Source organism: Nyctibius grandis, chromosome 5 (assembly GCF_013368605.1).
Source record: "Nyctibius grandis isolate bNycGra1 chromosome 5, bNycGra1.pri, whole genome shotgun sequence".
Lineage (NCBI taxonomy): Eukaryota > Metazoa > Chordata > Aves > Nyctibiiformes > Nyctibiidae > Nyctibius > Nyctibius grandis.
In genome coordinates, this window is record NC_090662.1 from 87,232,126 (window position 1) to 87,362,030 (window position 129,905).

A 129,905-nucleotide genomic window follows, 5' to 3' on the forward strand; every position below is an offset into this window, starting at 1 on the left:
GCTATTTGCAACCTAGCAGTAACAGGATTTGAAGCTCAATACATTAAAGAATCTGGTGAAATATAGAACATTTTAACAATAGAAGTCCAAGTTCTTTTCCTTCATTCATTATTTTAATCACAACCACTTTCTTGAACAAGTTGGAGAAAAGGCTAATTTTTCCCTGTTCCAGGACCAGTGTTCCAGTACAGATTATCCCTTGCAGAAAATAACACAAGAACCGTGATGTCTTTCTGTGGATATACATGCCAGCTATCTCATCAAGGCAGGAACAAAACAAGCTACATCAAAAGTCTGTTTTGCTCAGATACAGTTTACCTCTGTCATGGAGCACAGCTTCCAGATCCTGGCGCCAATTTGTTGCAGAGAAGTGTTTAGATAAAAGCGTGACTTAAGAGTTCGATGGCAAGGTTCACTCTATTACTTACTACATGGAGGAAACATACAGAGGGAAAATCAGTTTAGAATCTATTTAGAATGATTGACACAGTGACTGAAGGTGCAGAAAGGTAAGGGAGACCCTCCCGTTGAGTCACGAGGTCCAGAATGGACCCCCTTGCTTTGTAAACTCCTGCTCAGAGAGGAGTCTAGGTGCAGCTGGATCCAAACTTAGTCCCAGACTTGGTCAATGGTTTATGTCTTAGAGATACAAAGGGTAAGGGATTATATGTTTTTACAGCTAAAGGCTTATATATGCACACCTGATTCTCTATATCCCTTAGCTAAGATTTCAAAGTTTCATCGTAGAATCACAGAATGGTTTGGGTTGGAAGGAACCTTAGAGATCATCTAGTTTCAACCCCCCTGCCATGGGCAGGGACACCTTCCACTAGACCAGGTTGCTCAAAGCCCCATCCAATCTGGCCTTAAACACTTCCAGGGACGGGGCTTATTCCCACTTCACTTACCTTCCGTCTGGGCATTCGGTGTTGGTTTGCTCTGAAGTTCAACCCCGAGGTTTCCCAAAGCAGACTCTCAGGCATCGGATTTTGTAAAATAAATAATTTAATAGAGTGGTACAGCAGCATGGTCAGCTCATGTGTCTGGAGAAGTGCCAAAAGGGGCGAACAAAGAAATCTCTGTCAATTATACTCTTACAGACTATTCACCTACCCCTCACGTGATGGTTTGGTCCAGTAGTAGTATTTGGGTCTGGGGTCTTCTTGTTCCTCATTGGATTCCTTCACTGTCTTCAGACAGGCTGTTACCTTGTCTAGTTGCAGCTGCTGTTGATGGTTTGTAGCCTTGAAGCCTCCATATCTTCTGATCTACGCTGGCTCTGGAGGCCCTGTTGTGACTAAGTAGGTACTCGTTCAGTAAACCTAAGTGGAAATTACAGCTTGTGGCCTAAGGCTTCAGCAAATCCAGCTACTCATGCTAAGTAAGTAAAGCTAAGCAAATAGCATACTAAATCACACAACGTTATAACTAAGTGATTCATTCTATTGAAAACTTACTTATTTGAGCTAAATAACTAATATCTCTTAACATTGAGAGGCATCCCGCTAAAGGGGAGAGTTGCCTGGCATTCACTCCAGTTGCTGTCCAAGAAGATTTCAAAGTGGGCTCATCCAGTGATCTGTTGCTGGTAAAAGATCTCGTTGCTTTGAGGAACAGCCTTGAGAGGTGTCCCAGCTCAAGGGGAGACCATCACCATGCAGCCATGCTGCCGCACAGGGTGAACTCACAGAAGGCTCACTTAGGTTGTCATATTTATGGGATAAAGTGGTTGGCTCGTAGTCAAATTGCACACAATGTGAAAGGTATGCACGAGACTCCTTGTACCCACAACTTATAAGTGTTCACTGTGTCACTCTGCTTCTCTGTGGGTTTCCTAGAGGAGTTCTTGGCCCAGCTACGGCCCAGGCCTTTACCTCCTTTGGAGCCTGCACCAAACTGCTGCTGGTTTGGTTAAGGGGGGTCGAGTGCATCCATCACAGCCTTAGGAAACAATTTATTGGGCAGAAGGTTCCTCCAACTAACGTGGCCTACAGTGTTTAGTAACTGACTCTTACATGCTTCCCTTAACCAGGGACTCCCAGAGGAACTTTTCTACCCTCACACTTTTTGCCATCTGCCTCACAATCACATGAGCAATGCATTCTTCACATCCACCAAAATCCCTCTTTGTGCTCATAGTCTTTATGAGGACCAGATGTTCTTGGGTCTCACTAGACCTAAGCCATACAGATACAGCTGGCAGTAATCTAATTAGGCAGAAACAGGTCTCATCTCCCCTTAAACAGCCATTCATCTTACGACCAACTGGTATGTTCAGATCCCTTAAAATGTTCAACTGGCTAGTTAACTTGCTTTAGTGTCAAGAAGAAAGTGGTGTATATATATATAGGTTTATATAAAGTCCCTCCCTTCTGTGGATGTCTGGCCTTTAGGACACATGTCAAGACCACATAAGCTATAGACTCAGAGACCTACACTTTACTCTGTTAAAGCAACACGCATGTACATCAGTTCCTCCAAATTCAACTCAGTGATGTAGGAGCTTGATCACCTTGTTATAGTTTTATCTCAGCATTATCTTACTATAAATGCTACAAACATATGGACTTAATTACCAAAGGTTTACCTGTTGATTCAATTTGGGTGGGAATCATCTTTTTTTCCATTACTCTTCGCTTGTTTCCTTTCCTCTGAGTCCTCCTTTCATTCTGCAGGCACTTACACCACTTCACAAACGCATTTCTCTCCAGTCCACGTGATGCCCTTTCTGACTGCTACGTTTCTGACACAGAGATCACACCACCTGAACTGAAGGATGTAGGAGCGCTCCTTTGGTCATGACAGGAACAAGCTGCGCTTCATCCTGTGAGCATGCAGATGGAGATGGGGCAGTGCTGTGTATTCCAGGAGGCCTGGACAAACACAGACATAAGCTCTAAGAACCAGAGCTAAGGAAGAAAACAAGCTGTTCTTTCAGAGATCTGTATTTCATACAAAGCACCACACTAGGCACTCCCAGTAGTTTGCTGGACCAGAGATTTGATGTATCTTATAATTGCTGCTGCAGTTGTGGGTGCCAACTGTGGCACTGAATTATTTCTGCTACTTTAGGATGACTTGGAGAGTGCAGCCTTTCACTGAGCAGGGAAGTCCTTGCCACTGGCTATTCAAACTTTTATTATTTCAAAGCTGACTTGACATAACTCACTTGTGTTTGAAGAGGTCCCTGAACTCCACCAGAAGCCTTAGCTACTGCAGGTCGCAGTCTTTCTTGTGAGGCAGGCTGTCATGAGTGCATAAAACATACACTGCAACCATTCCACGTGGTCATCTTAACTGAAATAATTTCTCTGAAGCATTGCCTTTATTTAAAACGGTAATTACATCACTTCAGCTGCACTGAGAGTATTAGAGAACCTGAGGGAGAAGCGGGTGCCTGGTCAACTCCCTATCACAAATGAGGTTGTTTAAAGAGTATGCCAACTGCCTAAGCTCCCAGGACCAGCTCTGGAAATCCATCAGCAACCAGCTCCAGGATGATCCAGCCATATACCCTCCACTAACAGCTAGATGAAGAGCCACAAGGAGCTTCTAAGAAATCTCTATATTACTGTAACCTTACAGTATTCTGCTCAGTTTTTATGCTGTGGAGGATCACAGCATGTGCTTCCCAAGATAACAGAAAATCTTGCTGTGGACAGAGAGTGGTGGATAACTCCTCTATTGCATTAACTTAATGAGCTGAGTTCAGCTGACTGCAGAACTCAGGGTGTCCTGCCATTCCCTCCTGACATCTCAAGCTTTTGAATGAACTCAGAAAAACTCATGGCACAAACCACAGGTGTCTGCAAACCAAACCATCTGTCAGAAGGTACAATCTTTGCTTTTCCTTTGAGGGACTGATTTTCCAAAATTTTCCAATGTACCTTATTCCCTTATTGAGTGAACAGTAGCTAAAAACCAGACAGGCAGTAGATTGAATACATTGCGCTTTTTGAAAATGACACACACCTTGGTTCTCTATCGCATCCCATCTCTCCTAGCCATTTATTCTGTTGTTTCTACTGTTCTAGTATTATTTATATTGAAAAGTAAAAAGAAAGGCATAAAAGCAGAACAGCAAAGCCTATTAAACCCACATCTGACAGGTGTAAACGCCTGGATGCAATTTAAGGAACTGAAGAATTAGGACCAGAGTGCTCAAGCCCTGAACAAAACAGGAACCAGAGCTGGCCAGACAATGTTCCGGCACCACATTTTTCCACTGGGAAATGGCTCTCTCTGAAATGTTTCACTGGAATCAATTTGTTCAGAGAGAGATCAGCTTGGAAGCTGACTCCTTCCTTACCCTTAATCCCAGAAGTCTTCCTCGCCACATGACAGGGAGCTGAAAGCCAGCAAGTACCCACAGACTAGCCTTCAGCTCTTTCATAGGTTGGCTTCACTGGTGTCACCTCTCTAAGTGGTCTGGGATCCCAGGTTTTGTTGCAGATCAACCTAGACTCTGCCAGCTTCTTGGCAGGTGGTTGGGGGCCTGGGAGTCCTCAAGATGGGAGCCTCTCTGCATGGCTAGCTCCTTTGCCTTTTCTTCCCCAAAGATCAGAGGGTGGCTGCAGGCTGAATCCTTCAAAAAAAGACAAGTAATGTTAGCTGCAATTGAGGTGCAGTTTCAAAACCTCCGAATTTTTATCAAAACAGAAAATTCCATGACTGCTCGTCTCCAGCAGAGTAAAACCTCAAGCCCTTCACTCTGTCACAGACAATGTCAAAATTTCAGTGGATGAGGACATGGAAAATAATACACTTTCCTGGAGAAGCCCCATAACTGAGGAAATTTCTTGCCTGTGGCAAGTCATATTTCGACCATGGCAATAGAAGAGCTGAAAAGTCTGAGCATGGGATTTAGGACAGGGGCAATTTGCCCGATAATGACTTGACAGTTGCCGATTGCCAGCAGAGACCTGTCTTTCAGCCTACACAAATCCCCTCTAGCTGAGCAGTGCAAGTGTCAGTGTTTGTACTCCTTTTAGGAAGATGTGATACGAAAGCAGGACACAAAAAAGCAAAAACAACCACCCTTCTGTAGGTGAGGCTGAGGAGCGACCCTGAACTCGAAAAAATGCTTGTGAAGTGAGAAAGATTTCTATTGTGTTAATTCAAACATTTACACGTAATTGCAGGCAATCTAAATTCCATTTCAAGGTTAGAGGAGTTTGCATAAATGATTCTTCTTTAAGAGAGACCAGAATAAACATCATTTAGAGAACTTAAGTATTTATGACTGGAAACAAGCCTGTTTGTTAATTGTTAACTGATGAACTGAATCCTGCGTAAGGTCATGTTTTGAAATAAGATATGGAAAAGCAGTAAAACAGATTTAACAGCCTCAGGAAAAAAAAAACCTCCTAAAATATCAAAACAAAAGGGAAAAAAAGAGATGGAAGTGGGTTAGGTTATGGTTAGTGCTTGATGAGGACAAGTGGAATACAAGAAAGTTTTTATAGTATGTTTTTCTTTCCTGTTAAAGTAATCATCTACTAATTAGCTCATGCGATGGGCTATTACCATCATGTATGCCCTCACCCCAAAATTATGGCTGGCAAAGAATTCTTCCTTCTCCTGTAACGTTAGTCATAAACATTGACTAATACGAATCTGGTTTTGAAAGGGAGTTCTGGGTAATGAGAGAGGCTCGGGCAAAGAAAAGTGCTTGCCTTGAATGGGTGTTTGGGAAGAAGAAAACACTCCCAAGCAAGCAGGAAATCCAAGCAATGATTCTGCTCAAGAGCCCCAAATATTCTTCTCTCTCCCTGCTGTTGACTTGGCTAACAGAGACAACGAAGATTATGCTTTCCCTGCAAGACACGGAACAAATTACTCCATTATAAGAAATTGCAGCAGCCGAGAACCTTGTGGAGAGAGATAAGAGAGCAGCAGAGCTGAGGTCTTAAAACCAAAACCCTACATTTCTGGTTGAGTTGATTCTAGTCCTCCTACGGGGGACCAAACAAAAAGACTCCAAAACCCCTCTGCAGTTATTATTACCACTCTAAATCAGGAGTGGAGAACTGAAACTGTGGCCCCATTCTGGATGTTGCCGGAAAGGAAATAGTGAAGTGGACTCATGCTAATGTTACAGAGGAGGGTTATATGCATTTTATTCTTTATTTTTGGATGGATTCAGTTTCTGGCTTTACCAAATGCTTTTTACCTTCCCCTGATAAAAACTGTTTTGTATCTGTGTGCACAAGAGGCCCCAGGGAGGATGCGCTTATTTATTTCAAGTTTCTGCATGAAGGCTCAGCCTGATTTAGAACACACTTGGGAGACAGCGTAAATATTTTGATTCTGAACATTTTTGCTGTGACTAACCACCTGAAAGCTTATAATTACAATGACAGACATCTGTCCAAATCAGATGCTATTTCCTTTTAGCAAGTTATCCTGCCATCACAGGGAATACATCTAAATCAAATGAAAATATCCCTGCACAGTTCCGCATCAGTACAGACAAGACTCAACATCATCTTCCTGTCCCATGCATGTGGACTGCTGCAGTAGGAAAGAGGATCGGTGCATTGCTTTTGCATGTTCCCTAGTCTTGCTAGAGCATTGCCTTCTCTCCGAGTCCAAGGGAACTGTAATCTTGAATCATTCTCACTTAGGAAGAGAAGAAATTTTTTTCCGGCTAACCTACTAGCAAGCTCCATCCGGATCAGAGTTTCAATTTTTAGGATATTTTGGCATAAAGATTTCTGTCTGGCTCCCTGCAAACTGAGTCTGAAATGGGAAGACAACGCAATGAAGGGCAGAGACACCTAAGATGGCTCTCTGTATGAGCTAATATGGAAACCAGAAGCAGGGCTGACTCCCAGCTTACATCTCTGCTTGGAGATGTAATGCTGTATGTAATACTCACCTGAGCTGGTGTAGCTAATTCAGTGTCTGTGCTGTATTCCCTTGCTCAATATGCTCAAGATTATTCCCCTTGCTCAATATGGACATGGAAAAGGAGAAATAATCTTCCTTCAAATGCCATATTACCAGAGATAGTGTTCAAATGGCATTCCCACCCTCCAGCTGGTCTTTGAGTAAAGAACTCTACGGAGGAGAAAAGCATGTCTTTGAAGAGGATATTCCCCCAGGGCATCAGCTGAAATCCTGACTCTCCTGCCCTTAGAAAGCCCTCTCATAAGGTATCATCTCACAGGTCGGAAGCACTGGCAGCCGGTGATGAACAAATCATAACCTATAATCTCTTTAATACAAGTCTCGCTCCTACCTCCTAATAAATGAAAACACTATGTTTCCTTTAATAAGAAATGCATGAAAGTGTGCCATTCATAAAAAGATTCAATTAAATGTATGAAGCATATCCTGCTGTGACCCACAATTCAGTGACAATGTGATTTTCTTTCTTAAGCGACAGTGGAACTTGTTCAGGCAACTTTTGGGTTTGATTTTCTTTTCTTTTTTTTTTTAAACACACACCTCATTCAGAAAACCTGTTCAAATCTTTAGGACTAATTACAAATGCAAAATAATTCTCCCGTGCAAAAGTAGTAAATAAAAGTATTTATTTGAATAAAGGCTGCCAAATCATCTTTTTTCTCCTTGAAGTAGAAAAAATTCCCTCTTCTTCCTCTTAATGGAAAATACAGAGGAGTTTTGGTTTAGGCCAATTAGATCAGAAGGAATAACAGGGAAATTGTTCACAAGAGAAAGATCCTCCTTCCCCAAGCTTTTCTCTTCTAAATAATTGTATTCAGGTCTGAATGTAAAAAGCTAAAATGTTATTTTAAGTGTTGATTTTGCAGAGGTATTTTAAACATCTTTTCCCATCTTTGACTTCAACAGTCTGAGACAGAAAAGTGAGCAAATGAAGGAAACTGATTCACTGTAATGAAGGAGTCCAGCATCACTAACTAGAGAGAATAGTCCACAAATGTACTACCTCGCTTTCAAATTAATATCTTGCACAGTTTGAAATCACAAAAGTAGTTATTTCACTGTCATGGAAAAGCTTTATTCTAAGCAAATATATTTCACTAAAAATACTCAAAGCAATTACTGAACATTTATCTTTCTAATAATTTTTCTCAAGAATAGGATCGTTTAATTAGGGAATTAGATTGAATCCTGGCTCACTGAAGTCAAAGGGAGTCTCCTACTCATTCCACTGGTACCACAGTTTAATCTTCGGATTTCAAAATCACAGAATCACAGAATCAATCAGGTTGGAAGAGACCTCTGGGATCACCGAGTCCAGCCACTGCCCTGACACCACCATGTCAACTAGACCATGGCACTAAGTGCCATGTCCAGCCTTTTCTTAAACACATCCAGAGATGGTGACTCCACCACCTCCCTGGGCACCCCGTTCCAATGTCTAATGACCCTTTCTGAGAAGAAATGCTTCCTAATGTCCAACCTGAACCTCCCCTGGCAAAGCTTGAGGCTGTGTCCTCTTGTCCTATCGCTAGTTGCCTGGGAGAAGAGACCGACTCCCACTCCACTACAACCTCCCTTCAGGCAGTTGTAGACTGCAATAAGGTCACCTCGGAGCCCCCTCTTCTCCAGGCTAAACAACCCCAGCTCCCTCAGCCGTTCCTCATAGGTCAGACCCTCCAGACCCTTCACCAGCTTGGTCGCCCTCCTCTGGACTCGCTCCAACACCTCAACATCTTTCTTGAAGTGCGGGGCCCAGAACTGGACACAGTATTCAAGGTGCGGCCTCACCAGTGCCAAGTACAGAGGGACGATCACTTCCCTAGACCGGCTGGCTGCACTATTCTTAATAGAATGACTGCCTATCTGCTTAAACTTAAGCAAGTACTTCGGTATGCTGTTGCATTGGGTGCCCAGTGACAGGACAAGGGGCAACGGGCACAAACTGAAACACGGGAAGTTCCATCTCAATATAAGGAAAAAATTCTTTACTTTGAGGGGTGACAGAGCCCTGGAACAGGCTGCCCAGGGAGGACGTGGAGTCTCCTTCTCTGGAAATATTCAAAACCCGCCTGGACGTGACCCTGTGCAACATGCTCTAGGGTAACCTGATTTGGCAGGGCATTGGACTAGATGATCTCCAGAGGTCCCTTCCAACCCCAACCATTCTATGATTCTATGATTAACCTCCAGTTTCTTTATAAAGTGTAGAATTTTATATGGGGGTAAAAAAGTATTAATGAATTTCTAGAAATGGGGAGTTGCTTTCTGTTTAATTTCCCATTGAATGCTAGTGTCCTGCTTTCAGTTGTGCAGAGAAACTGTAAGCAATGTCTTTTTGGTTGGTTCTTACCATCTCCAATCAGCTAAAGGATTTATCTCATTTCTGTGGAAGATGCCACAGTCTTAACTGACACATGCCTACTACAACAGCAGAGCATGCCCAGACAAAAAAACCTCCTAATAAACCCTGGATAAATGAAGATTCTGCAACACCTCTCTTCTACAATTCAAACTACCATGAGCAGCTCTGACTTATTCTGCTCTCCCATCATGGCTTCCCACAGAAAAAAAAGCCTAATGCCAGGTCCCTGTTACCTGCCTATCATGAAGTAGCCTCTCTCAAAGCTGCAGAATGAAAATCACGTTGTCAGCAGCCATGACACACTAGCACAATACAACTTTGTCTACGTAAAGGCAAAGCTTAGCTGTGCACGATACAGTTTTCCTGAAGGACAGTCAAAAAATTCTCACAGAAGCGAAGACAAGTCTTACCACATCCCAATCTGTATGCAAAGCACACTTCTTTAACCTTGTCCTTTTCTCTTTCTACTACAAGAATACAGCTGTGGATTGTTTTGAAACAGAATCCATACAAAATGGTACAAATAACAGCACACACATTTGTCCTCCAGGGGAAAAGCTAAGAGACTAAACAACACGCAACAGACATTAGCTGCATCACTTCTTACAGACTGCAACATGCTTAGAGGCTGACAGTTGCAAAAGCCATGGAGGCACATAGCACCCTACTCCACAGACAGGCTGTTCAGCCCACATTAAAATTGTTGACTTGGAATCAGCATGCATTGTCCATAATCTGGATTTAATACCGAAAATGCTCAAAAGTCAAGATAACCAAGCATTATTAAAAGAAGCCATATTGCTTTTATATATATATACACAACTCCTTTCCACACAGCAATCGCCTCACATCAGATATGTCCCAAAAGAAAAGCTCAAGGATATGAGTATATTTAAACCCTAACCTGATTCAGCATACAGAAAATCAAAACCAAAAAGGTGATCAGAGTACCTCCTGCATGTCTTGTGGGCAAGTTCCTCCCAAACCTTTCTGTCAGAGCCAAGGTGTTCCCTCCCACGGAGCTCAGTGACTGCTTGCACTGTCCAGAATGGGGTATAGCACAGCACATTTGCCAGGCTTCAGAGAAACCACTCATTTTACCATCCCTCTTTGGCATGTTCCTTCAACAAGTACAAAAGACTTTTATCCTCACACTGCAAATTCAGCACAAATAAACTGCACTTGAGAACACAGTTTATGATTAAAGCAGAACAAGGCCTTAATACCTATGGGCATATGATTACTTGATATGCCTACTACAAATGTAAACATTTTCAAAACTAAAGTATAGCTGTTATGAAAGGTCTGTTAGCATAAGTCTAGGTACTACTGGCATTAAAACATATAATAAAAATGTATCAATTTCTAATAAAACTAAACCATCATCTTTGGAAAATATTGTTAAAAATACATTATATAATTTTTAAAACTCTAGCAAAAGTCATTGAAGTGCCATTTCAATGTACATAGCCTAAAACTCAATAACAAGAAAAGGTGAATCATAATTCAGTCACAAATCATTCTTATAATGCCTTATTTTTGACACTGTGTGCAAGCAAATCTCAGCATTATCTTGTCAGTTTTGTTCTGTGTTGCTGTGAATTAAATGAAAAAGTTACTAAAAAAGGCTAAGGCAAGGACCTATTACACATCCCCAGTTGAACTAAGACACATGAGAAATGCTTGCTGGAGTTTATTTTTAAAAATGAGCATTTATAAACATAACAAGTGAGGTCTTGGGAAAAATATAGTTGATTGCCCTCAGAGTTCTGGGAGAACCTGCTGGAGGCAGACTGCATTCCCCAGCATCAGCCCATGGCTAACAGACTCCAAGAACATGACACCAAAGAAATCATCTGCTGTTTGTGGGACCTTATTGCAGCACTACACACGCAGAGCATGTTAAGGACTGCTGTCAGCAGAAGAACACGTCCTGCCACATGGACACCCCTGGTGCACGGTGGGGGTCCTGGAACAGAGAGACATACAGTTTGCATGAGATTGGAAAGCCAACCTGAGAGACTGTTGAGCCTGCCCGAGCAGTTGTAACACCATAGTTAAACACTGCGAAATATGCTTTAATAAATTTCTCTTTCCAAAACCAGTTTATTTTTACATTTTCACAGAATGGGAGAAATAGTTGAGTTTATTTTTGTTTGTTTCTCCACACTAAACTACATGAACACAAGCATTCAGTATTTAGGGCTTTTTATACCATTTTAATTGTCTTTTTTAAACACTAGCACTCACCATCAGCCAGTTACAGCTATACATATGTGTATAATTACCACTCTGCTCTTTGCTAGTCAGTATTTTAAGGTCATCTACAGCATTAATCCCTGTTTCATATTTTATTAAACTACCATGCTCTTCTACCAAAAAATGTTATGTTGATCTCCTAAACCCCCTCTGGCTCCAGCTGTAATTCTCTTCCACCATGGATTTAGTCTGTTGCTCATCATTACAGCACCAAGCACATTTGCTTTAATAAAAGTAAGAATTAATTAGTCTTTAGTTAGCAATTGTACCAAAGGGCAAGTTAATGAATAGCTAAACAGACATGAGTATATAACCATTCATGTAAAATTAATGGTGTGGGCTACCTGCTTGAAATCCTTATTAAACCTTTACTTGTTTTATCCTGGTATCAACAGAACAAGGCAGAGTAGTCAACTAAGCTTTTGTAAAAATTATTTCTACAACAGGCTTAATGCAGTCCCTTAGCATTTCAAGATAAAGCCACAATTCAAGCTTCAGAAACATAAGCAATCATATTCGACTTTTGAGTCAGAGCTTTACCTTCTGGCCAGATGAAAGATGTTAGTACTGCAGTCTGAGACATTAGAGTCCACGGTCATATACACAGTACTGTCAGTGTAGCACTTTGAAGACAATTATAAGCAGAGCCTGCCCCCAACACACTGGTGCCAGATGAGGCAGGCTGAATAGAGCTTACTACTCAACCTGCCATCCACATTGTTCTCTTTTAAACTGAAAGACACTACCTTTGACTCAGGAACTATATCTTTGCCTTAGTAGAATCATATTGCCACTGCTGTCACTATCAGAGACAAGGTACAGGACTAGATGGATCTGGCTCAGGTATGTCATTCTTATTCAATACCAAGTTTCATTGGCAAACTCATAATGTAGAGGAAACCTTGAGCTTTACAGAATACATACACTATTTTTCTATATAATTGTTAGCACGAGTCAACAGCACCTCTCACCAGGTATCTAGGGGTCTGCATCTTTATTCAGTAGCTCTGACTCTAGGGCCTCTACTGCTAAATCAAGAGTAATAATTCAGCCAATTCAGATTTGTTACTCTTGTATTGGGATTTTTATTGAGTCATATGTTGCCTATCCTCCTAGTGCTGACATGAAAGCAGAAGGTCAACATAAACTCTGCATCATGAATTCTGTTTGATTAAGATATAAGGTTATTGCCTCACTATTCCTAGTCGAGATCAGGTATGTAACAGTAAATGATCCCATATTGGAAAGATTAAGTATTAGTGATTATGGAAGCAGCATAGCATCGTTTAAAAACTCTGCATTAGACAGAGGACAGCAAACCAAGTGAGGAATAATACCCCTCAAACATCCACGGCACTTATCCCCAGAAAGACGAGCTGTTAACTTATTTCCATTTATATTCCAATTATCATAGCAGCAGGTGATGCAAGTCTTCAAAAATGTGTTTGCATTGGATTAGAAACAGGAAACCAGGCTTAGGGTAAAAAAAGAAAAAGGGGGTGAGAAGTTATCACTGCCTTACTGAAGGAAGATACCAATGGTTGAGTAACTCCATGAAAACCACACTTTGAAGCTGTTACATCTCCAAATCAGGAAGGACAGGGCAGAAAGACTCTGGCAAGAGCTTGCCAACACAGAGTAGTCTGATGTTAAGCTATAAGCCTATCTCTCTAGCTTTGTCTCAGAATCCAAAAGCAGAAATTCACTGAACTCTGTGGACTTTAAGCCCCCCATCTCTAATAGCAAGAATATGTCCGTGGTACTTTCGGAAAGAGAATTTAAGTGTTTAGGTTGCTACCCAGTTGTTGGTCTAAAACAGAATTACAATTGTATTTGATTCTTTTTCACCAAGTGTTTCTGGTCTTTCAACTGAAACTTGACTTTAAATCTTACTTATTACCTCTTGTATGTTATTAAGCCTTCTCAGCATTGTGGGAACAAGAAGAATTGGGTGCCTGGTCTTCACGGAAATACTGATGACAACAAAAAATAACCTATACACACTAGCACATTGAAAGACCCGAGATCCATCCATATCTATAAGGACCACAACCTGAGGAGTGTTTCCTGCAAAATTGATATAAAACCTGTTATTGTACGGTGCTGAGTTTTGGAAAGATGTGTTATATGACAGGCACATAGGAATACAGATCACTTCCTGACACATTTCCTGAACAACCAAGAAATGCCATGCCTGTTTTTTGAAAGATTATTACAGAAACTGAGGTAATCCTCCTAATCCAGTCAAATGCTGTTCTGCTCCCTAATTGTACCATTGTACGTATTGATGGTTTGTTTATACTTTGAATAACATATGTTGTTCTGGTCCCATCACCTCAAAAAGAATATATTAGAACTGGGAAAGACTCAGACAAGAGCAGCAAGCCTTGTCAAAGTACACAATGGCTTCTCTATAAGGAAGAGGACTTTTCAGCCTGGTAAAGATGACATGGGGGGATATGGTTGAAATCTATTAACTCTTGAATGACAAAGAAAGCAGAGATAGGGATTGACAGTTCCCTGTTTCTTCCAAGATGAAGTAGGGTCCATCCTATGAAGCTGCTATGAGACTGGTACAAAACAAATTTAAGGAGGGTGGTTCTCAATGTAGTGGGTGGAGTACACCTGTGGAACTCCTTGCCACTGTGCATAAAGGTTTAAAACCAAACAGGTGCTTGTAAACATGCATTGCAGATCATAAAGCAGACTAGGCATAAGTATGCTTGGGAAATTCTCTGAGGAGAGTACAGTCAGCCTGAAAAGTACTAGGGTGGAAACAGCATGTATGTTTGGCCTGTTCTCACGCTTCCCTTGGCATCTGTCTGTGTATGTCCACACCCTAGAGATAAAACTCTGGGCTTTGTGAAGAATTTCTATAAACAGTTATGAATGTTCTTCCATCCCAGCAGGCTGGGAACATTGTTCTAACTTCTACTTGTCTTGCTGAACCATCTCAAATCTTTTCTGTAGATGTATTTTTCTTACGAACCTGAAAGAATGACAAGATCTGACTTGTCTTTCCCTATTTGATGGCACTCTGTACTTTGGATCTCTCAAAGTGTATATAATAGGCCTTTGAGAACATAGTGTGAGTTTTCTGTGCAGAATTCCGAAGATTATTGTAACACTTAAATATTTGAGTTGAAAGAGCTCTTTAAAGATAGAGGTGACATTTTAAAAAGTCTACCTAAATGACACAGACCTATCATTGTCCAACACAATGTTTAGATAATTTAAAAATCTGAATTAAAAAAAAATGCTGTGTAAATCCATATTTAGATACATACTACATATTTGCTAGGAATGTTGAGTTACTGCTGAGTTAGTTACTTTTAGCAAAACTCAATAGAAGAGTATCTAAAATACAGGCTATAAACCAAGTCTTCCTTTCTTCTTCTTTATTTCAGTTGTTATTTTATTTCCTGATCAGCCAGACTTGTCAGATATTCTCTCTCTATTCCACATCACACCCATACATTTAATTAATATGCACATTTTTCTCTCTTGTGCTCAGTCAAAAAGAATTAAACACATTTTATCAAAAATTAAAAACTTTAATCAAACACCAGAGACCAATAAAATCCCAGTCTTAGTCTCTCTTTGGTTCTCAGCAATTTCATCTTCCAAAACTATTTTTTAATTCATCCAGCGCAAAGCACAGTGTTCCTCATTTGTGTACGTATGTGAATCCACACATATATGAAAATTAAAAGCAGCCCTACCATCAAAACTGAGTAGAAAAAATGTTTCAGAAACCTATAGATTCTTTTGCAAATAACTGTGGTCTCTGAATGAAAGCTTCTTTTTTCACCCGTATCTAGGTGTTAGTGGTTTCCACGACAACTTTTTGTCAGTTTTCCACTATTTCCAGCAGGTTTTTGAATTAAAGCTTACATATGTTATTATTCAAAGATTAGCTGTAGTTTTTGCAGAACCCTAAAGCCTTCTTAACAAAGGCTGCTATGCCAACAACATTGGAGAAATGTTTAGATTCAATTTTGACACAAATATCACATCCCTTTTGATAAAAGCATTAAAAAAAATAGCAATGACTACTTAAGTAAACATACATTTGTTATCTTGCAGTCTCAGCAGCCTATTCAAAAGATAGCATGCTATCATTCAAGCATAGAAAGGGGAGAAATACTTTGAAGACAATCGTACAAGAAAGAGGGACGTCTCTGACAGCAATCTGAGCCATGGCAATCAAGACTAAATCTGCTGCAGTTTCTCTGGTTTGTAGTCAAAAACCCATAGATCCTTTAAGTTTCACAAGGTCTCCCCTCCAGCTGTAAAATCAGCTTTGATTGTCCCAAGCTTATAATGGGTTGGGTCATGGAAGTAGCTCAGCTTTCAAATCAGAGGAGAAAAAAATATACAGAAAAGAGCTTCTGGACAAAATAATGGAACATTCAATATGGGAAAAGAGTTAGGAAACTTCATTCATTACATGACAAGACATGCTCTTCTTTTCTTGGAAGAGATTTGTTGCCATGGCATAAGGCATCTTAAGCTTGCAAAGGTGATGACTGAGGAAAGAGTTCTGCCATGGCAGAAGAGGCAAGATATTCAAAGAGGAACAGTACAACCCAATCACTGACATTCTCAAGTGGGGTCCAACCTTACTCCTGCTTGAATGCATCTCTTTTCGTGACAGACATGTCATAACAGACATGTCATAACAGACATGTCATAACAGACATGTCATTCTACAGTAGGAGATCCCAGAAAATTAAGCCATGTGAGGTTGGGGTTCGGGCAGAGCAGGGCAGGGAGTGGGGGGAAGGGTTGGTTTTGGGGTTTTGTGGCTTGTTTTGGGGGGTTTTGGTTTTTGAGTTTTTTAAAGCAGAACATTTGATGTGATGTGTTGTTCAGTTTGGCTGGAATAAAAACGTGACCCTGTAAAGCATTTAAAATTGGCAAGCAGGTTGGGGTGAGCATTCAAGTAGCACAGCTGGGTACCTGAAAAGGGAGAATCCAATCAGCAGTGACTGCACATGTATAAATCCTGTGAAGGGGGGAAAAAAAAAGGATGCTGGCAATTTTCTACCCTGCTTAGAACAGGGAAAATCTTGTATTGACCCCAAGTAAGGGGAACAGTAACACTTAGTGATTCAAACCTGAAAGGGCAAAATACTTTCTCTTATCTTTGGTGCTAGACTTCTCTCAGGAAGCATTTGGACACATGAACTGGAGGAAGGAATGAAAGCACATTTGGGAGAGCCTCAGATAGTGCCCAACTGTGCACATCTGTGACTATGCACACAGTTATGTAGTTCTTCATAAAGCCAAACCTCTTTTTGAAACTGAACGTGAAGATCAAGCAATACAAAGACAGACCAAAGAAAAGTGGAGATTTTCAAGTTTTCTAAAACCCGAAACAAGTTTCAAAACCCTTCTAACACCACACACGGCCATGGGGCAATCCTATTTGGTTGATGTGCATTAGATTACATGCACAGTTAGAGGTACACAGTTACTAGAAAGAGCTTTTGTCACACAAGAATGACAGGACAACAGCTCCTCCAGTCAGAAGCATCCAAACAGGCCTGCGGGGCATTCAAAGTATGTTTTAACACTATTTGGTTCTTTAACTCCTGTGCACTGGTAAATGAATAGGAAGACAGCATTGGCTAACTAAGCCAGTGTCTTAACACAGCAGAGCTAAGCCAGTTCTTAAGGTGAAGGTTTGAGAAGGGATTTTATTACCTGGCTGGAGTTGCATTTAAGCTGTTCCCAGGCAAAGTCCGTAACTTCGAGTGCAGTACCACAAGGATGCTTTTCAGTGCTTGCAGGAGTTTCCCCATTCAGTCAGAAGACAGAACACAACTGTAGTAGCTCTGAGGGTCTTTCCTATTACCTTTGTTGTAGATATTTTTTCCATCTTTATCAGACAGGCTATCCATTATTCTCTGCCTCTTCTGTTGCTTCCATTGCCCTCGTATTCAAGCCAAGCATCACACACTTCTTTTCAAAGCCTCAGAACACCTTTGTGCTATTATTTACATTTGGGAGGCTAAGCAGAGACCAAGCTACTCATTTTCAATTTCTAAGGAGTGAGTCAGACCATTTGACTTTATAAGTCAAGGTAGTTATCCATTTAAGCAGAAAGAACTCAACGATCTATCCTTGAGTGCTACTTTCAATATCTAACTACAGTTGCAGATAACAGGCAGATGGTGATAGATTGCATCATTTCTCTTCTCCTCTTAGGTGAGACTGTTCACAGCTGAGCATTGCAGTGAGGTTTTGTGGCTTCCTCTGAATGCCATCAAATTCTGCTCCTTCCCCCTTGGGGACATTCACTATCCAGAGAACAGGAACAAAGGAAGACACTTTCTCTCAGTAAGATCCTGGCTATAAATATTTAAAATATTTCTGAAGCAAATAAAAGGTTGCTTTTATAATTCATTGCTGATTTTGGTATTATTATACTGATTTTAAATGTCATGCAATGAACTAGTAATTGGGTATTGAGTTCCCCTTTGCACTGTACGCATCATGAGAATTCTCTTCCTTTCTATAACAGGAAAAGGAATTTCCTTTAGAAGTCTGTTTCAACTCATTAGCCAACATGACACATACATTGTATTATCTGAGGTACTCAAAGAGCCAAGGTGTCTTGATCTGGACAAGCAAATGATTAAAGACAGTTGGCAGTGGTAGGCTGTAATCCTATTAGCATAACACTAGGAAAGGATGCTACTCAGCTGACTTTTCACATGCATAACAACTCTCTTTTCTTGTTACTCTCCCCTTTCTCAGCTATGGATGGGCCTGTAGTAGAAGACAGACTTCAATTAGTAAGAATTTTTTGTTTTCTCCACTGTATACAAGGTCTATGCCAAGGTGTCATCTCTAGGCTCCTCTATTCACACTTATAAAACTATAAAACACCACTCCCATAAGCATCTCTCTTTTTTACAAGCCAAAAAAGGAGGATAAAAAAAGAAAATCATCAAGCCTTTCCCAACCTGTTTCTTAGGAAACAAGAGACTGACTTCCCAAGAAAGCAAGGAATCAGCTTCCAGCATCTTGAAACACATAGCTTCTGCACCAAAGCTGCAGGACTGTTAAAAGGACAGAAAGCTCCAAAACACTACGCATGCTATTTTCATACAGACAGTAAACCAGAACAAAGTAGTGCTGTAGACAAACTTGTCTGGGTACTTGTAAACCAAAGCAAGAGATTATGTTGCACCCCTTGGGAGGCAGTTTGCAATTCCTGCTGAGCAGCTCTTGGAAAACTCTCTGGCAAAAAAAAAAGGCATTGAAGAAATGCCCGGTGACATCTGAAAAGAAAATAATCTACCTACTCACTACAACAATGCAGTAGTAAAATGAAGGTAAATGTGTTTTACAATTCCTGCATTCATGCTCAATCATATTATCCAAAGTTATTTTCTATGCCTCTTTTTTTCTGGGTATTCACTGCTTACCAAAACTAAACCTAAAACAGTATCATTTTTGTTGTTTTGTTTTGTTTTGTTTTTTTGTTGTTGGATTCTCTTCTCTAATGTGGGAAGTTGAACTTTCAAATAATAGTACAATTCCCAGTTGTCACTCTCTTTCTAACAGTAGAAAGACATCTCTATCCCCTTTTGAAGTCAGCCTAAATGATCTAGAGCAGACTTGCCCAACAGAGGTTACTTCAGCATTCTCCCAAGTGATTTTTCATTTTTCTTTTTCAGAAGATTTTATTACTAACACCTGGTGCAAAAACACTTACCTTAACTGAAGATCAAATATCCTTCACATCTATTCCAGTCAAGACTCTTGCTATACGTTGTTTATATTGTCCCTATGATGTCCATTTCACTTCCCCTACAGCTAGCATAAATTCCTCCATTTGGTTTCTCAGCCCCCTGATGTTAGTATTCAGTCATTTCCACTGCTTCACATCAGCTACAACCACACCAACAAGGCCTATGAGGCCCAGCCAGCAAATAGCTCCTTCTGCTTGAACAGTATAGGAAGAGATCATTCCAGAGCATTTATGTAATGTGGTTTAGAAAAGTTATGGAAAAGTTTATTACTACACGTTATTCATGGGGAGAAAAAGTTCTCTTTTTCAAAACTACCAAAGCACAAAAATGCAAGATTGATGAAACTGGTTTCTTCCATTTCTTCATTAGTCAGCTCAGAAGAACAAACTGTCCCAATTCTTCCAATGACAGAAAGTGCTGCCATGGTGCTTTCATATCACCATGGCAGTAACATAAATGTTACATATTTGGAAGTCTTCAATGAAAAGAAGGCAGCATTATGTGAAATGTGAAGGTGCAGGTTCGTATTTCGAACACACTAATGGTGGGACACTGCCACGTTGGAATTTACTACATATTTACTACAAAAACAACTTCAATAAAATATTCTGAGAAACATTTTTACTCCTCCTGTGCACAGCCAGAGTGGTAGTTCAGTCCCGCATACAGCAGAAGAAATTATTTGGGGGAGAAGAGGCGCATAATCAAAAAAGAAGGAAGAAGGGAAATTCTTCCCAAAGACATCTCTCAGCCCTGACATCTAGTTGCCACATGACCTGGGCTAAATCACAGCTTCCCTGCATAACAAAGATATGGTTTTAAACAGTTTTGAGTAAACCATTTTTCTCAACAGAAGGCTGTAAGAAATTCAGTCAAATATTTTCTGTTAAAACACTTTTCAACTGAAATTTGGGCTTTCTAATAGATGTTGAGGAGAAGGAGGAAAGAAGTGTAGGCTTTCTACAGAAAATATCTATTTCATACACATTTGAAGTCTCTTTTGATGAGATGTTGTATTTCAGGAACTTTGTGTCACACACTCTGAACTAGGCTCCTCGAACATATTATAACTAACTATCCAACAATTTTGCAACTTTTATTATAAGATCTATCCAGACAAAGTGTCACCTTGTAGACTGGGAACATAAGACAACTGATCTACAATTTCCAACAGTTTCTTTCAGCAGTGTTTTCGAATCAAATTAATTGGTGCACAGGCAAAACTTTTCAGTCTTTTCAGAAAAGTCATTTTGTCACTAGATTTTCTATAAAAGACAATGACTTCCTATTAAAAAAAAAAAAAAAGGATTTCCAGGTTACTTTGTCCCACAGATGATAAGACACACCCATGCATTACTGGTAATAAAACAGATTAGGATTTTTAAAGGTAGAAGGAATGTTCTGTAGGTAGTCTGCCTCTGTTCCAGCTCAGCCTAGGTTAATAACATGCTTTTAACTAATTTAATCCTTCCTGTTCCTGAGTTTCAGGGCCCAAGCTACTTAACCTACACAAAGTTGCTCTCAGAATGATCATTCATGATTTCAAGTATTTGGTGTTATGCTTCTGAGATTACTGTAAGGATGGACAGAAGGACAGTAAGAGTTCTCACACAAAAAGTAAGGCTACAAGTTTGTTTTGTTTTGTCAGTTGGTTTGGTTTTTTGTTGTTGTTTGTGGGAGGGTGTGTAGGTTTTTTAATAGCTCATCCCTATATAGTAAGTTATTAAGATATTTCAGAGGCAATATTTTCAACATTTGCTAACGGATTCCACAGAGCTATTTGAGCCTTAAGACTCATGCTATAATGTAATGCATTAGAAATGTTTACTCTCTTCTTTTCAGTAAAACCCCATTTGATAAAATAGACCAAATACCTTCATGTCCCAAAATGTGAACTAAGCCTGAATATGTAAGCATGCAATTCTTGCATACATTAAAGACAACCAACTTGGATAATAAAAATATAACTTTGGTTGTGGTGTGTTACATTTTTGTAGATCTGTGCTTAAAGTTCATATAGAGAAAATATTTTCCCTACCTAGGCTTGCTTTGATTTCACAAGCTTCCTGTAGATATATATTGAAATTTGCAGAATTGACATATGGAAGGTCTCAGACCATATTACCACATATTCTATATATAATCAGTAATTATGTATGATGTCATCTGAAACTAATTCAGTCCCCTTCACAGCAAGCCTACATTTTGAGCTCACATCATACTGGCCATGTGCGTTCCAATCTGGCCGTATCTCCTGCCTCCTTCTTCAAAGACATACAGGTTCCTCAGTGTCACCTTCCATGCTGCCCCTTCTGCACAGGGCACACTGTCCAAGTCCATCTGCCAAGCCACCTTCTCTGTCAACATTTGCTTTCCATGCTGCCTGTAGGAATGAGGACAGTTAAAATACAATGTCAAATCCACAAGAGAAATATACACCTCCCTGAGCTGACCATATGATCTTTCTTCTACTACCCTTGTTATCTTGTTGTCTCTAACACACAATTCTGGTTTTTTGATTTTATATCAGCTGGTAGGCTTATTTGGGCCAGAATCCACAGACTGAATACTTGGCTTCCTTCTGGCCACATTCACAGATTACTTAACACAAAACAAACTTAATGATTATGGCACCATTCTTAGCTGTTTCCTTTGCTGCTAATTCTGCTGGTATTAATAGAAGTTGATGAGTACTTGACACTTTTGAAAAAGCAATCTTCCTTATTAAGTAAATAAACATTGAGTGAGGAGCCTATCTTTAGAGACCAATTTTATTGTAAACCTTGGCCTTTCACTGGATGCTTCTGTTTTTTAAGCTAAATGAATTGCGAGTATTATCCCACTGATAATACCTACACCACTAAATGCCAGCATCAACACATTCCATCGACAAATTGTGTTTGCCTCTCCCCACTGCCCCCCGCCCCCAACAGGCCAGTGCTTTAAAAATGTCCTCAAGTAATTAAAATTACTCATTCAAAAGAGAAACACTATAAACTTCCCTCCATGTTGCAGAAAACTAGTTCTGGGCATCTCGTTCATTATGCGTTTGGATGTTTTCTGCAGATACCACCTAAAATTCCAGAAAATGTGCTTTTCAGTCAAAAATCACAGCAAGCAGTCATGCCAGGAGCAGTAACAAGCTTGCTGACAGCTCCACAGCTCTTACTTATCCAAAGCAGTCCTATGATTTTTCAGCAGAGTTTTTCTCTAAATACATTTCTCTTCCCACAAATAAGTGCTGTATAGAATATAGCCTTGATAAACAAAACCGAGACCCTGTTTAACATGTGTAAGAAATGCTACTCCATCTCTAAAGCTTTTACCCCTCCTTCTTAAAAAATATTCTGCTGATATAAAGCAACTGTAGTTTTATCCCAGCAGACGGATATCCCACCATCATTTTTTAGTTTTCTACGTCTTCCCATTCAGGCCTGTAGTAATAAATGGAGCAGGAGAGTAGCTTTTTCCACTCATGCATGAAAGAATAGTAAGTTTTAAAGTTTTTTGGCACAACTAGATGAGGCTGAGCTTGACTTAAAATAAATTTCATGTTACCCAGTCCAAGCTAACTTTCTTATGATAATGGCTATACAAAGTACATAATTTTATGACATCACAATAACGTCTGAAAGCAAACTGTAGGGATACTTATGACTTCTGTGATGTTGCATTCTGAAAATGTTTAGGTTAAAAAAGAAAAAACACAACACACTTTTACTACTATATATGAAGTAACAGCTGTTTAGAGATGCCAACAAAGGTTAGGACTCCATCCTGTTAGGTGCCCTATACACACCAAGACACAGACTTTGATCCACTCAGGTTACACTGTGAAGTTAAATGAGAGAAAGTTTTTTGAGAAAGAACACATACTCATGATTTTACAGATAAGAAAAGTTACATATGTGATTACTGATTAAGATGAGCAGCTTTAAACATGAATGATTAGGAACAATAATCTGTATCTGGGCATTAATACAATCAATAGAAATGGCAGTTACCACTTTGGAAGATCAACCACCTTTTATTCACCTAAAACTGGATCTAGGTGCCTATCTCAAAGAAACTAAGTTACTTTCTCAGTGCAGCAGATTGTGTCTGTGACTGAACCAGGGATGCTGGCCAGATTTTTGTGCTTGTGACACAAGCACAAAGTCATTTCTGCTTCCTAGAGTACGTTTATTAGGTCTATTTGTGCTCAGACAAAGGCTATTTAGCCTTCTACTAACAGCTCTTCAAATTCTGCTGCCTTGCAGTTCACAACTTCTATTCAGCATGAGTGGCTGGAATATATATGGATTTAGATTTTAAAGTGTTGGCAGGAAACAAATCCATATTTGATTGCTCTAGTCAATTCTGGAATACATTGGAAGCAACTTAATCTGTCTGCCACCTCTAAATCCTACCCTGGAGACAGCTGCAGTAGCCAACAATGCTTAAAAAAGGTCCCCTATCAAGATACTGTTTTTGTTAGACAGTGACTCATTATCACAAATGATATGTGCACCATTATGATGCATTTCAAGTCTGATAAAAAAAATTCATTATTTCAAATTATTAAAATCTTTAAAAGGAAGCACACATGCAATATATGTTCAGGAACAGCATTTCACAACTATGTTTAAGCCAAGATATTAACATCAAAACATCATACTACTATGAATGTAAATAACTGTAATTATTAATATTATGTACTATTTTGTTAAGCATGAAAAGCATGATTTGTAGAATACACATATCTGTACAAGTTACACTGTAAGCTTAAACTGACTTCAGTCATCAACAAGGCTGTGAAAGCTCACGTCGACCCTAGTTGTCCGGATTGCTGAAAGCACAGGGAGACACAAAAGGTAACCTTGTCATACTTCCTAGGCCCAGGCAGAACAGATACTTGGCCAGTGGTTATTTTTCTACTTCTTGTTGCTAGCTTTCTTCTCAAGAAGACAACAGTCAGAATGATATTGGCTTGGCTGCCTAAAAATGGCAAATTTGTGGAAAGGAACAGGAAAGCAAGATTAAAAAAAAAATAAATGAAGCAGAGGGACTCAGGTTACCAAAGTGGTCGTATGTAATCTCAGTGCTGTCACATTTGGGAACATAGCTCCACATCTGGAGAGTCACTGCAATGTGAAAACATTTCAAAATGTTTGAAGATTGACAATACATTTGAAAGAGCAGAATATGGCCAAGAGTCAGGAAGCATAGGAAGAACAGAATGGTCACATATTTACAGAATTCATTTCATGCAAAAGACTTACTGTCAGTTCACATCCCAAGAAAGCAGCAGAGAACATGAGATGCTGTAGAACAGACACTGGGAACTGTTGAAAATGTAAATGAATTTACCTCAAATGAGCAGAAGTGACAGTGAAGATCTACGTTTCACAACTTGCACACTAACAGACACAGTCAATCACAGGTACGATGCCGTGACTTCTTATAGCAATACCTGAGAGGGTACTGTTCCCCAGGAACAGACTTGTTAATGGAAAACATGAAAAACTGCTCTACCAGTCTGTGTGAGGAACTGAATTCCTCAAAAACAAAGCAAAACAAAAAAATCCAACCCTCCAAAAAAACACAACCGACCACATGTAAGTGTAAAAAACAAATTTCAGGCGTCTGGACTGAAAAAAAAAACCTGGGAATAAAAATGCAGACCAGGCAGAAGATACCACACTAAAGACAAAGCAAAAGCAGATTCATAAAGACATAGGGAACCCTTTGCTATTAAGGAATTTTACAGAGTCTAAACATTGCCAATTTCTAAAACTATTGAAATCATTAAAAAAAGTGAAGAAGGAGCAGAAAGCAAATTAGGACACTCTTAAAAAGAGTATCCAGATCAGTTCTCTCTAATATGTCATTTCTTATATTATGGGTAAGCATACTGGAGAGCTAGTAGAGTATTCTTATGGAAGACTGTCAAAACTATTTTAGTAATAATGTTTATAATGATATGCAATTAGTCATGAAGTCAAGGATACACACAATATATAGTCACAAAACATCAGATGGAGAGACTGATAAGATTCAGGACTGGCTTTAAAGACTGATCTTGGCAACCCTGAATACGGCTGGCAAGAGGGAAACACATAGGGAAGGCCACTATTGTTCTAGTTTATTAGAGACTCTAGTGCTAATGCTTGAGAGGTCTTGGAAGAGGCTTACGAGAATAGCAAGAGGAAAGGAAAAAGGCCCCGTTTACTTAGCTGAAGGATTTTTCAGTAAAAGCCAGAAAGGTATAAGAGAATGGGATGGTGTTACCACTGATGAGATGAAAAGGAGCTGACAAACATTTGAGCCAAAGTAGCAAAATTTAGGGAGAGCCTGAGGAATGGTTGCTTAAATTTGATATTAAGCTTGGAAGGAAATCCTGCAGCTTGTTGAGGGACATGGAGCTTGGCACAGTCAAACCAGGATCAATTTCCGCAATTACTGAACCCACAAAAGGCTGCTGTACAGCTCTGTAATAGTACTCCCCTGCCTTAGCTTACCACTACAGCTGTCCAGGCATACAACACTCATCGGAAATCTTGGCAGAGTGCTTTTTTGGGAGCCACAGAAGAGAACCTAGAACAGACTCAGAAGTTCCCTTCTTTTTTTTTTTTTTTGTTCTTTTTTTTTCCCGTTCTTTTTTTTTTTTTTTTTTGTAATTTTTGTTGTTTTGGATTCCAGTTTAGTGAGAAGAACAATAAGCAGAAAGCAAGTTTCAAGGAAACAGCCTGAAATGTGGAGAAAATACGACACAGCTTCCAAAGAAACTGTATCAACATCATTCCCGTTTCATATATTTGGATGAATTTCACTGAGAGCTGGAGCAGAAAGGCATTCTTCAAAAGCCTTTACTCAAATCTGTCCAAATTTGGTCAAAAGGGGTCTTTAATGAAATCACATTTGAGAAAAAAAAAAAAAAAAAAAGAAAAAAGAAAAACAAAAAAGAAATAGAAACTCAATTACCACCACACATTTCAAAGTTAGATATCTAAGCTGCATGCTTAGTTTTTAATTTTGCAGCACAGTGGTATTTACACTAATAAAGCCAGAATCAACAATTGTATTTGGTTTTGTTGGGGTGTTTTTTTTTTTTCCTCCTCTTCCTTCCTCCCCTCGAAAAAAGGGACTGGTCAAGGCTACACTGGCTAAAGTCTGAAATACATTGTAAATCAATTCTCTGAAGGCAGGAAGAAAAGGATGAGGTGCACTGGAGAAAACAAAGCAGTCATTTCAAAACAAAACCAACAAGATGACACTGAAGTGCAGCCAGGACTGCCACATGCCTCTGTAAGCAGAGACTGTGCTAACATCTCCATCACTGAAGCTGCAAGCAGATGCTCGTGTCAGAGGAGCGCTCTGCATGGACAGGTCACAGAAGGCCGTGCTGCTCCCCAGGGGGAGCAACCGATGGCGTAGATCTAAAACAGTTCAGCACAGCAGGATCATGTCACCATGGGACAAGGATTCGGAATATAGCTATGTTGTCTTATCTAGGAAGTTTTATTTCTGGCTGACAGAGCCGGCCTTTAGGGTCTCCAAAGACGCAAGTCCCAGGCTGCTTTGATTTGCAAAACTGTAAACGCTTGCTCTAATCTCAGCTTGTTTAAAAAATAAGCACATTTCTATCCCTGGTCTATCCTCTATCTTTCAAAATAATCTTGACAACACATACTGACTGATAGAGTTGAAAGTGTCATAAATGTTTTTTACAATCAAGTTATTTTCACAGTCAGGACAAACAACTACTCAGAGTTGACCTCAAAGATCTCTCTCAAGTTTTTTAAAGGATCTCTGTTCATTTCAGCTGTGAAGAATAGCACTGCCCTGGATACCAGGGCCAACTGCAATTGCTCACAGCTGTAACAACTCTCACACACAAGCAGCATGATGGCAAACCACTAATTCCAGGCCAGGGCTGTGGCCTGAAAGCTGGACATAGAAGGGACCTTGCAGGAGTCTCATTCCTCTGAAGAAAGTACTAAAAACTTAACTAGGCCCAGCAGGATCCAAAGAAAAGCAAGCACAGATCACAACTCACCATCCTGTTGCTGCTGCTTCTTCCCCCGTCTCCAAATCATGGGCAAACTCCTCAGACACTCTGCAGACAACAGTACTCCTGTCCAGAGCCTGTGACCAGGGTAACCCCAACAAGTCTTCATGGTTAGCTTTGCTGAAACTCAGAAACAACTTCTGTTTAAAATTGTGGATGATGGTGAAAGCGAAAAGAAAAATCACCTCTACCAAAAACTCCTTTATCTCACCAGATTTCTGCTATTCAGCATTCAAACACTGGCACTGTTGCTTCTCAGAGTCCCAGTCCCTGTCCTTTATAGCCAGGACTACTGTGGGAAGCGATAGGTAAGAGGATTATTTCTAAGGCTGCTAATGAAAAAAACCTGAGATCAAATGCTCTAATGAACTGAAGACTGAAGCATACACAGAGGATCCCGTAAAGAGAATGACTGGATGTCCAGTGAGTGCTTTGATTTTCCACCTTTCAAAGCTGAGCACACACAGCATGAGCGCTTTAGAAATTCACCTTGATCCAGGTTTTCTGGATCTACCTAAATTCAGACACAGTTTTTTGAAGGAAGTCATCATAACATCAGATGTTATTGCCTCTTCCTTGTTTCTGAATGTTAGAACCATCTACATTAGCAGATTTATATGCAACACAGGATTTTTCTTTCAGGTGCAAATCCACCTTGATTTTACAGGGGTGTGCCACATAGAGCAGTTATGCCTTTCAGCGCTGGCATGCATACTAAGAGAACTGGTCATCTATAAAACAGCACAAATTACTAGAAGGTTTAAAAAAACACCTCAGACGGGTGTTTTTGTACAGGATGGCAGGTATATTTTCCTCCATGATATCTTGCAGTTATTGCAGCTGTAGGATTCTTCTAGAGAGTGATTTTACTAACACATCAACCCCCTTCAGTTTACTGCTGAACACTAGGACAGTGAAAACCATCCTCTAGAATCAACCAGCCCACCCACATCCTACCAAAGCAGAGGTCTTAACTCTCTGTCTTCAAGTAACAAAACATTTGTTCCATAACCTAAACACCACACTTGCATTGTTTACAGTAAATCAGTTTTAATATTTACCTATTTGACATTTCTACTGTCATTACATCATCCCTACATGTTCTCATCTACAGTGAGAGTCTGCCACAGCTCTTTTCTTCTGTATCTACTATTCTTATCTCATTTGCAGTACGGGAGCACTGAAGAGCTGCTGTAATAGGATGACATTATGCCAGACACAGTAAAGAACAATAAACATAGTCTCTGTCCTAAAGATTTTCCAGGTCAAAGTAACTTACCCAATCTTTTCTTTGAGTTTAATCTCTGTCATTAATGAATCCCATTTACTTTATCCTTTTCAGATACTCAAATTTTTGTCTGTCTTCCACTACAGTTTTACTTTTCTCAAGAAGTGTACCTTTTGTGAATTGACCATGTATAGGCCCTGTTGCCCCTTTCTGCAAACTTCTTAAAAATATATAAAATTAAATTCTCTAAACCATGTGGCTGAATAGGGCGAGTCTAGAGGACCCTTTAGCTCAGCAACTTGTGACAGCAATCAACATGAGTGCCTCAGGAAGAATGGAAACCCTTCCCCAAATAAACCCTGGATTACAACTTCACTGGAGAAGTATTTCCAACATATTAAGCATCTAGTAGCAACCTTCCACATCTGTGCAGCCATCTTACTGTAATTCTTCTTCCTTGATACATAATATGTAACATAATGCAATACTTCATCATCTGTTCTGGAGAAACTGGTGCTTTGAGGTGTCTTACATGCACCAGTGTTCATTCACATCAGGACTCTGAGACTGGGGGCTTCTGACATCAGTATCCATTCTGCTACACATACAATAAAATTAGCCTCACATCTTTCTAGAGGACAGCATAAAGACTGGAATTAGCCTACATGGCTTACATGGGGTCAGTATAGAGTCCTAGCAGGAAAGATCCCATAATATCAGGAAGAAGAACAGATTATAGATTCAATCCAGAAAACATATTTGAAGATCCACAGTTACTGTAAGGTAAACAAAATTTTCTTCTTTTTCCAGTGACTGCCTGCACAGATTCCACTCTCAGTGAACAACTGATCATTCCTCTGTATGTTACAGAAGAAGCACAAGAAGTGACATCTGAACAGAGACTGCTGGATAACACCCCTAAAACCAGCATACTGTCAGGAAGCCCATGCCTGGGTACAGGTACAGTTAAATATGAACATCAAGCTTCCTGGGTCACTCTAGAGGATTTTGGTCCATCTGAAGTATTATATTCTCCACATAGAAAATGTGTCACAGAAAAAGTTACCAAGCAGAGGAACAGGCTGCCCAAGGGAAGTGGTGGAGTCACCATCCCGGGAGGTATTTAAAAGACCTGTAGATGTGGTGCTTAGGGGTATGGTTTAGTGGTGGACTTGGCAGTGCTAGGTTAATGGTTGGACTCTATGATTTTAAAGGTCCTTTCCAACCAAAACAATTCTATGATTCTATAAAATGCATCATAGACAAGAGTCTGATCAATTCCTAATATATCAGGATTTTTTTTCCCAGCTACACAATAACAGTTTCTGTTTGAACTTCTGAAGTACTTGGACAACTTCTTTGCAAATATTTAATTGCTACTATCTACCCCTAGCCAAGCATAGCTTGAAAAAAATTCATCACACAATACAAGAGTTTCCCTTCCTGAGTTAGTACAAGGTTAAGGAATGAAAATTAGGATTTCTTACCTTTATCCCATGTTTTTTCTGTATGATGATTTGTATGGCCATGGTAAGAAAGTCCAGAAGAAGGCTAAGAATACAATAGGTTACTTTGCATAACATTACTGGCTAGAGGACAAAAAAAAAAAAGCACATACTGTTTTAGGAGGAGCAAAGAACTTGTTACTATCAAGGTCTGCAGAGAAAATTAGTTCTGAAGTGCTCAGGTAAAAAGAAAAAGCTGGCTTTGCAAGTAAACTGCATTGAATCTCTGAAACAGAACAGGTGTCTTATTGGACCTTCAGCCAAGCAAAAACTAATTTGCTGTAAAAATAGATCAAGGGACCAGGAAAAGGATTTTCTCATTGTTCTGAAAGACAATATCCAGTAAGGTATGTGAAGCCATCAATTTGTTTGCAATTGCCAGCAGAGCAAAATACCAGGACTATTTGTCTCTCGATAGAGAAATCGAAGTCTTACTTTCTTAGGATTCTCAGAATTAAATATGTACAGCAGTCATGACGTACAAAAGAAAAGGAAGCCATCTCCCACACAATACATGGGGTCACAACTCCTGTATTTCAAGTGGTTCTGTTCCAGAGAATCCTCTTTGTTCAAGAGACCCTTGATGACTAAGTCTTTAAGTCTGAAAAATTCCTACTAATTAAAAGAAACATGCATAGGTACTGAAATATCTTGGGGAAGAATGAAGAAGTAAAGGATCCTGACAAAGTGAGGGGTTGCCTTCTCACCTCATTTTGTATACCAGCCACAGGTGGTATACCTGGGCTTCAGGGTTCTAAGATATACTTATGCACAAAGAAGCTTTCCAAGTGGTTCAGAGATCCTGAATTAGAGGGTCATTCAGATGAGTTTTCCCTCTGGAGTCCTGAGTCACTAAAGAAGGTTAACTGATTGCATCAGAACAATAAACCAGACATCTCTCATCTTTCAGATGCGTAAAACATAGCAGGGATGAAATGTAGGGAACATGGATGAAGACACCATTCAACATTTTAAACGGTAAATAGCCTAACATGCTAGAGATCGAGTATGTGTCTTCAGTCTCTTTGCTTCTTTGAAAGCATCAGGAATAAAAGACAAACCTCTGAACTTTAAAAGCACCTCCGTCAGCAGGTCCACACATAGATGATGACTAGCCTTCTCCTGTGAAAAGAATCTTAAAAGAGGGAAAAAAAAAAAGAGAGAAAACAGACAAAGGGATTGCAAGGATACTAAGCTGTGTAGATTTATCTGATCTAATATATTTATGAAAGCAAAGATCAATAAATCTGATAGAACTTCATTATGAAGTCTTCCTCAGATCTCAAGGACAGTAGAATGGAAAATAGTGCAAAATTCTCTTAGTGTCATCAGCAAACCTACTACCTGTGGGAAGCCTCATCCAAAGCACAGGATGCCTTTTCTGGTTCTACAATGTTAAATGTGTGAATCTTAGTGGCTGGTGACAGAAGAGCATCACACTAAAATATGCTTCTTGTCACAAGTTTTCTGTTGTTTTGTTTTGGTTTTCTAAGGAATGATGACACAGAAACCCTGCAGAACTTGCCTGAGAGCATGTTATGATGTGGAAAGCATCACATACACCATTGATGAAGACAATCTCAGACAGACGTCCTCAACTGTTACATGGATCACTCAGAGGATTTCAGAAGGGTAAAATCAGGATGGCATCCATACAACTCATTGCATATGTTGGAGTGTCAGCTATGTTTAGTGTAACCTAGAGATATATAAGGCAGAAAGGTGACTTGTTTGGAGCTGTAGCTAGTTTAGCAATCTTTAACAAGTTACATAGGTAGATTTTCTAACAAAAACAATATCACATAATCCATCACTATAATTTTTATAAAATGCAGGATAAACAGTTTCATTCAAAATTCTTCAAGGATGCCTTTTCCCCACAGAATGCATTGAGGGTGGATCTTCTACTCAATTCCCTCTAGCACTGCAGTCAGGCACAGGAGCACAAAAACATGTTTAAAAAGCTTTTGCAGGAGCTTGATGTCTTCCGTCTGCTTTTTTTTTGGACATAGCCAAGGTCTATACAGGTGTATGCCAGATGGGCATGGTTACACTGCTTGTGTTGACAAGTGCAATATTTCCAAAAGTTTTCTTGTTTTTCTTGGACAGCCTTCTAGAGAATGCCTAAGACGTCTGCCATGTACTTCATTAAATCCTGGAAAATTTTAAACTTGTCTGTAGAAGCCAGGAGAAGATGAGAATATTGCAGTTAAGACTGGATGTTGTTCTGCTGGAGTTTGAGGTTTTTCTCCATTCTGTCAGATAGCTGGTGTTGGAGAAACCAAGTTGTACGAGAAGATTTAATACACCCTTTGAAACTGAAGTTTGAGTTGGAAGTTGAGCTGCAGGGAGTAAAGAATCCAGCAAAAGAAAATCAGAAATGTGCACCCACAAGCAGGGGAGAAGTAATTCTTTTGTGATGTGTTGGGATCCCCAGCCTAAAGTCAATTCTCCAGGCACTTTCAACCAACATAGTACTGTTCAAAAACCCTTGTGTCCCAATTTTGCAACTCCTTGCTGGCTTTTTTCTAGGCATCTCCAGACACCTAAATGAAGTGCAAGATATTAATTCAACATTTCTTATCCTTCTTGGTCTAGGTTTGGTGATAGATTTCCCGAGTAATATCCAATCCAGCCTTCACAGCCGGCTCAAGTTTCCCTAACATCTAGCACTGGTTGGGAGTTTTTGCTCTATCATATTCTGTAATAAAGTTACAGTTTCCCCTTTGCCAGACTATCTGCAGCTTCTACAAACATTTATTTCTTAAAAGAGGCCACACCTTAGCAAAGGATCATGCCCTGTCCACTGCCTCTGAAAAAAAGCAGTCATTTATGCTTTTCTAAGTTTCTCCACAAACGTTAACTTGGATACGCCATCACAAATCCAGTCATGGATTAATATATATTGTTTCAGCATTAAGGCAACTAGTTGAGTTCAAATGAGTCTAGTCATATAAAAATAGACATAGAGGCAGACAATTTAAATTGCAAATATAACCCCAGAGCACTGGCACTAGTATTAAGATTGATTTACTGTAGAGAAAAGCACCATATGAAGGAAGGCACCATATATGCCGTCTTGGACATCAACACAGGGAACCTAAAAAAGAGCTTATTCCTTTTAGCAAGAAACAAGCCTATACTTGCAATAAACCTTCTGTCTCTTTCCACATGCTGGCAAAACCAACCCATGTCTATAATACATGATTCTTTATACCCCAAACTGGTATTGACACAGAGGTAAGAGAAGCCTCATTTGCCTGTACTTATCAGTCATAACTAAAGAGAACTGAGGCCTCACTGCCAGAAAGACTAACCTGCAAGCTGAGGTTACTAAAAAAATTTCCCTTCAGCACACACCAAATTTTCTAGCAAGGTTTTACCCTTGCCTCTCTCACACAAGGCACTGAGGGTGTTCACAGATGAGCAGCATTGTGTGCTACATGAAACAGGTAGGGTTTTTTAAACCATAGAGAGAAAGCTTCTATTTACACATTTAATCTTCAATTCCTAGGATATGAGAGATGCACGGAACAGAACCTCGTTCTCGTTAGAGTTTTGTGTGTATTTTTTTTAAAAATATGCCAAGAATCACTGTAAATTTAGATAACTATGGATTCACTGACTTTAAATTATGGTATATTAGATATTACTATCCATAAAGAAGTATCCACCATGTTTATCTGTGTTGAGCTTTTCTGCTACTGTCCTGGAGAGTAGCAGTATTTTTGCCCCTTTCTGAATAGTACCCCTGGAGGGATTCTAGGTTCCTTGGTCTCTTTTGCATAATTTGGCAATTACTCAATTGCTTAAGCATTCAAGTAGACACTATTTCTCAACACAGCATCCAAAGTTTTCCAGTGTCTTCTCTTAAGAGCTTCTTCAAACCTAAGGGGTTGTTGACACTTGCTGAATCCTTGTACTTCTCAGAAATTTATCATAGCATTTCAAAGTTTTTAGATCTCCTTCTGCACTTTTAGAAGACCTACAACTTTCAAATACATTTATTAAAATGGAACACTGAAGATTCAGTGATTCACTTCAAACTGCAGTTTTCCCAAAAACAAATCTTAAGCTGCCAAATGCAACCCTGCCTTAGCCAGCTTCTGTTTTCATGAGGATATGACTTCCAAGACATGTAAACTGAGTCACTTTTTTCTGTCTTTGTGTTCTAAACTAGAGTCCAGACTATGATTTCTCATTAAATTTATTTGTAGGGCTCTTCCTCATCTCCTCCCCCCCCTCAAATGATGACCAGCTCCTTCTTTTTTGGATGGTTTTCTTTGTGTTTACTTGTTCCTGACTGAACTGTCACATCAAAGAGCTACATAATCTACGTGCAATTATTCTAGTATACTGTTATAAAAGCATGTAATGACTTGGTGTGTATATCTGCAAGTTTTCTCTTAACAGAGTCAGTAACAATACTATTTATTGCAGGTGAGAGAATACATTCAAGTTTGATGCTAACATCTACAATGGATCAGTTGTTCGAGTCGATAATTAAGAATAGCATCAGACCTTTGTGCTATTTTTCTTGGCACATCACACTTCACAACATTCCTCAGTGGATTGTGGTGGAAGCTTCAAAATAAAACCTGTGAGTGTATGACTGGCTTTCCTCTCCCTTCCATTTGATGGCCTCTTTGATGCCTGCACAGGGATTCTTACAGAATAAATCTGGGCAATGTATGATCTTCCAGGCTGAGACTAACCACTTTCATAACTTTCACTGATAAGGTCTTTTGCAGATTCTTCTCAGGAAAGTTGCATAACATCGCCATAGTTTTCTTTAGTATGTAGGTGCTAATATCTATTTATCCACTGACTTTTCCTGGTCCCTTGCTACTTTTAAGTCAGTAATTTTATCACTGAACTCGCCATCATATGCTTCTGTCCTTTACAATTACCTGGTTTTTGGCCACAGCTTTCTCACATTTTTAAGCTGGTTTTCTTTTTTCATGATGTTATACTCTACCATTTCCTTTGTCAGTGTCCTGGAGAAATACTACACATGTAGCACCAGCTGAATGCATTGCTTCTCATTGCTTGTCACTCCTCCTCTGCATCTAAACCTTCTCTTGCTTACCCTTGGCAAACACTCCATCACATGCAGACTGCAGGGAGGATTTTTCTGGATGTATTACAGCATCTTCCTATCACCATCTTCAGGAGCCGTTTCAGCTTCAATGCTGTTTTATTCATATACTTCCTCCTAGCTCATCTTTCACAGTTAATTATTATAACAGTACAAACTCATAACAATGTTATTGGAACAGCACAACACATTAGAGACCCAGCAAGTGACTTTGCCTCACAGCAACAGGTTGTAAGAAAGAACTCAGGGCTCTTTATGCCCTCAGGCAGGGTAGACACCTAGAAGGCTTAGACAGCTCATACACACGAAGTACCTACAACTCCAAATAATTTCCTTGGAATCTATTTGACTAACTGAAAGAAAGCTCAAATCTTACCATTCCTTTTGTAGTTTCCACCCCTTCTCCAACAGAAGAGCATTTTTTTCGCCTCTCCTCTCTTATCCACTTTAAGTCCATGCCCAATAAACATCAAGATTTTTCTTTCTGTTAAGGAAAGAGATTTTTCTAATACTATTTTTATTGAAGTTGACTGGGTAGAACTACCTAGATTTCCACAAGTCACTTGCAAAGCTAAACAGTATGCTGATATAATTTATACATTGATCTAAAATATTATCTACCCGTAAAAATTTAAGATATCTGCAAATAATTTGCTTGCACTTTTTAATCATCAAAATAAGCAAGCTATCATTTTTTTCATCTTTATGGCATATTCATTTTATACCTTGTAATTTTCATGATAAATTAACACATCTGGTATTTTTCTTATTGTCTCAGACAGGATACCAGACTTGAGATGACAAAGAACTTTTTGAGATTTTGCAGCTTCAGGTAGTTTGTACAATGTTCAGGCGTGACTTAGTGCCTTCTCCAAAAGCTATTTTAAGAAGCACATAACATTTTCAGAGCACAGGTGACATGGGAAGCTAATCCCTGTTTTTAGAAGTGTCTAAAGCATTTGAGGGCTGCTAAAAGATAGCAGCTCTTACTCACCTAAACAGCTTAGGCACATTTACAATGCTCAGGTGATAAATACCTCATGCCAGACAAGGGTTTTATCTGTGTCAAATGTAATTGCCCGTTGCTTTATGAATGTCATTATAATTATTACCTTCACTCTGCATTTTAACCTCCACAGTGGATTGAGATACCCAGTTTCAGTTGAAAACTGTTTGACAACATCTGTCAATTCTGACACCATTGTTGTGCATTTCACGTGCTTAGAAGAGAGAGAACCATATGAGAATCACTCAAGCCAACATTTAGCAAGTCTTCTTCACTGCATCTACAGGCAATTAAAGTATTGCTGTTGATTCGAATAACTTTCTGCTGAGAAATTGGGTAAGGCTGGGTCAGGGAGAGGCGAGACATCAGCAGAGGTGAGGCAAAGCTTATTTTCAAGAAATGACTGCTTTCCAGAGCACCAGACCACCAGCACAGCCCACATGACAGGCCAGCTGCCAGGCACAAGGATACAGAACCAAGCCTCTGGGCTCAGGAAGGACGAGGTTAGGCAGAGCATTCAGGTCTATTTGTTGCTTTCCAAAGGGCTGTTGGGATCTCTAGAGCTTTCCAAACTACAGATAAAAAATTCATTTTGCTAATCCTACTGTCTTGCTCTCTAGCCACATCATTTATCTGGTCAGCTACCATAGTCAAGGTATTTTTCTGTGGTAAAAAGATAGGAAGGGCATCACACTTACTCCAGAACCTGTAGTTTTCAGACTCTGGAGTCCACAACCCAAGAAAAGGATGAGACACATTGTTAGCACTCAGGAGTACCTCTGCCTGTGAATCATGCTGTCCCTATTCAGACTGCTGGGGCAAGAGAAGGGCAGAGGGAATGGGAGGTACTGCATAGGTACACTTTCAGCAGATTGGTATAGTGACTAAACAGCCTCTGTAAATAGGGCCAGGTTAAAATAGCTCCCAAAGTCCATCTAAGAGAGACCAGCAGTCCTCTTTGTTCTTATGTGGCTCAGGAGACAGAAATCAAAGAAATTAAATTATTTATCAAAATCAGGGTTTATCAAGGTCTTTGTGACTTAGCCTGGACTGTCTAGGTTGACTTATGTTCTGTTTCCTGCTCTAATTTTGTGGTCATGTCTTTGATGTTGGCCTGCCTGGATTTTTTTACTCTTGCTTACTACATGATCACACTATTGCTCATTGGTGACTGAAGTTTTTCCAGGTACTGCTGCACAGGGGTGTAAGTTCTCAGAGCTGTTTGTCATCTCTATTGCTGGTACAGTCTAATCCCAGCAAGCCAAGTGGCATAAGGTCCCTCAAAGACAGTCTGCTTTACACCTTTTTACATAGACATCTGACAGTTTGGCATTATCACTGCTCCTGCCTCATGCTTTGATTTAGAATCTTAGGGTGAATATTTACACCAATTCAGAAAGAGCAGAATACTATTTTTTTTTTCCCCAGAAGCGCACAGCCTCATCTATTTCTGTGATACTGGCTGCTATCTATTCGTCATTCTGCATTCACATTTTACCATCTGCCCACTGCTAACCTGGACTTGCTGTGTCTAATTTGTGCATCACCACCACTCTCTCAGCTGAAAAATATAAAGGATTTGCTTGAATTCACTTAATTAGGAACTACACCATTCAGGGAGCTGTACCAAAAATAACTTGATTTATGAGTTGGCAGTTTAAGTAGCCTCTTAGCAGCGCTTAACAACTACTGCTGAGGTAAGATGTCTCTATTGATTTAGGACCATCCAGGTTTGAAGTGAGTCAGGTAGCTCCAGCTCACATGCATCAGAGCTGGCAGTTCACATCTGGAGGAATAAATCTGAGACACAGTTTTATGGGAAAAATCCAGTTAAGAGACCTAGCAAAAATTTACTGTCAAATCACTGTCTGAAAAAAAAAAAACCACCCCACATCCACAGTTATATTAGCATTTTCGCCTTAAACGTCAAGCAAGTACGGGAAAGTAAATATCTTAGCTCTCTACACATTTTACTTACTTTCCCATTGATATACTGAATTGTGGAAGAGGTGGAATATATTGTCTCTACTTCACTGTTTTAAACACAGCTTAGTCAGCTGGTAGTTGTTTTCAGGACAGACACTGCAGCATGCTTTAAGATGCAAGGAAGTCAGGAACAACTCCTGCTTCCTCAGTGTCAGATCGCACTCACTTAACATGACCCTTGTTATGATGGAAACAAAAGGGACAGGTGAAAGTTGCCAGGTGGTGACTCAAAGACCACAGGATCAAATCAAATCCTGCTTTCACTCTTCCCATGACCATAAATCTGTCAGCGTAACATTTACTAAAGTATATTGGGAAAAGTCAAGCACTATAATCCCATTTTTCTGCACACCCTCCTCAATGCACATCACTATTTTCCACTTTGAACTCAGGCTTTGATTGTTGCAGGTACAGATCAAAGCCTGAAATCAAAGTCCGACCACCCTCTTCACAGAGGATGCAGCCTAGATGATGAGAGCTGACCAACAGTCCTCCACTACCCTTCTCACAGTGTCCCTTGTGCTGCAGACTTTTACCTACAACTGAATGAGAAACTCCAAGTAGCTAATGGACCATCCATCATGTACGTACTTGTACCTGGGTTTTGAGCACTGGGTGTGAGCTGACTGAGACAGAAAGACACCCTTTTGTATACACAGATCTCAGAGTGCTGGGCTTTCAGTACTCTCTGGTCTGGGAGCAGGGGCAGAAGCAGGGTCCCTGAAGATGTGGGGTTACTGACACGAGAAAGGAATGAGCACCTATGGAAAGACTTAGATTCATAACTGCAGAGGCTCAAGGTTCGGGGAGAAAACTTACCACCAGCCCCCGCCTCTCTAAGCAGGAGAGGAAGAAGACAGCAATAGCAAGTGCACTGTAACAGTTCACTCAGGAACAAGCTGAGATCCCAACAGCTCCAGCACAACCTTGGAGGAATAAGTCACTCTAAATGAATTAGATGCTTTTGAAAAGTCTAAAAAAACCCAGAAGGAAATATTTATAGGCAAGATATGTCCTATACAATGCCTGAAGGCAGAAATAGACTTAAATAAATTCGTGAGGGGGGACTATTTTCCTTGCAAAAGCAGGAATAATACCACCCCCATGCCCAATGGGCAGTAAAACACATTATGGAACAAGGCACCAGGAGGCTAGAGTGACTTGAGAGAATAGGGGATGAAAGCGATGAGTGAAAAGGTCACTATGTATGAATAAATGCATCTGAGCACTCTTAAGGATTTTATAGTCTGTTAACCAAAGAGATTCTGGAAGAATGGATACTAGAGAAAACAAGGGCAGAGAAACATAAAGGAGTAGGAGCAAGAAGATAGGATATAGTAACTGGTAATTATCTTTACACATAAAGTTTGGAGGGAAGGGAAGGGAGAGTTGTATATCTTTAAACTCACATGGTAGTAAGCTGTGTTCTGTGCTTCTTGTAGCTATGTCCAACAATAAACACATCTGGGCAAGAACTAGCTTATGTGACTGGGACGTGCACATGTGCTTCACTGAAGGAGATGTCATGTAGATCACAGATAACTCATCTGATGTGGCATTTGCTTGTGAACAGCAACCTAAGCAACCATGCAAAAATCCATAGTTCATTGCTCCCTTCTTCCCTGTGGCTGAATCAACTTTTGGGTTTTTTTTAAATGCAGTATTTAACTATTTGATTCATTCATACTTCTCCCTCTCTTTTTTCAGCTGGTCTCCCATTTATGAATTTGTACCATGTATGAGTGCTCATTGCAATTCATTCAGACATTCTGCATTCATAGGGATGCAGAAAAGACACAGTTATAGACAACATAGATCCAACAGTGTGCTGGAGGCAGACGTGGCCTTAAGTCTCTTCAAGGAATGCAGAGGCAGTCTTTCAGAAAAGCCAGACATTAGTGGGCTTCCTGGGGCCTGCCATCCTATAATTCATCAAGGAATGCATCATAGACAGAGTCATCTCTGCTCCAGTCTTATCAATTCTCCAATCTCAGTCCCCATTTTTGAGCATGAAACTCATGTTCCCTGTCTGACACCTTGTGTCTCACGCATTGCACGTGCTCACCCCACCTCTCATTTTGGGATGCTCTGTGCTAGACGTGGGTTGTCAGCTGTCCTTTAGGGAGTAGATGGGTTGGAGATTTCTCATGGGTTGTGGGTTGTTTTTTTTTTCCTATGAACATTCTGTAACTCAATGAGTGATTCAAATTAAGACAAAAAATCATCGTTGGCTGGACAAATTTAAGTATTCATAACAGTGTGATCCTACCTTTCAATTTCTTTTCTCATCATAGCATACTCTTGCTTACTGTTTCAAGGGCATAATCACAAAACATACAGTGTGGTTTACAGATTAACACCACGATAGGATTTTAAAAGTTTTCCTGACTTGAATGTTACTTTGTTTCTTATTTAAAAATATACATACAGAGACCTCTGTAGTATTTAAAGGATATTATGTATGACCACACACATACAGAGATGCTTGAATTTAATACATTTTTTAAAGCCTGCTTACCAGGTGGCCTTGTTTTCTCTCTTTCAAGAAACAAGGCACACATGCATACAAAATTCCGACTCACATAATTTATAGTAGAGTTGTTTGGGTTTTTTTTAAAAATTTAAGTAATTAGGTAACATGCTCACTGCTTATGCAAAACGTGAAGGTGTGCACATGTCAAAGATTTTCAAGAAGAATATCCTATAGGAATACATTGCATCTGGGAAGCAGCAGGAAACAGACCAGACCAGACATCTGTCTGGTTTTTTTCCAGTGCAGCAGTTATGCATTTGGCTAAATTGCTTTGACTCTCAAAACAACAGTTCTGCTTGTATACAATAATTCACTGAATTCTAACTTGTTATCAGGGAGGGGTTGAATGTAATGTGAATGCTATTCACAAAACCAGAGACTGTTTTAAAACTGTTTTAAACCTTACCTGTGCATGAGGCACCATGCAGGCTTATCACGTTCAGGACTTGGGAGGTCCTTTTGATGCAAGAGAAGAAGCTTCACATATCGATCCACATGAAATGGGAGCCCATTTCTTTGCCAGCAAGTCACATGATGCATATAGTCTTACTCTATGGAGCTATACCACAAAGGAAGCCCATCCTACCCCACCGCTTCAGCATAATGCTTCTTACCTGCCATTCCCAGATCCTATGCATCATGTACTGCAAGCTGACATACTAATTGAGGGTGCGCTGGCATAAGACTGGGAAGAAACAGTAAGATGCCATTGCTTGAGCGAAAGAACATGATATAGGTGCACAAGTCCCTAACACACACACACACAAAAAAAAAAAACACCAGAAAAAAAACAAAATTATTTAGAAGGAAAGTCCTATTTGTGCTTCCATTGTTTGGCACCAATTATTCATCATGTGAATTACTTCTGGAAAGCCCTTAAGCTCATAAACCAGAAAAACCACCAGTATCTGTGAAATTACCCCACAGGTAACCATTAGTTGTCTTGAGATAAAAGTCAAACTAGTGATTTCCTCTCCCAGTGAAGCCCAGAAGCTTTTTGTCACGACATTTATGAAACATACCCTATACTTATAATGGAAAAAAGACATGAAAACAAGACAGACAACATAAAATTAGGCCACCAAGTTCTTGACCCACTATTTCTACAACCTTAAAGACACTCACTCCTAATCCTAAGACTCAAAGAAACAGGGGACTTTGGGGTGAATAGAGGACCAGCAACATTTCGTGCTAGTACAGGTCAGTACCTAGTGGGGTGTCCTGCTCGCAGTTGCGCAGCCATCTACAGAACATCTATCACATGTAAGGAGCCCAAGAGGAGGATTTTCCACCCCCTCCCTGCTAGGTGGGAGCCACACAGTCTATTCATGTGTAAATTCAGGGGAGACAGAAGAGGAGGGTTGTGGCATGTAAGAAGCTGACCTACTGCAATCAGGTGATGATCCTGAAATTGTGGAGCTTCAGCTGTGCACCTTTCCTGTAAAACAGTAATTTCAGCTAGATAAACCACTTACGCAGGTTTTGCCCAAACCCTCCCCTCTATGATATGCTTTGTTTTTTAAATTGTTATCCCTAGCTGTGCTTGGAAGGGGCACCCTGCTACTCCTGTACTTACTGGTGGTCTCCCCACAGCCTTTCTTCCACTAGATTTTCGCTTTTGAAGCTGTGGGCTTCGAAAATACCCTCCAGTTCTGTCTGAAGATAAGGCTCCTCCTCGTTTTCAAAGCCTACAGAATTAAATTTGATTGAAAACTTCAATGATCTCATTAGCTGGACAATAACAGCTGCTACAACTGTTTTAAATATGGAAGCCAGCAGAAAGATAGACCTTTTGTATACATAGTCAAATAAGAAAAAGGTTAAGTAGTATCCATGATACAGGTCTGAAAATAATATCACCACCTTTCTGGTACCTTTTTAAAAAAACAGTAATAACATCTAAGAGGTAAATTCAAGTTAACTACAATAATTTCTGTTGCCACTAGGTAACCCTCTCCCACACTAACTGAAGGTCATTATTTAATCCTTATTTAAGCATTTGAGAAAACTTATACCTTGCTGGCTAACTGGTCTTTTCGACTGCATATAGATGTATGCACAAGAAAGGAATGAAACACCTAAGGCTCCACTTAAATAGATTCATGCCAGCAGATCCCAGCTTCTGTTGGGATTTCTCTCTAGAAGCAATTGAGCTGTATGAGTAGAGAAATGCATGAACATAAAAGTTCCATCTGGGCAAAGTTTACTAAAGGACTGGGATCCTAAGTTGACCACACATTATTGCTGTATCCACTAATATTCTGTTTGCAATGCGCGGTATCAAGTGATCCACAGACGTTTTCATAATTGGCTTATAAGCCTATATAACAAACTATGTTTTTATAAACATTTAGAATATACTAGATAACCACCTTTAACTGTTTTATAAATGAAAGCTTAACAACAACTGTGACCTTTAATTTTTACCTACTAATACTAAAATTATGACAAATGCAGAAGCCTTTACATCAGGCAAATGCTGCAGAGCCCACGATCCCAAATAAAATCCAAGACAGAACTCCAAGGTTTGTGTTTCTGTTTCCCAAACGCTAAGAATGAACTTTTTCCCATGCTGTCTGACACAAGCCCATTTTTCCTGCCTTCAAACAAGGCTGTCTGGGGACTCAGAGGGGAAGAGATGGATTAAATGTTGACTGAAACACTTAATGGCCTTCAGGAAGAAATACAAATGCCAGATGCTGGCCTAAGGTTCCAGAGGCCTGTAACAAGTATACAATAAAATTTAAATATTGCAAATTGTCTCCTACTCTTTGAGAGATGTTGCAATGATGTTGTTGCATTTTTCTGTTTTCAACACTCACATACTTGTCCTTTGGACAGTCCTCATATTAAGCCCATGCTTATATCTGTAGTTTTCAAGAAGTCTTAAAGGCAACCACGGGGTTGGGCAAATAGTTTCACTTTGTACAAGATAATAGGTAATTCAAAACTTCTATTTTTTTTAAAGGAAACTTAAGTCATCTACACATCAAACACTGCAGCTGATTAAGAGTCCAAGAAAAACGAATTGATGTGACCAGCTAGACAATAACAACTTGATCCCAAAGTGCTGTAGATCCCATTAATTTACAGGGTCACAGCTGAACTTAAGGGGCGTGTAAAACACAGCCTGTTGCCAAACATCCACCCATTGTAACTACAGGGTGAGGAAAAGACTGATTAACTGCAGGTTTTATTGCCAGATAATACACATATCATGTAGTTTAACCCAAAATGAAATTCACTTCTGTCCAACGAGTCTTACTGACACCTACATACACAGCAGGTGCATCTCGTGCAGGCTCCAAGGGGGTCTGATCCAGAGTTCGAGACAGTGGAGAAACCACTCAAAAAAAGCACATGACAGTAAACAGCTATCATCCCCGCTGGTGTAAAGCAAAGCTCTGGTTTTCCCCTCAACACAAGTCGGAAAGCAAGGGCTTGATCCTGATAAGACATGAGCACTTGTGATTCCGTGAGCTTGATAGGATGAGACTAATTCACCAACATGCAAAATGAATCTGTCTGCTGTCCTTTCAGATGCATGGAAACAGAGTTAACAACACTGATAAAGCTAATCTTTCTGAACAAGTTTGTCATAAGAAAAGCACCTCTTCCCCAAAGTTTCCCGTTACTCTACGATTCCCAAAAGATCAGAGCAGAATTAGGCTAGAGCTCTCAGGACCTTAACAAATCAACCCTCAAAGGGTTTATGTATTGGGACCCTGGAGACAGAGAGAGTTGAAACAAGCAATGTTGATGCAGGTCACACTCTTCTGGTTGAAAGCAGGAGTGTGCTATCAGGGCTGAGCTGTGACCAGCAGGCATCTCCTCACTCAGCACCCTGAGGTCAGCAAAGGTGAGCTGCAGACAGTGCTGGTAGAACCACACAGCGCAGAGCATCTACCAGGTGATACTAGTGCTGTGACAAGACCACCAGCCAGCCACAAGGTTTCCAAAGTCTCAGCAGAGCTTCCTATTTACCACTTCCATTGCTCCCCAAGCTGCAATGAACACATTGCTTTATGGTATGGCTTGGGCACTGTATCGCCATAACGCCTCCAGCCAATATTGTTGCTCTGAGCTCCTACGTAGAAGATTATTTGAAGAAAAAAGATAGTTTATAAAAAAAAAAGTTTAACTTGATTGACATATTTTTCTTGGAAAAAGGGGATGTTTGTTCTGCCTCACACACTGTAGGCCTAGGTACTCGCCCTAAGTGCTCCTGGCAGTTTTCCCTTTGTAATTCACACTTGCTTCGGTGGCTGGAGAACAATCACACAACATGTTGCTACTCTAGAACTGAACAGCTTAAAACACTGCCTCTTCAAAGCTTTGCACATGCTCTTGGACAGCTTAGGACTTGATCCTGCAAGCACCTCACTCACCAAACAAGACCCCCATTGAAATTGGCTTATGTCCTAGACTAAGGAGGATTGGGCCCTTGGCATTTTATTCCATTTCTTCATTTTCCTGCCTTCTGTGTATTCAGGTGCTACTAATTTCTAACTCAGCTGGTGCCTACGCTTAATGCTAAGACAGTGATCCCAGAAATATCTGAGAAATAGGGTAACAGCAGCTTTGCAAGCCAGTTGCAACAACATCAGTAAATCCTACAGACTCCATAAAAGATACTATTGTCTCTAAACTCAAATACTCTGAAATCAAAATACACATGACGCCCAAAGTGTTTGCAGAGTAAAGAAAGGTCACTTAGTTTACCAGTAATAACACTGAGTGACCATTCGGCATAGATCTCACTGTTTTTGTTTGTCCCTCTCATGAGGGAAGCCCAGAATCTGTTGAAAACTTTAGTTCATCATGTGGCAAACCTGTGTCCCACTGTCTCCTCCTCCCATGAGAGAGGCATCAAGGGTGCAACATGACTCTTCTATAAGTCCTTTTATTGAACTTCACAGTACCTGGAAGTCCAAGAGCAGAGGCAGGTTCTAGGTTCCACAGTAGAAACATCTCAAACGATCACAATTTACTACAAGGTAACTTATCTCTCCTTCAGTTAGAAGTCAGCACAGATCCCACTGCAAGCCACAGGTCCCTCAGCATGAGGGGAACCTTGCACAGTTAAATGCAGATGGGAGGTGCAATATTCTAGATGCATTATCTGACCTAGCAGCAAATTGCTTAATTCCACAGAGCTGCTTAACGTATCAGCCTTCATATCTGTTATCAGTTCTTCACAGAAGGACACCAAGAACATCATCCAAGCCTGATGGATTGAGTTTCACAAGTCACCAAGAACATTCAGTTCCAAGCTCTACTACTTACAAATCCTGAAGTCTGAAAAGCAGATAGACAAGTAAGGTTAGAAAAGATCAAGTTGTTACAGCCACATCTGATAGTACTACTTTAGATAATGGCTATAATGGGAATACACCATTCTCAGCTGAATTTTTTGTTGTTGCTGTTGCCATTTTGAAGGAAAAAAAAATGTGCAATTCCCTCACACAACAGAACAAGCATTAGCTTATTGTAGATTCCTGAGGATGTTTCTAAACCATGAGTTCAGCATGGTGGTTCTTATTGCTCAGGGCTGGGCAAATTCACAAGTCTTACTGACTCTTGGAGAGTCAAGGTCCAAGTATGCATGATTTCCTCCCCACATACTGGTTTCTTTTGGAAGGATACCCTGTGAACAAACAGAGAAGAAGCTGTAACAGGTGAGAGAAGTGTCATCTTCTCAACTTAGACACCACCTGAGACACAAACAGGCTGAGAACACAAATTCAGCAGAGGTGAGGATTATTTAGTTTCATTCTGTAATATGCTGCTACCTGCTAGGTAGGTGCAGATAGACATATATGTTGTTATAATTTTGCGCTCTGCTAAGTCTCAGCCATGTCACTGTAAAAGTATATGCAGCTCCTGCAAGCTTAAAAAACAGTCCTGAGGATACATGACACAAAGTTGCCCCTTTACCTATGTATCTTCAGTCATATATACATGTATATAAATTATATACATACAAACACATATATACTCATTCAATCTCCTCCTGTGGAATATCTCTCTGAAACGAAGCAAAACAGCCAGTTTTGAGGATAACATCTTTAAAAAGCAGAGGGAAGGGAACCAGACTCCTCCAGAGCATGGAAGAAAGAAGGTAGTTGAGTACAACTGGCTACAAATTCTTCCCATATGAAGGAGAACAGGTAATGTTTCCGGATCAGCTCTGGCATGACCTTGATGGGTGTCTCAAGCATCCCATATTAAACCTATTGCCTTTGGAAAGAGACTAGCATACAGGGAGCAGAGAAGAGAAAGAAAGGATAAGTGGCCATTCTTCATTTGGGAAGTGATAGGTAAAATACATTATTCTGTGTTCTCCTGAGGACCAATACCTGACAGCATAGAGGCAATGCTTTCAGTACTGCCCTCAAGTTATTCAATGAGGGAAGCATCTCATTCATCAGGCTAAGAGCTCTGTCACTACAAGAGTGCTCCTCCATCTTCAACTGTCTTTTTTCCTTTTAATCCTATATGTTATCAGGGGAGTATTTTAGGTGACAAAACTCATGCCTCATGAAATTCTAGACATTGTAGCATGACTCACCTGGTTTGCAGCTGTTGCTCCAGAAGGAGCATGGTCTCCCATAGGATCTGCATCATCTCTGCCAGCTCTGTGCAAATACCCTATAGCTTAGAAAGCATACCAAATGCCTATATTTAGGTAGGTGATCGCTCCTCAGATAATTGCTGTATCCACAGCTGGAGTAATTGTTCATTGTAGCATTTTTTACAAATATTTGCCTTTTCTCTAGACACTGTAGCAGCACAAACAGGAACATAAGAGCCTTTTCTTCCAGTAGAGAACTAGTGGACAAACTGCTGGTTAGCCTGGGAGGTGGTACATGAAGAATGTAATGATTTGGTTGAGGTTCTCTTCTGATCTTGCATGAGTCTTGGTGGAATTTGAGTGCTACCAGACACGTTATTTTGAGCCTTACAGCAAAATTTTCGGGTGTAGTTTAGTAACTAACCAGATTGACTGCTTGTCACGGGTGTTTCCTTTTCTGAGACAAGAGGGATGTCCTGTGACTAAGGTTATGACAACCTTTGCACAAGGAATAGAGTTTAAGTTGGGTGGATTTACATCCACACTGCCAGTCACTAGTATATACAGTATCTCATTCTCTGCTCCCCTCTGTTTTTCTGGAGCACTTGAAGTTTAGAAAAAACAAAAACTAAAAAAAAAATTTCTAACAAGTTTGAGGATGAAACAAACAGCAGCAGATGAGAGACTCCCCAGCTTCCACCTTGTCCAAAGTGCTAGGATCAAAGTCAATAAAGGTCACAGATCCTGAACAGAAGCACAGGGAGACACGTGCACTCCAAAGGACATCAGTGTTCAGAAGACTACAACACCAGTGCAGTTGGGGCTTCTGCACACCTACCAGGAGACCCACACTGACTTCTACTTGAACAACTATTTTTCTTGAAAAGCCTCTTTTGTGCAACTGAAGAATGGAATTATTGGCATGTCCCGTTAGAATAAAACAGAGGTACCATTGTCATAGAGCTGCTTAAAAAAAATTCCTAGACTAAAAGAAAAACAACTGCAGTCACAGTTGGATCAAAAGCAACTCAAGCTCTTGGGCTTACATCCATTAGCTGGAGGTGAATTGAAATAAACTCCCCATTCCACAGTGCTCTGGCAGTCTCCTGGGAACTACACTCACCTCCAAAGCTGTAAATAAATAAATAAAAGCAGCAAGCCCAGACCTCCCGCACCATCCTATTTGATATAATAGTCCACACTTGGGTGGTCCAATTCGTAAACCACCTTCTCTTTTATGACAGTGGAAAACACTAAATCATGCTTGCGAAAACTGAATATCATCCCAAAAAGACAGGAAAAACAAACAGAATACAAGCAAGAGTAAAAGCAAGTTAAGTGCTAAAGAAAGAGGAAGCTGAATGAAAGAAGCCATTTAAAATTAAACTTGCTTTGGGCACTCCATACCCCGGTGCATTTTGATTCATTTTGGCACTCCCCCTCACCCCTTTTTTTTTTTTTTTTTTTTTTTTTGAAACATCCAAGCCTACAATAATATTGGCTAGGATAGTCTCCTGCCCCACACTACAGAACTCCAAGGACTCCAGATTTGCCAAGTGTCAAACACCTGTCATTCTCTGTAAAATAAAGATAACATTTCATGAGACTCCTCCTTTCTCCTGCTGACACGTACTTTCAAGAAAAATGGCTGTTGCTGAGGGGAAGTGCCAAAAGCTGCAGTGATCCCATTCTTTTACCTTATCCTCAGGCTTCAGGTAGCACTTTTGCATTTCCCCATCACTGTTATTTGAACAAGGGCTTGTAATTCTACGTAGAATAACCTACACCTGCAAGATGACAGCACAAAGTTAAACGATCCCCAAGACACATATGGAACAAACATTCACACATAAAGACCTTGCCTATGGTTGCACGCAATTCTCATTGGAAACTACACCACACCCTGTTCCCAAAGCCTAGAACATAAGCAGAGAGTCCTAAACACTCAGTTCTCCACTGATGTCTCACCTGTAACTTGGAATACATTAAAAAAAACCCAAAAGAACACCAAAACAAACAATGCATCATTTTAGGAACAAAAAAGGTAACATCCTTCTTTTAGTTCTAATTACAAAGCTTAACTGGAGCACATTTAACATTGTAGGGCTATAGGCTCACCTCCCACTACCAGAGTGTATAGCTAAAAATTGTTTGCAATATCGTAAAACAAAACCAAATCTCAGTGCATTGCACAAGAGGGATTAAGTTTATTCAGATAAAATAGGAACAACAGATTTAATGTTCAGAACTTGACGCTGCAAATTAGGTGGGATTTATAACAGCAGCCCTCAGGGTTACATACAACTTACGTCTTATATGAACTCACATGAGACTAAATACCATGAGACTGCCAATTACACATTTTCACCTGTACCACTGGTCTGAAGGCAACTTTGCCTATTTATCATTAAGATTGCTTTCAGCTGCTTCATCTTATTATCTACCAGAGAGATAATGCTGAGGGATCTCGCTTCCACCTCCCTCTTCCACATGTGCACTACTTTGACTTCCACACTCACACAATCCTCTGGAGATCCTTGTGTTCAACAGATGCTGGCCTATCCAAAGGCCTTATTTCAGACCAGGTCTGAGGTGCCTATGAGAAAGCCTGTCCTCCACACAAATACCTGGTTACAAGCATATCAGCTGCAATTAATAAAGTTGCATCATCCAACAGCTTACATAAAAAGTCACTAATGAAGCTGCACAGAATTTGGTTGCTGGTACTTCTGTTCGCATAATTTTTACTAGAAAAAACAGGACTTTCCCTTCATGTTCTTTGGGTTGGGGTTCATCTGCCCTCAAAAAAAAAATCATAAATATCAAATTTTTGGTACTCCACCAAAAAAAATATGCACTTTCTATCAAAGACATCACATCACGTCATCTCCTTAATTTAAAAGTATTAATCTTGCTCCTTCTCATAGAACAATGGCTTTACACTTTGGCATTGAGAACAGAGAAATCAGGGAAAATGTGCTCTGTCAGTAGGTGTTATACCTAGATAGGGTTGAGCAGTTTGAAACACAATTGCATCTTGTAGCTCTACTAAAGCAACTAAGCAGACAGATGAAGAAAGGAAAACAAGTAAATGAGGTTTTCATGCAAGAGGCTTCACAACAAATTAGGCAGCCATTGACTACCATTTCTGAAAACACCATGTTACACTGTTAGCTTTAATTTTATCATACTTAGGAATAGACCTGTTCTAATAGCACCTGCAGTACCTAAGATGTTTTCAGTAAACTATAGTCCTAAAAAAAAAAAAATCACAAAAAAAAAACAAACCCCTAATAAATGAGGAATATGAAAGAAAAGTCAAGCACACATGACTTGCTTTTCCTTTGTAGCACAGCTGACTCTCCTGCAGTGTGCAGTTTTAACTATAATTTTTTCTCATTGATTTTCCTAAAAATTTATCCATATTATGACATACATAGTACACTGTCATCAACCAAAATGCTGAAGAGACACTGTTAAGCACAATATATACATTCTGTATATATAGTACATATATGTTTAGCATTATATGTAAATAAATACAGAACATATAGAATATCCTGTTCTTTATTCTATCAACTATCTTATATTGCAAAATAAAGCTTAAGAGCCCCATAGGCAGATTTATTTGTTAGCAGTTTTAAGGATTTATGGCTGTTTTGGAAATCCCAGTAGTATACAAAAGCACATCTGATATTCAATTTAAATAATGCATAATGTCATTTCATTGGGGCATGATGAAACCCATCTACCTGAAAACACTCTCCTCAGTTTAGCTCAAAGACATTGAAGAGACACCTAACTACAGCCAGTCTCATATTTTACCTATTTCATGTAATATCCTGTGCATAGGTCTTTATATTTTGTCAACAATAAAATGACCAGTTACAGAGCTCGATTTTTGTCATAAGGTCAGGTGCACAAAATATGAATTAGCTGTATGAACTGTATGTAGGCATTATTGTGACTACATGTTCAAAACACACTTACCCGTACTGCAGAAATGTCTTTTCTTCAGACTAAACAAGGGAGAGAAGCAGTTGAAAGGGGACAATAGTTTTTGTTGAATCCTCAGTCTTTTAAACAGACAAGAAAACAAATTTGATGGAGAGGGTATAGGGAAGTAAATGGCAGGGCAGGTTAAGTTGTTTGATGATATTCTGTAAGGAATTTCCATTAAGGACATGCAGTCTTAACAGAAACTCTGGACCAACACTCTGATCAGGTAGATATGCCAAGAATACAACTACACCATCTGGCATGCAGACAAGGTAAGCAGAAGAACATGCTACTAATTAGGTTCAGCTAAGCACCAAACTCCTGGTCACCGTGAAGACTGAAGCTGTATTTTAGAAACCAGTGAATCTTGAAAGGTGGGAAAAACCAACCAAAAGTTTACCCAACAGAACTTTGGATCCAACACCAGCAAAGACACCAAACCCCTGGTAACAGTTGAGGTCTCAGAAGAGGTTCTTAGCACCACTGACCCATCAGAACCAGAACCAGAAGGCAGTAGCAGTAGCCAGCACAGCCGAGCAGCTAGGCTGATTTTGGTACTCAAATTAATCCACATAAAGACAGAAAAGGAAACCGGGGGCCTTCTGATCTGCAGCCTGGTCACTAAGCATTGTATCACCTTTTAAGAACCTAGACACAAGGAAAAGTTGTGTGCTATGCTTGCATATATGCTTTCAGTTCAATCAAGACAAGTATCATTCAGAGGGAGAGAGAGACATTTATCACAGAACTGACAGTATGTTTAAGTGCAGTTTCTGTACTAGCTTGTTTTGAAACCTGGTTTCAAATCTTATTTGACCTTGTGGTTTGGTCTTATACTACAGGCAGATGCAATTTCCAATGCCTCATGTTTTATTGCTATGTTATAACCAGCAGCAGTCTATTGATCCTTACTAAACGTACCCTTACTCACGCGTTAGAGCCTGATGTCTTTCATTCACACACACACATACACACACTTCAGACTAAGACTAGTTAATCTATCACTATCTCAGGGCTGGAAAACAAAGACTGCACTGAAGAAATCTTACAAATTTTTTCCTTTCACATAATCATTTCAAAGGCAGCTGCCTGATAAAACAGTATTAACACAGTGAACACTTTGTTAATTTAGAAATACTAGTACAGCTAACTCAAGCACCAGTCCTAGACACGCTGTACTCTCTACTGCTAAAACAAGACTTTCTGATAACTTGTGTTTACTGAAAGATATGCTTAATGCATCAGCCCCTGTATTTCTCATGGAACTTTGCTAATAATAGTGAACAGGTCCAGAAGACCGAGTCTTTTGGGGTCATTTATCTAACAGCATTAAAAAGACCAGGAATGTAGCAAAACGACCAATCATGCCAGAACCCAAAAGTTCATACAAAGGTAACTAAGAGTCCCCTGACTAGTAGGGCAAACGAGAGGTGGATTGAAGCATTAATAGGAAAAACGGTTGCCATTTTAATCTGGTTTGTGGGCACTTTTTCCCCCTCAGTGATGATAGACAGACTTCTTCAGGCTCCAGCCCTTTTCTGTTTCTCTCTCTTAACTCTAAGTGTTAAAAAAAATTTACAGCATCTGGACTCACAGACAACAAATATATAGTTTAATACATTTGAACTATAAGCTGCCTTTACACTGAGAAAACGAGTTCGTCCACACAAAAGTTTTACCAGTACAACACACAAATTCAAGTTAAACTCACCTACCAATGTAGGCACAAATGCATATTTATCCCAGTCACTTTTCAGTCTGGCTTGATGCCCTTTCTCACATACATCTAGCTGAAGAAAACCCCTGGCATCACTGCAGAAAAGTGACTACAAGGAATTCACGTAAGATTTTGGGCAAATTCACTCTTCCAGATCCAGATGTGCTAGAGACTACCATTCCAGCAATTTATCACAAAGCATTCAGGTGATTACACATTAATTCTCTTCAGGTAGGTTAGCTTAACCTGAACAGTTAAGATAGTTGATCTCATGTAACACAGAAGATACATTTTATACTTCTGTCTTTGAATAACACAGAAGTTTTGCTATTCACTCCTTGATAAAACTGGTTTGAAACAAAAACTGTCCTCTTCTTTGTGGGAGGTATAGTCTAAATGGGTTTTCCTTCATCAAAACATTTTAGAAAATTACAGGGAAAAAGCTCCGTATGCTGATCAATAAAGATATAAATTATCAAGATGTAGACCATCTGAACAGTATCAAAGCATTTGGTCTCAATTTATTTTTGAGATACATTTCTGAAGTCAATTGTGCATTAATGAAGAAGTTTCTCACACAAAAATCCGCTATATCACACTTCTGTTGTATTTCAACACTGTAAGTGTGGCTCCTTTTTGATAACACTTTTAAAAAGAAGCAGGGACCCTTTCTGATTTTTATAGTGTAAAACTTGTGCTGGAATGGAACAATAGCAAAATAATTTTGGATGCTTGAAAACACATTTTTATATCTACTAATCAGCAGAATTAACGTTTCAAGCAGTTATGGATATAAAGAAGGTTGTTAAGAAGCATATTCCTTCACTCTTCCCTTCCCCTTGTTTTTACTTTGCGATGTCGATCGTGGGACCAAGTTTTCACACTTTTGCTCAGTCACCATTCAGACAGAAATCCTATCAACTTTGGCAAACACGTCACGCTTAGGTGAGGTGATTGCCAAAACAGGAAAGGGTAAGCAACCATTGCCAGTAAGTTTACTAATCCAAGCAGAAATAGAACCCAGGTCTTCTGCCTCCAAATCCTTTGCTCTGTCACTGGTGTCTTCGGAAGTTGCAGCACAGCTGAGACAAAGAGAAAGGGAGTCTCAGGAAACACGGAGGACTGCAGCAGCAGTAAAACACATAGAAAAATTTGGAGTAATGATGTTGTGAGTTATGACATCCCATGGGAAAAAGTGCCGGACACCAATGGAAGGTGCATATTAATTGTTTTTCACTCTACCCACCCCCACCCCGATTTGTCCTGAAAAGCCTCCATATAGGGATGATGATGCTTTAGCACTGGAAATGTAATGAAGGTCAGCTTGGGAGGTCAGAATGTAAGTAAACTGGCAACGTCAGGCCACATTTTATGCTTTTTACCTGCGAATCATTTGATCCTTTCCTGTGGATGCCCCTTTTCTGTGAAAAAACAGCACAGTTGCTTTTGTGGTAAGATAGCAAAAAAGCCCCCAAACTGAAGCCAACTATTCTTCAAAGAGGGAAAGAGGAAGAAAGTGCATGCAAGAACAGAAGAACATGTTGACTTTCGGATTTTCACTTTTAAAATATACTATCACTCAAAACACACATCATCTGTCTGACTGACAGCTAAAACTTTGTCCCTTGTTATAAAAGAAACTGATGAAGTGCAGATGGCAGCTTGTGTACTGAGTTGGCTGCTTCATAAACTGTAATTACGGTGGATGCAAAATGGATCACCTCATCCATCTGGAATAAAACAGGATTATCACTTGGCAATTTTGTTCTATATAGGACTGCAAAATATCTTGCCCATCTCTACTCTTTGGCATAGCAGGGGTTTAACAATGAAATATAAAAGAATGCAGAGCCCAGATTATCTTTTATTTACAGAAGTGATAAATTAACCACTGGAAAGATAAAACCTGCCCAAGCAATCATTTCTCCTGACTGACCTCATGCTCAGGCACTGCTTGGAATGAAATCAGCTTTGGAAAAAGTCATCCATAATTGAAAACAAATGGTGACAACGCACAAAAAAGATACACCAATAACTGACTTGTAGCTTCAAGAGAGTTTCCTAAGCTCCATGAAAGCTTGAACCTTTCCTAAACAGGCAGCCAGTATCTAGCAACATGCCCACCACCACTTGCCAGGTTACTGTCATGTGTACATCACACATCAACCAGTGGATTTGTTTGTTAAAAGAAAAAAATAATAGGAATACTGTGCTCCTTTTAGCTGTGCCAACTACAACAAAATAGATCTCACTGTAAAGTCCACAGTACATCATACAAAACACTTAGTTAAGGGCCATGGACACACATATAATTATGATTCAAATTATCACTTACATGAAATGATACTGGGCTTTGTGATACGCATGCAAGTAATGACTTAGTTACTCAGCATTTGCTTGTGTGCTTACATTCAGGAAATATTTCAGGGATAAACAATAAATAGCTGTCTGAGTTATAAAACTAGTGTTTTAAAACCTAAAGATTATTTGGCGACGCCACTATTGTTGGGAGCAGCGAGGGGAATGACACAGAGAGTAAATGCACCTTATGCTTTGGCAAGGATGCTGACTAGACAGTTTGTAGAAACAGAAAAAACAACTTGCATCATGAATTCCAACCAAAAGACAATCTGATTTCTTCTATAACTTCTGATGAGCACCTTGCTAACACAAATAAGAACTCAAAACCACTTGGATCATTAGAAAACAACTTACTTTGCACAAACAGATGTGGCCAAGAAAAAAAAAAAAACCTAGCTTTAAATCACTGGAAAAATCCCAAAAAGCATCCAAATCCAATTTTCAACTGTGACTCATTATTATTTCTAGTTTTATGCAGTTAATCATCCATTGCCTTTCACATCATGGCAGAGCAAGCACAGAAATTCTATACTTCTGCTTTGGCAATATTTTGCACCCATTTTGGCTGACAACCGAGTTGAACAGCAACACTGAATTTGGCTCAACAAATTCTTACATAGCTGAGATGTTTGCCAAAAAAACACAAACTCATGTTTACTCACCATCAAATAAAGAACTGGATCTGCAGAAGCAGAGAAAAGAGGCTGTGTAAGTAACAGCCATCTTACCACCTTCTCCTTGCAAGTCCTTGCCATAGCAATAGTGAGATTTAAGTCTAGGTCAATGGATCGCCTTCACATCAGACTTATCTGCCATTAATCTGTTCACATATTTTTAGCCTTCATCATTTTGACTAGAAACTGGGAAGTATGATCCAGGTGTACACAATGTACTGATCTCTAGCTGAGACTGCAAAGAGCCTAAGACGATAACCATGAGTATAGCACACCAGAAACTTGACAATGAACATTACCAGAATCCCTAGAAAGCTACAGAGAGGGTAATAAGAGTGTTTGTCACTTCCCAGACAACTGCTGAATGAAGGAAGAGAGGGCTGAAACCAGATTTGGTACGAGATAAGGCTCAGGATCTACAATTCCTGAGGAGCACAACCCATCCACTGCTGTGTTCTTTCACATCTGGCCATGCAAGACAGATTCTGAAATGCCAGCTTAAAAATTCAGGCTTTAAGCACAAACAAGAAAGACACTATATGTCAGCTCTGCTTACTGCATTATCTTGCACTAGTCTTGAACAGATGCAAAGTAATTCCCTTTCTTACTGGGAACAGAACTATGTTGCATCACCATTCATTTACTAGAGGATAAAGGTTACATAGGTGATTACTGCAAAACACTAGGTGCATAGCAACGTTTTGGGGCATCAAAAGCCATTAGGGACTGCACACCATCGAAGAAATACAGTAGAAAACAAACCAACACCACTTTTTGTAAAAAGGGTTTTCTTCAGAGAAGTTCTATGAATACCAGCACAGAAGGAGGTTTGGTACATCTTGCTGCTATTGGACAATTCTGAGGGCAACTGCAGCTCTGAGTTTAGGAAGTTTGCTTTAATCCTGCCTTGTACGTGGCTACTCATTTTATGGACAAAAATTTCATCTTCCATCTGAAAGGACTACTCAGATACAAAAGAAACCATGATCCTGATTCTAGCAGCATTTTTATCTGACCTCCTAGGGTGAATACTAATCTGAAAGGTTTTGCAATTGGCAAGAACTTAAAGTTGCTTTTTTAAATTCATGCTGAAATTGCAAGATTTTTTACTTAGGGAAGGGGAAAAAAAAAAGAAAAAAACCCACTGATTGATTACCTAAACAAATAAGTTTGATATGCAACTTACTTAGACAATAAATACAGAATTCCATAAACATACTTCCCATTGTGCCCCTTTAGGAAAATAATCAGGTGGCCAAAAGTGTAATCTCCGGCATCACTGGCAAAGAAAAAGAAATTAGACAAGCAAGTGACCAAGCACCATAATTACCCAGCCACATTTTACAGAATTCAATCTTTTCAGTACTTGGATAATAAAATATAACATTTCTTTTCACTTTTATTAGTCAGTTTTATTAAAAGAGAACACAGTTTCTATTCTCCTCTGCAATATCAGAGCGATACAGACCAACCGGTAAGACAGTTGGGAGAGCTATTAAAACAGTAATACATAATTCCATCCCATATCAAGAAAGGCAACAAATTGCACACCAGGAGATTGGTTTAGAAAAGCAACTAAACACCTTAGAGTAATATCACTACCAAGTGATATATTACAGTTATGCATAGTCACAGTGTGGTAGACGGCTGCCACCTTTTGGTTACAGATTGCTACAAAATTAAATTTGTACCTAAAACCCACATACAATGGAGATGCATCCTCTGACGTGTGGGATCCCAGCATCTTGGAGAACAGTGGGGTGGGACAGGAACATCACTTATACTTTCCATAAACTGCAGTGTGGCTGCATGTCTTGACATCTACTTACCATTTTCCAGCTTAAAATATCTTTCTGCCTTCTTCTATTGCTGAAATCAGCTCCATTGGAATGCACATAATGGTTACTAAATTATGAAATACCTTCTAAGATTAAAATTAACAAATACATTGGGGGGGGGGGGGGAAGGAAGAGGACACCAAGGAGATAAACACATCAGAAACTACAACGTGCAGTTTGTACAGCTCGTAGTAGATTACCCAGATGAGGCATTAGCCAAGATAAAGTTTTTGTTTTGTGATTTCCTCCACAATAATTCACTTCTGAACAACAATAAATGCAGTTCATTTTAAGACAGAGGCCACTTCTCACCTGAAAACCAGCTCTTTGAAATTTTTACAGAATATATGCAACTGTTATCCTCATCTGTTCATTTTAAAAGCTATTACTAACTAGTCAATGAGAAGTGAAACATGCAAAAAAATTACTGTCACCATAGATTTGACCTATGCAGCCTATGTTACAACTTGAGAGTCTATGTATATAATATGTGAGCAAGTAAACCCACATGGTTTTATCCATAAGGAAGGTATTCCCAGACTCTCAGATCTGACTGTAACATAAATCCTCAGCCTTCAAAACAATGGCAAGCTCTCAACAACTGTAGAGGGAACAGCTACGATGAAACTAACAGATGAGTACAAGACTATTAAAAAATCTTCGTATGTATCATCCTCCTTTCTTAAGGCTATACAACCCAATCAGATGTTATTTGAATGAGGCAGCACATTTATCTGGTCAGTGAGGACATGAAACTCATCAATGACTGCACAGCACAATGAAAAGGCAGCAATACCACATGATGGCTCTGAGTATGGAGGCAGAGCAAAATTTTTAATAAGCGATTACACACAAACTTACTCCCTGTCAGCAGAACGTCTCTTGACGTCCTTTTATGTTTCCCCACCTCCCCACTTGTTTAGAAAGAAAGAATCCAGCTGCAGGCAACTGCTAATTAAATACTTTGGCTTCCAGCTACAGTTGCTGTATGCACACATCTGCTGTGCAATAAACAGTGTTTTAAGTGTAATTGCCATATTTTCCATGCTCTAGGAGAGAATATTTATGACATGAAGAAAGAAAAAAAGCAAGCAGGGTCCAAGCCCCAGCCCTCATATTCACTAGAAAGTAAAAGTGTTTAAAATTCAAACTGTTTAATAAAATGCCTTTAACTGCTTAAGGGCAGTCTTTAATCTCACATTCCAATGCTTTGCTCGCAAAACCAACATATTTACTAATTTTTTGGCCTTGAAATTATGTAAATCCAAACATATATTTCAGTGCCTAGACAACTTTAAGTGGCTCATGTTGAGCATTTTGGCTTAAATGAATCACAAGCAACATCATGTTCCATTCCCCGATTTCACAGTCTGGGTTTCAGGCAACAGATTTGAACAGAGGTAGACAAGTCAAATATCCGTAATGAAGTCCTTCTAAAGTCAGCAAGGTATTGGTCAGACTCCGTGTGCTTGTACAAGTCTCACTGAGCTGTGCGAGCTTAGACAGAACAAGGATGGAACAAGCCAAAAAACATGACTGAGCAATGACATTCAAAGATCTCCGAGTTTGGTCAGTGGCATTAAACGTTTAGTACTATCGTGGAATTAGCTTTTGACTGTAAAGTTGTTGTGTGTTACTAGTATTCAAGTATTTCGTAAGTCCCTTTGGAACTTATGGTGAAACATCTTTCACACCTTTTGCTGGCTATTGTTGAAAACAGCTGTTCTCACAAGCAAGTATTACGGAAGGAGGAACATTTCCATTTAGATTCACCTGTCTGCCTAATACAGTAAACATCTCCTTAAATGTAACACAACTACACACTTTCAAGTAAGAAAAAAAAACAACAAAACAAAACCCCAAACATAAACCAAAAAAAACCCACCAAACAAACATTGCTGACTACATTTTCTTGCTTCCCTTTGTTAGTTAGAAGGGCTACTGACTGTCTCAAATCTGAGGCAGTTCTTCACAGTAAATATATGAGGGGATCTTACATCCTCCACTGAGACTACACACACAGGCAAAATACTAAGACAAAAGGATATTAAAATTTGACAAAACTTATGAACAGCATCCAGTAGACAGTACTCAAATCTTCTGTAAGCAAGCCAACCCAAGGGTATGCTTATCAGCAATTATCTCTCATCTGGGACGAAGTAAACAGATTTATCATATTACTTATTATTTGTTACTCTACTACCAAGGAGGATTTACATGGGTGAAAAGGGCCATTTTTAGAATTTGTAAAAACAAATAATGTAGCATAAATCACAGCATATTAATCTTCACAAACAACTGCAAGAGTTTAATCTACCCATAACTGGCTGTCAACCAATAGCCCACTTTTAGTATGTAATCAACACAATTTTATTCTCTTTACTCTTAGAACTACATTTCTTTATTCTGCTGTAAGTTACACTGTGACATCAAAGACATCTTGATTTTAACTCTCTTCTAGAAAAGAGAGATGGAAGTGCACGTATGTATGTGTGAGAGAAAGGTAAATAAATACGAGAAACTTGATGTACAGCTGACAGCAAAATAACACTGGACCAGAACATTGCTTTTTTCCTTAAAATATTGGAAAACAGAAGAGAAAAGAAAAAAAAAAAACTAAGCATAGAACCTTAGAAGAGATAACTAGATCACAGTTCCTTCCAGCCTAGAGCTGAGCACAGTATTACTAACTCTCAGTCTTCAACAGCTACCAAGTAGCATCTCCGTCTACCCCTCTTGTTCCATGTTTGCATGAAAGATAACATCCACTATTGGTCCGAGTTACTCTACTAGCTCCAATACGATAGCTCAGCACAATGAGCCTTGTGGGTCTCAACAGATAACTCCCAATTCTGCTGTTGCCCCTGAAAATGATGGTAAGATGCTATATACTGGAATTGGTATATACTGTCAAATCTTTAAATTTAAAGAAATTACAGATAAAAGTACTTTAAGATGAGAGTGTAAGACGAATTTTCAAAAATTAGGGCACACAAGAATTACGGGTACACGCGGAACTTTACTTTGGGCCACCTCTGTACTTGTACTACTGTGTGCTATAATATAGTGTAAATGGATTAGCATGGAAAGTACCAGACAGAAAACATAAGCAAGTTGGTTAAATTTTAAGGATTACAAAGCATTAAGAGGCAGACAACAGTATTCCAACTATACACTTCATTAAAATGAAGAGAAATACAAAGCACTGATTACAGAGGATTTTGATAAAGCTACACCAAAAGCCAAACGTACATACTCTGTAGATTACTGTAGAGTGTACTGTATACTGTAGTACAAAAATTAAGACATATGGACATATAGTCTGGGGAGAATTTTTCACTGTAAGTACAGCTGCTGTAATACAGTTGGAGAGCAAATTCTCAGTATTGCCATTCCTAGTCCAAAATCCAAAAATACAGGTTGCAACACTGGTCTACGCTCATCACCAGAGTTTCTTACCCGGAAAGAGTAAATTCACAGCTCCTGTCTCCTAGAACCAATGTTCTGCTTTAAACACAAAATATTAATCTCTGTTTTTTTCCCCGCTCCAGGAGATAACTTCAGATTTGACAGCATACTTAAATCTATTTGTTTTTTCTAGTTTGCCATCTATATTCAGGGAAACACGACAGATTGTTGAAAAAAATCTTAATCTTCCAGGAGTATGAGGTTTTATTGTTGGTCAGATTTTAGTTCATCCTATGTTAGAAAAAATATTGGAGATTACAATAGTGAACCCCTTAAGCACTGTAATAATTCTTCTCATAAATATACTTTGAGAGATTCACCTCTAATATATATACCTGATTCTTCTCATTATAAGCACTAGGAGACCACAGCTGTATTATGAGTATTCATTCTTTTAGTCTCAATTTGGTTTACATAACTGCAAGCACATAGAATTTTAGAAAAAGGGGCCTTATTGAAACAGGTATGAATAAATGGATATTTTTGATTTTAAAATACTTTTTCCATTGTATTGCTCAAAACAGTAGTGCAGGTGGGGCTCCTTGTGTTACTGCCACAGCTGATTGGTTTTCAATTCAAACAGCTCCAGCTCTAGCCACGATCTACGAAGATATGAACAGCTTGCTCACGTGATCTAAACATAGCTGATGTCTTCCTGAGCGCATGGGCTGGAAGAGAAAACCTACTTAGTTCCGAATCACAAAATAATTCATGTTGGGACAGACATCCAAGGGAGCATCTGGTCCAATCTCCTGCTCAGTGCAACACTAACAACACTGAAGCCAGACCAGGCTGCTCAGAGATGTGGCTGGATCTCGAAAACCATCAAGGACAGAGATTTCTGGAATCTCTGGGAGTAATCTGTTCCAATGCTTGACTATCCCCATAGTGAAAAAAAAGTCTCCCATTTCAGTTTATGACCACTGACTCTCATCCTCCTGCTGTGCAGTTTTAAGTAAGCTTGGCTCCACCATCTTGGTAACTTCTTAGGTCCCGGAAGGCTGCTGTTAGGTTCCCCCAAAGCCTTCTCTTTTCCAGGCTGAACTTGCCCAGCTCACTCAGCCTCTCCTTGTGGAGTAGATACACCGGTGTATTTTGCCATGATTTAACTGTAAAATTAGTCATTTTCTTTTGCTCACCTTCTGTAATGTGTTAAAGATAATACAGAACCTCTAAGAAAAAAAGTATAAATTTAGGATATTTATATAGTTACTCATTAAAGCAGTCTGGAAACAGACTGCAGTGAAGGGTAAAATAACTACAGGTTTGTCTTGGTGACATTTCTTCACAAAGAAAATAAACACTCCAGCTGGGAGGGAATGCATTCTATAGGTATTTGGAAAATCTATTAAAAAAAAATGTTATTGAGAAAGACAGAAGGAAACCTCTGAATGTTACACCCTGAAAGCACATAAAACTACTCAAAAGGGGAGGGGCCAATTATTTCATTAACAGTTTTCAAGAATACCAATAAGAGCAGTTAAGATTTTTTTCAGAACAAAGTGACCAATGTCTCCCAGCGTGCTGTGCCAGTTCTGTGCACCTGGTACTCTAACAAAACTGAAATTCATCCGGGGACACACACAAGAACTGAAGCAGAGCTTTAGAGAGACATGACTGTCATTTGAAACAAAACATCACCAAGTAATTAAACAATTTGTAGAATACAAACAACTTTCAAGCACAAATAGTTTCAGCAATTCTCTTTGATAACTTCAAGGTAAAAAACAGCCAGAAGTCCACTTACCTTTTGACTACTATGGAAAGTTTAATTAATTCCAATGTATCCATTTGTTCACAGATGTTTTGAATTTAAACTGATTTTTCCTTCCAAGGCAGAAGCTGTACCATGAGAACATCAGATAATACTTTTCTTAAATCCAAGAAAAGAAAATCACAATTTACATGAGCAATATACGACTTGAATCCATGAATCCCCCATTTTGTAAAGGTACGCATGTTACTACTTACAGGGGAAATAAAAAGCGACATTTTTATATTTATCTTTGAAAACTTCATCGAAATGTTACAATTTTGAAGCTAATGAGGTTTGTTTGCTTTGTTTTATTAGAAAAAATACTCAGGCAAGGTCTACAATCATCTGTCAATTATAAATGACTTACAAGAAACTCATGAAGCAATAAAATTAAAAAAATACAAATACAAACTATATCTGAAACACTTCTATTTGGCAATTTTATAACAAATTCAAAAAAAGAAACAAAGATTACGGATTACTTTATAGGTACAGAAAAAGCAGTAGGTGAAGTGCTCAAGCAAAAAAAAAAAAAAAAAACCAAAACCAAAACACTGCATTTTTTCAAAAATAAAGTCACATCACTACAGATTTTATGAATAATACCCTTATTAAACAACCATTCCAGAACATCTTATATTAGTGGTGCTTTTAATCTGCACTTCATTTCGTTTGATATGATTTTTTTTGTGTGTATATAAGTAACATTTTTAACCCACTGGAGCTAAGCAAGACTCTCATGTCAGTACCAATGCAGAATGCATTTGTATTATATTAGGATATGCTCACTTCTGCAACCAAAGGGTTACTTTAATTTTTATTCTATTTAATAAAAATTTAGTGTAAAAACTGCTGGTTATTAGTTTCACTGTAGTAAATTCCTCCCCAATAAGGAGGACTAACTCTGCAGTTTGACTGCAAATATCCATACAAATTTTACATATTAGTTCCTTCCAACAGCAAGGAAAAAACTAATTTCATGTTCACTATTAGAAAGGAGTGCCATGAATTAATTATGGGTACTATTCATCCCTCTAAGATTTCTGGGAAGGATGTTCAATGTATTTTTGTTCTTACAACAGATTAACAGTAGTATATATAGTCCCTTAGGTATGTAAAAGAAGGGTTTTTTTATTGTTAAGGAAGGTGCTTTTTTTAAACAATTCTTCTGGCAGCACTAGTGAATTACAATATCCTTCAATATTATTTCTACCATAATATATACATTTTAACTTTCATGCCTCTAGAAAAACATCTACAGTACATTTCATAATATAAAAATATATTACAAATCTGCTGAAATATTTACAAGCAATGTCCTATTATCTATATGCAACATTTTTGTCTCCATACAAAGACTAACAGGTTAGACACATCTCTATTTGTCAGTTAAAAAAATCCATGGTTTCTTGCTTATTAAGCAAGAAAATGATTTTACTTTCCTTTTCAAAGCCAACTTTGGTGCATAAAGGATTCAATTTCTAGATTATTTTTTTTAAAAAATACCATTTTCTTTACATCTAGAAAACATTAGGCCAAATAAAAAAAGTATACTTTACAAGTGAATGGGGATCCTAAAGGGTCAAAAAAGTAAAATAAAACACCAATATAACTAACTGCTTATGTAGAGGTTTTTCAAAAACCATCCATTGGTACGGATCACATAAAAGCAGATCTCAATAACATACTACACTACTCCTGAAAAGGGGGTCAGACATACTGCAACACTCTTTAACATCTGTAAACCGTACTATATGTATTCATAGTTGATTGGAAAAGACAAGCATTCCATCAACATTTGTTTAAACGTTACAATCCAACATATTTTAGGGATCTGCAAAAGGACACGAGATTACAAATGACGAATGATTACTATCCACCATACTCAAAGGGCAACAGGATAATCCCTTGGTAGCTGTTTTATTGTCTGGCATGTGTTATATGTAGTTAACATTGACAAGAAGCCTAATAGCTTGTTAATAGTTCTCCTGGGAATTGTGAGGAAATGGTGATGGTTACTTTTTCTTTTCATCAAATATAAACTATTGTATTCACTAAAGAAAAAAGCAGCTTAAAGAAGCAAGCATGCAAAGCCTTTTAGTTGTTCCACTAAGTTGCCAGAAGAGTGTTTGCTCAGTCTCCCACTGTACCATTCCATGAAAATGTGGATATACAGTAATATATTAATATATTCCACGGAAGCATCAACTTCATTCACAGAATGTTTACACTAAGCATAAATATTTATCTAAGAAAAAAAAAAAAAGGATGGGATTTGACTAATGTGCAACTTTCTTTCTAAATCCATTGTCAGTGACTAAGACTGCAGGTGTCCCCACTTGCTTGGTTTTTACCTCTTCAACCTCTTCTGGGGCATTGTTCTGTAAAAGAAGATAGTTCAGCTTTACATAAAGATCCTGAGATGTAAATTTGAGTCAGCTAGAGTATACTATGAAATCATGACTATATAAAATCTACTTTCATTTAATTTGATTAAAACTGAAAGCCACTTTAGATGATCCCATATTGTTGTACATTTCAGATAATTATTTCAAACTTTCTATTGAAGTCATCATTTTAGCATGACATTAATAGCTCTCACTGAATTCCCTTAACCACTTTTTTCCCTTCCAAAGTTTTGGTCTTCAACTTTATTTCTTTGATCTCCCACAGTTGGCCCCAAAGTTCTTTTTAATCACACACTGATCTATACTGCTAAAAATCTAGTACATTATGTGAGGGGACCTTAATTTTATTTGGGAGAGCTAGAAAGGGTTGCTCTTTTTCCAAGGACTTAATACCAAAGATAATTACATTTTTATTTTAAAAGGTTATTTTTTCCTTTTCAAATCAAACTAATGTATCAAGTTCTGCAAAGGTAATCAATATAAAGATGATTAACACCTAAATTAGATTATAAAACAGTCACTGTGTTAAGCAGTTTTAAAACACACAATCCAATTTCCTCATAATATTTTTATGATTTACCGTTAACATCAGTAATTCATCTACTAAAGTAAGTATTTTGAATACTTACATTTACAAAGATAGAAGATATAGTATGATGACTTATTTTCATATTGTAAAACAAGTTTTCATTAATTTGATTAGTGAAATACACTGCATATTAAAGGTGAACTGAAAGGCTTATTGTATATCAAGACCTCAGATTAGTGTTCTAGTTACTCCTTTAGACACTAGGTCACTGGATGTTAAGGAAGAAACATAGGAACACTGAACTTCTGTTATGGCAGAAAAAACTTTTTTTTTCCCTGACCCATTTTCACGACTGTTTAATATAAGTCATAGATATGTATATTTGTATATTTGGACATTCAAAAATTTAAGAGTGAATTAAGCATTTCAGATTACCTTTAAAAACTGTACACGCACAGAACCGTGGGTACTGACAATTATGTGAGCATACTAATAAAGAGGGGGGGGATCAGGAAATTATTAGAAACAAGATTGATTAGAAGCCAATTGGAAGTCCTAGAAACACAAATGTGAATGCAGTTTAAAAACAAGTAACATGTACTGTCCCTTTCTGTCCTCCTCCAAAGAATCTTGTATTAAAAAATAACAGTACTTGTATACAAGTACAGATTTCAAGGTAATACTGCAAGTATTACAGTTGAATATAAAATATGTAAAGATAAATTTGGACTTTAAAAAAATTGGTATACAAACCAGTATGTGATCTTAACAGAAGTGATCTTTCAGGATTCCACTGTATGTACCTCCTTTACTAGAATTTCTGTACACCAAGCACAAAAAAGTAAAATACACTTGGTAAATACACATATTCCCCGTTTCTCAGTAACTAGAGTTCAGTTCAAGAAGTTAAGTAATTCTGAAACAACTTAAGACCCCAGTACTTAACTCCTGGACGCTGACAGGATTGAGGCTCCCTGGTCTGGTGCATAATGCATTAGCAATCCTGATTTTCCAACGTCAAAAAGTTAAGTGAGGCTTAAGATATATTTAAGTAAAGAAAGTTTCAAAATTAGGACGTTACCTGTATATGTTTGGGTCCAGAAGCAAGGCAGTATCTTTTGGTAGTTTTGATAAATGAACTACTTTAGTTTTTAACTGATGTCGCTCACTTTCATTTACCCACACATCAGGCAGACTATGAATAAATAAAATAAAAATATTCAAAAAAGATCAACCGTTTTTCTTACCATAAAATTATGCGGTAAACTAGTACATATGAAGTTTTTTAAAGTAATCTTCACATTTCACTGGTTAAAAAGCATCTTCACTGGAATGAGGAAAAGACAGCCAATCTTTACACTTCAAAGATTTTCAAGTTCTCAGTATGAAAAAGATACTAAACAGAATTTAGATTATTCTAGAGGAATATTAAGCTAAACATACAATGATAATGGTACTACATTCTCCATTTTAAAAATTTAATGTGAAAATGAGGAGCAGGGAAAAAACCACATCTTTGAAAATACTTTATTTTACTGGGCATAAAATTCTTTGATGCTGTCAAAAAAGGTAAGTAAAGGCCAGAATATACTGCAGCCACTGAGCTTTGAGTTACACTAATTTGCTTGCTCCAAGTTCAAAGCTTTCAATGTCAAAATGCTCCAACTTTGCTGAAGTTAATAGTTTGATTATCTGCTGAGGAAATCCAGGCAATCACCACAAAATATTTCGGCTATGTAACAGTTCTCATTGTGAGAGGGAATAAAACTTGGTCTTTACGCATTAAATGGAATTGCTGCTTCAGTGCCACCTGCAGTGAAACTCAGGGAAGAGGGCTGGAGATAACATACACAATTGATCTTGGTTTGAAACCAAACGTGCCTACTTCAGAGTGGTTTGCATTGTTGCCTCTTTTACTGAAAGCACATTGTGTTTTTAAGGCCCTGCTGAGGTTTTCGGGTAACACATGGTTAAGAGAGGCACTGGGCTTGCAGAAGTCATTAGTGTGTTACTGAAAACCCACTTTCCTGCCTCCTTCCAAAAGTTAGCATTGACCAAGCCTGTGCAGAACAAACAAGCGATCCATTTTACTTCCACTACTGGAAGGAAAAAACAAAAACAAAACAAACCCCCAAAAAGAAAAAAAAAAAAAAACAAAAACAAAAAACACCCCCCCAAAACCCAACCAAAATCCAACAACCCTCTGATATAATTTTCAGCCCATATACATTTTTTTTTACATGACCTAGGAGCCAAAAATTAATTTCAGGTTGGGAAGAAAAAAATTTAAGTTTGTAATTAAGAATTCTAACATTTTAAAACAAGTTTCAAATTGAGTAACTCAACATTTAAGACTATCTAAATGAAAGTTCTTTCTCTGACCAAAGCTATATGCAATTTCACAGACTTTTGCAAATTATTAAACTGAATCTCTGTTTTTCAGCAATGAAAGTCAGCTGTAACTCAAAGTCATTTTTTTGGGTAAGCCACCCTAAAAATGAAGTGAAATAGAGAACTTCTATCCCAGCAGGAAAAGGAGTTTCTCCAATGATACTTTTCCCTTTTCAGATGAAGGTGGAAGAAAAAAAGAAAACAATGGGGCAGCGGGGGGTTGGGGTGGGCAGGGGAGACACACCCAGGAGGCACTCTATATATCTTCTAAGGTTTAATACAGATCATGAAAGGCGACAAATCATCATAAGACTTTTTTTTAAATAAAGCCAAAGCCAGTTTTTTGACAAGCAACATTTGGAAGACCTTTTTAGTAGAAGCTATATGCTGCAGATGTAAAATGATACGAACAGCAAACAGTAAAACTTTTCACATGCAAAGACTATTTGAAATATAAATAAAGACAACAACTCAGTAAGCTAAGTACTGGCACAAAGAATAAAATCCTGCTCTAAAAAAAAATTTTATAAGTTACTTCCCTCTTGTACAGGAAATGGGTTAAAGACTACTATTTATTTTCCTGAAAAAATACTGAATGTACAGATAACTTGGAGTAGTTTAACAGTTTCTCAGGATGACTCAGAGTAGAAAAAGTTAAATCATTATTACTAGCTCCATCCGAAAGGCTGAAGAATAGCTCAGCACAATGGAAAGTAATGATCATGACTGCATTCAACTTTTCTAAAGTGTGAGTACATTTACTGTGTAAGACAGATGGATGAGATGAGCCATGGTACCTTGTATTTGCTATTCTTAACTGTAATAATCAAGATGAAATTGAATCTACCGAATACTCAATAATTCAAAACTACATCATTCAGTGCAGGAAATATACCCTCTACCCAACCCACAAATGCAAGGAATATCAATATAAAACACATTATTCCTTTGACCTGACCAGCGAAATCTGCATTTTATCAGGCATGTCTTAACATTACTGAGTAACTTGTCTTCTCCAATGTAGATATTCTAAAATTGTATTCATCTGCATGAGCAAAATCTGATTTGACTCTGCATTAGAAAAAAGTACTGATTTTTTTTAATTTACTTTTCACGTTCCCAGACTGTTATATGCTTTTTAAATGCTTTTTATCTTAAAATGCAATTAACTGTCTTTATCTGTAATATTTTAATAAGAATAATTTCAGAATGCTGTTGCATATAGTATTACCAGCTGTCCTAAGAGGAAGCAAAAAACTACTCTTTTTACTAGAGCATTTTAGTTATTCTCTCCCAAGTTTCAATTCAACTTGCAGTCTACAAGTGCTGCGATGAGCAGCAAAAGCTACGAACACTTTAAAATTGCACCAAAATGCCAAATATTGCTGCAGATAAGTTATCAGCAACTCTAGTTCTCTGCAAATAAAAGTTATAATAGATTCACACTGCCAAGTTCACACTACTGCACATGACTAATTTGGGACACCACAAAACTGAGTAATTTAAACTACTTCACCAAAGCAAAGGTAAATTTCTGTTATGCTAAGGCTTTGCATCATGATCCCACTCATTTAAAAGCAGCACTGACTCTAAAAAATCCCCTTGTTCTAAAAATTAGTTGCATGAACTACGACTATTTCAGATGAAACTTAAGACATCCTTACCTAACGAATTCTACCAATTTAGAGATATCTTCCTGGTAAAACTGAAGTTCCTTTGAAGAAAGGGCCTCCAAACCTGCATGTCCTACCTAATTATGTAGTTATTCACAGAATCACAGAATCACAGAATCACAGAATGTTAGGGATTGGAAGGGACCTCGAAAGATCATCTAGTCCAATCCCCCTGCCGGGGCAGGATTGCCTAGACCATATCACACAGGAACGCGTCCAGGCGGGTTTTGAATGTCTCCAGACAAGGAGACTCCACAACCTCTCTGGGCAGCCTGTTCCAGTGTTCGGTCACCCTCACCGTAAAGAAGTTTTTCCTCATATTTATGTGGAACCTCCTGTGCTCCAGCTTGCACCCATTGCCCCTTGTCCTGTCAAGGGATGTCACTGAGAAGAGCCTGGCTCCATCCTCTTGACACTTGCCCTTTACATATTTATAAACATTAATGAGGTCACCCCTCAGTCTCCTCTTCTCCAAGCTAAAGAGACCCGGCTCCCTCAGCCTCTCCTCATAAGGGAGATGTTCCACTCCCTTCATCATCTTCGTGGCTCTGCGCTGGACTCTCTCTAGCAGTTCCCTGTCCTTCTTGAACTGAGGGGCCCAGAACTGGACACAATATTCCAGATGCGGCCTCACCAGGGCAGAGTAGAGGGGGAGGAGAACCTCTCTCGACCTGCTGACCACACCCCTTCTAATACAGCCCAGGATGCCATTGGCCTTCTTGGCCACAATGGCACACTGCTGGCTCATGGTCATCCTGTTGTCCACTAGGACCCCCAGGTCCCTTTCCCCTACGCTGCTCTCCAACAGCTCTGTCCCCAACTTGTACTGGTACATGGGGTTGCTCTTGCCCAGATGCAGGACTCTACACTTGCCCTTGTTATATTTCATTAAATTTCTCCCCGCCCAACTCTCCAGCCTGTCCAGGTCTCTCTGAATGGCTGCGCAGCCTTCCGGCATCTCAGCCACTCCTCCCAGTTTTGTGTCATCAGCGAACTTGCTGACAGCGCACTCTATTCCCTCATCCAAGTCATTAATGAATATATTGAATAGAACTGGTCCCAGAACCGACCCTTGCGGAACTCCGCTAGACACAGACCTCCAACTGGACTCTGTCCCGCTGACCACTACTCTCTGGCTTCTTTCCTTCAGCCAGTTTACAATCCACCTCACTACCCGATCATCCAGACCACACTTCCCCAGTTTAGCTGCGAGGATGCCGTGGGAGACTGTGTCAAACGCTTTCCTGAAATCGAGATAGACCACATCCACAGCTTTACCATCATCTATCCAACGGGTTACGTCCTCATAAAAGGCTATCAAGTTGGTTGAGCAAGACTTCCCGTTGGTGAAGCCATGCTGAGTGCCCCTAATGATCCCCCTATCCTTGATGTGCCTAGAGACAGCACCAAGAACAAGTTGCTCCATCACCTTTCCAGGGATGGAGGTGAGGCTGACTGGTCTATAGTTACCCGGGTCCTCCTTCCTGCCCTTTTTGAAGACTGGAGTGACATTCGCTTTCCTCCAGTCCTCAGGCACCTCTCCTGTTGCCCACAACTTAGCAAATATGATGGAGAGTGGCCGAGCAATGACTTCCGCCAGCTCCCTCAGCACCCGCGGGTGCATCCCATCGGGGCCCATGGATTTATGGACATCCAGGTTGCTTAATTGGTCCCTGACCCAGCCCTCATCAACCAAGACAGATTCCTCCTCTATCCTGACTTCTTCTGGGGCCTCAGGGGTCCGAGGCTCCTCAGGACAGCCTCCAGCAGTATAGACAGAGGCAAAGAAAGCATTCAGTAACTCCGCCTTCTTTTTATCCTCTGTCTCCAGGACCCCCACCTCATTCATCAGTGGGCCTACATTGCCTCTAGTGTTGGCTTTACCTGCAATGTATTTGAAGAAGCCCTTTCTGTTGTCCTTGACCTCTCTTGCAAGGTTTAATTCCAAGGAGGCCTTAGCTTTCCTAGTTGCCTCCCTACATCCTCTGACAACAGACTTATATTCCTCCCAAGTGGCCAGCCCCTCCTTCCACGATCTGTACACCCTCTTCTTCCACTTGAGTTTGCCCAGCAGTTCCCTGTTCAACCATGCAGGTCTCCTGGTACCCTTCCTTGACTTCCTACCTGTTGGGATGCTCTGATCTTGAGCTCGGAAGAAGCAGTCCTTGAACGCTAACCAACTATTCATCTCCATGTGAACTAAATGTCTCAGTAACTTCCATCTTAATGTGAACTAAACGTCCCAGTAACTTCATGTGAATGCAGGACTATGGATCCAGGAATTGGTATGCAGGAGTATGCATCCCAGAAATAAATTCTATTATAATTACTCTTACCTTTAAAAGGAAAAGAAGTTAATCATCTTCAAACTTGTGGAAAACACGGAACATACAGCTACTGCCTCTCCTGAAACTACTCTGCTTACTGCTCTTCCTCAGCATAGTGCAAACCAAACATTTATTCTGCTTTTCTATATAATTAAGATCAAAATATTTACATATAAATTCTTTTCTGTGCCAGAAGAAAGAGATGAGATCTCAGCTATTTCAAAGTAGCACATAAATTATTTCTGAAGTACACTTACTACTTCATATGTCCCAAGCCTACCTAAGGGCAGTACCTTCATCCTGCATTACCCGCAAGGCTAATCATTTGGAACAAGGCAGAACTTCGGAAAAAAAAAAGAGAAAAAAGTAGCCAAATATGCTGGAAGAGTATTCCAAGCTTTGGTGAGAGTATCCAAAGAAGGAGCAATATGAGATGGATACATTAAAGGGCCAACTGTGGTTATTATACTGTTGAATTATGGCACCTGGGCAAAGGTTCTTGTAGTTCTACTGTTACACTGACGACTGTACATTTTTCAATACCTAGAAGTATTTTAGGATCATGATGAATCAGTGGGTAAAACAAAGTTGTCTCAGGGATAAACTTCTTCATGTATATGGCTGGCAAACCAACCTGAACTCCCCATTCAGTAATTAGAGGACCTTGTTATTAATACCCATAGTGACAAAATGCATCAAAAATACAGCTTCAAATTTACCTGAACTGGTATCAGAGTCTAAAGATGTGAAAGCTAAAGTAAAAATCAATTAAAGCATTGCTTATTATTTTTTAAACTTCTAAACTACTTTTTAAAAGGCATTTTTTAAACATGAACTTTAAATATTCAAATGCATAATATAATTTAGTGACAGACAGTTCATTTACCCCACTGTAAATCCTTCCCCATTTAAATCCTGTATCATATCACTAGCAATATACTCACATGTCCTCTGGTGTCCAATGAAGCAAGAGTTTTATTTTTCCAGAATCTTCTTTTCTTTTAGCTATTACCTGATAATAATTACATAAATCATAATTAAAACCAAATCTGCAGATTTTTTTTCTCAAAATCTGTTGTTATTCATGTTCAACTGGACATTCATAAAAGGTAAACTGTTTTACTCTTTGAAAGTTGTATTAATTCTACATATAGGTAGAATGTACATATCACTACTCAAGCCATTTTCGGCAAGGTTTAATATTTTCCTTTAACATTTGTCTACTGAGTTGTCCCTGGGAAAAAATTGCATCCTGTAAATAGTCGTCTTTCTTTTAAAAAAGTTCAAATTTTTAAGCAGCTACTCCAAAAGCTTTGAAGAACATGTATTCCTCTACAAATGCTCATGTTGTTCCACAAGACGTCTACAGAAGATGCAAGAAACTGATGCAGCTTATAGTTTGATTATAGCACTGCACAAGAATAAAATCTTCTCTCACAAATGCTTTGGCATCTGGACACACCGTATGTATAATTTTCTAGGTAACCTTTACTCATTCCTTTTCAATACCTAAACCAAGCACTGAATGAGGCAACAGCAAAGGCTTACAGAGATCGTTTAATGCATACATAATGAGGACCCTTAACACTGTAGAGAGTACACGTGCTACTGTTGTTGTATGAATGACAAATCATATGACATGTCAAAGACCTGTTGACGACTGGTAAGAGTTTAAGCAGAACATATGTACTCCATTAGTAAGGTCCCACACAAGAAGTGAGAACTCCTTTATCATAGTTTCTCATACTAACTCACAATAGACCAGCACATAAGATACTCTCCCAGAGAACAGAGTTTTTAGGTGCAGGACCCTGAAGCTAGACTCCCACCTTTAGCCAAGATAAAGTTAGAAATACACACAAAGTATAAAAAAGAAATCTGTTCATTTGAGTACAAATACATTCTTTGGCATTCAAAAGGTACCCCAAAAATTTACAGTATCCAGAAAAACAGGGAAAAGCCGATTGCTTCCTCTTCTACTGATTCACCCTCCGTTTCTCCTTCACTACACATCACAATACTTCATACAGATTTTCCTATTTGCTTCAAACACCAATTCTCCCACCTTCTGCACCTCTGAGTATAAAGTGCTTATTAAATCTTTGAAAGATTCTATACACAGCCACTGCAGATACTGTAAACTCCAAGAAGTTTACTAGAGAACCTTTAAAGCACAGCAATACAGAAGGGTGGCAAGTGATCTTTATGAAAAAGGCTAAACTAAAATGTAGCATATGGAACTTAAATACTGAAGTCCGTAATCTGCATTAACCAAAGCAATTTCCCACAACTGAATATCATTGTAAATTAAACTTAGTCATGACATTTCCAGGAATTCACAAATTTGTTTGAAGTTTTATTTTTACAACTATGCAGTGATCCTCTAAACAAAAATGATGCAGAGAGAAGTGTCCATGGACTTAATAGCCAGATTATTAATACAGATATATTTGAGATATTTGAAGGTATCAATATGCTTGTAGATGAGAACTGGAATATTGGGTTTGTGTGGCAAGGTCTTGGTAGCAGGGGGCTACAGGGGTGGCTTCTGTGAGAAGGTGCTAGAAGCTTCCACAATGTCCCACAGAGCCAAGGCAGGCCAGCCAGCTCCAAGACGGACCTGCCGCTGGCCAAGGCCGAACCCATAAACAATGGTGGTAGTGCCTCAGGGATAACATATTTAAGAAGGGGAAAAAAAAAACCCCTGTGCAACCGCAGCCAGAGAGGAGTGAGGATATGTGAGAGAAACAGCCCTGCAGACACCAAGGGCACAGAAGAAGGAGGGGGAGGAGGTGCTCCAGGTGCCAGAGAAGAGGTTCCCCTGCAGCCCGTGGTAAAGAGCATGGTGAGGCAGGCTGTCTCCCTGTAGCTCATGAAGATTAACAGTGGAGTAGATATCCACCTGCAGCCCATGGAGGACCCCATGCCAGAGCAGGTGGATGTGGCCGAAGGAGGCTGTGACCCCCATGGGAAGCCCGCGCTGGAGCAGGTTTGCTGGCAGGACTTGTGACCCCGTGGGGGATCCATGCTGGAGCAGTCTGTTCCTGAAGGACTGCACCCCGTGGAAGGGACCCACGCTGGAGCAGTTCGTGAAGAACTCCAGCCTGTAGGAAGGACTCACATTGGAGAAGTCCGTGGAGGACTGTCTCCCATGGGAGGGACCCCACACTGGAGCAGGGGAAGAGTGTAAGGAGGAAGGAGTGGCAGAGACAACGTGTGATGAACTGACCGCAACTCCCATTCCCCATCCCCCTGCTCTGCCCAGTGGGGAGGAGGTAGACAAAATTGGGAGTGAAGTTGAGCCCGGAAAGAAGGGAGGGGTGGGGGAAGGTGTTTTAAGATTTGGTTTTATTTCTCATTACCCTTCTCTGACTTGACTGGAAATAAATTAATTTCCCCGAGTCGAGTCTGTTTTGCCTGTGGCAGTAATTGGTGAGTGATCTCTCGCTGTCCTTATCTCGACCCACGAGCCTTTCGTTATATTTTCTCTCCCTTGTCCAGCTGAGAAGAGTGAGAGAGCAGCTTCGGTGGGCACCTGTGTCCAGCCAAGGTCAACCCACCACAGCGTTTGAGATACTGAGTTTCTCAAAAATATAGAAGTCTCACACTAAAACATTTTAAACCAAGTTGTCATGAGATATGAAAAAGGCCATCCAATGGCCTAAGGTTAGAGAAGCAATAAATGGAGTACAGTAATGCATAATTCTTCCAAAAGGAGAAGGTTCCCATTAGTTAGCCCCAGTTTTAGGATCTCTCATTTAATATATATATATTCACAATTCAGCTGGAAATGGGATTGGAAGGCAGAGTGAGAAAATCTGCTTTTGATATCAGGCAATTCAAGATAAATTGAAGCAATGCTCCCTGAAAGAACTGCAATATGATGTCACAGTGGGATACTGTAGATAAATGACAGTATAAATCCTTTTTTTTAGTAATTTTTGCCAATTAGACAAAGTTTAATTGACTCTTGTATCAAAGAATACTAGAAGGTTCTTTAATTTAGGCATGCAAAACATTGCTAAGACTTTTCCTCATAAGTCTCAAGCCATACCCACAACAGGATATATCCTTTTGCTAAACTGGGAACAGGGATGAAAACCCTCTGACTTCTTTTTAAATAAAGATTTAGAAGGCTTTAGTAGGCTAGAGTCAGAAACACAGCTATGACACAGACGAATGCAAAATTGCAAAACTTTTGCAAAAAGGCAATTGAAAAAATTATTTGCTATTTTGGCACTAGTAATCAGAGCTTTATGGTCAAGTCTGCAAAAGTTACAACTGAAAAGGAAGAAACCTAGCATGCCTGCAATAACAATGCTCTGAAGACTTAAAATTGTTTCATAAAGAACTTAAGTCCATTTAAGTTTTCCATTTAAAAATATAATTCAGCCAGTAGATTTATGCTCAATACAGCTTTATTTGAAAAAAACTCTTACTATATTATCTAAATTTCATGCACTGTCCCAGAAAAAAAAAAAGGGGAAATTTAATTTGAATTTATCTCTGTGAAGGAAACGTGCAAAGTTGTCTCAAGTCACAAATGGAGTTCTGCTGACCTCTTCTGGAAAAAGAAAAAATTTCACCCTATAAACTAGTATTCATCTTACTTTATTCGCTTACTATGTTTCAAAGTTTTAAGATTTCAAAACACATGTAACTTGTATCAATACATGTGATCACTGAACTGAAATATATAAAAAAGTTAAAAAGAGTGAAGACCAGTTTAGTATTCAAATATTCTAGAGAATTAATTCTAGCCATTTCAAAAAGCGGGGGGGCTGGGGGGGGGGAGATGGAGACACAGAGGACAGGGTAACCTATAAGCTGCATTTTTAAATCAGTGTAATATCTGCTCTTTAGGTTAAATGAAAATGCTTGACTTTTTCCATCTGAAAATTCAGAGAATCGAAGTACCACGAATTTGACTCCAATTAAAGAAAACTAAATAGAAAAAAAAATTCATAATGAAGTCAAAGATGAGCTCTAGATGGCAAAAACATTTCTTCAAAAAGGCATTATTGATGACTGCATTCTACAGCTTTCTATATCCATAAAGAAAAGGATGGGTTTAAAAAAAATAGATATAAAAAGAAAAGGAGTGCCTTTTCATAGCAGACAAAAGGTATCTACAGTGACTGCTTAGAAATTCTTCACATCAGTCATTTTTCACTAGGATATCCATTCTGTAAAATACTGCATTGTGCTGACATTATTCTTACGGTGCATACAAAAAATAAACCTACATCATTTACATCAGTTGTCAGATAGCAAGACAATTTTATCTTCGTATTTTTCACCTTTCAAATTAATGCCCCTGATAATTACACATTTTTTTTTCATCTGAAGGTGGACCACACAAACCACATTATGCTATTTAGCCAGTCACCATTCAAATTCAATGTCCTAATGCTTATAAGTTATAAAAAATGTGTTTGCATCTGAGACCATTAGCTCAGAATAATAGCATACATCCAGTAGACTGCTTCTATTCTACATTTTCTTCTTAAAGCAGACTTTAGGCTGAGTCTCATCAATATAGCTGACGTCCAGCACAAGCCCACACACAACTGTAGCAGCACACTGAAACAGGGAGTAAAGTGCAGCACAGGGCTGGAATCTTAGAACAGTTCTCCCACTGGTACAACCTCTCCAACAACTGAGGTCTAAGCAATTTCAGATCCAATCAACCCCCTGCCACCTTGAGTGACACATGCACGGATAAGCTAAAAGGATTTTCACCACTTCCTCCAAGTTAATTCAAAGCAGTTTTAGAGCACATTCCTCCCTCTACTTCCATCTCCTTATGAATTATTTCAGTAGCCAGAGGTGAGCTTCCACAATCGAGTAGTCTGTCTGGGTAACCTTTCAGATCCAAGCAAGCTGTGAATTGGAAGAGAATCTGCTTTTCTCACAGCATTATAAAATCCATGTTGGCCATGAAAACTAGAACAAGATTTAAATATAATAACAGCTAAGCCACCTGCAAATCTCCACTTGCAGCTGGTGCTCAATGCACGTAAAGTTCAGGAGCAATCATTTGGGAAAGATTTCTAATACATGCCACGGATATTTATAACAATCATTAGTCTTGTAGAACAGGACGAAATAAGTTTCATGCACATAAAATCATCTTTTATTTATGGAAAGAGACTGACAGTTGAATAATTTGAGTCATGTGTTAAGGTTAAGCCATAGCTGAAGACACAGCAGTCAGCATTCCTTCCTTGGACTGCAAGTTCATCTTTCACTGTCTACCAGTTTACAAAGCAGCCCCCCTCATTTTGTCCCATCTCTTAATTCTTTTCTTCGGCTGAGTCTCTACCTTTTATGTGCCCATATCTCCCAATTTGGTTAAGAAAACCTGAGGTTATATAGCTTTTTGAACTTCTGATCCCTATACCCCAATGCAGTACTTTTTTTCCCCATTTTGAACTTTTCTAAATTAATACTGATGTCTATCCTATCCAACCACGAGTGAAACTAACAAAACAGGATATGGAAACAGGACTAAAGGCCAGTTCCCCACCTGGTACTTGCCTCCTTCTAGCAATTTACTGACATTTTGGTGGTAAGTTTGTTAAAAGAAAAATAAAAAAAAAGGGGACAACAATACATTTATTAAGGATTATATCTTTTAAACTGAAAAAAAAAGGAATAAACACAAATTTCAGATCAGCATCTTTAAATATTCAATTATAAAATGACCCTCAAAATATTCCTTGTGATAAATTAGCACTGTCACTCACAACTATGGAAATGCCATCTCAATTGCATTCTTATTTAAAAGAACAAAGAAATTTTTCTGCAACACATACTTACTGTTAGATATTTCCCCAAGTGCATCAGACAGGACACACTGCAAGCTGTTCAACTTGTGAGTTAGAACAACTACTAACACTACTTTTAAAAAGTTAATTTACTAATAGAAATGGACAAATCAACAGTGTAAAATACCCACTATTACTTACTTCTGATTAAATGGCCATAGCAGTAAGAGGAAAACAGAAATCTTTCTGAAGTATTAGATTTTTCAGAAACATAGGTAAACAAACAGAATGCATTATATATATATACTTACAGTACTATGAAATACAACACTGTGGCCTTTTCCTAAACTTTCTATATGTGCTGAAAGGTTAAAGCAGATGGCTCGATGTCTTATAGCATCCAGTGTTTGCGCATCAAAGAAGTCATGAGGTCTTGCTAGAAAAAAAAAGAAGAGATCCTTAGTATTCAACACATTGAATGCATTGAAACACATTCAAGCATGTAAATAAGTCTGAAGTGTCATTAGTAAATCATTTATCATTATGGCAGTAGCACTACCTTGTCAAACAGTTGTAAACATCAATTTAACTGAGAGGAAGAAATGACTCCAAGAAGGGCACAATTCATTTAAGTTTGGTCAAAACATACTCCTTGTAGATGAAACAGCTATTTTGGCAAACTGAATTACACTCTAATTTTTCTAAGTTTCAAGTGAATTCTACTATTTCTTAACCTTCAAAAGTAATAATTCATTAATTTTGCTGAGTACCTCTGGGAACATTCATTGCTATGATTTCTTTTTTTTAAAAAAGAAAAGAAAAAAAAAGTCCCAGTACAAAGAAACTAAACCCAGAACTCATTAATAAATGTGAGTTCTAATTTAAAGCGAAACCAGTCCAGCTAGGCTGTGATGCTTATGGGAACCTAACTGGCCAAGTCACCCTTATAGCACAGTCAATAGTTCCAGTATTACTGCTGTGACTTTTTAAAAAATAGTATTGAAGTACTTCAAAACATGATAATGCATACAATCAACATCTTAAAAACAGAATTATACCTATACCTTATTTCTTAACTTTATTAAAAACAATTTGCTCTGATCTAATTTATAATCACTAAAAAACCCAGCTATTTCCAGTGAATACTGAGATGCTGCAAAGAGATCAACAATGGCACTGGAAACAAAACTGTTTGGTACTGCAGTGGAGCACAAAGTAAAGGATTAAGTAAGAGTTATTGTGAACATACAGAAAATACTAGCTCGTCAAAAAATTTTTTGATCTCCAAGGAGTAATAATGCTGAATGGTCAGGTGAAAGACTCCACACTGCTAGACATATTTCTTTCTATGTACAAGTTGTCATTCCATGTTCTTTGATTATTAGTTAACAGATTATTTTCTAGCCAAGAAGAACCAACTGCATCATATACTACACTTCAAATTATAATAAGTAAAGTGCAATTAACATCCATTTGATATTTTACAAGTAGTCTAAAACCAGCAGGCACTAATAAAGCCCTTTTCTTTTTAGAAAAGGAATTTTATAGTTAAGTGGTTTTTGAGCAGTAAAAAATTACTGAATTCTGATTTGGAGTGTAAAGAAAGTCTATCAAATCTACACTAAAAGTACTTTAACTAAGAAATAACTGCTACTAGGCATATATTTGCATACTGTTAGAAATACTTCACACATTTTTTAAAATACACCATATAGTACAGTAGTAAATTTACATGAGCAAATAAAGTATGAGTGAAAGTATCCAGATTTTTAAGCCTTATTTGAGAGCACTAATTCTCTATATAACACACTGAAATTAAAACTAAGAATAGTAGTTGATATTACACTATCAACTACATATCATCCTGTAATCTACAAAAACAGTGATTCAAAGTTCTGTTGCCTTCATTTAAAACAACTTCTATATTCCTTTTCACAAAGATTATCTATCCATTATTTCAAAATAAACTACAAATTCCACTTAAAGCTAGTATTTGCTACACTCCTGGGACTAATTGTTGTTAAGCATTCATCTGTACATTATGTTCTGTCCTTACTCCATCTCAGTTGGATACTGCCAATTAAGCAATCATGTCACTGAAATGTTTTCTTGCTGTAAGTGGTAACGCAGAACCGCAGCTCATGCTCCAGGTGGTCAGTGATGCAAGCATATAAATATTTTATAAATAAATACAAGGGAAGAAGGAAGGGAGGGTGGAAAGGAAAAAGACAACCCCAAATTTTTGCTTTTGGTCTCACACAGCAAATTTCTTCAGCATTTACCATTGAATAACATTCAACAGATACAGCATTAACACTCAATAAGGAATAAATAAAACTATTCATATGCCTTTGACAAATTGTGCCCTTTTTCTGTATCTTCTATGTATCTTAAATCTATTCCCTCAAAAGTATTTTCAGAGTAAGCTATCTCCCTTCCTGCTTAATACAAGTTCCAAGTACATACCAATTACTTAAGTCAAATAAATTAAAATCTTCATACCAACAGCCTACTAAATGAAATTCCAAGTCTTATGTAACTAACACAGTCTTAGCATAAATTCCATGAAGAGTAAGTTTCCTTATCTCACTTATATTTATCCAGTGAACTCAATTATCATGCTTGTTAACAACTACAGTGTCATCTTTGCTATTGGAAAAGCAAGCGACAATATTGTAAATATAATCTTAGGTTCTGCAAAATTCTTTGAGGTAGCTTCAGAAGAGCAATACTATGACCTATTTTAGAGATACACACTTTCAATACGTTTGGCTCTATACCTCTAAATTACAGAGTACATTGAGCTGTGAACGTGTATAAGGCTATCCAGAAGAGACAGCAAGCTACTGACTGTAATCCTGAATTATTCTGCAATACCAAAATTTATATGACAAATCAGATGGTCTCTATAGCACCACTAACATAACCAGCTAAAGGTGTCTACAGTAAAACATGCTTTCATCGTAAAAGTACTAATTTCCAAACTTAACACATACTGTTTACAGACAGGAAAAAAAATGCAAAACAGTTTAAGAACAGCAAGGCTTTATGAAAGGGAAAAAAAAAATCAAGTCACAGTAAGAATTTTCTTTATAGTCTAAGATAGAAGATCATGTTCTCGTCACATATAAAGCCACAGTAAAGTCTCCTTCTTTTGTTTATTAATGCATTAATGTCTCTCAGAAGGGGTTAACTTTCACATACAAAACACAGGAGGAAGGAAATTTACTGATTTGTTGTATTTAAACTATTAAGAATTTATACATGAGGATGCTTCAATAGCAGCATACATTAGCAATCAATTGCCAATAAATATTTAGTAAGCCACTTACACCTTGCAAAAAAAGCCAGGGTCTAATCAAACCATGAGTAAGAAAGAACACATTGACAACATTTTTTCAGGAGAAAAATTGTTTTGTGATGCAAACCTGTAATTTTTCATCAAATGATTATTTGTGAGTGATTTAAACAGATTGTACACTATCGAATAGCATCTTGCTTTACACCCATTTGTCATACCTTCTTGTAACCCAACTTGCAAAGAACCTGCTGTCTATGTTAAACACCTCTCCTTTTGGACGCTTTTCAAATATCTAAATATAAATCTATGTTCCTAGCTTTATATGCTCTAGACTGAAAATACTTAATGCTGTTATTTTGTTACTTTGGCTTCTTAGATAAGGGTCCCTGCCCTCCCTCATTCTTTTTGTAGAGACAAAATATACAAACTTGCACAAAATATACAAACTTCATTCTTTAACCAAAAGCAAAACAAAGCTAAGAAACAGAAAGACAAGCAAAATTGTATCAGCCCTTTGTGAAGTTCACCTAATCAACAATAATCCACACAAAGTTTGAAGAAAAGCTACCAATACTTATCATTTTCAAAAAATGCCATCAACTTTGGATACATTTCTGGGTCACATACCCTCTAGAGAAATACATTACAGTAGTCGGTTCCCAACTCAGTTAAGAGATGATTTTTGCCTTAAGGCAAAACTCTACAGCCAGCATTGCATTTGTATCAAGAGGCAAGGAGATAAAAAAATTGCTCAAGCAGTTGTCATTCTTCTTCCTGCACAACACCTGATCAAGACAGCAGACCATTCAAGTACTACAGTGGTCTTTAACATTCCCATAATATTTACTACTTACATTTTTTGCCATAGATTCATTCAAGAATTCTGTGGTAAATTCTTATTACAACTAGAACATCTTAGCAGATAATTTTGAAGTTTTAACTATGAAGCTCTAATTTAAAACTTGTAAGTCAATAATGTTCACCAATTACTAATAAAATGCCAACCTGAAAAACTACTTCTGCATATACTGGAGAGAAAAATTGAATTAAGATGCATTAAATCAGCCACCTAATAAAATCAATATGGAGAAGCAAGCTAAGATGCAACTCAGGTATCTCTGAAAGTGAAAATTTTGAAGCGATCAGGCTTAGACACCTATATCGTGTTTGAGTTACAGAGTCAATAAACCAAGATAATCTTTTAGGAACCTGCAACTATTTCAAATAAGTCTCTCTTACATCTAAGATGAACTAAAAGGATATTGCAAAGTGACCACATAACCCTCCATTGATCAGCCTTCTCTTCTTGAACCTTCTCATTTACACAGATTGCTAGAGTGAAAGGGAAAGCTATTTGAAAGTCCCATTCTGAAAAGAACAGAAATAGCTTTCCATCTTCTTTCAATGTTGAATCAGTGTCAGAATTAGAGGAATGGTGGTCAATGGGACAGAGTCCAGTTGGAGGCCTGTGTCTAGCGGAGTCCCTCAAGGGTCGGTACTGGGACCAGTTCTATTCAATATATTCATCAATGACTTGGATGAGGGATTAGAGTGCACTGTCAGCAAGTTCACTGATGACACAAAACTGGGAGGAGTGGCTGACACAACGGAAGGCTGCGCAGCCATTCAGAGAGACCTGGACAGGCTGGAGAGTTGGGCGGGGAGAAATTTAATGAAATATAACAAGGGCAAGTGTAGAGTCCTGCATCTGGGCAAGAACAACCCCATGTACCAGTACAAGTTGGGGACAGACCTGTTGGAGACCAGCGTAGGGGAAAGGGACCTGGGGGTCCTAGTGGACAACAGGATGACCATGAGCCAGCAGTGTGCCCTTGTGGCCAAGAAGGCCAATGGCATCCTGGGCTGTATTAGAAGGGGAGTGGTTAGCAGGTCAAGAGAGGTTCTCCTCCCCCTCTACTCTGCCCTGGTGAGGCCGCATCTGGAATATTGTGTCCAGTTCTGGGCCCCTCAGTTCAAGAAGGACAGGGAACTGCTAGAGAGAGTCCAGCGCAGAGCCACGAAGATGATTAAGGGGGTGGAACATCTCCCTTATGAGGAGAGGCTGAGGGAGCCGGGTCTCTTTAGCTTGGAGGAGAGGAGACTGAGGGGTGACCTCATTAATGTTTATAAATATGTAAAGGGCAAGTGTCATGAGGATGGAGCCAGGCTCTTCTCAGTGACATCCCTTGACAGGACAAGGGGCAATGGGTGCAAGCTGGAACACAGGAGGTTCCACATAAATATGAGGAAAAACTTCTTTACGGTGAGGGTGACCGAACACTGGAACAGGCTGCCCAGAGAGGTTGTGGAGTCTCCTTGTCTGGAGACATTCAAAACCCGCCTGGACGCGTTCCTGTGTGATATGGTCTAGGTAATCCTGCTCCGGCAGGGGGATTGGGCTAGATGATCTTTCGAGGTCCCTTCCAATCCCTAACATTCTGTGATTCTGTGATTCTGTGTAATTCTTGAGGTTTACACTTTTAAGGTGTGTTTAATGATACAATTTGCTCACACATATTTTAATAATACCCAAGCATTTCAAAAAGAAAAAAAGATCAAAAGAAAAAAAAAATGATCATAAGTAAAGTTAACAGTGGCTCTTCTAGCATTGAACTGCACAGTTGTCACACAGTGTGGAAGACAGACACAGGAGATAAACTTTTCAGAACTCTAGGTGATAACTGTAACTTTCCAGGACAGGCTTCTTTGCATTCAAGGCAGAAACATGACCACTGCTTCACAAATTCCAGTTGCTTAAAATACAGGTGAGGTATTAAGGTAAGAATAATCACAATCATGCGATACAGAGCAATCGCCTAAGACCACTGGTACATGCGTCCATTGTTGCAGTACTATTTTAATAATTGGTAATTATTTCTTCACAGCAACAGAAAGATCAATACAAAGTGTTCAGCCACTGAAGAGTTCTGGAAAAATAAGACTTCAATGGCTGACCCAGTGAAGTAACACAAGTTCTCTGGCACGCCATCACTAAAATCCCACCGCCAGCCAGGAGGCAGGACTGAAATAATTGCCTGCTTATGAACAGAGCTCCATCTCTGTGGACAGTATGAGATATAACAGGACCAGAGGTTCATAAAAAAGGTATCTTGCACTTCTCTCCAATACTGTAAAGGCTGACTTTATGACACAGGTAAAAATTAATGAAAACTTTTTCTTCCGATATTGACATACCAGCAGGAAAAAACACTAAATCGGGTTTTACATGTCTCTACTCTAAAATGCAGCTGTCACAGTAACAGTTCAAAATCAGTAAATAATCAGTTCAGTACTGGAAAGTTGCATCCAAAGGAATTATAAAACGAAGTTGAATTTTTTAACAATTGCCTAGTCTTTCCTAACCATTTCTGTACATAAGAATCTCTAAAGAAATTTGACATGGTTATTAGTCTGATGCTAGGACAACTCAGGAATCAAACAACTGGATCAAAATGGACTAGAAAAGGTACTGGGCAAGTGATTATTACTTGCTAGAGGAAACAATTCTCACTTGAAATTATAAATCACACTTCTCAGCACATTGGTTCATATAAAATTAACGGACATCAACTGTGCGGAGAAAGATAAAAAAATGTAGCAAGTCAAATCTGCCCAAAATTAAATCTTGGTTATGCTCATAAAACTGTCATTAAGCTAATGAAATGTTGTGCTCAAAAGAGAGCTTACATAATATGCATTTTTCTCCAATTTATACGAATCTGCAATCTCTGCAGTACTGAACTTCAGATCTCATCATCACTAAACAGAACATTTTCCAACAGTGACATAGTAAATAAAAACAACTCTAAAATGAAAAGTATCTTTAAATTGTAAACTCAAACTGTTGCTCACAGAAAACTGAGCTTTTCTACTGAACACATAGATGCTTTACCCTAAAAAGGAACACAAACAGAATCTGGAATTGTTTTCCTCCCATCACAAGGGATGCCAACACTATAAATGCTAAAGATCACCAACTCTACCAGACCCACATCTGCAAAGAAACAACAACATTGAAGAGGAACTTCCTAAGAGAAAACTTTCAAGAACAAATAGTTTTGGAAATACTTACGTAATGATCGTCGTCTCTTGTTCTTTAACTTCCTTCTTTTATTCATTCCAGCTTTAGATGGAGATTCCTCTTTGGCCTTTGGCTGGCTGGCAACTTTTGAAGAGTTCTGCTGGCTGAAGTGTGTGGGCACATGACGGGCAAGTCCTCCCTGAGATGCAAAGCTGGCATTGCACCCACCAACTACACACTAATGAGAAAACAAAAAAAGAGAACAATTGTATCAGCGTGCTATATGGCACTCATTCACAAGAGTTTGACAGATCTTTCAGTCTGACTTTTCTGGCTTAACCTCCAACACACTAAAAGGAAGACAAATTCTTAATGATGACGCAATTCTTAAAAAGAGAAACAGAAACATAACCTGAAATAAATTTCTATCTGAGCTTTATAATTCTCAATAATTATTCCATGGTGTAATAATTTTTTCTATGCTATACTATATTCTATAATATTGTATAGCATAAAACCAATCTCAAACAATGCACTGACAAACTTCCCACAGAAAATAAATGCTTCTGAAGAACCTTCCCCTTCACAGACCAACATTCCCATGTCTTTCAAAATACTGCACTGTTATTCTGTATTTCTCAACAGCTCTCCCATCTTCTGCATTTGGCAACAGTAAGGTTCTCTAACGTCCTCCTTCCTTGTGACAGGGCAGAAGTAAAAATATACACCCTTACCCACATTAAATTTGAAATAGCTTAATGCTTTTTGTAAATGCTATACGAAGTCAATAAACAGTTATTTTACAGTTCTGTCTAAAACTTTAAATTCAGTAACTTTAAAGTTGTATTAACAAGTATTGATACATTTATTTTGGGATACTACTATTACTTCAGAAGTATTTAAGAAATTTCTTATTTAAAGAAAATGGCCCCTCTTTCTCAAACAGAAAAATAAGAAAAGATCCAACAATAATTAAGCAGAAACACAGAAATCACAAGATACGTGCAACTAAGCTAGTACTGGCTACAATAATTATTGGTATTTTTATAAGTATTTGGTGTTTATTTACAATTATTTCATTTGTAAAATGAGTATTTAAATTACACTGTTGGGGAGGGAGGCACAAACCTTTTCTCTTGTTCGGTGAGCTTACAAAGGTAATAGACAAGTGATTTTAAGTTATGCATTCCACCACTGGCTGCAATGAACTATGTATCCACATGATCAGTTTTTCTTCTGATGTGGAGAATAGTAGTAGGGCAAATGAGTTGATCAGCCAGTAGCAAAAAACCCATCACCACTCTAAACCATTGGAAAGTTCTCCTTCTTTCACATCTGTTTTGCTCTTCCCCCTCTATCTCCGCTCTTTCATCTGTACCTCTCTTCTCTAGCACTTCCCTTCAAAGCAAACTGATGAGGCACCTCCAACGGGAGTTTGGGAATAGCAATGCTGCAACTACAGACATAGTGCTAAGTTTTCTCTGAAGACTAAGGATGACTCTGCAAGCTCTCCCAGTAATCTGCTCCAAGCCTGCACATTTGATTGAAAGACAAGAAAACTGCAGTAGAACACCACTCAGCACGGTTTGTCCCTGAAACCCTCCTGTGCTGTTTTCCAACTGTGGCTGCAGAATTGAAAAGTCTATTTCTGCCTCAGACCTAGCAAATGGTTTTCCATGATTATCATAAAACAATACAGTGTCCATGAAGAGAAAAACTTGTGTTATCCCAAGGACTTAATACTTGCTATAGCACTAAAAATATGTATATGTATTTCAAGACAGTAAAAAATAAAAAAAATAGAAGGACATTTTTCACATTTGCCCCCCCTCTTTTTTTTTTTTTTCAAAGGGGAAAAAACCTTCAAGGAAGTTAGGGAAAGTTTTCTAAGTGCTGAACTAACTACAAACATATAATTCCCTGGAAAAAAGCTTTAGGATCCTTCACACTGTATTTGTTCCTCTCTGCCTCCCCCACTATTAAGATTCTCAAGAATTGTGAAGATTTTTACCAAAAACCTACCTGTGCCCTTTTACCTTGCCCTATAATTTCCCATGTTCAAACAGCAGCAATATTGTATACTTATACTGTAGTGACTTACAATGTAAGAAATCCCAGCAAATCTGTGAAATTCAAAACACTCAAGATCTTGATCTCATTTACACTACAGTAACCTCAATGCAATATTTCTTACTTCAAATTAATCCTGAAGATTAAAATTTACACTTATAGAATCATAAAATGGCTTGGGTTGGAAGGGACCTTTAAAAATCATCCAGTTCCAGCCCCTCTACCACAGATAGGGACATCTAACTAGATTAGGTTGCTCAATGCCCCATCCAATCTGACCTTGAACCTGACCCACTTAATTGTATTAAAGATGATCAAGCTCACAATCAACATATAGAGGTAAAACATGTGCATGCATTAGTTCAAATAATTTTTTATTCTCCAGTTTTTAAGTCCTTGAAATAGCTATGTTGCCCATAAAAGCATTCACATGAAAATAAACTAAGCAACTAAATCTAAACTTAGGTTTAGCTTTCATTAAGGTGCTCCTGATTTCAGCTGCTAGCTCTTTCTGATCCTACAAACACTGACAGAAAAAATAAGCGCAAAAAACCTCCCCATACCCTGAAGTTCAATCACACTGAGAAATCAAAATTTCAGTCTTGCCAATGCCTGGAGGTAAAAAATAACCTAAAGTCTTGGTACAGTGCATTCATTGCCATATTCCAAGTTTATTAAATATCAAAAGGCAACACCTTCTGAAAATAACACATAAACTTTGTGTCAGGCACATTTCTAAAATTTCATAAAACTCAAGTTCATAAGACTTAATAGTATTTCTTGTCAGATGGGGAACATTGTTTTATGACAAACTGCAGTTTGACTCACAATGTCATAACTTGACTTTTGTCTAGTCATGTACAAAGAAAACAATCACAGATATTCTACCCAGATTATCTACAGAAGCTACCACTTACTTTTCTTGCTCTACCCAAATTTTACTTTCAAAAGCCCCAAACCAGCATCCTTAAGTCTTCAACATATGCAACTTGCAACTAGAAATTATCTTTTTCCAGAAAGCCTATTTATAGTCTGCAGCCACAGTATGAAATATTTGCAGAAATCATTACATTCAGATATTGTGTAGTTTGAGACTACCTGATCATGTCATCAAATAATCAAACGCTGATGTATCAAAGACGACAGAGAATGCCTTTGCAGTAGACAGGAAATAGTAGAAGAGGAGAAAAGTCTTACCTTTTGCTTTTTTTTTTTTTTCTCTAAAATAATATATCCAGCAATCCGTTACTAATGGGTAAAGTCTCTTCTCTCCAAAGATAAAGGAGCAGTTCAGGCTGTCACTTCAGGATCTCTGGACGGCAAGTCACACCAAATAAGCTTCCCACCAGATAATTATACAGATCTAGAGGGCTTCTAATAAATCACACTCAACTATTATGCACAACTTTAAACCAATCTTCATTTTTCCCCCAAAACCTAAATCTCAAAATTTTGCATTCAATTTTGAATACGATAGATTGGGTCCGGATTGGTGGATATGTTACTTCAAGAGAAAATAAGTCAACATGTAAGAAGTTTAATTTCTCCAGTGTACCCATACCCACCATTATTAATGGGCAGTAAAGACCAGTGACTTTAACAAACAGGATATAAAAATATCTAGCAATACAGGTTTTTTCCTAAATTCAAAATAACCAAATCTCCTTTTTAGAATATTCAATGTGTAATTTTTCCAACAAATCTAACAGCAATATTTTAGACATCTGGATAAACCTTCTTATTGTCTCAACATCTAAGAGTTCAGGCAGAATGCCTTTACATTTTCTATCTGCATCTGCAATGCTCTAATGGATAGAAGATATTCTGCCAAGAGAGTAACAGACATGAATTCCTAATGAGGACTGAAGCTGCTTGGCTGTGTTTTCTAGATTTCAACAAGTGTTACTCTACTGAGAGTCATACCAAATACAGTCACCCCTTAATGAATTCTGGAAGTTACAGGTGGTAGAACGAGCACCAAAATTCATTTTTATTATTACTTTCTTCCCTCCTTTTAAACAAAGGATGAAAGCCTCTAATGAACCCGTGTACTATCATTTGTTGTTACTGAAAGAATTTACCCCACCTAAGCAAACCTTGCACGACTGATCTTAAACATTAAGCGCATACCCACTGGAACCAGTATGCGAAAGCAGTTGGTAGCATACCCACATGCAGTCTTATATTGACAGAAGATTGCTGTATGCAATTATTTTGCATAAAATCTCCCACTGTTTTGTACTCACTCTACCACATCCTTTCATTGTGCCTAACACCTTGTATTTTGTCACCTAGACTACATTTTAAGAGTTCATTCAATATGTCTTCAAGTAACTTTCAATGCCTTGTACAGCAACAAGGTACGGTGAGTAGTACTTGAATTATTTTCTTTTTTTTTTTTTTGAGTACCAGAAACCATGCTGGAAAATGCATGTTGTCACAGCACGTTAACATTTCTAGCAGCCAAGTTGAGGACAGGACAAAATTTCTTCCTTCACTTTTTCTCAGCTTGCCAAAGACAGTTACCAGCATCAGTTTTCTAACTCAACAGATTATTCCTCTAGATCCACCTGTCTACATGTTCTGAAAACCTAGAAGTTTTTAAATTGCTGAACCCTCGACAGGACCACCACTACATGCTCATGATACTCCACAACATTCTACCAGTTTCTAAAAAGCTGCAAAAATTATGTAGTAACAGCACTGAAAAAAAGAATGATGTTTAGGTTTTTCTCTCTCAACTCTAAATGTAAAATCATACACAAACATGAACATACTAAATGTCTTCAGAGAAACAATTACATGCTCTGAGAATACCTATATTAAATGAATGTCTACAATGATCAAAAAAAAAAATGCAAGGATGGCTATAATGAGACTACAATAAGCAAAGAGAAAACTTCCAGCAGCACAAGAGCAATGAACTTCAGGTATTAAGAGGAACAGCGTAACTTCAAAAATATGTAACAGTGGGCCAAAGAGGGACGGTAAGCTCTTAACCAGAAGCATGTTCTGTAAGACCAGTTTATTTGTTTGTTCCTCTTGACAACAAAAACAAATCTAGGAAACAGTGCTTAGCAAAAGTAGGATTGGAAAAGCATACTGCTTTGCAGAAATATTTGACTACAGACAAAGAACGAGTTGCAATGGTAACAATGTCTCATTTAATGGACTTTTTTTCTTCAGTGGAGGGATTGGTGGGTGCCCCATGAAAAGCCACTTTATCAGTAACAAAACTTAATGATGATGGCCTCAAAAAGCGAAGCAAAAAATCCATTCGTGTGCTCCACATGAAACCCAAGGCCATCAGTATTAAAAAACTCAGAAAAAAAGGGAGGGAACAAACAGAAAAGCAATATGATGACTAAAGGAAAACTGAGGTCCTAAATTCTGCCCAAAGATCTAGGGTATCTTTTGGGTTTTTTCCCTTAGTTCAGCAGATTACTCAGCTATAAAATGTCTCCTTCCTATGAGCTGGACATACACTACCAGGAAATTGCCCCATACAAAAATGGAGCTAGCACAAAACAAGGTCTCAAAAATAGGCATTCATAGCAAAATTTGCCTTTTCTGTGACACGGGTATTGCAATATTAATGCTGAGGAGGACACACTAAACCACACAAACAGAAGAAATTTATGAAAATATGAAACATTTTGCCTTTATAATTTAGAACTGGGTTCCTTTCTGTGACAAATGAACTAGTCACATAGTTTATATGAATGCATGAAAAGGGCAGGTAAACCCAGAAAGACCTTTTAATATGGAAGCACAGCAGCTCATTTACAGCTGGACACCACCATGTGTATCACAAAATAGATAATTAAACCCAGAATGGGCAACCACATAAAATGAGTCCACTTGCAAGCAAAAGGGTGACAGGACAGGGAAATATCCTTCAACAGAGTAGTTCTAACGCAAAGGAGACCTTTATGCCTGAGACAGTCCCCAACTGCCTTTCAATTTAAGAAAATACTTTTGTTCTTTGACTAGAAATGTAAGAATATAGCAACCTGCCATATATTTATTACTTTCCTCTGGTCATTATATGATTATAGTGTTCTTTTACCCTACCAAAAGTAAATTTTCCATCCTTTTGATTATCACTTTCCTAGCTAACCTTCTTCACTTTTCTTAAAAACATCCTGAACAGCAGTTCTTCAGACAACAGCATACAGCTGTACTATTTCCATTACTGCCTTTTACAGCTTTCCTCAAAAATCCTGACACTCATTTATTTTTTAAATAAAACACTGAAAGACTAGGTATTTTCAGCAAGTTCTCTAAAATGACAGATTCCTTGCTTTTATGCTAGAACTCAAGTATATTCTCATGAGGCAACAGAAATTTCATTTGTAATTTAGGTTTTGGGAGATAGTTTGTCTGCAGTAATCATCAAGAACAAGAGGTCCCTAATCCAAACTCTGACTTGAAAAAATTTGGCTTTTCCTAAAAGGTGAGCAATTAACATTTGTAAGAACAGCTAAATGCATCAAACAGAAATATTTGCTCTGTTTTTAAATGACTGTCATAAAACGATTAGTAATTGCTGTTCTTGAACCGATCAAGACAAATATCCAACAATTCCTTAAGTGTTTTTGTATCAGTAGATTTCAAAAGCTTGTAAAAGAAAAGAAGCAAGCAAGGAAAGGGGGCTAGTTAATTAATAGGTTGCTATCACAGACATTTACATACTTGGCTACCTCATGTGAGCCCTGAAGCCTATATTCAGCATAAGTGACAGCGGAACAAAAGATGTTACAAAATTCTACTCAGACCACAATTATCCTCCATTCAAAGCCCCCAGGAACAGACTGAGAAACACAGAGATAAAAAACAAACAGAGGGACTGAAGACAACGCTAGGAAAAAATGCTGACATGACACACATTGAGCCATGACGATTAACTACTGCAATCCTAGCCTGTGTTTCATTCTTTCCTTTAGTATGACCAGACAGTACAGAAAACAGCTGGTGAAACAACACATATTTAACACAAATTATTATTACTAGAACTAATTGTTTTAAATTTTAGGGCTCTAGCTGTAACCAGCCTAGCCAAAAACCTGGGATACCAACTTTTACTGACTTTGCTAGGTAACTCTGACAGACTCAAAAGTACTACTGGTATTTCTGAGCTACGCCCACCTCTTTTAAACCCAATGTCTCTAAAATTGAGTTTCTTTGATCTGGATCAAATAAATATACAAATTACCCTACTGAAGGACTTTCCTTCAAGACCAAAGCTTGCCATTATACTTTAATGAATATAAAATATTTCATTCCAAAATGAGAAGACCTAAGGTACAAGTTTCCTCTGATGACTGTTTGTTTGTTTGTTTTTTATTTTATTCAGGGGTTAGCACTTAATATTAGATCAGTTGCTGGAACAATCATATCTGCAAACTTTCAGGGATCTATGATCCTTTTGCTATGCTTCCAAGAGCATGCTAACCTCACTCCTTTGAACAAAGGGTATGATAACCTCAAGAGCAAGTTTCCTGTTGTTATTCACTGTCTCAGTCAGAAATTTTCCCACTAAACTACACAGTTCAGTATGGAAAAAAAGTCTAACCTTATTAAAAAACTTTTTCACATGCAATGCGCTATTTTTACTCTCTAGGTTTTGAGCTTAGTTTTGTTTTCTGTCATAACTACTGTTATAAGCTATGCAGAAGAAGTAACTTCTGGAAGACATCACTGTAACAGGAAAGTATTTTTTAGTAATAAAGCTGCCTTAAAATAAAAGAAAAAAAAAAGACACAAGAGATTACCTGAGAAGAAAGAGAGGAGAAGGAAGTGAAGAAAGAGTGACTAAAATCTGGTAGGGTTGGGGGGTGGGGGAGAGGAAGGCATAATATGCCACCTAAACTTAAAAAAAAACCCTAATTCATTTTCATATCCTACATGGAAGGAGAACTTCAGTCTGAAGTAGCATGGGTGGGACTTACCATCAAGTGATCCAGGACTGACAGCTATGAACTGCCCCAACTGTATCCATAAGAGGATGAAGCAACTCATTAATAACGGATTGGTGGATATGGGAATGATAAACACTACTATACCTAGAATTGCAGGTACAGATTAGGGGGAGAAAGAAAGAGAAAGTTAGAAAATACTATGCAGGAAATACAGTCAGCTCAATGGTCCTGCATTCCTGACTTCCTTATTATTATCAGAGAGGTTAACCATAAATAGTCACTGACTGTGTTTCAACTGAATTCTGTTAGCAATACCAGCTCTTATTCAAGCACAGAATGCACCATCAGGCATGATTCAGTTTAGCGTGGAAGTGTAAAGCATGAGGCAAAGTATCTCACTGTTACAGTGTAAGCAGCTCAACTGGAAAATGCACAAAATATTGAACTTCAGCACTATATAGTTTTACACTCCCCTACCATTTATAGGTTAAAAGCAACAGGGACAGAGAAGCAATAACGGTATCTTCATCTGTTTTCATGACAGAACAGGACCTTTGGGCATTATTATTGCAAAGACAAAGGCTCAGCTCACTGGATACTTCTTAAGAAATCCTCCTGTGATAGCATTTTTTCAATTAATATATTGTATGAGGAAAAATAAATAGGATTGCTCTTAAAATAAGGGATGATATATCTTACAAGGAACCTTACCTTGAAAGGTTTGTCCCCACTGTGTGTCAGCATATGCCTCTGCAACCAACTTTGACTTGTTGAAGGTGTATTATATACTTTGCAACCTTTCCACAAGCAAACAAACACCTAATAGAGTGAAAATGTGGTAAGTTTACGTAAGTCAAAGAAAATAGTAAAAAAACCAAAACAAAACAAAAAAATCAGATTAGCAAAGAAGCCTGTTTTCACAATAAAAAGTACTTCGAAGAATTCTGAACAATAACCATTTATTTTGCAACACACTTCTCATATCTCACCAAGGAAAAAATAATTACAACCACAACTATTTAAAAAAGCAGGTCACTAGAATAAAATATCAAAAACCAGATGCTCCTGCAGATAAATACAATCAAGAGTGACATCATCCACTGTAAAGAGTTTGTGTTTGCTCTCAATATCTGTATCCACCAGATATGGAGAGAGAATATTTTTAAATAACAAATTTACATTTTCTGGGTAGCAGATATAGAAACAAAATCATTTACTCTCATAAGCAATTAATAATTTTATTATTTCAACATGAAAAAGTAAAAACTGTTAATTACAATACAGTTATTTAGATACCAGAGTTTCATATTACGGAATATTGGATATATCCAGTTAGGGCCTTATACTCAATTCCTGATAAATAAAGTTACAATTTCTCATAGGATTCAAAATCTATGGGTGTTTTGTGATTCCAGTGTACAGATCAGTCACACGCACAATAATGCATTAGGGGAGTAGAACTTACTCATGCTGCTTTTCTCTCTCCTCTCATTGTGTCTATCTATAACCGAGAGAATAAAAAAGCACAGTGAACTCGCCTTTCATTAGAATTTCCTCACCAGGCCTGTGTGTGAAGGGAGGTATAGCCTTAATTTGTAGCAGCAAAATACAGTCCCCAGGAATAGCATTTTCCATAATACAGGTTTTCAGAACTCCGGGAAACTAATTGGATTTGAGTTTCTTGTTCTCTTTTGGAGACTAAAAAACTCAGTCTTCAAAAGATTGTATTTTCAAAACAAAAGAGCAGCCACAGGAGTGCTACATACTTGCTGTATAATATATAGATAACCCAGCTTACTAATACAAAGCTGGAAAACCCTGCATGTCTATATGACTGATCCAGACGTACTGACAAATAAGGTTCAACCTTTGGTGTCTGCTGCTCCTCAATTTTGAGATCCTTCTGAAGCCATAAAACTGGAATTTCTGAGATTCCTGGCTCTGCAACAGCTCCATAACTGTCCCAGTGTTTCCATCAGCAAAGGAGTATTACTATGAAGTTACAGGTTGCGGAAATGTAATCCCTCCAAAAAACAAGCACTTGGTTTTACAACAACCCACCAGAAGTCCAGGCAAGGCTTCTTGGGAACCCTTGTCAAAAGGTTGAATCCAAAATACTTCTGTAAAAAAATTTCTGAGAAGTAAAACTATTTTGTCAAAAAGTTTCCTGGGTTCTTCATGGATCTATCTGGTTTGGAACCTTTATCTCAGAATTAGCTTGAAAATACACATTTTTAGCATGCAAGGATGCTTATCACATTGCTTTTAAGTTCTCAATGAGCAGTTATTACCCCCACTTTTCTTCAAATTTATAGTCATTGTAGTTAAGTAATATCTGAAATCCAATCAAAACCACAATGTAATTTCTAATACCACTTAAACACCTCACCAGCAGGTGGCAGACAAATCCTTGAAACAAAAGAGCCAGGATCGGTCCCCTTCCACAGCATCAAGTTGAAGAACTTTTTAAAAAATAAACCAGCTCCAGTAGGGGTATAAAAAGTGTGCACTGAATGCAACAGTTATTAGACACTTGGTGCTTCCAACCTCCTCCTCTTTCAGAAAGATAAAAACAGTCTAACATTTTGTAAATGAAAATATCCACAAATCATGTCACACGGAATGTAAGTGAACAGAAATACAATACAAAAAAAAACCCAACAAAAACCAAAAACAAACAACCCAAAAAATTCTGACAAATCTTCCAGTCCCTTTTTAAGACATGAAAACAGGTCATGGATGGGATAACAAAGATCCCCAGAGATGCAGTTATGTGAAAGCCCACAGAACACCAATACACCTCATCCATTTCAGTGTTTCATCCAGGCTTCATATAACACTTCTATAAACCTATGAACAGAACTACAGAAATCATCTCATGGGTGACTAAGAGCCAGCTCATGGGATGGATGATTCTGCTTAGAGCTCAGACTGAAAAAAGACACCAAATATGAAGCTGAAAGTTCAATCAGAACACCAGAAAACATTAGCTAAATACAACCGGAGTCACGGCTGTCTCAGCAACACAATTACTTAATAAATTATTTAAAGTAATGCAAACCAACATTTTATTTAACTCTCTTATTCACTCAAGATAAAGTGCAATGGCCTAACATTTTACTTCTGGAGAACTGACAGGACAAAAAGTCAACAGACAACGACTATTCTGGGTTAGGATTTGATATTAGCTCTCCAAGAAATTATAGAGCTGCAACATACAGCGCCAAAAGCAGGCAGACTGATTGTGTTTGATGTAAAGGTAGTTTACATGACACATTCCAGGTATCAAAGGTAATTTGGAAGGTTGGGGAGGGGCAGGTAGTTAAGTTCAGAGTTGGAATTACTCTACTGGAAGATGTTTTGAAACATTACAATTGTGACACCCACAGAAATTACATCATTTGACCAGGGATTAGACTGAAATATACATGATTATACATGTACCTCAATTAAAAAAAAAATACTAGATGCAACTATATTGAAGGTATACTTGCCATCAGTACTACAGACAGAGCTGTTTTGGTAAGACTGTACTCTCAAGTCAATGAGTCTTACATGTTCACTATTATACATTCTGTATATATTTCACCTCGAGTGGGACTCAATTTGTATAAATAATCAAGATATGACTTGACCTGAGTTCACATGCAGTAACATGCAGGCTAATAGTCTTAAGAAAATTAATTCCAAGTATAAGCACTTAAAGATATACCAACGGCTTCAGGATGCTGAGAAGTTAGCATATCTATCAAAAATGTGATAGCCTCAAATCATTTATTAAAAAAAACTTACTACATTCTTAAAGTCAGGCATTCAATTAGAAACACAGAAAACCTAATCAAGTGAACTATGCAAAAGACAACAGTTGAATGGCTAATATGAGACTGCTGAAGGCCCAACCTTAGTTGCCACTAGCTACAGAAATTATACTTTAAAACATAAAATTTGCTACTGTCATTAAAGAGTAAAATATTGGCAACTAAGAAAGAGGGAGAAAACAAAAAGTAACACCAACCCCTCCTCGTTGACCATCCACATGTATGGAGCGAATGTGATCTGCCAAATCTGGGCTGGAGCTGAAGCAAGCATGGCAGTGGTCCCAACAACAGTTATAAGCAATACTTTTTGCAGAGGAGGCAGGAACTCCTTGTCCATTCATCATAACTGGAGTTGAACGCCCACTGGAAATTGTGCTGTCTACATCCATAATAGTGCTGCTTATGCTGCAAGACAAAAAAAAAAAGTTCATATTTGTTGCACGTTAACAGAACAAATAAAAATCGTAGCTCTTTGGGGTTTTGTTTCAGATATATTTAGGCAGTTTGAAAAGGAAATCTTACACAAACTTACTATTTACTGTGGTTCATCACTTTAACTATAATAAATGTACAGTCAGGAAATAGTTACTATTACTTGACAGTATAACTTCTTCTGGACACTCACAACAAAAGGGAGGGATGGAAAATTCTCTCATGCATTGACTCGTCATAAAATTAACCCTCATGTGATTAACAAAGTCATTTTTAAGCTACATTAAACAGCGATTCATTATTTTCATTTCCCAGGAGAGAAAAGAAAAAAAGGGGAAAAAAAAAAAGACGACACTAGAATATGTATCTAGCCCAGCATCCACTGCTATCACTAGATCCTTAAAAAGAATGCAGCACTGAAGTTCTACAGTAGGTTTAAGGTACTCCCACACTTTCCCCAGCATGGTGCTCATCACATGCACGGTCTAAACTAATGCTTTGTGTTCTGTTTTTTAAAAACTTTCCAGAGAAGCCAGGAGCAGCAGTGGGAATACGCGGCCAGCAGGAGTCATTTTCATCAGTCGTTCTGCTCTGTATCTTGGCAGATACAGAGCCAAGTACCAAACTGGACCAGAAAAAAAGTTGCAGAGAATGTGCTCTTTCCATATATAAGCAAAAAGTATGGAGACAGATGGCTGTTCTTCCTGGATAAACATTAAATAGCTACTGATATACCTTTTTTTACCTTGTGAACCTGTTCACTGCCTTTTATGCCCTTTATGTTTTTGTCTTCCACAAAGCCACAGCATTACAGAACAGCTCATCTTTGAAAGGACCTCAGAAGATCAGGTGGTCAAATCTCCTGCTCAAACATGAGCAAGTGACATCAGATTGCTTGCGGTCTTGTCCGTTTGAGTTGTTAATGAGCGTTCTCAAAGGCTGAAGTTTCTGCTACCTTTCTGAACAATTTTCCCAACATCTGATTAACCTTGCTATGGGGGACGGTGAAAATTTCCCAACATCTCATCAGAATTTCCATTGTTGCAACTTCTGGCTGTTGCCTCTCATCCTTGGCAGCTGTATGGCTGAGATGACTCTGGCTCCTCCTTTCCTAAACCTTCCTATCAGGTCACTGAAAACAGCAATAATCATCCCCTTCTTATCCTAAAACTGAAGAAACACCATCTCTCAGCCTCTCCATGCATAGCATTTTCTTCAACCTTCCAACCATCTTGGAGACCCTCCACCAGATTCTCTCCAGTATCTGGGATGAGTTCCAAACTGGACACAGTAATCCAGACATAGTCTTAATGGTGCCAAGTAGAGGTGAAGAATCACTTCTGTTGACCATGTAGATACACTTTTGCTAATACAGCCCAGTATGTACCAATAGTTTTTACACAGGTGTCTTTACATATTCTTCCGAGCAAAGTGCAAGAAAAAAAACAAATCTCATTACATTACTTTAAAGAAAGAAAATAATAATTTCCTATTCAGTTCTACTGATATTTATAATTTCCTAACTTTTATAATATCCCTTTTCTCCCCCCACCGCTTGCACATGATTTCTATGCTAAAGCACTCTGCTTTTAAAGGTATAGGTGCTGTTCCATATTTTTGACCATCACTGTTTACATACCCATTATTGTTATATTACACATTTTGAGTTGGATGAAGCAAAAACTACACGATTATTCAAAATCTGAAGATATCATTATCATGTTTGCTCTTTTGCTCTAAAAGCCTTTACTAGCAATTTCTCACGTTATCTGTATCTTTTTTAATCACTACTGTGCTCGCAGCTTTTGCCTGTGATAGATTTTGAAATCATCAATAGACATTTGCCTTGTTCACATTCCCCCCACCCACCTATCATGTGGATTCCACGGCATTTATCAATAAAAAATGTCTTGCCTTAGTCACAGATTCCCTTTAGCAATGCTTTCCAGTTAAGGTTTAGTTTTAACTACCCTGAGTAATTTGGTTTCATGAGCAAACTCTGATCTGAGAGATACCAGCAAGGTAAAATTTGTGAAAACGCTGACTACCATATCCCAAGCACAAATCCCTTAAAAATCTTCTTCCAACCCATTAGTCTCCTCCTGTTATTAAAACTGACCAATTATTCTTAGGCCTTTGTTTTCTAAGTTAAAAAGAAAGTTTGAGACCTTTTCAGGTTTTTTTGCTTTAATAATTAAAGCATATTAAATGCATACTTTCTAAATGCTATACAAATACGACATACTTTCCCCCTCACACTCCCAAATTTCAAAAATCTAACAATTTACTAGGCATGACTTCTACCCGTGAAAGTCATGGGCTCTTTGCTTCTAACCAGCATTTTTCCATGTGCCCACTATTTTTATTTTCTTCCCTTTTCTACACCCTGAATACACACAGCTTTCCACGATCCCTCCTCCCCACCTCCCCAACTAGCCTTGGTTCCTTTCATGACATACAAGCTCACAATCTGCAACTAGCAAATAAAGAAAAAGTGACCAACAGAAGCCTATAGATGTGGTTTTGAATCTGTTCCATATTGCTGCCTTTCCCAAAAAGCTTTTTTTATATTGACCAGAAACTAAAATGCAACTAGCACTGAGCTGAATCTACCAGTCCCAACAGCATTAACAGCCACTAACTGCAGCTACTGGTAACAGCAGTTTAGGATCCCTCTATGAAATTGTCAGAAGCTTTAAGCATAAAACATGTTGCAAGCCATCCCAATTTTTCCATCATGCCAGGCCCACAATAGATGCAACTAGGAGACTGACATCCCCTCCCTTCCTCAGCTGATGCCTAAGCCAAAAATTATTCCCAAAAGTGAAATCTGTAAAATTGTGTTATGAAAGCAAAGTGATGATAGGAAAACTGAATAAATAATTAAATGTGACCCCACATACACCTCAGTTTGAGTTATCCAAATACAGTTTTCTCAAAATCAGTACTTAGAAGTAGGTTTGAATGCATACAGGTTGGCACATAGCCTGACTGCTTCTGTCACATACAGTCATGTTACACAGATCAGTGCTTCCAACAGGAAGTTGCTTAACCAAGGATGGCAAAGCACTGCAGATACAGCACTCATGCAATACCTGCCTCAGACCGTTGCATGTGGGTAAGTAATCCTAACTTCTCACAGCTGAAAGTTACCAAAGTACAGTATTTCATAAGTAGGAGCCCAAACTTCCAAACTATTTATAGTCAGTCCAAGTTTCTACATCTACTGACAGCATTAGTACCATTCTCAAAACCCCCACAAATAGGCACAATCAAACTTCCAACTAAGAAGAGGTATGGTGCTGGTGACCACAAGGACAGACTACGAAGGGGTATTTAGCATAGTTCTCTCAAGGGTTGCCTGGTTTTACAGGCTGGTCTTAAGCGGGAAAGCAATGAGAAAACAACATAGAATGAGTTCTGTGAAAGAATTTGGGGAAGGGGGATAGAGCACATTCATGCAGGTGTGTGTGGTTTCTCCGGTTCACAGGCACGCAATCGGGTTAATTTCTTTAAGCACAGATGAAAAAACCTCAAACTGATGAACCTGTAGCATGACAGTTTATTTCATATTGCAAATGCAATGCAACATACCTTGACCACCTTATGATACAAAACCACAGGTCTCTTAATTTTACAGCCTAAGAAATGCAAATACTTGAGCTTTTTTTTTTTTTTTTTTTTTAAATGTGCTATCCTACCTGTAGGAAATGACTCTTGTTTTTGGAGAACAATATGTGAAAGTCAACTAGCAATACTGATCCAGCAAAAGGTATTCTGGTAAGTAGAGTTATTAATGATATAAGAAACCAGTAACACTTAGAAAGCTGATTTAGTTATAATAGTTTATGTGTTTGCTTGGTTTGGTTCTAATAGCCTAAGTGTTTGCTAAGAGCTAAAAGATTAGAACTGTATACACGATAAAAAATTTAGTATCAGAGGAACTGGAATAAAAAAAAAGGTTGTCCATAGCACTTAAACCAAGCAGTAGCATATAGAATTTCTTGGAAATTGAGGAGTAAGTGCTACATTGGACTATGATTCTATAATCTACTCAAGATATAGTCTAAAAATAGAAAAAAAAAAAACAAAGACAAAAAAACAAAAACGTAATTCAAATCCAGTTGAGTGATAACAGATCAGTATTTTATTTAAGAAGGAACGCCTTCCTTTCTTCTAGTTTGAAGAACTTCATTTAAGACATCAAAAGAGTACAGACAAACATTGCTCTAACAGGACCTAGAGAAATAGCTAAACTGCTTATAAAACAAAATGGCCAGGAGTCACACAACAAGAGATCACTGTTTTCTGATGGTTCTCTTGATAGGCTCTGCCAAAATGCAAGAAACTCGCTGCCCTGACACATTCCTTCCCTAGAAATAACCCATTAAAATGAAAATATAACATGATTTTTTTTTTCTCTTCTGTGCCTCCAGAACCAACATATTTCAGGTGATCAGGTGCCTCATAGTACTGACAACCTAGAATTAGTTTTTGTCTTTCTCACTTAGCAAGTTCTGGGTCACCCAGGAAAGAGATAAAGGCTGCAAAGAGGATCTGAGAACAACCAGTAACATGTTTCCTCTCTGTCATAGTACCCTGTACAGCTCAAGCATGTGTACGTTTTCTCTAGTCTTCCATATACTGAGAAAATATCAGGAAGCTTTTCAGATAAAAGTTTGCGGTATGTCAGAGAAGATACTGACTTGGGAGGTCTCTTGCCCTTGACCTGCCATTTCAAGATGAAGCAGAAAGATGATGGTATGTTCTATTGTCAGAGCTGTGGCTGCTGCTAAGTCTGCAAAGACTTAACTGCAACACTGCTTTTGTCAGACCTGCTGATTCACCCACATTCTGTTTTCTTAGGATTTCAGAAAGGGTGTGAGGGTAAGACATACCAGTGGGTAAGATGTGTGCACACACTCCACCATCTTATCTAGTCCACTTGAGTCTTTTCCTGACCAAGAGTAGAAGCACATCAGCTCATCCAAGAAGGGCTGGACTGCTAAAATAGTCTCGCTGTGTATTTTTCAATCTATGAATAGGGCTTTTCAATCCAATCTGACTTTCTATCTGCTTGGAGTGATCCAAGAGAGGGAAAAGTTCCTTAACAAAGGGAAGGCAGTAATGGAAATTACATCCTTCTGCTTTCTCATCTGAAATCCACAAAGCCTGTTAAGTGGGAAAGTAATAATGTGTATCAAAGAGGAGAAAACAGAACAAAATAAGGAAAACCTAGACATTCTGGCAAACTACTGGTAACAAAACAAAGACATTGAAACAAATTTTTAGCTAAATAAGTTAAAGCAAGTTTTTCTGCCTTTTGCTAAGCCCTTTTTCCCCAGCCGGGAGATCTGTTTAAATCCTGACTGCCACTATCAAAGCAGAATGACACGAGTAGAACTTAAGCGCTTGTGGCATTCCCCTATTGCTAGTGACAGACAGGTCTGGGTTTGCTCCCAAGCTGTAAGCAGGCTCCAGCTCCATTGTAATGGATCTATAGACCATAGCCTGATGAAGAACATTAGACATTTGAGTTTCAGAGAGTTCAACTCAGGGGTCATCCCAAACAATAGAGCATCAAAAACAGTCACTGCTGGAGAGAGCTTGCATACACAATGGCTGTTTTTAAGAAGCACCATTCAAAAGTCCGACTAATTACTAAAATTTAAAACTGTTACAGCAAGAACAACATAGTCTTCGAGCTTATGTTATCCCTACTTTCATCCTAATCCGAGCACCAGACTCAACTTGAAGTAAAAATCACAGCTCTAGAGGCAAGAACTGAATGCCTTTCAAAAATTCCTTACTAAACCCGCACCTCATTTCACCAAGTCTGCAAACACTGGCAAACAGCGCCTTCCAAATGCAGCAAGGCAGAACTGAAAACAGTCTTCTCAGAAGAGTCAGACCTTTTCCTTCCTCCTCCAATTTTTCCCTCTACCAAGAGATCAACAGCTTTGAAATGATACTGACATTTAAAGTGTGATTAATTAGCAACAACATTAATGTAAGCTTAAATAGAGGAATCATTGCCTCAAAGGCACTGTTTTGAGTCTCATTTTTACCTGTACCTACTTCACCTGCAGCTAGAAATAATACATCTTCATAATCAAGACGATTAAGATTCTTTTAGCATCACTTTCATGTTAAAAGGTTAGTACCTCTCCAATCTATACCTGCATGTGAACCAAACGCGCCTAGTTGGTTAAACCCAGTCCAAACTGTATTTAAAAACAATCCTGAAACCAAAACAAAAAATAATAGCTAAAAACTTATAAGAAGCTGCAAGTCATTTTCACTTTATAGAGAAGAAAAAAAGTTCTTCAAGCATTTAAAGTACTGGATTATTCTTTTCCTTTAAGGATCTGAGCAAAATTAAGCCAGTGCTGGAGTCATGTAAATATGAATATTTTCTATAAGGACTAAAAAAATCTCCAAATTATTCCCAATTTAAAATGCACAAGTTTCAAACCACAATTTACCACATGCGCATTTGGGCACTAATTGTTGCGTACATTTAAATGCCAATGAAAATATAACGAGCCTGTGATTTAATGCATTAAAGAAAATGGTGTATCACACATCATTCCTGACACACGCTTGGCTCTCCAAGGAGATCAATTTCCTCTCTACTGCAAGTAATCCCTTCCATTGAATTTAATTAACAGAACGCTCAAAATTTTTTCTTTCCCTTTTTTTGTTAATCTTTCAGAACAACAGACAGTAGAAGTCTAGAAGGAATATCAACAAAAACAAAAGAAGAACAGTATAATTTCATTTTTACTTTCCATGAAACCCCATTAGCAACTGTCCACTTGAAGTAATGGTAGAGCCAGGCACCGAACACATGCACAAAAGCCCAATCAATTTGCTATTATACTTTAATGTCTGCTAAACATACTCCCTCTAGACCTTAACTGAAGTAACCTTCCCTCAGGCAAAATTCAGACCTAACAGATGGGCCTTATACCATGCCCTTGAGGGTCAACAAGCACTACTTCAGTCTGATCAACAGGAGCTCATTTCAGAGTTACAGTACCTCCACCGAGAATGCTTAGCTTCCAGTCCCCAGATGTTCAGAAGGTAAGAAAAGGACCCAGCTGATTTCAGCTAACACCAAGGGAAATGGTTGTGACAGATCCTATCAGAAATAACCTCATCTTGTAAAGCATCAAATTAAAAACGAGCAGAGATTTCAGTGAACACACATTGCAGGGCTGCTAAAATCAAAACTACTGAGTAGCCATCAAGCTGCACTCTACACTAATGCGAGGGAGGAATCTTAAGAAACAGTTTCTTCTAAAGTACACAGCGATAATCCAGTCATAAAGCATCAAACCACAAAAGACTGCCTCCAACTAGATGAAAAGCATAATTAACATTCAAGAATCCAAATACTATGAACCGCACTAGAAGTAGGTGAATATTTTAAGGATTAAAAAAAAAAAAAAACAAACCTGCTAGTTTCTTTAGCTTTTACTAGTCAGTGAAATACCCTGTCATTTCTGCATGGAGCTTCAGCTCCATTGTTCCAATACATATGAGGGAAGCTTAAGAAAGCAAGCTGAACTGTAACACTCAGATAAAACAAACTCAGAATAATGGAAACACTGTGAATGACAGTCATTTCTTACAGCAACTTCAAGGTTAAAACCTAGAATACAACAGAAAAGCTTTTACAACATGGAAGAGCAAATCACAACTGGGTACTAATCCCAAAAGAAAACAAACAGCATCAATAGGAATCATTCAATTACAAACGCCAAGTCAAAACAGAACAAAAATTGAAAGGGGGAAAAAAATGACATGCCTAGTGACATACCCCAGCACCTCATTATTTTCATTTCATAGGAAATGTCAAGAGTGAAAACAAAAACTCCACAAGTTTCTATATTACTCTATTCCTCTCTAAGGGGTGAAAAACTCTGGTGTACAGCTCCGGCCAATGGACTAGTTCCACAAAAAAAACAGCCACCTAGCAGTTTTACAGTTTTTTTGAGGTCACCAAATTCAAAGTGATTTACACTCACTATTTCCTAATGTAATCAATAGTCAAGTGAAGATAAATCCTCACAAAGCTTGAAAATTATCAAATTATCAACCCTGAGTTCCCACCACTGATAGAAAGCTTCTCCTCCTGTCCTAGGAATTTTATCTTTTTTTATAAAATCTCCATCACTTCCAAACATTGGAGCCACTGTATCTTCTCCAAGAAGCATCACATGATTAACTTTTACTTTTTTACCTTCCACCCAGCAATACAAACTGCAGACCAAAGCTGTTAAAAACTGAAGTAGGACAAACATCATTTCCAAGAGCTGACAATTTCAATGGTACAACTGAACTTGATACAACTGATTAATAACAGAAACTGCTACATTGGCTCCTAAATGAAAGCAGAGGAAGAATAAATTCGTATGTTTTTGTATCAAGATTTAACTTTTGCTGACCTTCAACGAATATTAAGCAAAATTTAATGCCAACCTCTTTCTGAAGTTACTATCAAAACATCTGCATCAGGGTACCAGTATACAACAAAATTCCATGCTCAAGGCAACTATACACAGGTGTCCAAGCAGATTTACTCTTTGCTTTATGCTCTCCAAATGATCGTGCAAATTTAACAGTGAGATTAAAACAGATCCGAAGAAAAATGAAGAGTTCACAAAACATGAGCAACCACTATGAGTCAGCAACAGAGTACGAAAGTTTAATGTTGCCTGATCTTTTTTGTTCCTCTCCCCATCTTTGGTGAATTTGGTAATTTATGATGCGTCTATATTGGTAACAGATATACTGCTACTACTAAATTTCCATGATTTCTCAATTTAATTCTCCAAATCAAACATTTATGTTCCACAAGCAAAACAGTTTGCCTTATTTTAATAGATGTAGCTTGGAGGTGGCATGGAAATGCCATAATGCTTTAGAGCTCCTACAGTTTCTTTTCATCTAACCAGCAAGTAATCCAGAGAGAATCTTCAAAGTAGACAGAAAACAACTTCAGCTACACGCATTTCTAAGGGTTTGGTTTTTTTTTTAACGATTTTCCTGAGAAAACCATTTGTCTTTAATTTAAACAGAAAGTATCCAAAATAATTTCATGACTGATAATGATCAGTTTCTGAATTCAGGAAAATCTACCACCAGTAAGAAAAAAAAAAAAAGTGTATGCAGATAAACCACCATCAAAACAAAAACAAAACCATTGCAGAACACTAAACTGCTGCCAAAGAAAAAAGATAATTCATATCGCAACAAGAAATTAGAATACCTGGATCAAAACAATAAGCCAGAACTACGTGAAGTGAAAGTCCACTACTGTGTTTTAAAGGCAGTATCTTCTGTTCACATCTGCTCTTGCAGCTCCTATCTACAAAGACCCCTGATATCAGACAACACAACTGACTCCATGGCTCTTCAGGGGCAGGGGAGGAAAAATAGCACAGGCAAAAATTGCATATGTCGGCAAAGATACTTTGTGAAAGTGAGGGAGAATCAACCTGGCAAGTAAGAGATATAATAGTAAAAAGTTAAGAAGGATAGAAAAGGAAAATAGCAGTGTTTGGTGGTCTAGTATTTTCCAGAAGCACCTTCAGGTTCTTGAAACCTTTAAGTACAGGCAACGTTAAGGCAACTTCTAGATAAAGGAAAAAGGCCACGATTTCCAGGACTCCATGATTTAAGAAAGCACCTGCTCACTTGGAAGCACTTGTGCTTCTGAGTCACTTAGGCATTTTTTTGGAAATCAAGCTTATGCTTTACATAGTAAGTTAGTCTAACAAAAAATTCTCAAAATGAAGACTCAAAAAGTATTCATAAATCAATCTTAAAAACAAGTCTGCAAAACTCTTTACTGAATATCTATATAGTTACATGACTACTAAGAAATGAACATAGTGGAAAATAAAACAGTCAAGGGACAAAATTTTATAGACCGTGACAAGTGATAACACAAAAAACTTGGTTTGAAATTCTTTTTGAAGCAGCACCTTATTTTAGAGTAAAGCTACATCTAGATTAGGTACAAATACCTAGAAAGGGGAGCAACACTGCAAACACTTCAGATTGATAATATAAAACCAGGGCAAGATAGAAAAGCTCTTCAAGATAGAGAAATCAAAGGAACTTAAAATAACAAACATGCACAGGAAACAAAACAAGATTGAGAAAGTGTGTTATGAATCATCACCTCTCCAGCGCTGTTTCCACTCTCCTGGATCAGTTACTTCGATTATTTAGATTGTTAGCCCTAGAATATTTGGTCTCATAATATTTACATACCACAAAGCCAGGTTATCACTAGATTTGTAGCATACAGAGGAACAGGTAACACAATAAAGAAACTTGGAATGCCAAAATATCAGAAATGCTGTGAGAGAGTAGAGCCGGTTAAACGTGCAGGCCTTATGATATGACAGCACAAAGACTACATATGCAAAAGGATTACACAAATCAAGAAACTGTAAGTGGTTCTGCCTTAAAGATACAAATAAAACTGACTTTCATTTCTGGGAACCACATTATCTTCAACTTTATAATCTCCCTGGAAAGGTAGGGAACAACAACAAGTGGTTCACAATTTTCAACCTTTACTGATAAAACAGTATGTTTACTAGCACAGCTTAAGAGAAGCACAGAAGAAACACATTCAGTCGTTAAAGAACTGCCAGAATTATTTTCTTTTTTTAACCATGCTTTCCATTCTGAGAACCATACTCAATATGAAGTAGTCTAATCAGCACTGGAAGCTAAACAGTCTTCAGGCACGGTGTCAAGGAAATTTCACCCACTATAACTATTACCCTCCCATTCTCCCATCCTCAGATACCTTTCCTCACCCCCATCCCCAGAGCACAAAACTCAGAAAATAAGCAGAAGACAAAAAGACCAAAGATGCAAAACTCCCAGGAGACCTAAAAAACCCCTCCATTTTCAGTTACTGAATAGAGAATAAAAATACACAGATAGGATAGCATCCTATAAAGCAGCAGCTTTGCTTATTCATACCTCAGTGAATAGTTGCTACTTCAAGTATTAACCAGGCATCGAAAGCAGAGAAACCAACAAAGCAGAACTCCACTAATTGACTCAATTCATAATAGAAAGGTCATAAATTAAGGCCTGATTCCTGTTCTGCTGGACACTGAATTAAGTACTACTTGTACAAATTGTCTGATCTACAACTTGGCATACAAGTTAGCCTAAGAAACTCTACTTAAAAACATGCCAAAAGCACTTTTATTTCAAATAAGAAAAAATGTTCATGTTTCTCTGTTTACTGTGTATATAATGAAAATATTATCTTTGCACCTTTAAGATTTTTTGTATTTGAAATATAAGTTATGATTACAGCACAATAAACTATAATGATCAAAATGAGGACTTTATTGCAATTTTACAGGGGAACTAGTAATTTGTACAAGATGCTCCATGGAACCATATTAAGTTTAACAACAAGCAGAGATTCTTTATGCTATATTCTTATTTAGGTAAAGTATATTTAGTAAATGATACCACCACTATATGTGCCAATAATCTTGTCTTTTATAAGTTCCTCAACTCAAACAACTTAGGTTCATTTTACTTCTTCTGATCCTACACAAGCTATTTGAATTACAGCACTCTTCTACGGTGCATCAGGATGACAACAGGGCTTTCAAGATCATAACAAATCTTTTGCTTTTCTATCACTATCAAATATTTTGCATATACCTTAAGTAACCCTCTATTAAAGAGAGTATCCATTAAACGTTAGCAATTGAAATTTAGCAGAAGATATTTAAGATGTTAAATTCTAGTACAGAGAAAAAAATTAGATATGGGAAAAGAAATCCCAGGTTTTTGTTTTTTTTTTTTGCATTTTACCACCATGAAGGGAAAAAAAGTACACCAGTATCTTGAGTGAGAAGCTTCAAATTTTTTCCCCAATTATTTGTGCTTTTTAGTTTCGCAAAATCACAATCTGAGATTTGTAAACGCTATCTTAGCACATCACAAAACCAACGATAAACAGCAAGCATAACATGGAATATTTATATTTCATTTTCTAAAACAAATTTATTTGAACACATTCATATTCTAAACATGAACAACTCCAGACAGAATGCATATATAGTTATAAAAAGGAGCCAGTTAGATAGATAACAAAACAAACCTCTACCTCAAAGAATCTTCCAAAACTAGCACTTTTGTTTTTCTGCAAGTTATGCCACCATATTTTTTTAATAGCAACTGTGAGAGTGGATAAAACTCACTGTTCACCCAAAGGAGTTTCTCACTCTCTTCTGTTCCCTTCTCCTGCACAAGTTAACTGGAGATTACATTCCCACCTGTTTCAAGGATTCCCTGCAATTACTTGGCCCCTTTACGGCAGAGACCAATTTTTCACTTCCTTTGGGTTAAGCTCTCACATTTTCCACAGGCTATTGGACATATCTCATTCCCTATCATACCAACAGTTTTCTGTGTGCATCTCACGTCTCCCCCTTGCCAGAAACCTCCATTTCCATCTCAAATGCTCCATCTGCTCCCTTCTATGCCATGCGCCCACTGTCCTACACAATACTAGATTGCTCTACAACCACCCCAATGCAATGGGTTCTAGGTGCACTTCCACACTGCTGTCTTCCACGCTAGCTCTGCATACTGCTCGTTCCCCCACCATTATTCTCTAATTGGACAGTTTTTCAAGAAAGCTGTAAATATATTAAAGCCATTGAAAAGCTGTACAGATTTGAGTAAGAGTGGCTATGGTAGACCATTTCCCCTGCATCATCCAAAAAAGTTACTTTTATCTGTGACCAACTCCAGAAACACATGATGTCACATCTCTGCCAAATGGATGTTAAGGCTGCACACAACACCCAGTTTAACTTAACTGGAAAGTGGGAGGGGGGGGCAGTGGAGACCAAGACTTTCCACTACTGCCTAGGAAATTCCCTGAAACAACCCTCCAATCAAACCTCATATTCAGAAGTTTCCAGACTTAACGATGTCACAAACTTAAACAAAATGCACATAGACCTGTGTGGATGTACAAATCCAACATAAAAGCAATACCATTTCTCTCCTACACTGAATAGGAAAATGTTTTTCTCAAATTCTGTGAAGTATATTTACATCTTACTACAATAACTATAACAGCTCATTATACCAACCTCTTTCATCTAGTTCACACAAAGACCTCATGTTAACCACTCAATTATATCAACCAACAGCTTTATTACTAAAGACACTAGCCATACAAAATATCTGGGCTGTTTTGTCTTCCCATCAAAAGCTAGTTTCTGCAGTCCCAGAAAGGCCTGAACATAACTATTACAGAAACAAGGGTTTTATTTTACAATTTGAAAGTAAATAACAACAGCAACAATAAATGCAGTCAGAAACGCTGAAAATACAACTTCCAGCAGAATTTTGGAAACTTGAGTAATCTTCTGTGTAGCCCACTCTGACACATAAATATTACACACACACTAAAAAAAAAATTTAATGACTTAACCACCTTGCCGTAAGTGCTAATGAATGATTCTTCACTTCCTGGATAGGAACAAGTGAGACTACGCAGCAAAGAGAGGCCTGAAGCACTTCTTAATCTGGTCACATGGATACATGAAGCATACCTATTAATACCATACGCCTTCCCGATTATATTTCAAATTTACTGTTCTGCCTTCATAAACATCGCTCGTAGAATTCACATGTCACTGCCTAGTCAGTCTTGAAAATTCTTCACTTTTAGGAGTTTAAATACTAGATAAAATAAAGACTATATTTAAAACATTAAATAGCTAATATTTTAAAATCAGTCTATATATTAAAGGTTGAGAAGGCCTTAATTTTAAACGAGATTAAAAAAACTCAGCCTAGATCCTGGATTTCTCATGTCTAAATCTCTTATCTTTCAATCTGTTAGTTTCACACTGCCTCATTTCACTCGATAAAATGAAAAAACCTGACAATCTGAAGCACAAAAAGGTTTATCATAGAAAAACTTTTCTGAAACATCTGTTTTCAAAACTGCTCGCCTATTACACAAGAACAGAATAACAACATCTCTAGAAGTATTCTACAAGTCTAATATGGTTAAGATAGCTAAAAGTTTCCTTGAGTGTTATTGAGTATTCCTTGAGACAGTCCCTCACGATAACCAATTCTGTTCGTGAATAACAGTCGCTCAAAAAAAAAAAAAAAAGAGCGCACCTTACAAGTTACACAAAAATGTAACTCTGTGAAAAAGATGGACATTAATTAGTGCTGTGCCTGAGGGAAAGATTACTACATAGCCCCAATGACAACCTGTTACATTTGGCCTACCAGCTAGTCAATCAGCACTTACATATCAGTCAGCAAAACAGCTGATACCTCCAGCTAAAACATATTTTTTCAGTGCTTCTTGCCTAGTCAGTAAGAGGAGGGGGCAATGGATAAACTGCTAAAGAAGGGTAAAGATGATGTAAGAGCAGAAGACCAGGGGAACTTCTAGGCGAGAGTACAGAGAATACAAAGACGCAAGACAAATTCACAAGGGTGAACTAAAAAAGCCCTTCACATAGCTTTACTACTTATATTTCTGCTAAACATCTTATTACAATTGCAAGATCTACCGCTGTTCTCTAAATCAAACAAAATCTGATAATGAAACTATTTCGGATTTAAATATACTTCCATAATAAACTTTCCAGTAAACAATATTTAAATTATTTCAGTAAGCTAACACTAAGTGTTTGTAAGCAAATATTGTAGTTCAGCAATAACATATCATCGAGCTGCAGACGCATCTTCACTGCATTCAGATTAGCTGATTTATACCCAAATCCATGCATCTGCTTAGGTTTAGCTTCAGTACCTGTGGCCCAATGCTAAACTCGGTTACTGTGTTTATAGCTAATTGAACTAATTGAAGCTAATTGAAGCTAACTGAAGTTATATCAGATGTTTCTCAGCATTGTAGTAAGACTAGCTGCTCCAGAGAACTCTGGAGAAACACATCGATCCTTTCAGCACATGTCTGAAGTCAGGGAAAGGCACAAGAAAATTACCAGCATTCATACGCTGATAATAGTCTTTGTTCTAACTGTAAATCTGGAGGATAACCAGACTTGAATACAGCCTATTATTATTATTGAGCCAGCTGATCCGAGCTTGCTCAAAAGTCGTAGACAAACTTCAGCACAGTAGTGGGAACTTAGCACAATTCTCAGAAAAACCTGGAACAGATCAACAAGATACTTACCCGTCCTAGAGTTATCGCACTCCACTCTCATTACTAACACCACTGAGCTGAAAATGCTACCTGGTTATCCTAGGTATCACTTTGGGTTTTGCTTTTTGGTATTTTTGATATGCCTAAACCAAAAATCAGAGATAACACATTGATAATTGCGGAGAATGATAAAGACTGTACACAGGGAAACCGGAATTTGATCACTCATGAAATTCAGGCCCTCTCACCACACCCTCTTATTTATTCAAATTTTCTGAAGAGGAAACAAGAAAAAAATCCCAAGCCTAGGGGCACGATCTGAATGTTACCAAACCTGCCTACAGCAGGAGAATCTTTACCAAGTATACCCTTCTACCAGCTTCCTCTCGCTTAACTCAGGGATAGTAAGATCAAGCATGCCAGTTCAATCTCTCTCTTTTCTTTTCTCTCTCTTCCCTCCCCCAGGTAATCTTAACTCTACACACACTGTGAGGTGGGACATCAAGTTCCTTAGGACTTCAGAGACACGAGTAGTCAGCAAAGGTCTTGAAGTACTGTACAATATACTATTTCATATAAAATACCACTTAATAGGTAGAATATCATTCTCTAATAGTTACAGAACTTACATTTTAATGCAGAGGTGATCAAAACAATGAATGATTAAGTCTTTAAGGATTTTAACATATTATCACAAATCTGTACCTCCACCTGTAAGTTTAAACTGTTCCTAGCTCTTCCCTGGTATTTCACCATCCCAGCTCACACACTCTTCAGCTCTTTGGCACATCCCCTGCCTTTTGCAACACTCTGCTTGTCTGCCTGATCACCTAAAAGGCACAAGATTATCTTGTGGCTGGCTTCCAAGCAGCAGCAATCACTTGGATCACTAGGTCAAGCAAGTGACTTGCTGGACTACATGTAGCAAAAATAATAAAGCATTCTACCATGCTGCAGCAAGGAGTGCACACAAAATGAAATTTTCGATCACCAGGAATAATAAATGGCACTCTTCGCAGCATTGCCCTTTTCCTAACCAATTCAACAAGCAGGCTTTGAAATTACAGCACAAGATTCCCTCTCAGCACCCCAAGTTTTCAGCCTGGCAGTTCAAGATAAAACTTTGCAGAGATTAAATCCAACGTGCAGTCCTTATTTAAACGACTAAACGCAAAGAGTCCCACTCCTGCAACTGAGTCTGTACCAACGGTTCTGGAAAGGAGCAATGATGAGTACACACATAGATTTAACTGTGTGACTATAGCAAGAGAGCCATGAGAACAATGACAGAGAAAGAAAGTAGCACACTAGCTCCGGAGTGCACAAGCAAGACATAATGACACTGTACTTCCAGAAAACCCCTGCAAGTTACTTCTGTTATTTCCTCGACCCAGAAACTGACATGCATTCAGATTAGATTTAGATTTTAATTCTATTAAAAACAAGAAACTATTATCTTAAAACTCCATTATGTACCTGTTATTTTTCCAGAAGTCTACTCCCATACTTACGCGTTTTCATGTAAAATCTCAGCTTTTGAAATAACAAAACAAACAAAACAAACCCCAACACTCCCCCCCACCCCTTTCCATCTTGCACAAGTTTTGAAGAAAGAAAATGTGACTCCTATGTGTCTCAAAAGTCAGATGGAAACCAAAGAACTGATTTTTTTTCTCTCGTCTTAAGCCTTTTAGGCCAATTACATGGTTTTGGGGAACTGACTCATGAGGGTTTTGTTTGTTTGTTTTTAACATTTGAGGTTAGATCTAGTGATGCTTCACTTCTGAAATGTGGGTATTTGAACAGCTACACAGAATTTGATCTAACATATATTCAAAGTACATTTCTCGACCAAGTCACGTAATTCTTCACACTTAACAAGGCAACTATCTTAAGAAAGTACAAACAAAACTGTAATTGTTACTTAACCGTAACTCTTAACAGAGAAGTCTGATACTTTTTAATGCTAAACTGAAATAAAAAAATAGCACAAGTTTCCTAAACTATTTGAAAGGACTAATTAGTGGAGGGACCTACAGCCTTTTAAGACTGCTCCTATGTCCGTTTTTCATCCTGTTTTCAGTCTGTCAATTAAATCGTTGCACACAACATCCAAGAAAGCTACCACATAAGCCATGTTCTTTGAAATGCTTGACTTAGTAGGCTAAACCTAGACACAAAAGGTAGAATTCCACCATGTGTGAGAATTTGGTTGTGCCTTTCCACAAGAACCAAGCTAAAGTCTTGGTAAAATGAGACACATACCTTCAACATACAGAAACCTAAGAAATAACCTTTACATTTACTATTACAGAACTCATCCAAAGAAGACTTTGAGGCTCAAATTACTGAGCCTCGCTTAATACTGTGCATACTTATTACTTGTGCACACCTAATACGGAAAGGCTGGTCTCCTTTTGATTTTAGTAAACTGCATCTTTTCTCCCCCCTTATGCTTTAAGAGGCTACCACTCAGCTTTCTGCCTCCAGTGCTGAGACCCTGCTGCGGGTGCAGGTAAAACCACATCCACAGATGATCTCCCATCCTGAAGCTTTGGTACACCCAGCCCGTGCGTTAGCACAAGATACAACCCTAAAGAACCCCAAGAGCACCATCTAAAAAACACCCGCAGCTTCTGAGGAAAGCGGCAGCCAAGTATCGCCCCCCGAACAGGCAGCGCCCGTGCCCAGATGGCAGCGGGGGCCGCGCCGGGGCTCTCCGTAAAACGCCTAACGGCGATGGCTGCGGCTCCGGCAGCCCCCACGCAGCCCGCCGCCCGGTGCCGGGCCGGTGGGGAGCGCCTCCTCCTCCCAAAAGCACCGGGTAGGCTTTCGGAGGGGGCCTGAAGGCGCAGAAGCCGCGGCGGGAGCGCAGGGCCCGCCGCGCCGACGCAGGCCGCCCCCCGCCCCGCCCGGCACAAGTTGGCCAGAGAAACCTGTGGCTGCCCCCGCCGCCGCCCTGACAGGCCCCGCGGCCGAGAGGGGCCGAGGGGCGGTCGGCGCCCGGGGGAAGGGCACAGGCGGCGGCCGCCGACGGGGGTACGGGACGCGCACTGACCTGTCCTCCGAGTCCATGCGGCTGAGGGGCTCCCCGTCCGAGGACATCTCCAGGCTGCCCCGCCGGCCCCCCGACGTGGCGCTGCAGCTGCTGCTGCCGCTGCTGCTGCCGCCGCCGCCACCGCCGGTGCCGTAGCCCTCGTCGCCGCCGCTGGACACGCTGCTGGAGCTGCTCCCCCCGCCTCCGCCGCCGCGGCCCAGCCCGTCCTCCTGGCTGCCCCGGGGGCCCTTGGGCTCCTCCTTGGCGTCGGCCTCGCTGCTGCCGCCGGGGCTCAGCGAGCGGGTCTCGTCGCTGCAGCAGCCGCTGCTCGTGCTGCTGCTCCCCACCAGGCTGCTCTCCTCCTCCTCACCGCCCTCCTCCTCCTCCTCCTCTTCCTCCTCCTCCTCGTCCTCATCCTCCCCGTCCCCGGCCTGGCTGGCGCTCTCCGGGCTCGGCTCCGACATGCTCTCCGCCTCGCCGTTCAGCAGCAGCAGCGACTCCGTCTCCGCCGCGGCCGCCGCCGAGGACGAAGGCGACGACGAGGATCCAGCCCCAGCCTCCTCCTCCTCGGCCGCGGCGGCCGCCGCCTCGCCGGGAAGCAGCCCCTCCGGCTCCGCCATGTCGCTGCGAGCGGCCGCCATGGCGCCTGCGAGTCGCTGCGAGCGGAGCGGAGCCGAGCGGGGCCGGGCAGGCGGGCGCGCGCGGCGGCGGCAACGGCGGGGGCGTGCGCGTGGCCCGTGCGCGCGGCCGCGCCCCCTCCCGCTCCCTCCCCTTGCCCTTCTCACCCGCACAATCGCGCGGCGGCGCGAGCCGCAGGGAGGAGGGGCTCGGGGCCGCCGCCGCACGCGCTACGGAACGCGCCTGGGGACAAAAATGTGGGAAGGGCGGAGCGGCGGCCCCTGGCGCGGGGTGCCGAGGGAGGTGGTGCGCGGGCGGGGCGTTAACGGCGGACGGGGAGGGGCGGGGCGGTGGTTGGGCGGCGGGGCTGCTGGCTCCCTCCTAACGCCTCGCTTGAACCGCGTCCTCGTTCCTCACTGCGACTGGGGGAAGAGCGGCTGAACGCTCCTGTGCGGAGGGGAGTCCCGCAGGACCAGCCGGCAGCGGGGAACGAGGGACTCCCGTCCGGGAGGTGCAGCCCCCGCCGCTGCACCGCCTCGCCCCCCGCCCCCGCCGCGGGAGAAATGCCGGCGGCGCAAGCGTCCCGCTCCCCTCAGCCTCAGCAGCCTCCTGGCTGCTTCAGTCAGAAGCTGGGCAGCTTTAGTCCTTCGGGGCTGCCGGAGGGAGGGGGCAAAGAGACCGGGAGTCACGGCTGAGGAAAACTTGGTGACATTTGTGTCCGTGAGAGCAAAGCGGGGTGGAGGAGGCTGAAGGGACTTGGGAGCTGACTGGACTCGTCATAACTAAAATAGGGGAAAATGGAATATAGAGCTTACGTGAAAGGGAGAAACAAGGCTCCTCAGCAAAGAGAGCTACAAGGTGCAGGTCACAGTGTGACATTACCCGGTGAGAACTGGCAAAAGACAAGCTCAGCTGAGACACAAAGGAGACGGAAAAAGGTTTTCAGCGATACTGACAAAAAGGAATGAAAAAGCAGTCGTGCTATGCAGTGAGGGGAGAGAGCAAAGAGAATAAACTAGATGTGGCCTTAAACCTCCGTTTGGCATGTTGGCTACAGGGCAAAAGCACTATGACTAAAGGGGAAAGCAAAATACAGATTACTGCATTTAAATGGAAGTAAAACTAAAGAGTTTAATGTCCTAAAACTGGGGAGATTGGTTAATTTTTTTCTCATGGACCTAAATTTGGTTCTGGAGGCATGGGATTAGTGAATTTGTTGAGTTGGGAATTGTGCCATCTGAAAAAAAAAACCCAGCTCTGTGTGTTTAGAAGGGGAAAGGTGAAAGATAGCCGAACAAAATGACTGTTAACCATGTACAAGACTTCAGAACACATTTTGAAAATTAAAGTCATTTTAATATTAAATTTTACTAAAAGTAGATCATGTCAGACTAACGTGACAGGCTTTTTGACAAAAGTCTTGTCTACATGGACATCAAGAAAGGGTTTGATATATTGGAAGTGATTAGCAAAATTTTATAGGATGGGGATTTGCAGTAGAAGAGGAAGGTGGGTAGACTCTGAACACAGAGATTAAATCAGGTAGTTTGACAGATTATTGGAGGGAGGAAGAGGGTAATTGAAAGCATAAAATGCTATTCCACATGAATTTTAAATGTCATATATACATCTGTCGGTCTTTACCCAACTCTTACAGAGCTTGCCACATTTAAAAAAAAACATCGTGAAGCAATGGTAGTTTAGTTTCAAAACAAACTACAAAACACAGAACCACAACTCAGTCCAGAAAAACATTGTGCCTTCTGCATAATAGGAAGAACATCACCAATTCAAGTTACAGCAGGCGTATCTGGCATATCCACAGAGAACCTCGATTCCAGGAGAAGTTAACCACGTAGGATTAAAATCTGGAAAGGGTGCTCCTAAGATCCGCATTAGCAGAGCTGGAGATGGCTCCCAGCCCATCAACAAACGTAGTTGTTAGCAGCAACACCAGCAACCCGTGGTGTAGCAGCATCAAAACAGAATGCCACAGTGCTGAAACAACAACACAGTATTGGAGCAAAGGGACATGACGTTGGATTAATCTTTGAAAACAAACCAATGACATCTTTAACCTGCACAGGAGCATAAGCGAACTTTGGAAACTAACAACAGGGGAAAAAAAGTGATTATAGTTTCCCAGATTTCTAGAAACCAGCCTCAGCTAGAAAGTGGAAGTGGGAAGAATGCTTGGGGGGGAAAAAAAAAAAGGGCAAGAAAAAAGGACAGCTGTAATGCTGTTCATCTGTGTAATGCATGTATCGCTGGTCTACTAACTCCACCAAAATAGTCACGAAACCCTGAGCTTCTACATCCTCTTCTGCCTTTCCTCCTCCCTCCCGGTAGCAACGTGCCCGGTACTTTGCTTAGGAAGGTGTGGCACTCCCGGGTGGGTGTTGCTGTCACTAGTCTTATCAAACACGCAGCGTGAGGTTTCAAAAACAGACACCGCCCTTTGATTCAGTAAGAAGACGGCAGTAGCTGAAGTAATTCCTGTGTCTCTTCTACCTATTTATTCCCTTCTGGAGTTCTCTGCTGTAGCGAGGGACAGAATCAGAGAAGTATCGAGTCATGAGAAACCAAAAAGGACTTAGGTAAAAGACACCTTTCACGACCTAAGGATATGAGAAAAAAGGGGGAAAAGTTCTCCGTGTACTCTAATGTAAATTGTCCAAATCCACTCCACTGTGTGTTCACAAGCCCGTCAATGTACTTCCACACACCGCCCGCCCCCCCCCCCCCCCCAAGTCTCTCTGGGTTTCTTGAGGTCGTGTGTGCAGGCAAGGCTCCCGGTGTTTGTGTACCGAAAGCTGGCAGGGTGATTCAGACCTCCCACTTGCCACTTTCCTAAGTAGAGTGGTAGAGACGCCAGCTCATTAGGTAACTTGTGTATTCAAAGAGGGTCAGGGAAGGAAACCTCAGGACACAAATGAATAGGAAAGACGGTGTGAACCTGCCTAATGGAAATCACTTAGCATTTAAGCAAGAGATCAGCACCAAAGGGGTCACTACTGCAGCAGGCAGTCATCAAAGAAATACTCTACGATAATCTCTTGGTGTCCTGCTCTCAGTTTTTCAAAACCACAAAATTCTGCGTCCAGGCTTGGTCCTCGAGCACTTAATAAAGTCTTAATCAAGTGCAAGCAGCAATGATTACTTGAGTCTCTTGTTACTGAGCTTTCTCTGTACAAAAATACCCAGCTTACCAAGGGTAAATCTCCTTTTTCTCCGAGGTTTTTGACTTTTCAAACCTCTTGAAAGAGGAGATCTGCCTGAGAACAGGTGAGTCTAGAATTGGCAAAGGCATCTAAATCACTTGCATTTGAATGTGCTGATAAAAGCTCAAAGCAGGAGATACACTATTAGGAAATTCTTTGGAAAAAAGAACTTAAACATCCACTTAGGCTTTGAGGGTGGATGTTACTCTGTCATTCATGCAAAGGGCTTCTGGTATGCTCAGTCTCACTTGGTATGATCATGTTACCACGGGGACAATGCTTTAAAGCTGAGACATTTATGTTGAAGCGTACTAATCTGTGGTACTTGGAAGACATTCTCAACAAAGTACAAAATAAAAATGTCACTAGATAAACTAGGAGAAGCTTGTTCACGGGCAAAGAGTCCAAGCAGAACCATTCTCCACTAGAGCAAGAACAAACAACATTGTAGACACAGCAGAGCAGGGAGAAGAAATTAAGATTTTTTTTCTCTTACCTCAGGAAGGCCGGGGTGCGGGGCATTCACACTGACAGCAGAACCAATAATGAGCACACTCCAAAGAAGTAGTTTCTTTTCTTGAGTCACAGCAATTTTGCTGTTTTGTGGGGTTTTTTTGAAGGACAGCTAGGTGAGATTATCAGAAGATTTTGTACATGTAAGGCAGGTTTTTTGAGGTTTTTTTTCCTAATGTTGATCAGCTTCATAATACTATGATGTATAGTATGCAAGCAAAACACTTAAAAACAGTAAGAAAGGCCTATGAAGAGAGAAAAAAAAAATGCCAGAGGCCTAAGATATAGGAAAAGTGACATTGCGTCTTGCATTTGTTAGGATACCAGGAGAGATTCTGTAAAACAAAACATTTGGTCACTGAACTCCCTTCTCCTGCCCCTGCCTCCGCATGCATGTCTCAAGCACTGCAGGAAATTCCTGCTGCCTCAACCTCATGACTCACCTTGCTCACAATATTCTGCCTGCTCAGCAGCCTCTGGAAACTGCACCCTTCTTTCTGCCCCACCCTTCCCCATCCAAATTCAAAGTCTGGAGGAAGAGACTGCAACCTCCCATTGCTTCAAAAAAGCATCCAGCACTCGGTTCTCACCCTTCCCTTCAGACCAGACTGAAACTGCCTGATTCTGCAATTCTGACCCCACCCTCTCCTGCAGCACCCAGTTAATTCTCCCTTTAACCTCGGCTTCTAGGCTGTTTTCTTTTTAAAGCTGCCTTTAATCTTTCCCCATACTGTTTGCTTAGAAACCATGACTATAGGAAACTTCAGGCCTTGCTTAGGTTGGGTCAACCAAAGGAAGGCTGCTGGGAATGCGTGTTGGGCCAGGGTCCCTTTTCTCTCCCCGTTGGGGGGTGAGCCCTTGCTGGGGCTGTACACTGGCTTTGCAGAACACTTTGCAGCAATACGAGTTCTAGATACTGCGTGGGTCCTTCTTCCTCCTCTTCCCTGCTCATGCTTTGTTACAGCTCTCGTGGTGACACATGCCCCTTCTGCTGTGCCAGCACAGCTGTCTCTGAAATTCATGCTGTGAGCTAGACCAAGAAACTGCTTTTAGTGGTAACTAGGAGAAAAAAAAATAAAATGGCATTCTGTTGCTGTTAGGTTGTGAAACTTCAGAAAACTCCAGACAGCTCATTTAAATGTAACTGTGCTCGCTCTGGGGGTGGGAAAAAAAAGGAACAGAAAAATTATGAAATTATTAAGGTGACACAAAGGGCCAGGAGTTCAGCAATGGAAAATGCCGTTCTATCATTCTGGAGCTCATCCAAAAGCACATCCTAACATTCATTATATTTGCATTTGTATTATCATAACAACTTGCAAGCCCAGTGGAGATGAGGGCATCTTTGCATTAAGCCATCTATAAACACAAACAGTAAGAGGAAGCCCATGTTCCACAGATGCTCTGATACAATTGAAAGGAATCAGGTATTTTACAAGCGCATAAAACCTCTTCTCTAAAATGCACACTAATTCACATTAAATTTGCTGTCAAATTATATTGAAGGAAAACACAAAAAGCAAAACAAGAAAGCATGAAGATTTCTTGTAGGTGAAAGATATACAGCTTTGAGTTCAAGGCATTAGAAGGCCTTATAATATGGTTCATTTATGTGCTTTACAGCTTGTTGCAAAAACTGAAACATAAGCACAGAATTTCAAATAGATACTATTTAGCTATGATAAATTCTTAGTTATTGTAGTTACCACTGAGAACCAACTCAGAATTTGCTACAAAAGCAAAAGCTACTTGCAATACTTCTGCACTGGTGTATCTATCTGAATATTAATCCTGTCACCCCATGTCTCTAAATTTTTGTGAGTTCTGGGGACTTGCATAAGTGTATGCTAAAAATGTCCTGTGCTTTTCTTTGAAACTATTCAGAAAGATTTCCAAATGCCACATTGAAAAATTTAAATGGCTGATGCAGTACATCGTATGAACAGGTAAAACAATAATATATGCAGTACTGTAGAAGCAAATAGAGCATCTTTTCTCTGTCATGAATATTTTTATACTTTTTATATATTGTCAATATTTTTATATTATGATTCAAAAAATATATAAATTATCAAAGACATTTTTTTTCCCTCCCAAAATATCCTGTATCTCTTTCTGTACATTTTTTACTTGGCACAGTTTGCTCTTTTTATATAAAAGGCAGCCCAAATTCTTAAGTCTCAGAAGAATCAACATTCTTAAAAGCTGCAATTTAGATTAGTTTTAACCAGCGATAATTAACATCTTTGCTTCCAGATTAAAGAGTCTTTACATGCTGTTAATTTGGGGAATGTGTGTTTTCTACATTCTTATGCAAAACAAAGCTGGATTCCAGCTTTAAATGAAGGTGTGTGCCTGACCACAAATACAGGGTTGCCACCAGTATGTCCATTTATTTTCTGCAGGTCAGTTACTACAGAGCATTACAATAAAACCAGGGGGAGGTCATCCCAATGGGGGGGCACACTAGGCAGTAAATCCCAGCAGTTTTTTTTTCTAAAAATGTAGATGTGAAGTCAAAAGCAGAGTCTTTCTTTGCACACATGGAGATTCTTTTCAAAACCATAAAAGTAATCAAGATCTTGCATGTTGCAAAACCGGTGTGTAACCATTACAACCAAACAGAAATGCATAATGAATTGAATGCTAATTAAATACAAATCACAGCTTGGAAGGAGTACATGTTTACAGCAGCTTTTCCACATTCTTCTAGGATTACTTTAAAACTCCCCTTCTTCAATTTGTGGTCATAACTAGAATATGGGTTTTCCATAGAACAGTCTTATTTTTTTAAAATTAATATTTCATAAAATTAAAATGAAAATTACCTTGCAGAAATCTAGTTATAATGTCTGTGGGTTTTTTTTAACCTTCTTGTTTTAATTGAAAGAATTTCTTGTCTTTCCAAGATCAAGCTCTTGTGAACACATGTCCTTCCAACCACAGTTCTCAGCTTCCCAGAACACTCTGTGGTGGGCCCAGCAAGGGGCCCTGAAGATGATTAAGGGAGTGGAGTGTGTCAGATGAGGAGAGGCTGAGATTGCTGGGACTGTTCAGCCTGGAGGAGTGAAGGCTCAGGGGGATCTTATCAAGGTGTGTAAATATTTGAGGGGGGAAGTAAAGAAGATGAAGCCAGACTCTTCTTAGTGGTATCTGGTGAAGGGCAAGAGGCAATGGCCACAAACTGAAATACAGAAAATTCTGTTTAAACATGAGAAAAAACTTTTTCACAGTGAGGGCTGTTAAGCCCAGAGAGGTTGTGGTGTCACCATTCCTGAAGATATTCAAAGCACACCTGGACATGGTCCTGAGCAGCCTGTTCTAGCTGACCCTGCTTTGAGCAGGGGGGTTGGACTTGATGCTCTCCAGAGGTGCCTTCCAACCTCAACTGTTCTGTGATTCTGTAAAGTTGAGATATTATTCCCACATTACCCAAAGACACAGGCATCGTCAAATCTGCAAAAACAGTAAATATTTTTCTGAGTTCCCAGAAAAAAACATATACCCTGGCTTTGCCCCAGCTTCACATGGGCATGAAAACCATGTTCACGCCGATCGTGCCTTGCACCATGATTTCTAAAGATGGGAAGGGAAGCCTAGTCAGGAGCCACAGAAGCTGAGATGAACTGCATGTCTGGGACCAAGCAGTGAGTCCAGGCAGGTTTAGATGCAGCCTGAAAGACTAATGACTGCATTCATAATTCCCATGATAGCATGTATGACAAATTTAGGGTCCTGCTACATCCTGTGAGATTAAAAGTGACGAGCAACTAAGATTACATATTTTCCATGACTGTCAGATCTTGGCATGCTAGAGAGTTAAGGGAAAGAGGTTATCCTTAAGAGAGGCATTTATCACACAGTCTGGTCAGCCTTGAGCAAGATGTCATGGAGAAGGTGTCAAAGTCCAGATTTCCCAAAACCTTAACAGACAGACGATTCTTCTTCTTTCCCTACTGCTCTGCTTATGTTACAAGAAAAATTCAGGTCATGGAATGTTTACCAAACAGCTAAAGATATACAGCATTAGTGTATTTAAATAGAAATTATTATTTGGTAGGCTTGAGCACAAGCAAACACCTGAACTTCAGAGAAGTTCAGATTTGCATCCAAAAACTAGCCTTTCCATAATTATGGTATTCACTGAACAGCAGAAGTCATACTTAAAGTAATCGAAACTAATTTAACAATTACAAAACAAGCAGGATGACTTTATTGTCATTTACCACTAACAACATATTTATTACAGATAGAGTATTTGTCTTGTGAGCTATCAAAACGATGTTTCCGATTCATAACTCTTCAAACATTTCGTATCAGATCAAGGATCCGTCATGTTCATGGAAAATAAGCCAAGTCCATAGAAGTACAGCGTCCCTCCCTATTCTCAGTCAATCAAATCTGAGAGAGAGAGGGAGATTGATGAGAACAACCTACTTTTCTGTGCACGGCATTCACTGAATGTGAAAAGGGGTTTCAGCAGGACCGAGAAAGTAGCTGTTGTCATGACAGCACTGGGAAGTCCAGGGACTGAAAAGATCTTCATCAGCTCACTGCAGCAATTCTGTGCCTAAGGAACTGCGCTGCCTGTCTGTATGCTGACAACAGAGCCAGGGGAATGCCTGCTTGTCAAATCTCCCTGGTTTTACTCTGCAAACTTCCCCACTCTTGCCCTCTGACGCTGGAATATAGTTGCAATCTGGCAAAAATGGAACCCTCCTGCCCGCTTCCTCCCCCTTCAATACCCCATATACCTTTTCATCTATCTGGTTTAACATGGGCAGTACCTAGCCTTCCTGTACGCCCTTTTGCCCCTCCCTGGCAACAAAAATACCATGTAGAAGGCAGCAGTAATCTAGAAAACCTATACAAATACCGGCATGTTCTGCAATCCAACTCCATCGATGTAACAACTGCCACCCCTGTTATCTCAATGTTATGGGGCAGCACATCTGTACGCCGTGATGTTTGTATGGCAGCTTTGAGGCAAGAGGCCGAAAGGATTTCTGTGGCTGTATCAGCTGCTTGGGGTTATGCTCTTGCACAATGGTGGGATCTTACCTGTTCAACTCTGGCCATTCCATTCCAAGCAAATGCATTGTCTTCTGCGCTGCAGTTAGGCAACCTGCCATCCATGCCAACTGCCTCACTATAATCACCACAAGCACCAGTTTTGGGGGACCTATGAGACTATTCCATTCAAGTGAAGCTTTTATTTCACCTAAATGACTGAAAACGGTTGCTGCGTGGCTGAGTTCCCCATAATGTAAACAAGGAAGGAGAAAGTAAGATCTTTTTGACTATGCACAGGTTGATCAAGTTCCAATACTGTTTATTTGAAGCACCGGGAAATATAAACATGAACATTTTGAAACTTGCATTATGCACCTGCTGATTATCACTAATGGAATGAAAATGGAGACCAAGTGCTTTACATCCAGTCTCTCAACAGTCACCTTCATTGCAAATTAAATGATCAGAGATGCGTGCTCTCAGATGAACTCTACAAGCCTTGCCTGAAACTTTGGCCTCTCTGATATTGAGTGCAAAATTCCCATTGATGTCAGTGGGGCCAGAATGACAAACTCAGCTCGAGAGCTGGGGAACTAAGGAGTTTTGAGGAACTCATAGCAAATCCTGATACTGTTGGCCTCTGGAGAATGGCTGCTAGGAGGTGGGGTCTCAGCGTGTATCACACAGGAGAGTCTAAATTGCGCTGTGACCCTTCCGTAATTCAGAGTTTAAATAGTTCAGAGGGCCCCTCTCTCAAAAAGCCTGGAATACGTTGCAGAATTGGGAGACTTAAATCCTAAATTAGCTTAACGCCCCAATGACGTGCCCTACAGATGCGCTGCATGTCTTCTAATAGGCAAAGCAGCGATTCCCCTCTCTTGAAGTCGATTCCCAGCTCAGTTGCTCACAGACTCTCCAAAGCAACTGACTGCACAGGACTGGGCAAACCATTTTATCATTTTGTTATGCCACAATTTAACTGTGGTTAGGACATGCATAATAGAATTTCTTTCCCAGGATTGCTCTGAGGTATAGTTGTCTGTCTTTGAAGCCTTCCAGTGAAAGCTGTTGTTATACATACACATGGAGTGTTCTCAATAGAGATGGACCTAGTTTTTAATCACATAATGCTTTGGATTGTATTCAGTCTTATAAAACTTCTTTTTTTCAGTGAAGATGAACATTCGTTATGTGCTTAATGATTTTTGCCTAGTGATACATTTAAACTGTATTCAAGAAACAAATACTGTCCAGGACTTTTCCTAGGCAGATCAGTGCCCCAAAACAACCTACTATACTACTTAAATATAGTAGGGAAATGTGGCACTATAAATTCTTAGCAAGCTGTTGCTATAGAGGCCTACTGTCAGGACAAATGGCAGCAGTTTGGCTTTATATTACACCCAACTAGATAATTTATCAGAACCATCATCTTTACAGTTGAATTTCTAGCTGGGTTTGGCAATCTGAAGTATTTGTTTCATCTTGGTAAAAAGTGGATTAAGCTATTTAAAGCCTTGAAAATATAGGAAACATTTTTATTATAACACTTCAGAGCAAGGTGAAAAAGATCCAATTTTAAATGCAGTGCATTTTACAACAATTCATGCCTACACGTCTTCCCATAAAACTGGCGACTCTTAAGTTGAGAAAACTATTTGATTTAGGCTGTGCTAGTGCATGAGAGGTACGACAAAGAGGCATGTATTATAGAAGTGGAACTCAGGCACTGAAAAGCATTAATGTATGAGCTCTGTAGAGAGCTATGACCTACTTCTGCCTTGTTTCTTCCAAGGAAAATCCTTTGGCACCACTTCAGGCCATGGTTTCTGTGCTCCCTGCTACCTTGAGGACCTGATCTTACACAAATGTTCCTCAGCCACGTTCAGTTCCCAGTTTCACAACCACAAGTTCCATGCGAAGAGGGAGCAAAGCAGCCAGTTTAAAATGGGACTTTACACAAAAAAAAAACATTCCCCCACCACTCTTGATTATTTTCACATAAATTAAGTGCTGAACCAGTGGCCGTGAACCACTTGCCTTTCAGTTTTGTTATACTAGCATGCATCTTGGAGGTCTTTTTCAGACTCATACAGTCAGATTTCGGGACTTTCTTTTATTGCACTAGGTGATCTCAGTCCACCACCTGCACTGTACTGTGTTAACTTCTGTTGGAATATTGCATGTATATTAATTTCCATTACATGCAACCTATTATCATCAGCTTATGCTCTACAGTAAAGTATGTATGCAAACCTCAACAACCCAGTTTATATCACGCTTAACAAAGTATGACAAAATAAATGCTGATTTAAAAGCTATACAAATATTAAAAGATGAAATATTTGAGAGTTACTCCCCTCCTCCCTTATCTAATTATAGTATTAATAAGCCACATGCTGAATTTCAGCTGAGATGTAGTAACCCCAAGAGATTGGACTCTCACACAAATTCTCTCTCGTATCATAATGTTTGCAGTATGAGCATGTTTAAATTTTAATCGTACATGCTGCCCACCTGAAGCCAAAAGGGCTGTTCCCATCTGGGCTCAGGTCTGCTATATGAACATGAACTCTGTTGCCCTGGTTGGATGCAACTCCAGATTAGGCCAAGAACATGTTTTCTCTGTTTTGCAGTGATTTGTCCTGTAGTTCCAGTTTAATATGATGGGCCACTTTTTATCTTTAATTGTTGCTGTGCATGACTAAGTAGCAATACTATGACACTTAAAAGTCACTTTGTCTTTATGGTTGGTGAAGCAACCCCATTTTATGGGCAAAGGAAGGCTCTGAGATGTGGCTACATCCTTGCAAAGAAACCTGTTTATGTAAAGTCACATCAAGAACTTCTTTCATTTAGATTAAACGACCAAGTCCTTAATATTTGGAAATATACAATAAACATACAACACTGGATCATTGAGTACGAAGGTTAATAAAAATACAGCTTGGCATTAACATTAAAAAGGTTCTAATTTTTTCTTCACAGGTAATTAGTTCACACAATGAAATAATCTCATTTCTTATCCTGGAAACACATGCATAAAACAGCTCAGATAACATCATTTACATACAGGCTGCTGCATCTGCATGTTAATGTCTGGCAGTGAAAAGTTCAGACAAGTTTGTAATCCCCTATTTCCTGTGCGTGCTCAGCACCCAGATTCCCAGAAAGTCAGAAGAGAATGGGATAGTGAATATTACTAAGATGACAGGTCAAGTGCAGCCTGTGCTGCATCTGGACAGCTTGCAAGTTACACAGTTTCCCAGACGACCGGGTCTTTGACAGTTCTGGACATTTTAACATCAGGGTTTTTTTAAACACGTATTGGTATTTGTATATCACAGTTTCTTTTGTCAGTCACTTATGATTATGGCAATCGTTCTAAGTCTATTGTGCTGCCGCCACTTGCTTTGTCCGCGTTACTATATTGCTTGGTATTGGAGCCAATCTGCATTCCCATTTAAAGCACTATCATGTCACCCATCAGCAATCATTTGCTTTCATCCCATAAAACTACTATACAATGGCAACCACGC

At 39.1% G+C, this 129,905-nt stretch overlaps 1 protein-coding gene across 4 annotated transcripts; it reads right to left on the minus strand.

The window, feature by feature from the left end:
* Window positions 1-63,424: 63,424 nt before the first annotated feature.
* On the minus strand, window positions 63,425-117,655 carry AEBP2 (AE binding protein 2). 4 transcript variants are annotated; one of them, XM_068401053.1, is made up of 9 exons: window positions 117,023-117,655; window positions 98,519-98,726; window positions 95,215-95,322; window positions 86,564-86,750; window positions 79,502-79,626; window positions 73,365-73,432; window positions 67,111-67,224; window positions 66,783-66,849; window positions 63,425-65,473 (listed from the first exon to the last, which is right to left on the minus strand). In XM_068401053.1, exons 1-8 carry the CDS (start codon window positions 117,640-117,642, stop codon window positions 66,795-66,797), a joined length of 1,485 nt encoding a protein of 494 aa, XP_068257154.1. In that variant the 5' UTR covers window positions 117,643-117,655; the 3' UTR covers window positions 63,425-65,473; window positions 66,783-66,794. The 4 variants fall into 4 exon arrangements, with proteins under 4 accessions (XP_068257154.1, XP_068257156.1, XP_068257155.1 ...); XM_068401055.1 differs by lacking the exon at window positions 67,111-67,224; XM_068401054.1 differs by lacking the exon at window positions 66,783-66,849 and having other exon boundaries at window positions 63,426-65,473.
* Between the last annotated feature and the right edge of the window lie 12,250 nt (window positions 117,656-129,905).

Excerpts from the sequence above, each read along its gene's own strand:
- AEBP2 (XM_068401053.1), bottom strand. The coding sequence starts at position 117,642 with ATGGCGGCCGCTCGCAGCGACATGGCGGAGCCGGAGGGGCTGCTTCCC. Across the intron at positions 86,751-95,214 it reads GTGGGGACAAACCTTTCAAG|TGTGTAGTTGGTGGGTGCAA; the intron begins GTAAGGTTCCTT and ends TTTTCTCATTAG. Across the intron at positions 66,850-67,110 it reads CTGGACCCAAACATATACAG|AAATTCTAGTAAAGGAGGTA; the intron begins GTAACGTCCTAA and ends CTTGGTGTACAG.